This window comes from Gigantopelta aegis, chromosome 10, assembly GCF_016097555.1.
Source record: "Gigantopelta aegis isolate Gae_Host chromosome 10, Gae_host_genome, whole genome shotgun sequence".
In the NCBI taxonomy this organism is placed as follows: domain Eukaryota; kingdom Metazoa; phylum Mollusca; class Gastropoda; order Neomphalida; family Peltospiridae; genus Gigantopelta; species Gigantopelta aegis.
Genome location: NC_054708.1, coordinates 67,681,254 through 67,825,432, shown reverse-complemented (window position 1 = coordinate 67,825,432; position 144,179 = coordinate 67,681,254). Strand labels below are relative to the sequence as shown.

The 144,179-nt window shown below is 38.3% G+C and overlaps 3 protein-coding genes and 2 long non-coding RNA genes across 6 annotated transcripts; 2 read left to right on the top strand and 3 right to left on the bottom strand.

Annotated features, from left to right (window-relative positions):
* The first annotated feature begins 8,742 nt into the window (after positions 1–8,742).
* On the top strand, positions 8,743–14,987 carry LOC121383382. Its single transcript, XM_041513379.1, has 2 exons — positions 8,743–8,880; positions 13,835–14,987. Exon 2 carries the CDS (start codon positions 13,837–13,839, stop codon positions 14,830–14,832), a length of 996 nt encoding a protein of 331 aa, XP_041369313.1. The 5' UTR covers positions 8,743–8,880; positions 13,835–13,836; the 3' UTR covers positions 14,833–14,987.
* A 7,257-nt stretch (positions 14,988–22,244) lies between these two features.
* On the top strand, positions 22,245–31,345 carry LOC121384593 (heat shock protein 70 A1-like). Its single transcript, XM_041515050.1, has 2 exons — positions 22,245–24,334; positions 29,282–31,345. The coding sequence occupies exon 1, from the start codon at positions 22,405–22,407 to the stop codon at positions 24,310–24,312; it is 1,908 nt and encodes a 635-aa protein (XP_041370984.1). The 5' UTR covers positions 22,245–22,404; the 3' UTR covers positions 24,313–24,334; positions 29,282–31,345.
* A 15,634-nt stretch (positions 31,346–46,979) lies between these two features.
* Positions 46,980–55,970, bottom strand: LOC121384098. The gene is made up of 7 exons (XR_005959338.1): positions 55,754–55,970; positions 50,891–51,081; positions 50,246–50,385; positions 49,686–49,823; positions 48,619–48,770; positions 47,976–48,094; positions 46,980–47,367 (listed from the first exon to the last, which is right to left on the bottom strand). It is a non-coding gene; the product is annotated as an uncharacterized LOC121384098 (long non-coding RNA).
* Positions 55,971–82,921: 26,951 nt separating this feature from the next.
* LOC121384216 lies at positions 82,922–89,717 on the bottom strand. 2 transcript variants are annotated; one of them, XR_005959359.1, is made up of 4 exons: positions 89,376–89,717; positions 88,449–88,562; positions 86,387–86,434; positions 82,922–85,575 (listed from the first exon to the last, which is right to left on the bottom strand). It is a non-coding gene; the product is annotated as an uncharacterized LOC121384216 (long non-coding RNA). The 2 variants fall into 2 exon arrangements; XR_005959360.1 differs by lacking the exon at positions 86,387–86,434.
* Positions 89,718–107,742: 18,025 nt separating this feature from the next.
* On the bottom strand, positions 107,743–135,618 carry LOC121383168 (protein phosphatase 1 regulatory subunit 3B-like). Its single transcript, XM_041512999.1, has 2 exons — positions 135,468–135,618; positions 107,743–113,931 (listed from the first exon to the last, which is right to left on the bottom strand). Exon 2 carries the CDS (start codon positions 113,921–113,923, stop codon positions 112,958–112,960), a length of 966 nt encoding a protein of 321 aa, XP_041368933.1. The 5' UTR covers positions 113,924–113,931; positions 135,468–135,618; the 3' UTR covers positions 107,743–112,957.
* Positions 135,619–144,179: the final 8,561 nt, after the last annotated feature.

The following is a 144,179-nucleotide window of genomic DNA, read 5'->3' as shown; positions in this document are numbered from 1 at the left end:
TAATACTTATTTGCAGTCACACTCTGGTTTCACATACATGTAACATGCAGACGAGCCGATTACTAGTATCAACACAGGTGCACAAAACTGTAAACAGGTCGTCGACTACAACTTCAAATCATCTCTGTCGTCAATACGTCTCCAGCCTTGACCTGTACTAGACATTTTGTTTATGAAAGTTATAGTCGAAAACACGAACACCTGGATCTACAGACTATCTGTTTAGTTTTTCCACTGGGAGTAACATCACAGAGCTGTAATAGGTTACCGCCCATCAGTCAATACAATATCTTCACTGGGTAAGACATCCTGTAATGCAACATTAGGCAACTGGTTTACGAATGTAAAGTGACTATTATATTGCACCTTCCAAACACTGAGGCTCCACACGGTGGTAGTTTTACCTGGCCGTGACGAGTAACAGTAACACTATACTGACCAACAAAAGAAACACGAATATTACTTTACTTTTCTTTAAGTTATTGAACATTATTCAGTTAAATTCCGTTAGGTTTTGTGTCTGTTAAAATTAGCATGTCTTTTTAACACTGTAGGACCATTTTGATAATCTGTTTACAGAAATAATTTTATCCTGAAAAAAAAAAAAAGTATTAAAATATTCACGTTTACTAGTATTTACTATATAGTTCAGTACATATATACACACACAAAACATAAATATATATATGTATATATATATATGTGTGTGTGTGTGTGTGTGTGTGTGTGCGTGCGTGCGTGTGTGTGTGTGTAAGGCGGTAGTTTTTATGATTATTATTTATATAAACGCGGGGTAAAAGCAAAACATGTCCTACGGACCTTGATTCCTAGGAAAAGAAGTCCCATCTCACCTCCATTTCCTGATCTGTTTTTATATTAGTTTTTCCATTTTGTGTGTGTGTGTGTGTGTGTGTGTGTGTGTGTGTGTGTGTGTGTGTGTGTGTGTGTGCGCGTGCGTGTGTGTGTTTTGTTGAGTTGTTGTTTTGTTTTTTGTAGTTTTTTGTTTTGTTTCTTAATAGGACTTAAATTCCTTTTACAGTAGTGACAGTAATGTTCATGTACAAGCACACTTCTGGGATGCTATTCTCGTTCCAGCCAGTGCACCACGACTGGTATATCAAAGGCCGTGGTATTTGATATCCTTTCTGTGGGAGGTTGCATAAAAAAAAAACTTGCTACTAATAGAAAAATGTAGCGGGTTTCCGCTCCAATAGCCGATGATTAATAAATCAATGTGCTCTAGTGGTGTCGTTAAACAAAATAAAGTTTAACTTCTGGGGTTTGTTTTGCTGTTCTATCACTTGTTAGGACAGTCCTCCACACGGTGCAACCGAGTGCGCCCCACGTACACGTACCGAACCATCACTGCGTAGTAAATCTACCGCTTCTTTGTGTTACATATATATAGTTTCATACTATACTGCTTCTTACTTGCTGAGTTACAGTTCACCGCGGCTCACTGAATTGTGAACATACAATTTGATCGTTCCACTTCATTATTTTAAAAGTTATTAGTATTTTCCTAAAGCTCTTTACGCCGTTTTTGCTTTACATAAGTATATATAGTCGTGTGTTTATTGTTGGGGTTTTTTGTTGTTGTTTTTGTTTTGTTTTTGGGGGGGAGGGTTTTGGGGTTTTTTTTGTTGGGTTGTTGTTGGGGTTTTTTTGGGGTGGTTTTTTTTTTTTTTTTTTTTTTTTTTTTTTTTTTTTTTTTTTGGGTGTGTGTGTGTGTGTGTAAAAATGTAAATAATATTTTCTTATACTTACCTTTGTTTGACACCCGGTGTCTGATGTGGTAGGTTATTTAAATAGTTTTAACACATGAACGAAACTACTCTGCTAAAAACTTTAAAAAAAAAAAAAAACCTACCCAACCCATCCGAAAAATACTAGTTAATATTTTTTTTGAAGATCGATTTAAATACAATTATAGTAAAATCAAATTAAATTATTGATGGTACAATTTTAATTATGATACATTTTTTACTTTTAAAATGGGGCTTGATACAAAACGTAATGTCAAAAAATGCTATACCAACTAAAATTATTCAACATCTACTGCACCGGCCTCAGTGGCGTCGTGGTTAGGCCATCGGTCTACAGGCTGGTAGGTACTGGATTCGGATCCCAGTCGAGGCATGGGATTTTTAATCCAGATACCGACTCCAAACCCTGAGTGAGTGTCCCGCAAGGCTCAATGGGTAGGTGTAAACCACTTACACCGACCAGTGATCCATAACTGGTTCAACAAAGGCCATGGTTTGTGCTATCCTGCCTGTGGGAAGCAAAATAAAAGATCCCTTGCTGCTAATCGGAAAGAGTAGCCCATGTAGTAGCGACAGCGGGTTTCCTCTCAAAATCTGTGTGGTCCTTAACCATATGTCTGACGCCATATAACCGTAAATAAAATGTGTTGAGTGCGTCGTTAAATAAAACATTTCTGTCTGTCAACATCTACTGCACGTACGTAAAACGATGGTCGATTTGCCCACCATTTTTCTTACAGCCCATACTTTAATGTTACAGGAAGAAATATACTTCTTTGTTAATTTTGCCCCCAACATGACAGAATTGTTTCATTTAAAGTACATCTACAGGTGACGTCCTCGGAGTGACAGTTCCATGTTGAATAGTCCATAGGGCTGCAATCTGGGGAATATTTCGAATCAATGGGAGGGAGAGGATATAAATTCGAAGGAATAAAGAAGTGTTTTTAGTCCAATAACAGGTATAGGCTCTGTAAAAAGAAAATGATGCGACAATGGACTATCGTTGGAAGTACGTACGGTAGATTAGTATGTTCTCAGTGGTATAGCATATGTTGACACTACGTGTTGTATCGCTATATGTATCAACATGAAAGTTTCACCATCAACACATACTATAGTGAACTGCTTCTGTACAAAATATCAGTGATCTGCTTTGCATAGTCTGTTCAAGTTTTAAAAGAGTGACTCTCCATCAAATATTTTGTCCTTGCTTCTGGGTCTTCTTGACGAGATGGTGTGTTCTCGAAGTCGACCATCGACGCCCTGACTGACACCATTAACAGTTTAAAGTTACACGTCGTTTTGTTTAACGACACCACTTAAATACATTGATTGACCGATTAATCAAAACAAGGAAAGCTTTGTTCAGTATTAAGGCCACTGACCCAAAATACATAAGTAATAAGCAAATAACTTGCATGCGTGTGGTATTATTATACTAGACCAAGCACCTACAAATTCAAAGAACTAATGAGCAGTAAGAAAATAAGTGTATTAAAGAAGTTGGCGAAATTTATAAATGTAATTTGCCAGGTTTTTAAACGTCCTGGTAACTGAATAACTCATGTCACAATCAAAACTGTTTCCTAGCTATATTACAATTATTATTATTACTATTATTATTATTATTATTATTACTGTACCATGTACTGCCATTACTATTACTACTACTGCTACTACTACTACTACTACTACTACTACTATTATACTACTACGACTACCATTACTGCTACCACCATTATTATTACTACTACTACTACTACTACTACTACTACTACTACTACTACTACTACTACTACTATTGTTACAGTTATTATCAATTAATATCATATACAAGTAAATACATGTATTATGTATTATCATATGTTATTATTTCATCCTCCTGTAAACCATCTTGTCACGTTTATACTATTTATTATGTATGTTCCTCTAACGCCGTTGTGGAACGGCCTGAGTGTAATAAAGTTCTGTATATTTATTATGTATGTTCCTCTAACGCCGTTGTGGAACGGCCTGAGTGTGATAAAGTTCTGTATATTTATTATGTATGTTCCTCTAACGCCGTTGTGGAACGGCCTGAGTGTGATAAAGTTCTGTATATTTATTATGTATGTTCCTCTAACGCCGTTGTGGAACGGCCTGAGTGTGATAAAGTTCTGTATATTTATTATGTATGTTCCTCTAACGCCGTTGTGGAACGGCCTGAGTGTGATAAAGTTCTGTATATTTATTATGTATGTTCCTCTAACGCCGTTGTGGAACGGCCTGAGTGTGATAAAGTTCTGTATATTTATTATGTATGTTCCTCTAACGCCGTTGTGGAACGGCCTGAGTGTGATAAAGTTCTGTATATTTATTATGTATGTTCCTCTAACGCCGTTGTGGAACGGCCTGAGTGTGATAAAGTTCTGTATATTTATTATGTATGTTCCTCTAACGCCGTTGTGGAACGGCCTGAGTGTGATAAAGTTCTGTATATTTATTATGTATGTTCCTCTAACGCCGTTGTGGAACGGCCTGAGTGTGATAAAGTTCTGTATATTTATTATGTATGTTCCTCTAACGCCGTTGTGGAACGGCCTGAGTGTGATAAAGTTCTGTATATTTATTATGTATGTTCCTCTAACGCCGTTGTGGAACGGCCTGAGTGTGATAAAGTTCTGTATATTTATTATGTATGTTCCTCTAACGCCGTTGTGGAACGGCCTGAGTGTGATAAAGTTCTGTATATTTATTATGTATGTTCCTCTAACGCCGTTGTGGAACGGCCTGAGTGTGATAAAGTTCTGTATATTTATTATGTATGTTCCTCTAACGCCGTTGTGGAACGGCCTGAGTGTGATAAAGTTCTGTATATTTATTATGTATGTTCCTCTAACGCCGTTGTGGAACGGCCTGAGTGTGATAAAGTTCTGTATATTTATTATGTATGTTCCTCTAACGCCGTTGTGGAACGGCCTGAGTGTGATAAAGTTCTGTATATTTATTATGTATGTTCCTCTAACGCCGTTGTGGAACGGCCTGAGTGTGATAAAGTTCTGTATATTTATTATGTATGTTCCTCTAACGCTGCTGTGGAACGGCCTGAGTGTGATAAAGTTCTGTATATTTATTATGTATGTTCCTCTAACGCCGTTGTGGAACGGCCTGAGTGTGATAATGTTCTGTATATTTATTATGTATGTTCCTCTAACGCAGCTGTGGAACGGCCTGAGTGTGATAAAGTTCTGTATATTTATTATGTATGTTCCTCTAACGCCGTTGTGGAACGGCCTGAGTGTGATAAAGTTCTGTATATTTATTATGTATGTTCCTCTAACGCCGCTGTGGAACGGCCTGAGTGTGATAAAGTTCTGTATATTTATTATGTATGTTCCTCTAACGCTGCTGTGGAACGGCCTGGGTGTGATAAAGTTCTGTATATTTATTATGTATGTTCCTCTAACGCAGCTGTGGAACGGCCTGGGTGTGATAAAGTTCTGTATATTTATTATGTATGTTCCTCTAACGCCGTTGTGGAACGGCCTGAGTGTGATAAAGTTCTGTATATTTATTATGTATGTTCCTCTAACGCCGTTGTGGAACGACCTGAGTGTGATAAAGTTCTGTATATTTATTATGTATGTTCCTCTAACGCCGTTGTGGAACGGCCTGAGTGTGATAAAGTTCTGTATATTTATTATGTATGTTCCTCTAACGCCGTTGTGGAACGGCCTGAGTGTGATAAAGTTCTGTATATTTATTATGTATGTTCCTCTAACGCCGTTGTGGAACGGCCTGAGTGTGATAAAGTTCTGTTCTGTACATCATTAGGTCATTACTACTTTGCATTCTTATTACAGATACACATGTACATAAAAATATTGATAAATTAAATGGCAATAGATCATTTGTAGATGATATCAGCTTCACAAAAATAATTGATGGTGGTACATATAAATGTTTATTAATACAAGAATGAAGAAAAGTGGGTGGGTTTTTTTGCAAGTCAGTATACTTTGTCACACAAGAAGTACGTGGATTTGAACATCAGTTAAACAGAAATCTCGTTATTATTTCAATAGAAAGTGCAGCATATTTGCCCATACACTGTATTATTAAATGTACCAGTATCTACTTGCTAATCCAAAATTATTACATCTAAACTTCGATAAGGCCCTTTTCAAATGTTGAGAAAAATTAAATTGCAAGTACCGTTCAATGTTTAGTAAAGATTTATAGCCTATAGTACAGTCTGTAATAACAACATGAAGCAGAGCTATTTATACCAGCTGACCAATATTGTTGTAAATTGTCATGAAGTCTTTGCCTAAACAGTGAAAGAAACAAATCAATATTACCTATTTCCTGGCTTATTTGTACAAAATAAAAACCAAAGTTTGACTTTTGTAGCTCAGTAATTGATAAATCGTCGGCTATTGGATGTAAAAATGTTTTTAATTTGAATAATTTTTCGTTTAGCAGCAAGGGACCTTTTATATGTATATTCCAAGACAGGATAACATACTAACATATCACGGCATGTGATATGTACATTTCGTGAGGCACACCTTGGGACGGGGAAAATCCCAGTCAGAGAATGAGGGGAAAATCCCAGTCAGAGAACGAATGAAAAATCCCAGTCAGATAATGAAGGGAATATCCCAGTCAGATAATGAAGTGAAAATCCCAGTCAGAGAATGAGGGGAAAATCCCAGTCAGAGAATGAGGGGAAAATCCCAGTCAGAGAACGAATGAAAAATCCCAGTCAGAGAATGAAGGGAAAATCCCAGTCAGATAATGAAGGGAAAATCCCAGTCAGTAAAGTAAAGTTTGTTTTATTTAACGACGCCACTAGAGCACATTGATTTTTTATCTTATCATCGGCTATTGGACGTCAAACATATGGTCATTTTGACACTGTTTTGAAGAGGAAACCCGCTGTCGCCACATAGGCTACTCTTTTTTCGACAGGCAGCAAGGGATCTTTTATTTGCACTTCCCACAGGCAGGATAGCACAAACCAGGGCCTTTGTTGAACCAGTTATGGATCACTGGTCGGTGCAAGTGATTTACACCTACCCATTGAGCCTTGCGGAGCACTCACTCAGGGTTTGGAGTCGGTATCTGGATTAAAAATCCCATGCCTCGACTGGGATCCGAACCCAGTACCTACCAGCCTGTAGACCGATGGCCTGCCACGACGCCACCGAGGCCGGTTCAAATCCCAGTCAGATAATGAATGAAAAATCCCAGTCAGATAATGAAGGCAAAATCCCAGTCAGAGAATGAAGTGAAAATTAACATATGGGTGGCTACTCGAGATGCCAACATCTTTTGACGCCTATCTGAAACTAGCTCCGTATGTATGTTGCATTAAAGGTACTATCCTCAGTTTGCAACCATTGTAACATATTTTCAAATAATAAATCCTTATTAACAATTAAAGTTACATCGAGAATACAGTTTGTTGTTTAGAATATCAGATTCTGTATACGGAGTGTGATTCTGGTCGTAGTACTGTTTGAAGTAGCTCCAATTTCATTCTACTATAACATGACAAAACATTTTGTATGTACGAAATTATTTCTAGATATAAAATACATATTGGGTTACAACAAGTATCGACATTACGATGTGACGATGTTTTCGGGGTTGTTTATTGGCGTGCACTCGCTTAGGGAAAATGGAATATAGGATTGCGCCCCCCCCCCCCCTCCCCCCCCCCCCTCCCCTCCGCCGCCAAAAACAAAACAGAAACTAATATCAAAACAAAACAAAAAACAACATTTTTACTCTTCCCCAGATTTAGGGGTCGCGACGTTAAAGACACGGAACAGATATTACATAAAGCAGCAAGGTTTATCCTTCGTGACATTTTGTTTTATCTTTATTGCGGGATAATTAAATATTGTATCTATGTCTACGTACGTGTGCGTACGTACACACACACACACACACACACATCATGCATCAGCATGCAGACTGTCTGTATGTCCATGCGTGTGTGTGTGTGTGTGTGTGTGTGTGTGTGTGTGTGTTATACACACACGCGCACATACACACAGACATACAGTCATTTATATATACACGCACTCACATATTTTTAGATACCAGTATTAAAAAATAAAAATCCAAGCCTATATACTCGTCATGCACCAACCCCAGACTGTATTTTGTTGTTGTTGTTTTACTTTATATATATTTAACTACACCACCTACTGGCTATTGGATGTCAAACATTTGGTAATTTTAACATTAATAATTATAGTCTTAGAGAGAAAGCCCGCTAGATTTTCCTTAGTAGCATTTCACCCCCAGCAGATCGCCTGGTTGTTAAATGTGCTGGAATTTGTGTTAGGAATGGGCGGGACGTAGCCCAGTGGTAAAGCGATCGTTTGAAGCGCGATCGGTCTAGGATCGATCCCTATCGATGGGCCGATTGGGCTATTTCTCGTTCCAGCCAGTGCACCACGACTGGTATATCAAAGACCGTGTTATGTACTATCCTGTCTGTGGGATGGTGCATATAAAAGAGCCCTTGCTACTATTGAAAAAATGTACCAGGTTTCCTCTCTAAGACTATATGTCAAAATTACAAAATGTTTGACATCCAATAGCCGATGATTAATAAATCAATGTGCTCTAGTGGTCTCGTTAAACAAAACAATAATATTTTTTTTTTATGTCAGGAAGGCCAGAAGATTAATTTGATAGATACATATGGTATCCATATAATCCATACAGGAAATAGTCTTTTAAAACAAAATGTAATATCAAAACACCAGGGTCGTAGCTAGGATTTTTTGTTGGGGGGGGGGGGGGGGGGGGGGGGGGGGGAACTGAGTAGTTAATCGTCTAAAACTCCTTAAACGGTTAAGAAAATAATTTTCTTTACGTTTCCGGATTTTTTATTTTTCCAGGAACTCCCCCCAGCTACGGCCCTGGACACAACAAACGTGTCTAATTTAGCTGGCATTTGTCGAGTATTCATTTTGTTAGGGGAACTACGGTCGGCGCACACCCGGAACCAGGCGATTCGACTCATTCAGCAGCGAATAAAACGGCCTCCTTTTCCCATCTGGGTCGTGTTTGATAGTGATTCCAGGTCTTGTCTCGCTTAACATTTCAAGTAAGTATTAAACCTAGTTATAGATGTTGAGTAATTGTATGCACACAGAGAACAGTGTTCTTCTAGTAAATGGTTGTTGTCGATGGCTAGTGGTAAGCACAAAATCGATTACAAAGCAAGAGGCGGCGCCATTTTGAACAGTCGAGCACAGGAACGCAACCCAAGCTGTTCGAGTGCTCGTATTCCGTCACTCCAGATAAATCTGGAGACATGTGGAACATTCACTTGCTGAATGTTTTCATATTCGCCTAAACACGTGAAATGAATTCTTTTCGTTAAAAATAAGCCCAACAGATGTTAAAAATTGATAACTTTTTATATACGCCGACTGTAAAACATTAAAAATATGGATTGGATTTGGATGTTGACACACGAAAAGTAACTTCAGTTTATCTTACACACGCATACACTACAGAGAAAATAAGAAAAAATATTTTAGAAATAAAATAAAAATGGGTGAATTTAAATATAATATTGTTTAGTTTTTTTGTTTTTTTTAAATAAATTTAAATATAATTAAGCCGATATGAATACTATATTAAAATATCGAAAAGGCCTAAAAAAAAAAAAAAAATTGTGCTTCAGGGCACATGCAAAAAATAACAACAAAACTAAAACAAAAACAGGTAGGATCAGTCGGCTTTATTATTAGTATTAGTTTATTTATTGTTTATTTTATTTTATTTCAGCTACATTCAAATGACATATTATTAAAACAAATTATTAGGCCTATTATTTTTTATTTTTTATTTTTTTATTTCGAAAATAATAAATAAAAAGGCCTACATTCAATAATTGAAAAGAACAGAAATAGGGTCGGACCTTTTTTTCTAGGTAGGATCGGGTTAGTTCAATACATCTCTCCGAGTAAAATTCGGATGAGATGGCAGATGTATCGGACAAGGGTCGGGTTCTTGGAAACACAAGTTTACAAGGAGTTAAGTAAAATGGTATGTAACGGATACGAATGTGGTAGTGTCTATTCCTTACGTATCCTCAAATAACAGGTTGAAAATAGATTTAAACGTATTTTCCAACTAAAGCGTATAAATTTAGCATGCCTGCGTTTGCAGCTAACAATGCAAAATATTTCGATTCTGATTATTTCATTGAATAATATTTTTGTGGTGCTCGTTTTACCACCTAAGAGCGGCCAGTTGTGTATCTTTAAATCGATATTGCAACCATGGACGTCATTTGGTGGGGGACAGGGGGGACATGTCCCCCCCCCCCACACTTTTAGCAGTGGGGGGGGACAGAATATCTGATGTCCCCCCAACTTTACTCTAAATAATGTTCTCAGACAGCCACAATGACCTTCATTTTTCAAAATTTTATGGGGGGGACATGCCCCCAGACCCCCCTAGAGTCTAGGGCACTCGCGATTAGTCGCACGAAATATTGTTAGAACCCAATTGTCCCCCCCCCCCACCCCCCACACACTTATTCCTTGCAAATGACGCCCATGATTGCAACAGGTGTATAAGAGATCAACGCTGGGTTTATTGTGTGTTTGTTTGTTGTTGTTGTTGTTATTTTCTGTTTTGTTTTTAGGGGGTGGTGGTTGTGGAGTGTTTGTTTGGTTTGTTTTTGTTTGGGTTGGGTTGGGGTTTTTTTTGTTTCTTGTTACAAGTTTGTTCACAGTTGTCCAAACAAACTGTTGCATTGCAGTGAGTGGGGTGAAACAATTGTGTAATATGCCCACCACCCACAAAGACATTTTATTTGAACCCAGTATGAATGTAGTGAAATATATACAGCAAACCCACCAAGCAGAAATTATAAATTTGCACACCTCCTCCCGCCCCCACCCCCCACCTTGCTATCAAAAATGTGTAGCATTTTTATTTTTTTTTATTTTTTTTTGTCCTCACAAAAACAATTAGGCAATGTCAGGGATGGGGCCCTGAATCTCATGTACATTGATACACACGCACATTCTCTCTTACACATACACATACACATACACATACACATGCACACACACACACACACACACACACACACACATACAGAAGATTGATGTAGAAAAAGAACAACAGGTTTTAGACAAGTCCCAAGTTATATATGTCTATCATACGTAACAAACTGTATTACCATCCTTACATTTCTCGGCTATTATCACAATATGTTCCTATTAATTGTTACTTGTTTCTAAAACACTGAACCAAGGTGACCAATACTCATCAAATTCTTTATAGTTACAACTTTGTTCAAATCTAAATTTTTCAACATTCAACTTTTTGTATATAATATTTTTAATGGCATCTTTGTTCAATTTCTTATTTATATATTATATATTGACAATTAACCAGTTTAAAAATTTGTTTTTTTTTGTTTATAATTCCAAACAGTACCACATATTTATCAAACTTCATATGTTCACCTTTTTTCAGTGTCCACTGTTCCACTGCATTCCATAAGACAGCAACTTTAGGACATTCATAGAATAAATGTTCCAGGGTCTCTGGTTGAAGTTGACAAAAATTACAAATAGTAGCATCAACATATTTGATTTTGTATAAAAATGTGTTTGTTGCTATTATTCTGTGTAAGATTCTATACTGAAGCCATATAAGAGTAGGATCTTTTAAGTTTGAAAAAGGTATACTGTAATATTTTTTCCATTCATTTAAGGAAAATGTACACCCTTTTTCCATATATTTTGCTTGTGAAATTGGTCAAATACTAGAATTGTTTTATATTTTATACATTACCTGACTACCCTTTTCCTCCTTTAAAAAAAAATCTGTAATTTATAAGGTAATATTGGGTTATTCATTAAAGGATTTAATTGGTTTACTTGTGTTTTTACAGTGTTACAGAATAATTTTACAGCATTTAACAAAGAGACATATTCAAGAAAATATGTTTTTAAATTATATTTAATTCTGAATGTATCATAATTCATGAAATATCCAAATTCATCCATCAAATCTTGAATAAACACCTTTTTGCAAAATGTCTTGTACAAAATAGGCTTTCTATCAATTGTTATTTTACTATTATACCAAATGTTACAGCTCATTATTTCTTCCATTTTCTCAAATATTTGTTTCTGCTGAATCAACAGCCAACTATGGAGAACATCTTTCCAAAAAGGATTAGTTAGTTTCTTATTTTTATATTGAATAAAATAATTTCCATAAGAAACTAGCTTTTCAGTGGTTAAACCTGTAACAGTTTCAAAAAGTGTTTTCCATTTAGAATTGGATGTAAGAATTCTTCTGATCCATGTGGATTTTAATGCAGTTATAAAATTAGAAATATGTAACATTTTCAAACCCCCATTTTCATAGTCTTATACTAAAATTTCCCTCTTTATCCTTTCTGGTTTATTTTGCCAAATGAAGGCGAAGAACAGTTTATTTATGTTTTTGATAAATTTTTCAGGCGGAATTGGTAGAGAAATAATCAGATGAGTTATTTTAGGGATTATTAAGGTTTTCAGAACATTAATTCTACCTAATGCTGTTAATTTTCTTGTAGACCATTGTTTTATTAATTTTTTCATCATTAATATTTTCGGTTCAAATTTTTTAATGACAATATCTTCAACATTTACAGAAAAATTCACCCCTAAAAGAGTAAATTGGTCAGAACCCCATTCTAGCCTCCATCTTGTATGATGGAAAACCTCCTTTGAGAATGTTTTACTGCCTATCCAAATAACTTCAATTTTGCAGTTTGGTAAATGTGTTTACATAAAAGAAACGCTGTGACTTTCAAAGTGAAATGAAGACACTGGATTTAATTGTTGCATCATTTGTTAATATAAATAACAGAAGATTTTCAGTCTTAAATGAAATGTGTAACTGTCACGTCATTGACTGTAACATATTTTTAAATTACAATACAGCAGTAGAAAATTGCTAAACGTTTTTGTCTTAGTATATATACACACAATTAAAACTATTTTGTGTTTTTTTGTTGTTTTTTTTATTTTATTTTATTATTACTTTGTTATTCCATTGTCCTTTCTCCTGTCTTTCAACTTCTTTCACTATCCACCTCCACATCCCAGTCTCTCCAACCGCTACACGTGCTTGTCTCTTGTGGCTATCCCTGTCACACACCTGTCATTCCCCATCAGCGTTTAGCTGTGGGCTTAGTGTAACATATTTTTAAATTACAATACAGCAGTAGAAAATTGCTAAACGTTTTTGTCTTAGTATATATACACACAATTAAAACTATTATTTTTTTTTTTTTTTTTTTTTTTTTTTTTTTATTACTTTGTTATTCCATTGTCCTTTCTCCTGTCTTTCAACTTCTTTCACTATCCACCTCCACATCCCAGTCTCTCCAACTGCTACACGTGCTTGTCTCTTGTGGCTATCCCTGTCACACACCTGTCATTCCCCATCAGCGTTTAGCTGTGGGCTTAGTCTGACCACTTCAGAATGTTCTGTAGTTACTTCTGGCATTGTTAAGAGGCACCTGTAACAACCTACTGTACTCCCCTACTACCAGCGGTCGTTAGTTAGTGCCGTGGGTCAGACCAGCTTTATTAGCGGCAGAGGACGAGGATTCCAGGTGGATGCAGGGAAGTACACATAGACTGCACCCATGGAGGAAACAAATTGAAACCAATGAGATAAATTTGGAAAGGTTTTTTTTATATTAAGATAATGATAGGCAGAGGGTTATAGATGAGAAAGATAAATAAAAGTTAGCCAGCTTTGATGGGATTTGATCCATTGTCGTCAGATTGATTGCCCAGCAGCGTATCCACTAAACTATGATTATTATTATGGAATTCCAATGAGAGAAATTGGAAATGTGTTTTATATATGTATTAAGGTAATGATAGGCAGAGCGTTATAGATGAGAAAGATCAATAAAAGTGTGAGCCAGCTTTAATGGGATTTGATCTATTGTCGTCAGATTGATTGTCCAGCCTACGTATCCAATAAACTATGATTATTATTATATGTGTTGATGTTTTTTTCAGAAATGGAATTCCAAGTGAAAACTGAGGAAGTGGAAGCTGTGGAGATCGCCGATAAAGAGAATGATGATGATGGTCCAGCAGAGAATGGGCTTGCAAGTAACAGTGGTGACAAGGATGACGAAGACCTCAGTAAATACACTCTGAAATTCTGCCAGGGACAATATGTGTGGACAGAAAAGAGAACATTCGACATGATCAGACTGTATAAGGAATACAGGGAACAAAACACTGTGAATCCTGGGAATAAGAAACTCATGTGGGAGCACATAGCAGCTGCCATGCGCGAGCTGGGCTATGAAAAGTGCACGAGCAGCCACGTACAGAACAAGTACAAGACTCTGACAAGACAGTACAGAGTTGTCTGTGATCACAACGCCATCCCGGGAAACCACCAACGTGCATTTCCATTTTTCGAGGCGATGTCGGAAGTGTACGAATATAGCCCGCCAAAACACCTGGGAGCAGACGATGTTGATTTCGACGACGAATCGTCCACAAACCAAAAACTCACTTCTTTGCTTGTCAATATCAACAGGGACAAGAAAGGACAAGAGGCGAAGAAATTGGAGAAACTGGAAGTTATGCACAGGGAAAAAATGGAGATGTTTTCGTCGTTTCTTAAAACAGTTAACAAAAAACCCAACGATTCGCCGGCTTCCAGTAGATGCAGAAAGCGTCTTGCATCGACTCGTAAGAGATCGGCTCAACCGTCTGACGAAGAATTGTCGTGCGACGATTCTGATGGAGACAACGAGTCCAGCGGTGACCCAGAACGTGTGGCATCACCGAAAAAATCGTCCCAAAAAGGATCAGCTTCGAACAAAGTCTGGAAAACGATGACCCAATCCACGAGTGAACTGACGTCATTAATCACGAAGCTAAACGAGGAGAGAAAAGCGAGGGACGAAATGAAAATGTCCAGACTTGAAAAAATGCATGATGAAAAAATGAAAATGTTTTCAGCGTTCTTGGACGTTATTAAGAAATTAAAGAAATGATATTGTGTGTGAGAGACTGACATTTAAATAGCCAAAGAGGATACAAGTTACGTTTATTTTATTCCAAATGTTTGTTTTGCTTTCAGCATTCATTGTTCTTAATTTTGTTATTAAAAAAAAAAAAAAGTATTAATATGAATATGGTGTGTTCAAATAACTGTTTAGCAAATTCATGAACTATATAAAGTGCGTCCATAAGGACACTAAGCCGGGGACACATCTCTGCGATTCCGACGTACAATAAATATCTTATGATAAAATCGGATTAAAACCACCGATGTCGCAATTATATGATATACCTTACGATCCGATTTGTCAGACGATGTAATCGGTGTCGGGGAGGGGTGGGGAGTCTGGCATTATTATTATTATTATTTTTTTTTTTTTTTTTTTTAAAGTGTCAAATGTTAATATATTTGACTGCTTGTCGTTATGGAATGTCGAAAGGGATGTAACTCGTTAGGTAGCACGATACAGTTTGCAAACCAGAGTATTTTCCCTTGGTATATATTGCCACTTGAAGACCTTTATGATCGTTTTGTTTAATGACACCACTAGAGCACATTAGTTAATTAATCATTTGTTATAACTTATTGGATGTCAACTATTTGATAATTTCGACACCTAGTTTTCAGACGGAACCCGCTACATTTTCCCACAATCAGGACAGCACATACCATGGCCTTTGATATAATAGTCGTGGGGCATTGGTTGGGACTGGACCATACCCAAGCATTTCAGGCGAGCAAATACCCACTGAGATAAATCCCGCACCTTTGTTAAGTAGAAGTCTGCGAATAACAAGAAATCGTGCGGTCGTAATTGTTGAACAGTCCCTTTTGTTTTGTTAAAAATGCATTGTTATGTAATGAATATGGGGATATAAAAAGATTCCATACACTATCCCAATCAGGGCCCCCTTCCTCCTGTACCGGAGTTGGTCACTGGCGAACGGAAGTCAGAGGCCAAATTCGGGATGGGCGTGCTTGAACCTTTAGTTGATATGAGCACGTTAACAGAGTTCCCAACCCAGCCACTCAGGGCCCCGTTTCACGAGCTATCTCAGCGCTAAGGTTGCTTCAAGTGCATACGGTTGTTTACCTTATGCACTTTAGGTGATCTTAGCTCTAAGATTGTTTCGCGGAACGAAGCCCAGGGCCCGTGCTTATAAAACTTTTAGAGTCCAGACTCGGTCTTTAATGATATCACACGCATACAATTTGTTTGGCGTTGTCATGGCATTAGTGTCTCAGACTCTGTTAAAAGTCTCGAGTCTAGACTCTAAAAGATTTATAAGTACCAGGCCAGATGTGTAATGTGTAATGTTAATGGAAAGACATAAACGATCACGCCAATACTAGTAAGGAAGGTTGACTGCCACCAAAAGCATGTTGAGAAGTTAACCTTGATACTGACAACCAGTTTTATATCTGACATTAAATCCTACCAAGACCAAGACCGAAGCTGTTGTAGCATACGCCTGCCCTGGGCACAGGTGTCGGCCTCAGCCGGCTCCTCCGTCCAGGACAGGAAAGGGTTGGGGGAGGGAGGAGGAGGGACCTCCTGCACTGGCAGGTGCAAGGGAGCACCAGCAGTCCGGCAGCAGCCGGTAACAGTCGGAGGGTGGTATGGTGGAATACCCCGTAGGATTGAGCCAAATGGAAATGGGTGCGCATTTTTGTGAAGGAAATTGTGCTCAATTTTGAACAGTCGGTCTAAAGAAAAAGGTAGCGAGCTACGTATAGGTTTGGAATTTTATTGGGCCGAGAGTAGCTCGGTGATTACAATCTGCGGATGTTGAGTTGTCTCCCTAGGTTGCCCATAGAGCCCTTAAAAGGGCCTGATCTGTTCAGATCGTGGCATGACAACCCAGGGAAGACTCGATGCAATTGTGTATGTATATCGCAATTGTGTATGACTGGGAGGTAAGGTCGGCGAGTCCTGGTGTTTCCCTTGGGTTCCGTCTCCTGTCACCTGCCTGGTGATCCGTGTTATCCTCCTCTTCCATCTCTCCCGTTCTAGTGCCCTTGGTGCCCCGCCAGCAACAAGGATTTTGGGGGTTGGGTGGAGGGCGCTAGTATTCTTTTGTCCAGCTCCCTCCGGGTGCATTGCAATTGTGTACTCGGAGCCGGTTTTCTTTTGCCCGAATCCTTATTAAGTACGGTGCTGGGCCATTATAATTTTATTTGTGGTCGGATGCATTGTTATCATTAGTCAATGCATCCTATGTGGAGATGATGCAATTTACGTGCGTGCCGTGTGCTTGTTGTCTCTAGTTGGTGTTAATAAATCCTACATTACGTCTTTGTACTCTATACAGAAATAGTTTGATTTGTTTAACGACACCAGTAGAGCACATTGATTTTGTTTAATCATCGGCTACTGGATGTCAAACATATGGTCATTTTGACACATTTAGTAGCAAGGGATCTTTTATATGCACCATCCTACAGACAGGATAGCACATACCACGGCTTTTGATATGCCAGTCGTGGTGGACTGGCAGGAACGAGAAATAGCCCAATGGGCCCTCCGACGGGGATCGATCCCAAACCGATCGCGCTTCAAGCGAGCGCTTTACCATCGGGCTACATCCCGCCCCTACAGTGCTATAGTGACTGGAATGTGGTCTACAATACTATGGTTCGTCCACAGGGAACGACCTTTTTGATACTATGGAATTTACTACAAGTTATTTATTTCTGAGCCGATTGTTTTGTAACTTGCAGTTTTGTTTTTAGCATTTGTTTGTTATTTCCAGAACACTTTCTTTTACTTTTCTTCTTACGTCATACCAAACTGAAATTATTAACAAAAAACACTTTTGTAGACGGATGGGACGGACTAATAAGGGTTTCCTTATTTCTTTCTCTTATATTGTGTGAATTGTGTGTGTGCATTGTGCACTGTGTGTCTGTGTGTGTGTGTGTGTGTGTGTGTGTGTAGTGTGTGTGTAGTGTAGTGTGTGTGTGTGTGTGTGTGAGAGTGTGTGTGTGTGTAGTGTAGTGTGTGTGTGTGTGTAGTGTAGTGTGTGTGTAGTGTAGTGTGTGTGTGTAGTGTAGTGTGTGTGTAGTGTGTGTGTGTGTGTGTGTAGTGTAGTGTGTGTGTAGTATGTGTGTGTGTAGTGTGTGTGTAGTGTAGTGTGTGTGAGTGTGTGTGTGTGTGTAGTGTGTGTGTGTAGTGTAGTGTGTAGTGTAGTGTGTAGTGTAGTGTAGTGTAGTGTGTGTGTAGTGTAGTGTAGTGTAGTGTGTGTAGTGTAATGTGTGAGTGTGTGTGCTTGCGTGTGTGTGTGCGTGCTTGTGTGTGTGTGCGCGCTTGCGTGCGTGTGTGTGTGTGTGTGTGTGTGTGTGTGTGTACTGATCCTGACTTCTGAACGACTCACTTGATTTTCATTGATGTTATATCAATACGTTTTTATTGATTATTTGTATGGTGTGAATTGTGTTCCGTTGAACAGATCAATGTGCAGTCATTCTCGGACTGATCGTCAGTCGAGTCTAGTTTAGATCGATACACATCTCTAGGACGATAAGCCCTATATATTTTAGTATAATATAGAGACGAGGTGTAGGGAGAGAACGGTCACAGGCGGATCTAGAGGGGGAGGGGTAAAAGGGGTGCCACGACCTCCTTCTCCGCCCATTTGAAGTGCCCTTTTTAATGACTTATTCTTTTTGTTTGGGGTTTTTATAAATACATCATTCATACCACAATATGTAATACTAAATGCCCTCTGAGCATCTTTATTGGAAAATGTTTCGGGGAGATCGGCTTATTTGCCTTCGACAAAGTCAAATAATTGCCTTTTAAAAATGTTTTGAAACACCACCCCCCCCCCCCTCCCCTTTACAAAATCTTGGATCTGTCCCTGGCGGTGCTTGCTATACATTGATCAACATGGGAGACTTAGGATGAGTGGTACCTAACATGCTGGTCTTGAAATTATAAATTATATACAATAAAACCGCGGATTCGTAATAAGGTTGTACACACGCATAGGTATATACATGAGGTGGCTCGCCTGATGCGTGGTCGGTCTAAGATCGACCCCCTTCGGTGGACTCATTGGACTATTTCTTGTTCCAGCCAGTGCACTACGACTGATGTATCAAAAACGGTGGTATGTACTATCCTGTCTGTGGGACTGTGCATATAAAAGATCCCTTGCTACTAATGAAACAAAAAATAGTAGGTTTCCTCTCTAAGACTACTACGTAGCTAGTATATGTCAAAATTACCAAATTTTTGACAAACAATAGCAGATGATTAATAAATCAATGTGATCTAGTGGTGTCGTTAACCAAAACAAACAAACCTTTACACGCATAAACATACACCTGATGTATATACTGTTGTGTAATAATAGCAGTACGTAGGTAGGACATTATAGTTTCAAACCTGCAACTAGATGTACAGATACACTGCGTGGGACAAAGTCCCGGTACGAGGAAGGAAGGAAATGTTTTATTTAACGACACACTCAACACATTTTATTTACGGATATATGGCGTCAGACATATGGTTAAGGACCAAAGATATATTGAGAGAGGAAATTCGCTGTCGCCACTTCATGGGCTACTCTTTTCGATAAGCAGCAAGGGATCTTTTATATGCACCATCCCACAGACTGGATAACACATACCACGGCCTTTGATGTTCCAATCGTGGTGCACTGGCTGAAGCGAAAAATAGCCCAATGGGCCCACTAACGGGGATCGATCCCAGACCGACAGCGCATCAAACGAACGCTAAATATACCAATTGGCTACGTCCCGGTACAAATAGGTCATGTAATATTAAATATATCATGGGTGAACCAGTTTCGGTGAGTATAAGCATTCGGTTCTAAAGCATCTCAGTATTTATAAACAGACAGTTGTTATTCAAATAGCTGCCTTTTTATTAGTATTTCTACACTGAAAATGAGCACTAAACTGGCCGCTATATAGCAAAGATCACCGCACGTGCGTCAAAAACTGTAGCATGCATCAGCAGTAAATATTGTTAACTACGTAACCTGTTTCGGTGAGTGAAACGTTTAGTGGAATAGCTTACAGCCAAAACTTTCCAACAGAAAACTGTTTAGTGTTTAATCAAAACATGTATGTTGTTCAACAAAACATGCACTTATAATAATTTATAAATATAATGTTTAAATATTTTAAGACAAATTACAAAATGGAGTCTTCGAGAACCTTAACAGACAACATTTTAGGAACACGAATATAATAATTATGTTGTCTTGCAAATCGTGTTATAAGTTGAGCAAATGAATAGTTATAATGGTAAAAATGTTTGGTTAAAAAATATAAGCTTCATTCTAAGTTTTAATAAATATATACTGACACACAATGAAAACGCAAAAACAACTTTTCATTGCAAATAACGACAAACTATTAATGAATTGATGAATAATGTAATATGACATTAATGACTGGTATTCATGAGATACATTCACATGGAAACATGGCCAGTTATCATCAGTAATCGAGTTGCATTCGTAATCGAAAAGTTCCACCAGGCCGTGGTATGTTCTGACCTGTCTGAGAAATAGCCCAGTGGGCACACCAACAGGGCTCGATCCTAGACCGATCCGCGCATCAGAAAAGCGCTTTACCACCCCACGTCGTACACAGATGCGGTGACTTAGCCCACAAGATTAATTACAGGTATGATGGGATGCAGGGCTGTACTCTGAGGGGTAGAGGTACTGAGGCAAGTATTGTTTGTCCTATACCTTAAAACCTTTCGGCGGTAGATTACGGAGTATTTGAAATATATTTTAAATGAGTTGTCTATATAAATACGTTCTTGTAATTACAATTGTAAAGTATTTTCTTCCGATATATATATATGTGTGTATGTTATGAATCCCAACGACAGACTTACATGTCAATACGATTGATGCGTGTGCCGTGCAGGTGTAGTGTGTGAAGTTATTGTATTAAAGACGTTTGACGTCAAAATTTAGCTAACTGGACAATTTTAATTTTAATTTTGCTGCTTTGTAAGATGTTTCCGACTAAAAAAATATTTCTACGATTAAACTTACGTATTAAATATATTTTCTTGTCTAGAATATCAGTGTCTGTATATTCAATGTGTTTCTGGTCGTCTTAATATTTGCAAGAAGATCAAACTGGATTTTGTTTTGGAATAATTTCGTACGTATGAAAAAAATTATTTTTAGGAAATAAAATGAAATTTAACCTATTACAAATATTAGAGCGATCAGAAACACGTTTAATATACAGCCACTAGTATTTTATTCAGAAAAATATATTTGATATGTAATTACAATCGTTAAACAGTCTCTGTTAGTCCATAACATCTTTAAAATTGCAGCAAATTCAGGAATGTCCCTTTAAGAAGTCGTTCACTGGCAAATAAGTTTTGTATTTTCGTGTTCATTTTAAAAAGAAGACTACTATGTTGTGAAGAAAAGTAAGTAAAATTTATTCATATTAAATTACGGAAAACAGGACCATATTAATTTTTTGTTATGGCTTTAATACAAATCAAGGTGTCCATTTCCATAGTAAATTATTAAAACTGGACAATTTTAAGAACTTGTTTATGTGAAATTACTGATGGAAAAAACCTAATTCATATGTCTTACTACTAGCACAGATGCACTAAAGTATGCGAAATATGTTAATGTCAAAATCACAAAATTCTATTTACAAATATTTTATCTTGAATTTTATTATCAACATATGTAAATTTTTAAACTATTTTAGTGAAACTTGTATAATTCGCCCTTTCCAAAAAATGCTTCCATCCTTTTTTTCCACCTTATTTACAACTGTCAAAACGATGCGACGGACGTAATATGTGTATGTCGCAATGACAACATCAACAGCTAATTTTATAGTCTAATTAGAAATACATGCCATACTTTTAGTTACAACTTACAAGCAGTTTTGCTGTCGGTTGTAACCTGTTTAACTCAGATTTCTCATAAAAGCATGCACTAAATCTGCCATATTTCATATCATATAAAAGAATAATCGTTGTACTTAATTTTGTTACCTGCTAAATATGATAAAAGGGTTTGGAAAAAAATATTTATTTTACATCAGCAATACATGGGATTATAGCGTGGGTCGCAACTTTTGACGTTACGCGCTCGTGCCAAGAAACGGGGAAGTTCTGTCAAAAAATCAATGAATGTGGAAACCCTGGAAATGTAGGTCACTGTGTCGAGTTTTAAACGGAGCTAACCGCATACGATATATAGCCCCCAAATGTCTTTTAGGAGTTTAAATGGCCTCCACTAAACACACCCGTACCAATAAAAACACCCAGTACATCCCATCAAGTGTCCTTGTTATGAGTTGCACCCCTCCCATGAAATATTCTGAATCGGCACCTGATGCATACATATGCATGAGGAAAACACCGAGAAAACTCGGGAATACTCGAGAGCAAGAGAGCGAACATTCGAGAGAGCTCGACTACTATTTATAAGCCAGTCAAGTCGGCGCACCGGTCAGTGTTCTATGTGCACCACACACGGAATAGAGTACGCGTTGAAATTTTTCTCGTTGTCTGCAACACGGATATTACAACATGGCTAAAGCTGTAGGTATTGACCTGGGAACGACATATTCGTGTGTAGGTGTTTTCCAGCATGGCAAAGTGGAAATTATCGCCAACGATCAAGGTAACCGTACGACACCTAGCTACGTCGCCTTCACCGACAGCGAGCGGTTGTTGGGGGACGCGGCTAAAAACCAAGTGGCCGTCAACCCCGCGAACACGGTGTTCGACGCCAAACGACTGATCGGCAGAAAGTTTAACGACGCTCATGTTCAAGCCGACATGAAGCATTGGCCTTTCAAGGTCATCAACAAGAATGACAAGCCGATGATCCAGGTGGAATTTAAAGGAGAAATGAAAATCTTTTCGCCTGAAGAGATCAGCTCCATGGTTCTGACCAAAATGAAGGAGACGGCCGAAGCGTATCTGGGGAAGACCGTCAAGGATGTGGTTGTCACCGTCCCGGCGTACTTCAACGATTCCCAGCGACAGGCGACGAAAGATGCCGGCATCATCGCTAGCTTGAACGTTCTGAGAATCATCAACGAGCCGACGGCCGCGGCACTGGCGTACGGTCTCGACAAGAATCTCAAAGGTGAGAAAAACGTCCTTGTGTACGACCTTGGTGGTGGAACCTTTGACGTGTCCATCCTGACCATCGACGAAGGATCCATGTTCGAGGTGAGGTCGACCGCCGGGGATACCCATTTGGGAGGGGAGGATTTCGACAGTCGAATTGTCAGTCATCTGGTCGACGAATTTAAGCGAAAGCACAAAAAGGACATATCCGGAAACCAAAGGGCCATTCGCCGACTGAGAAGTGCGTGCGAACGGGCCAAGAGGACCTTGTCCAGCAGCACTGAAGCCAGCATTGAAATCGACTCACTGTTTGAAGGGATCGACTACTACACCAAGATAACACGGGCGCGATTTGAAGACCTGTGTGCTGATCTGTTCCGTAACACCATGGAACCAGTAGAAAAGGCCATAAAGGATGCCAAGCTCGACAAGTCGAAGATTGACGACATCGTTATGGTTGGTGGTTCTACGAGGATTCCAAAGATTCAGAAACTTCTCCAGGATTTCATGAATGGGAAGGAGCTGAACAAATCCATAAACCCGGACGAGGCAGTGGCATATGGAGCAGCCGTCCAGGCAGCCATCTTGACCGGAGATACCAGCGAGGCCATCAAGGACGTGCTTCTGGTCGACGTGGCTCCACTGTCGCTCGGGATCGAAACTGCCGGCGGCGTCATGACGAAACTGATAGAAAGAAACGCACGCATCCCTTGCAAGACGTCGAAGATCTTCACCACCTACGCCGACAATCAACCAGGCGTCTCGATCCAGGTGTACGAAGGCGAGCGAGCCATGACCAAGGACAACAACCTCCTTGGACGATTTGAATTGAACGGAATCCCGCCTGCACCGCGCGGCGTTCCACAGATCGACGTCACCTTCGACATCGACGCCAATGGGATCATGAGCGTCTCGGCGCAGGACAAGAGTACCGGGAAGTCGAGCAAGATCACCATCACGAACGACAAGGGCCGGCTGGGCGCGGCGGAGATCGAGAGAATGGTGAACGAGGCGGAGAAGTACCGGGACGAGGACGAGAAGCAGAGAGAGAGGGTGAGCGCCAGGAACCAGCTGGAGAACTACGTGTTCAGCGTGCGCCAGTCCATTAACGAGGCGGGGGACAAGCTGTCGCAGTCGGACAAGGACGCGGTGAACCACAAGTGCGAGGAGACCCTCAAGTGGATCGATGCCAACCTCCTGGCCGAGAAGGACGAGTACGAGTTCCAGCTGAAGGAGGTGGAGAATGTCTGCAGACCCATCATGGTCAAGATGCACGGAGGAGGAGGAGGAGCTCAGGCTGGAGGTCAACCAGGAGGTCAGCCCGGAGGTCACGGTCCAACCGTTGAGGAAGTGGATTAAATGGTTCTGAAAGTGAACGGAGGTTTGAAATGAACGTTTCTTTGCGTTTAGTTAAACTATATTATTACATTTCAGAATTGTTAGCTTTGCGTATTGTGTAACTGTATGCATTAACTATGGTATATAACAGTATGTGTTAACCAAATAACGGTATCTGTTAACTAAATATGTCTAAGCAATTTATTTTACGTGTATTGCTCATGGAACTATATAGTGCTACAAAGTATTCTTAATCATATTTACGAAATCGTGTTTAAACAGATTAAACGACTTGCATTCTATTGTCAGTATTGTCCTAATGCAAAGTATTCAAGAAATAATTCATGATGACGCTCGTTTTAAGGCATGTTCCACAATTCATCACACGAGTAAATGGGGGACCAGGATAGCCTGAATATTTTATGGGTGGTGAATCGACTGAAATTTGGTTTGGTATCTAATGCTACTTTCATAGATGGTGAATGTTTTTGTTTTTTTTTTGTTTTTTTTTTTTTTTGGGGGGGGGGGGGGGGGGGGGGGGGAATTCATGGTCACTCAGTCCAAACCATTTTCTTATTGTAATAAATTTTTGGATCAACCCTTGCCAAAAAGTATTCATAATCATAAATGTAGTAAAGTTCTTTGTAATATTTATATTTGTGCTTGAAAGCAGAATATAAACACAGAAATAATAGTTTACAAATTTATATTGCTCTTAAAGGTGCAATCTCGGGGATATTTTAAATATTTAAGCAATTAAAATACACCATCAGTTTTTGTTTTCATACCATTCTTCGGGGGGTTTTCTGAATCTTTTTTCTACCATATAGGTCATATTCAAAGGCAGCTTTAGGCAAATTGATATCAAGTAGCTTGACGCTTCTTGGGGTTTGGATTTGTGTTGCTGTGGAATTCTGAAGCATGGTTCTGAAACTCTTTGGAAGATATCTTCTTCATTAATATATATGTAACGTCTACATCGCTTAAAATAATAAAAGTGGCCACATGGATCGTCCATACAGATGAAAATAGTAGAAACTTTGAGTTTATTGAAACTGTAGTCGTAGTTGTATTTTGAATTTGATAATGTATTGGATGCCGAGGCGAGATTGCAGCTTTAATAGATGTAAATATATATGAATAGTTAAATGTATGTTATCACAAAGATTCCAAATGCAGACGTGACTTCGTACCATAAAGTACTGGGTGTTTTTTGTTTTGTTTTTTCAATCTTTTAAAATAACTATGGTTAGGTATTGCCAGAAAGCTTTGAGGTGCATACGTATGTGTGTACCTTTAAAATTAAAAGCCTGTTGGATCATTCATGTTTTGTATCTTCACAATCAAACACATTTCTGTGTATGGCAGCAGCCGTAAAACCATACATGTCATGAACAGGCTAAACACGTTTGGAGTTAATGCATATTTCCAGAAAGGTTTCGACATACATCTTTCCAAACAAGACTTCAAACCTGTATGTCTATGTATTAACTAAAAGCCTATAAAACTGTTGCTACACAGACCAAACGATTTGAGAATTCCATGTACATTTGATTGTGTGTATACCTAAATAACTCCTTCAAAAGGAAATGACCTAATGTGTTTACGATCAAGACTATTTAATAGGCATACGAATGTTTTGGGTTTTTTGGTGAGGCATGTTGGATATTGTGACATAAGTATATATTATATTAAAGTCAATTTTTTTAAAAGTTGAAACGAACGAAGCAAGTTTATTACCACCTTAACCATTCGTGTGGTTTATAAATAACCGGAAATTGCCCCTTACGCAACTTGAGATGCGGCTAGATGCTACACAGTTGTTTGTCGTCAACTTATTTCGAAGCTCTAAGTGTGAGTGTCATAAATTGCATGAATTGAATTTTTCTTGGCCCAGGGCCGTACATAGCCTAAAATAACGGGTGGTGCTGTAAAAAAAGAAAAAGGAACTCAATAAAAAGGGCATTTCAAAACCAAAAATGGCACTTGAATAATTGTGGAGGTGGCGGGGCAGTTGCCAAAGTCTGCCTTCCTGATTTGTTGTTGTTTTGTTGGCTTTTTAAAAATATATTATTATTAATATTAATTTTTGTTTGTTAATTAATTTTGACTATTCGATTGTGTGTCCGTAATAAGTCAGTTTTAAATCCATATAAACGCAAACGTTGAAAAAAGCTTTTGTTAAGACATTATGTATATAGTATATAACAAGGCTTGAAAAGGGGGTCGTTCAACAATAATTATGTAACGCTCGATTCTGAAGATGATTTATCACATGCGTTATGTTTGCATTCTGAATATTAAAAAGCTTTCGGGTTACATTTGTCTAGTTTTGTGTTACGTATTTGTTGAACAGCCGCAAACCAAGCTGACATATTACAGTTAAGTTTGTTAGATTTAGTCCAGTTAAACATTTTGTTAGATAGTCCATTTGAAGATGTAGCGTTAGTACTTTACGAATATAATCAATAACTCATGTGATGTTTGATTGTAAAATACCTATCGATAGTTTTTACTTCTCTGTCTCTACAACCTTCTTTATTTGTATTTTATTCAATTTATGTTTGATGCTCAATGGGCACATCATTTGTTTGCATTTGTTCTTTTATGATTCTTTGTTAAGGACAACAATTTTATTTTTTGTTCTTGAATACAGTATTGCTTTCTTGTTAAGTAATTAAGAATTTTGTTTCACATGATATAGTTGTTAAAATAACAAACAAAAAATTATATATATACTTTGTAAAATAAAGATAAAAAATATTAACCAAATATATTGTCTTAAATTTGCAGAAATGTTTTTTCCTTTTCTATTTTCCAACCATGTATTCAGTCACTCCCACCCACCACCACTTTTTTTACCCAGTATGATCCAATATAAATATAACAGATAGCATCGCATATTTCGATGTTCGAGTATTTGATAACTTCATGGTTAGACAGTATGGTCTAGCATGGGCGAAGCCAGGATTTCATATTGGGGGACATCCACATTGAGGGCTGGGTGGGCACCCACACTATCTATGAATGGTGTTATGGGGCGGTGTTAGGGAATAAACACGTGTGATTGGAGAGGGGTATCTATGGGATCAAACCTCAGAGCTGACCTACTAGGTGATTTGTTTTGTTCGAATCAATGTTCTTTGTACGGGCGGTCGCAACTAGAGGCCGGAAGTCCTCTTGTTCCCTGGCTATTTTAGGTTAAGTACGGCCCTGGACTGGCCAATCAAATGTCACGTTATTAAATCACTGCCATATCTGTTCAATAGTGTATAGGCCTATATAAAATACATTTCTTACTTCTGTTCGGAAGTGGTATGTTATGTGGAACTAAAGCGTTTGCACTCACACACACTCTCTCTCTCTCTCTCTCTCTCTCTCTCTCTCTCTCTCTCTCTCTCTCTCTCTCTCTCTCTCTCTCTCTCTCTCTCTCTCTCTATATATATATATATATATATATATATATATACGAAATGTTACATTTGGCATATATTTGACACCAGATATCCATTCAGTAGATAGATTTTCTCACAAGGACCTGCTAATGATCTGACCGTTTTTCACACTGTTTAATGTCTATAACGTGAAGGTAAACGCAAAGCCCAGGCTAGTGAGCGTTTTTTAACACCACATAGCGCTCGCAGTAGTTGACGGCAGAACTGGTTAAACTAATGTCTATGTTAATATTAAACGAACATTCCTTTGACGCATGTTATCTTTCAAAGATTTTTTATGTGCATGCACCTCATCTATTACATCCTGCTCGGATGTCAAACTCAACAGCAAGAAATGTTCATTGGCGTAGCCAGGATTTTACTGGAGGGTGGGGGCACCCACATATCAATTGTGTTATTGTGTGACAAGCAAATAAAACAGTGTGTGTGTGTGTGTGTGTGATTGGGCCCCCACGTCTCCCCATGGATACGTCAGCGGGAATGTTCCAGAAATGCTCCTACCACACATAAAATAGCTAGTCATTCAGTTTGACATTTATTACATTTCAACAATTTTGTTTACCGTCTTCAGGTTATATACCACGAAATCAAATACCACAGACGACAATAGTAACATGTAGCTAAAACTGCTACACGCTGCGTTTCAATCAACATGTACTCCATGGACAGAAATATAACCCTCCATCAACCTTAAAATAAATCAAATTTAAAACATGGCGTTTAAGCTGCTAGACCAGGAATAACATGAGGCGTTTTTGACTACCCTATTCCGCACAAAAATTGTCATCTTATTATTAGTAGCACACACACACACACACACACACACACACACACACACACACACACTCCCATGTTTATGTTACAAGCACAGTAATAGCTCGAACATTGATACTAATTCAAATTAAATTGCAGGAATTTACTGGCCAGATGAAACAATATTAAATAACCACACTCATCATAAATGGCCTGCTAGTATTAACGGTGATATTAAAAGTTATTAAACGTTGGATGCACTTCGAACTTTGGTATCTGCTATTTCGTATACTTCTAAATTAATGAGAAAAATAATCATTTGATTGCAATTTTACTTCTCGCACCCCCCCCCCCCCCCCCCCCCCCCCCACACACACACACAAACACCGTTCGGTGTGAGCAGGCGTTGGTCAGATGGGAGAGTGTTTGGGGTTTGCGATTTCCGCCAGAATTGAAAATCCAGTGTTTTGACGAATTAATAATGTAATGATTTTTTTAAGAGGTGGGTAAAACCTTTATCGGCAGCTAGTGGCTTCTGGGAAAGAGTACTGTACAACGCATGTACTAAATGTCTAAACTTGCATCCTCTTAGAAGCTCTTGGATCCGTCCTTAAATAGCCCAAATGAATACTCGTTCTTCTAAAGGCCATTAACTTTCTCCGTTGCCTAATAAGTATTCCTATTACACGCAGTTGGTTGGCAACTGCCCAAATTGTGTTTCATCTTTGTTCCCTCTTTTATCAACAAGTGAACCATATAACATTGTGACTTTTCTTTCACAGATACGTGGCTGGTGCTAATGTCAGGGTCGTTTCGAAAATTACTTGGGACTCCGGCCAAACCTCCGTCTAACAGTAAACGGCTAAACGCCCCCTCCACAATTGTGTAAGTTCTCCACCCCACCACACCCCACCCCTTCCGACTGACTGGACAAGAGATATTATCAATGTTAAAGCAAGTTAACTCTTATCTTCAACACGGCATATTAGGCGTGGTTATTATTATTTTGTTTAATTTGTATTCCGTATCAGGCAGGGCCCGTGAAAATGTATTTGAAGGGAGATGGGTGAGGGCGCTCTGTCAGTGTCAATTTGAAAGTAGAAGGCAATTTCAGTCCTATGGCCCGGGAGGGAAATCGAATGGCTCAAAGGGCCCGGACCTGTTAGATGGGGGACGGGGACATGCTCCCCAGTAAATGTTTTATTTTTTATTTTTGTCATATGCCCATCCTTCCATGTCCATAGATCTCCCTGTTGTGGCACGTAATTGTTGACCGGGCCCCTTATTACAGCAGTAAACTCTTGGCTGACGATTACCAGCCTCGGTTATCTACTGACACTAGACTGTCTGGTGCTCACTCGCCAGACGTGGCGCAACTGGCTTCTAATTTCAAGTCGCTGTTCGTCCAACAACCGTAATATTTTGTGAATCGATAGACACGATCGGACATTTTTTTTTTATAACGGCGTTGGGTCTAGGAATGTCCTTTTAAAAGATAATCATGCACAACTTTGTACGATATTGCCTTTCGCCTCATAGTATGATAATTTCTTGAATAGGTTTTTTAAGACATTTATGATAAAAAGTTGGAGTTTATTTTTTACTCGCTCATTTTTGACATATTTCTTGCCCTTGTTGTGGTTTATGCTCACTATATATATATCGTATTGTTATTAATATTTTTGTACACTTTTTACCTGACAAAATATTTTATAAAGACGCGGTGTGTTGAACTAGTTCAGATTTGCAGATTTCAAAAAAAGGCTCAGATTTAAGTTATCATACATCCAAAATGTTCTACACAAAAATGCCTTCCTTTGATCATATAGGCTGAGTTTTCAGAAGGTCATAATGACATTACCACCGCTGTCAGTTTGATACGCTTTCTAATGTGTGTATTGAGGACAACAATTCTCCGTGTGCATGTATATCATTCTCACCACTATAGCGGTCTGAAGATTGATTTGTGGGACACGTTTCACTTTTATGCACTAGATATATTTTAACCTAGATTTCCAGCCAATTTGAAGTGGTCGCCATGCTCTCTGATTTTGATAGCCTCATACCTTTCTCAGCTGAATGCTTGTGGCATTAATTAAGGACACATAAAATATGTATACACGCTGTGTACGTTAGTGTTTTCGCTGTAAAATTGTAGCGACATACGTCAACCCAGGCTTACAGCCAGCTCAAAATGGTTTACCTTGCTCACTCATTTTGATTGATATATATATATATATATATATATATATATATATATATATATATATATATATATATATGTATGTAATTCAAAATAAAAGTTCTAGCAAAATATACATGGTTGTAGCTATTCAAGAAAAGTCGATATTTTCAAGTATAAATATTATTCGGAACTCCTCGGTACAATTCACGAATCATACCTCTGACATCGACATTTGGCTCATGATTAATGAAATTTTTCTCTCTATTTATGGTCTAATTATAATATGTTCCAATGAAACTCATGTTCAGTTGTTCAATTTAAAGTTCAAATTTAAATTTTGTAACACAACATGTTGTTAATAAAACTAACGATTAACATTTTTGTCATTTCAAAGATTTGTTTTTCATATTTTCATCTATATTTACTGTACTATAATATTCATGTACAAATGAAAACATATCTAAGAGGGTTTTTTGGGGGTGGGGTGGTTGGCGCCCGAACTGATTCACGTCGACAACCTTTTTTGGTGTGAACTCCGTGCCAAAAGGTTAACCCTTAAATGTTATGTGACCAGGGCAGCGCATTTGAATCTTAATTGGATATAAGGACAAAAATAAAGTTAAAATGAAAATCGTAATCCCCCGAGGTGTTCCGAATGATACCGAACATTGCTGGACAGTGCCCATATCAGTCCAGAAAGAACCGACAATTTATAGTCAAAATTATTCTATGTAACAATCCAGTCACCAGTGGTAAAGCGTTCGATTGATGCGCGGTCGGTCTAGGATCAATCCCCATCAGTAGACCTATTGGGCTATTTCTCGTTCCAGCTAGTGCTCCACAACTGGTGTAACAAAGGCCGTGGTATGTACTATCCTGTCTACGGGATTGTGCATATAAAAGATTCTTTGCTGCTAATCGAAAAGAGTAGCCCATGAAGTGGCAACAGCGGGTTTCCTATCTCAATATCTGTGTGGCCGTTAACCATTTTTCTGACGCCATATAACCGTAAATAAAATGTGTTGAGTGTGTCGTTAAATAAAACATTTTCTTCCTTCCTTCCAATCCAGTCACACTGTTTTCTTCATTAATCTGTTTTGAAATTTTGTATGTACTATCTTTCGCATTAATCTCTATCCATATAGATTTTTTATATTTTGACAGACAATCTGAAATATATATATATATATATGCACGAGAGTTCAGGGAAATGAGCAGCGAAGGGTCGTGGAGCGCTAGCCTCCCCTGTTTTGACAAACTTTGGAATATATACGTACACGAAAACAAAACGCCCCCACCTCCACTCGCTACTAATAAACCGTGTGCCTTTGTGCATAGTTGCTCAGATAGTTTATCTTTCGCTGTTATTGTACATACTGCTTTGCTAATATAATCATCTGAATTGTTGTAACGCGCACAATGTTATGGCATGTCAAGGTCTGTGTCAATTATTGTTTTAGTTTTATTAATAGTGGCTTAGAATGGTAACAGATAACAAATCCAGTATACCATATCATATCGCATTGTGTTTTCTTTTTCTAAATAGAAGTGCTTTAAAACATTATATACTAGTATATACACAAAATCCAGTTTTGTCATTTAAATCAAATGGGGACGGTTTCAAACTTTGTAAAGTGATATATTTTATTTGAGAAAAACAAAGTCAAATATACTGAAGTTTTACTTCAGAAAACTGCGGTTTTTATTTTTTAAAAGACTACACATCATTATGTTACTTTCTTATTGATAATAAAAGCATTTGGATTCCTTGTTCGTGGTAGTAGAATACTAAGTTTACTTTTTCGTTTGGTCTACAGCGAAGTACTGTTTAATATGCAAGGCAGTACATGCCTTACCTTATTGTCTTAAGTGCTGTGTTTTATATATTAAGTGCAGTATGTTCTAGGTGCAGGACATTTTGTTAGTATCTGCAAAAAAAGAAAGAAATTAGATCTTACTGCTCACATCTACTTTGTCTCCGTCGATGAATCTTACGAAAGCCAATGTCACCTTTCATTTTATTTGACCAATGAAAACACCGCTGGCAAAATATTGAATGCGCTAAATAAGCTGTACTGCACTGGGAATGACTGTGATGAAAGGTTACACCTATCCGTGTTTATAAAACTTTCTAAGTCTAAACTCGATGCTTTAATAGCATATCTTTCCATACAGCATGTGGTAATTTTCGACTCTGGATTTTTAAAGTTTTATAAGCACGGGCCTAGGGCACGAAATGACATTGGGGTTTGTCAGATTTATTAACGGAGTGAATAAAGTATGATTTTAGTCAGATCGGTATGGATATTTTATTAGCAATGCATGATGTTTAATCTGCAGTATATTAAAGTTTGATGTAGTAATATTTATCTGCAATGTGGAACCCCAACAACCTCTTGAGGTTTTTCGTATTGTGTGTTGGGGTGTGGATAACTATTCATTAATTTATTTGCAGTATGGTGCCTTTAAATCTTAATGTAATACTTTTATGTCTGCATTGCAGTACATTACATCTGCATTGCAGTACATTACATCTGCATTGCAGTACATTACATCTGCAGTGTAGTATGGTTTTTTCCGAATTTTAATATAACTGTACCTTTCATCAGCAATGTATTGCTTGTTACCTGCACGCAATGCAATATTTCTATGTGTGCATTGTATTACGTTTTATCTACAGTGCAGAAACTAGTATCTTCAGATCAATACTTTCACTAGTAGTAGCTATGTGCTTTTTATTTGCGATATAGTAGACCAGTATGACATGTTTTATTCATACTGGTTGTTAATTGTTACATTATTCAGTAACAGTATTTATTGTTCTTTGTGTTTTTTACATGGATATGACACCTTTAACCTGCAGTGCAGTATTTATATCTGCATTGTTGTGCTTGTTATATGCTATGCAGACTTGTTATATCTATATGTACTTATAGTTTGAAATGTAGTACTGTCGGTCATATTAAATAGTATTACGGAGAGAAATATTACCAGCTATATAATGCTGACTAAAACAGTGAAAGTTCAGTTGGCACGTAGAACATTATATATAGGTTACGATGTTTATTAGTATTTGCTGAACTCGCTTGTATTCTAAAGAGGGTCAAATTAAATACATTCCGTCCCTAATACCTTTACCCCTAAAGAAGTATTTAATTTGTTTTCAGTACAGGACTGTTGTAGAATGGATCACATGGCGATCTGAACTGGAGGTGTGTGTATGGAGGGTGAGTAATATTTTACGGTGCCCGCCAGGCGCGGATCCAGGGGTTTGTGAAAGGGGAGGGGGGTCCTGACATGGTAAGAGGTGACAGAACAGGTTTTATTTTTGACATCGTGGGGGGGGGGGGGAGGAGGCGCCCCTCGATACCTCCTCCCCCGGATCCGCGCCTGCCCACCGCAATGAATACTTTGCAAAAACATCCAACAGTGCACCCGTTACCCTCCACTACAACCAGCGTGACCATTTCTTGAACAGTCCTTATTGTCAGAGAAGTAGACACTTCTACTATAAAAAAAATTGTAGCCATTTAAAATAGTAGACGCGAAATGTTATAATGTTTTATACTGATAATAAATGACGAACTGGTGTTGTATTGTTTTTCCTGTCTACTTTGAGTACAAAAAACCAACAACATTACTTCTTTCCTATTATTTTATATTTCCGTATTATGTAAAAATGGAGGGATCTTTCATTTAATTATCGACATCTTGTCACAAAGAGCTGGCTGGACGTAGCCCAGTGGTACAGCGCTCGCTCGATGCGCGGTCGGTCTGGGATCGATCCCCGTCGGTGGGCCCATTGGGCTATTTCTCGTTCCAACCAGTGTACCACGACTGATATATCAAAGGCCGTGGTATGTACTATCCTGGCTATGGGATGGTGCATATAAAATATCCTTGGCGATAGCGGGTTTCCTCCCTCAATATCTGTGTGGTCCTTAACCATATGTCCGACGCCATATAACCGTAAATAGAATGTGTTGAGTGCGTCGTTAAATAAAAAACATTTCCTTCCTTCCTTCCTAATGAACTGACTTAACTCATTTACTTGCCCATATAAACGTTTGTTTTATTTAACACCACAAAAACACATTGATTTATTAATAATCGGCTATTGGATGTCAAACATTTGATATTTCTGATCCAGTCGGCAGAGGAAATCCGCTACATCTTTCCACTGGCAGCAAGGGATTTTTATATACTCTTTCCCACAAACAGGAAAGCACATACCACGGCCTTTGATATACCAGTCGTGATGCATTGGTTGTGACGGGAAGCCCCCCCCCCCCCCCCCCCCGCCCCAATCATGAATAGATCCACCGAGGAGGTTCCATTACATGTAATGACCCACCCCTTCATAGTCCATTCCTTGACGTGGTGGAGGGAGGGGGGGGGGGGGGGCTTTATGTCTCAGTGACCCAGAGAGCTATGCCAGAGCATGAGCTTTGGCTTCTGTTAGGGACACCTAAGCTGGACTGGTCAGTGGGTAGAGGCCAGACCGATATGGACCAAGAGGTAACCCTAACAGAAACCTCGAGTGCTGAAGTCGGAGGTATTGGACCGCACGGCGCACTCCAACAGACCACAGTACCATGCATCAACAGCTATTATGACTACATGTAATGACCTAAGCCTCTCAAGCGAGCGTTCTAGCGACTGAGCCACAGCTAGATACAGCCCCCATACGTTACGAGTGATCCACTGTTTCTTGGCCTATACCTAGTTTTATGTTTATATTCGATTAAGGCCCAGCACATACCTCATTCATCTTGGTCCTCTGTCCAAGATAGTGGGTTAGTGATTAGTGAGAGAGAAGAGGGTGAAAGATCACTGAGTCGTTAAACTCTGTTTAGGTGGAAGCCGGTACCGGGATGCGAACCCAGTGCCTAATAGCCTTAAGTCTAATGGCTTAACCACAACACCACCATAATCCAGACTAACAGCAAGATATCTTTAATATGCACTTTCCCATCGACAGCTGTGTGGCCCAGTAGAACGAAACAAAAGACGGACAAGTTCACCGTCAGATGATCGATCTGACGAGCGTTCTACCAGTGGATTACATCCCGGTGTTTCCTTCATATTTTATTAATTTAAAGTCACGCACAATTGCAGTCTTAATGAACTTTTTGCGTTTTTGCTATGAATAGCTCATACAGGTGACTGGCGGCTATACGCAAAACAATACTTAATTGGCATATATCACCTGCACATTCAAGTACAGTGTGTGTGTGTGTGTGTGTGTGGGGGGGGGGGGGGGGGTTCGAACACCCTCTCCTCGTTCAAAGAAATGTTCCTTCTTTAAATTTATTTTCCGAAGGAGCATGACTCGACTGAGCAACCCCCCCCCCCTACACCCACACATACACACACACGCATACGCATACACCTACACCCCACCCCCCTACACCCACACACACATACACCTACACCCTACACCCACACACGCACACGCATACACCTACACCCCACCCCCATAAACGTCGCTCATTATAGTCTGAACGTTCTACATATACTCTTCAAAAAAAGAAACGCAAAAGGGTACAAATGGGTTATAACTCCGATTTTATGTTTCCTACCGGTTCATGCTTTGTGAATATAAGGTCATTGCATGTCCCAAACACATTCCCACGGTTACATTCGATAAAACGCAGCTACTGTACAATAAAGTTCCAAAATGTGAATATTCGCAAAAACGCAGCCACGTGCAAACCATGTCACCACTGCACGTGCGTTGTCTGCACGTGCAACATGAACACCGACAGTATAAAAGTGCAGGGTGTTCGCTTGCCTGGCCTCTGTATCTGGCCGACAGTTGACAATCCAGGACATGCCACGTCTCAGTGAACCGCAGAGAAACAATGCCATCGGCCGACTAGACGCAGGCGAATCCAGAACGGCCGTTGCCAGGGCATTCCATGTGTCCCCAAGCACCATCTCCAGACTGTGGGACCGTTACCAGCAACATGGATCAACACGTGACCTCCCTAGATCCGGTCGACCACGGGTCACTACCCCCGGGCAGGACCGCTACATCCGGGTACGCCACCTTCGGGAACGATTGACTACTTCCACAGCCGCAGCAATACCAGGTTTGCGCAGGATATCCGACCAGACCGTACGGAACCGCCTACGTGAGGTAGGAATTCGTGCCAGACGTCCAGTTCGAGGTGTCATCTTAACACCACAACACCGTCGACTCCGACTGCAGTGGTGCCAGATTCATCGACAATGGCCTCAACTGCGATGGAGACAGGGTGTGGTTCAGTGAAGAGTCCCGATTTCTGCTCCGACGTCATGATGGAAGATGTCGCGTGTATAGGCGTCGTGGTGAACGTTATGCGGCAAACTGCGTGCAGGAAGTGGACAGATTCGGCGGGGGTAGTGTCATGGTGTGGGCAGCCATCTCACACACTGGCAGAACTGACCTGGTCCACGTGCAGGGCAACCTGAATGCACACTACATTGACCAGATCCTCCGGCCACACATCGTTCCAGTTATGGCCAACGCCAACGCAGTGTTCCAACATGACAACGCCAGGCCTCACACAGCACGTCTCACAACGGCTTTCCTACAGAACAACAACATTAATGTCCTTCCTTGGCCATCGATATCACCGGATTTGAACCCAATTGAGTATCTATGGGACGAGTTGGACCGACGCCTCCGACAGCGACAACCACAGCCCCAGACCCTGCCCGAGCTGGCAGCAGCCTTGCAGGCCGAGTGGGCCACCATCCCCCGGGACGTCATCCGTACTCTGGTTGCTTCAATGGGCAGGCGGTGCCAGGCAGTTGTCAACACACGCGGAGGCCACACCCGGTATTGACTCCAGATGACCTTGACCTTGGTGGTGTGTCCTATCACTTACTCACAATGGACTAGAGTGAATTGTGAACAATCCTGCAACATTTGGTAATTATCGGACTCACCATTCAATAACTAAATCAATTCTCCAAATGTTACGACAATGTGGTTTTGCGTTTCTTCTTTTGAAGAGTATATATTTCTGGACGCGCGCCTAACATTGTACACATGGGAGAAGATTTGAAAGCAAGCAATATCTTTCTAACCACACTTGTCCACACCGTAACATATTATACACTTGGACTATTTGCTGTCTGATATATGGCTGTTTTGATAATTAGTCAAGAGAGGACGACGATACCCACTTTCGCCACATAAGTTACTCTTGCCTCGGAAAGAGGGGAAAAATGACCTGGGGAAATTAAACGTACACATCAATTCGGGGCCCGTAGCACGTACTACATGACATTGTGCTACTAGGATATACCGGCTCTGGGTCTTATAGAGGAAACCCGCTACAGTTTTCCGTTAGTAGCAAGGGATCTTGTATGCACCATCCCACAGGCAATGATTTAGCTCCAGTCGGTTCGTTCTCCACAATCCTCGTGTGGTGTCTGAGGGACGAGAATGTGTCCATCTCCTGTCAGATGGTTGCGTGTTCACCCTGGAGTTAAATTGTTCACTCTCTACTAATATGTTATAATTTATATGAAAAAAATATCTTGTTGTATCAGGTGCAGATCCAACCTCTTAATAATCGACGTTCTCCTAAAATCCAGTTTAGTACTGCGTCACGAACTTTATTTAGACCAAACCCGTTCGCGTAACAGACGTTTAAGCTACATCCCAGGATACCTGCATGATGACCGTATGATAGTCTTTTTGTAAACCCGAAATACAAGTCTGCGGCTGCTCACTGTACGTTAACTACATGATGGTATGCCATAAAACGCATGCACTGGTGCTCCCAATATGTGCTTAATCAGAACCGCTTTAATGTGCGTCAGTGCAAAAGAGTCAGACGGCCATGTGTTGCAGTGACCTGCTTTTGAGAGATTGAGTACACTGATAGCTTTGGTGAGGACATTAGTCACTTTAGCTGAAGCTGTACTGCATATGGGCGGCATTAAAGTCAAGGACGAATATAGCAGTTTCTATAAACAAATAGACTACAGACACAGGATTGGGATTCAATGGCTTAGTCGGGATCTGTCCTGGGACAGACTTCTGGCTATCCAGAGATCGGCCCCGGGACAGACATGCTCGAAGCCTTAGTGGTATATGAGCATGTTTAAAAATTACCTGACCTGACCTGGCTTAGTCGGGGGAGGGGGGGTGGGGGGGGGGGGGGGCTTAGTCCCCCATCTCAACCAGTTTCCCACGACTGGTATAACAAAGGCCGTGGTATGTGCTGTCCTGTAGGTGAAAAAGTTCAAAGAGTAACGGATTTTCTTTGAAAACTACTTGTCATAATGTTTGACATCCAATAGCTGATGATTAATTAATCAATTAAATAGTGGTATCATTAAACGATCACACCTCTGTTTTATAGCCCATCACATTTTTTATTTGCCTGTCGACACACACCATGTGTAAAAGACAGTTCGGGTACCCCACACACCCCACACACACCACACACCCGCATATAACATTCTGATTACGCCAATGCTGGGATTTCACATGGGAAACACCCACAATATGTTGTTATTGCTGTGCGTGAACTGATTCATTCTTGAGGCGGGACGTAACCCAGTGGTAAAGCGCTTGCTTGATGCGCGGTCGATTTGGTATCGATCCCTGTCGGAGGGCCCATTGGGCTATTTCTCGTTCCAGCCAATGCACCACGACTGGTATATCAAAGGCCGTGGTATGTGCTATCTTGCTATTAATGGAAAAATATAGCGGGTTTCCTCTAAGACTATATGTCAAAATTACCAAATGTTTGACATCCAATAGCCGATGATTAATAAATCAATGTGCTCTTGTGGTGTCGTTAAACAAAACAAACTTTTGTTCTTTCTTAAGCATTAAAACAATTAAGACACTAAGTGTTGGAGGCGGTATTGGAGAGGAGGCGGCAATTATATATTACTGCCACCACCCAGCTCTGAATATTGAAAGTTCAAAGTCGAAATTGAATTAATATATAAATGCTACCTTCCTCCGCCACAGTTGCTGATATCTTCCGGCTCCCATATAGTCTCAAAACAAAACAGGGCGCATATGTCTTACATACTTCACTCCCAAATCCGTACCTAGCTGCACAGTCTGTTTGGCAGGTTACTAAACCTTGCAGTTCAGTATTCACTTATGGTTTGTGATAGTCACCATGGCTCATATGTATTAGAAAGTAATGCGAGAACTAAATTCCTTGCATGGCGATCTTGGATTAAAATAATGATGCAATATCTCAGTTATCAAGAGGTTTTTATAAATGAATCCTTAGGTCCATAACATTCGATCACCATCATCAAAATATTTGTCAAGTTAATCTAAAATCATATCACTTGCACATTTCGTGTTCGGGCTGCTCTAGTGGCGGCCACCTTGGATTTACATTTTTGCAGAGACTTAATTAGATGAAGCAGATAAAAATTAATTTCTTAACACACAAAACACAATCAAAGACAGCAACAGTTTTCTCATATTTGATAAAATATTCTAGATTCTGCCAGTTGTGTACTTTGGCAGCCATCTTAAACGTCGTCTTGGATATTTCTAAATGGTGTCAAATGTGCCGAGTTGCATCCATCGGACCCTCAGTGAGCCCCTTCCAAAGAGGCAAAAACCACATAGAACAATTGTGGGTACGGTACCAAAGTGTACGGTTCAAGCAAATATGAAAACACACCATTCTAGACACCCCCCCCCCCCACACACACACACACACACACACACATACACAAACACACAGAGGCATACACACACACAGAGAGAGAGAGAGAGAGAGAGAGAGAGAGAGAGAGAGAGAGAGAGAGAGAGAGAGAGAGAGAGAGAGAGACACACACACACACACCGTACCCCACCCCCATAAATGTCGCTCATTGTAGTCTGAACCTTTTACATATATTTCTGCACACGCGCCTAACATTGTACACATGGGAGAAAATTTGAAAGCAAGCAATATCTTTTTAACCACACTTGTCCACATATTACATATATATAAACTAACTTTATTTTTTGCCAAAAAATATACATTATATATTTATATTATACACTTGGATTATTTGCTGTCTGACATATAGCTATTTTTATCATTAGTCAAGAGAGGACGATGATACCCACTTTCACCACATAAGCTACTCTTGCCAAAACTCCCAGCAAAGGACCGTTATACATGTATATCCATTTTCCTACAGACGACAATAGCAAAACGTTAAAAGTCTGGGGGTCTTAACGATACTATCATCGGCTATTGGATGTCAAACATTTGGTAATTCTGACATATAGTCTTAGCAAAGCTGGTTTAAGGATCCGCGGGGCCTGTAGCACAAATAATAGCAAGCCCTCCTTCCCAGGATATGTTTTGCAACTCCCTCGGGAAGAGGGGAAAAATTACCTGGGAAAATTAAACGTACACATCACCGCGGGGTACCCTGAAGTGCGGGGAACGTAACACGTACTACATGTGCTACTAGGATAAATCGGCTCTGTGTCTTAGAGAGGAAACCCGCTACAGTTTTCCAATAGTATCAAGGGATCTTTTATGCACCATCACAAAGACAATGATTTAGCTCTAATCGGTTCGTTCTCCATAATCCTCATGTGGTGCCTGAGGGATGAGAATGTGTTCATTTTCTGTTGTGTGTTCACCCTGGAGTTAAATTGTTCACTCTCTACTAATATATTATATCTTTATGTGAAAAAAATATCTTCTTGTATCAGATGCAGATCCAACCTCTTGATAATCGACGTTCTCCTAAAATCCAGTTTAGTACTGCGTCACGAACTTTATTTAGACAAAACCCGTTCGCGTGACAGACGTTTAAGCTACATCCCAGGATACCTGCATGTTGACCGTATGACAGTCTTTTTGTAAACCCGAAATACAAGTCTGCGGCTTCTCACTGTACGTTAACTACATGATGGTATGCCATAAAACGCATGCGCTGGTAATCCCAATATGTGCTTAATCAGCGCCGCTTTAACGTGCATCAGTGTTAAAAAAAAAAAAAAAAAAAAAAAAAAAAAAAAAATGTTTTATTTAACGACACACTCAACACATTTTATATACGGTTATATGGCGTCAGAAATTATGGTTAAGGACCACAAAGATATTGAGAGAGGAAACCCGCTGTCGCCACTTCATGGGCTACTCGTTTTCGATTAGCAGCAAGGGATCTTTTATATGCACCATCCCACAGACAGGGTAGTACATACCACGGCCTTTGATATACCAGTTGTGATGCACTGACTTGAGCGAGAAATAGCCCAACGGGCCCACCGACGGGGATCGATCCCAGACCGACCGCGCATCGAGCGATCGCTGTACCACTGGGCTACGTCCCGCCCCGCAGTGCAAAAGAGTCAGACGGTCATGTGTTGCCGTGACCCTGCTGTTGAAACACTGGGTACACTGATAGCTTGGTGAGGACATTAATCACTTTAGCTGAAAATGTTTTATTGTATAGGAGCGGCATTAAAGTCCAGGACGAATAAAGCACTTTCTATGAACAAATAGACTACAGACACAGGATTGGGATTCTATGGCTTAGTCGGATCTGTACCGGTGTGGTATGACATACGGCCCGGCGTGATATGCGGCGCGGTGCGTTTAACTGCGCATGCGCGAAATATGCGGGCCAAATCTCATCACCACCTGCATGACAAATGGACTGCCATGACATATGGCCCGTTTGTGGTTGTTCGGGAAGTGCATGTAAAATACTAAAATTATGAGATCATTCATGGTTACTGTGTGTGTGTGTGTGTGTGTGTGTGTGTGTGTGTGTGTGTGTGTGTGTGTGTGTGTGTGTGTGTGTGTGTGTGTGTGTGTGTGTGTATTAGTGATGGTATAAATTATTCAGAAAAATAAGACAAGAGGTTGAAGAGCTTAATAGACAGTTTTTCTCTTATGTGCCAAGTGCGAATATCAGTTGGTGGAACACCACTAAGCTTCGTTATTGTAAATAAATGTTTAACAGGTCAGGTCAGGTCATAGGGCTTTACGTGCACATTCAGAACAAGCTGTTGTAGCGCACACCTGTCCTGGTCCTGTCAAAATATCAAAATTCTCTCGTAATGTTTTGTTTCATTTAATTACTACTGCAGGCAAGGTATTGTCATACTAAATGAATCTACAAATGTCAAGCTTCGCTAACGCCGATGCATTCCACAGGACTTCACACTGTGTTAATTTATACACAGTGGTGATCCTGGATTGAATGGGTACTATACTACTAGCATCTGTGAAGGTGTGACTAGTGCTTATTTCTTATACCTTGTCACTGTTGGTTCACTGACTGACTGATACCCATTTTCAAAAAGGTTCAGGCAATTCACCATTTAAGATGGCAATTTTCAGTAAACATTTCAAATAAAAATTTCATGTCTGGATAAAATTAAAGTCGCCCCCACCCCCAATTTTTTTTTTTTTTTTTTAAAGAATAATCCCTGGAATTTTCAGATAATATAATATATGTAATGTTCACTTCACATGAAAATTGTGTGTAATCCCTGATATTTTCAGTTAAGCATAATACATGTGCCTGAAATTTTCAATAAAACATAATACCTGAAATTTAGTCAATTATATACATATTCCCAGTTTCATATATCACTGTATTGAGGTTGCCCACTGGTAAAGCCTGATGCATGGTCAATCTTGGATTGATCCATTTCAGTGGGTCATTGTGCTATTTTTTTTTTCAGGCTGTGGTATGTACTATCCTGTCTGGGATACTGCATATAATAGATCCCTTACTGCCAATAAGAAAGACTATTGTGTAGGTTTCTTCTCTTATTATCTGTGTGGTCCTCAACCATATACATGTACCTGACGCATTATAACCGTAGTTAAAAATATGAATGCGTAGTGCAATACAACATTCCTTCCTTCTCTCATTGTAATTGAATTCTCTCATCTTATTAGGAACCTGAATACAACTTCTTCCTTAAAAGTTACAATGTGTAATTAAGAAATAGGAATGTGTTATGACCGTAACAACATTGATAAAAAAATGTTTTTATCTGCTGCTAATAACTGTTATATTAGTAAGTATCTCATAAAGAAATACAAGTCCATTTTGAAGTAAAGATGGTTAGGTAAGTATACCTAGGCTTGTGTTTTTATAGAATCTAGGAAAAAAAATAACTGGTAAAAAAGTCAGAAAAAAAAAACCCAGGAAAAAAGTCACAACTTTTAATTAAAAATATATTAGGCAATGAAACAGTTTTTGTCAAAGTTCTTTGTTTTCAATGTTGGTGGTTCCAGCAGATGTTCCACCCAATGCCACAGAAATTCTGCCAGTTTTGCCGTCCATGAAGCCACAATAGGAAGCCATTGTTTTTAATCTACCCTAATCAGTAAGCTGGACCCAGGCATAATTAACTCTAATCAAGAGGTGTCCCTAATCACTGCCCTGCAGGATACGAAGCCTCTTTCTTTAACTGAACCTAATTGACCCAGCCACTCTACAAACCCACCCTATCAATAAGTTTAACATGTCCCCCCCACCCACCCTCCGCATACTTTCTTTTAATTTAGCCACATTCAATACTCTGCAAACTCGCATTTTGTTAGATAAAAATTGTGACTTTTTTCCCTGTGATTTTTTCTGTGACTTTTTTCCAGCCACCGTTTTGCTACTTCTATAGACCTATAGTTGGGTAAGCAGAGATTATCTGTGATCTGAATTTCAATAAAAGTTTACAGCAGCATAGCTCTCACACACTAAGTCCAGCAAGAAATCACAGCTGATGTCATTCCAAACTTTCAGACTAGCCTCGGTGGCGTCGTGGCAGGCCATCGGTCTACAGGCTGGTAGGTACTGGGTTCGGATCCCAGTCAAGGTATGGGATTTTTAATCCAGATACCGCCTCCAAACCCTGAGTGAGTGCTCCGCAAGGCTCAATGGGTCACAGGTGTAAACCACTTGCACCGACCAGTGATCCATAACTGGTTCAACAAAGGCCATGGTTTGTGCTATCCTGCCTGTGGGAAGCGCAAATAAAAGATCCCTTGCTGCTAATCGGAAGAGTAGCCCATGTAGTGGCGACAGCGGGTTTCCTCTCAAAATCTGTGTGGTCCTTAACCATGTCTGATACAATATAACCGTAAATAATATATGTTGAGTGCGTCGTTAAATAAAACATTTCTTTCTTTCTTTCTTTCCAAACTTTCAAGCCAAAACAAGAACTCTTGTTGAACATTATAATAATAGTTTATTGCATTCACAATATATATACATTTCACCGATAGCTTTGGGTGAGTAGAAAATGTCTTTAAATTAATTATATTAAACTTCTAAATATTTTACAAATCCATTTATTTTGTAACAAAATATCAATTATTACATTAAATTATTATGCCAAATAAAAATTGCCAATTGTTTTTAAAATTTGTATTTGACGAGTGCCAGAGCTAAATTTAAATAAAATGCAGTGGCATATGAATACAAAAATTGTACAAAAATTATCATGCATAAAATACATGTACTGAAAAGTTTGTTTGACTGGACATCTAAAAAGAAAATGGATAAAAAAATGTATATACTTAAACATTTTGAAATATCTGTTTACATGTATTAGTATGGTTAAACAATGGTTTTGAACATACTAGGATCTTGTAAAAAAAAAAAAAACTAAACCTGTGGAATATATATATTTTTCTCTCGTTTTGTCATAATAGAACAGATATTCATGTTCTGTCAGTACATATAGGTACATGTATATTTAACCTATTTTATTACTGCCACAGAGCTTTAGTTTGATTATTAGTGTTATCCACGACTTATAATATGGTCCGGACAAGGATTTACTATTATGTGCAGAAGTAGACTGAAAAGTAGGTCACAGTGACCTAGTAATAGTATGCAACACACCGCCATCCCAAGTTGTTCCTACATGTGAGGTTTGATGGTCCTGTATGCAAGATATGGTCCGGACAAGAAAAAGTTGACAGACAACGCCATACCATAATACTCATCATCGTAGGTGGGTGTATAAAAATGAAATTGTGAAATTAACACATCTGAATATAAACAAGGGCATAATTCAACACTAAAAAATGGGACCATTGAGCTATTACTCACTCCAACCAGTGCACCACGAATGCTGTGGTATGTGCTATCCTGTCTATGGGATGGTGCATATAAAAGATCCCTTGCTGCTAATCTGAAAGAGTAGCCCATGAAGTGGTGACAGCGGGTTTCCTCCCTAAATATCTGTGTGGTCCTTAACCATATGTCCGACGTCATATAACCGTAAATAAAATGTGTTGAGTGCATTGCTAAATGAACCATTTCCTTCCTTCAGGGCTTGTAGGATTTTTATAAAATCCACTAGCCACTAAATAACAGTAATAATCCGATATGTCACCTAAAGAGGGAGATAGAGCTTAAAAACACAAACATTGAGGAGCTGGTGTAGGGGCAGGATATTCATATTTACAAAATTGACTTTTCTGCAACATTTGACTTCACTAGCCGTCAGGCATTGCAATAGTAGTTATTTACTAGCCCAACTTTGAATAACACTAGCCATGGGAGTGGGGCTACCATAATCTACAAGTCCTGCTTCCTTCTTTCAACAATAAAAACATGCAATACTTTTCCCAAAACAGTAATATTTTAACCCACTCATAAGTCAACCCACTAAGTTACAAAATACTATTTTGATGATAAAATAGGTAAAAATATGTTATTAAAAATATAGTCTGAAATTCACGAAATGAGTCGGGCTTATGTCAGATGACCTATATATTTTGTTGGGTGACCAAAAATACAGAAATTAATCTAGTTAACAACCCTTGACAATGAACATAGTGATTGCAGAATAAATAGAGGTTATTACTAGAGTGTATTTTGGATTCGTCAATATCATATATTAGGAATAAAATTTGTATTATGCTCGCATAATACATTTTTATTCCTAATATATGATACTGAAGATATTGAAACACACGAGGGTCATAATCTCTTTATCATATAATCTCAAGCTTAATGCAACATATTTTTGTAAACTGTATACGCAACTTTAATTCCAGTCTGCCATTACTCGATATTCAAATGATGTAAGAATGTGATTCTGATTCAAATGACGTCATTTTGGATGTCCTTACACTAGTAGTGCTGAATATGAAATTGCTATTGAAATGTTTTTATTTGAATGCACACATCAATTATGGAGTGTCACAATTATGCATGCAGTGTCACCGTAGAACATTTGCCATGACCTCAATTAATCTAGTTTGAAAAATATCACATACTTTGATTACACTAGATGTGCTAGCTATTATATGATAATATATATATGAATATAAATAATTTTGTACATTTCTTACATAAATCTTCAAGTAATTGTGTATGCATTCAAATTAAAACTTAATATGACTATAGGAAAATAGCAATAAGAATTCAAAGTGCAAATTCAAGAAATGAGAATGTTTAGTTTTTGTAGTGCAATGGCAAACAAAGTCCACAGTACGGGTGCTTGTCTGTTATTATCATGCAAACAGAATGCTCCCACATCAAACATCCATCACAACCCTTCCATTCCAAGCATTTTAGTTGTGGACGCAAACACAGTTTGGAGTCGCAGTTGTCTGTGTTCCTGGCAGCTAGCAGTGTCTTCATCACATACTCCCGATAGTATGGAACGTGGTGCTGGCGCATGACTGTCGGGCAAACATCTTTTACAAGGCATTCAGCATTCTGTCAATAAAAATGATAGATGTACTTTTTCTATTCCACATAACCACATATGATGGAGTTTTATAATCATTCATTTTCATTTCAGCTTATTTAGTGCTTATATCCAATTAAGGTTCAAGCATTTTGTGTATAGCTTTATCATGTACTGTTACATATCAAGTTTGACTTTCATGGTGATTTTCCCATTTGACAGAGTTATGGCCCTTGAACTTAGGAGATAAGAAAATGTTTTGGGCCCAGTAATGGACATGTATTGCTTGCTTCATATTGTGGCTGTGGGGTTTTTATGATTAATAATGACTACATTATTACCAAGAAGCAAACTTTTTTACATCGGAGTATAATTTTAATTTAATTTTATGATAGTTGAAGAATGGTTGGGTTGGAGCAATTAGTTCTTAAGTTTATTTTTAATTTTTAATGTTAACATATATTCAGAAGTTACAATTATAATGACATCAATAATGTATGCAATTAATGTGACATCACAAAATGTGTTACAAATTATCATTACTTATTGCTTATACATATGAATGAATACACAACAATAATGCATTAATTTTTGTTGCCTAGGGGGAAAAAAATCAGGTGATGTTGAAATAACTGACCATGCATGTGAATATACCGCAACTGTTCCCATCCAATTGCTGGCTGCAGAGATATTGCACACTCTTCTAACTCAGCAAGACCCTCAGGTACATGTTTCTCGCGCTCTGCTATGTATTCACTGCAATCAAAGTTGGTACTTGTCAGTGTTTCAGCCAGAATTTTGACAGGGCAGGGAATTAGTTTAATTGTAGGACATGCATAATACAAACAGTCCATACTTATATAACTGGAGGCACAAATCATAATTTTCAATTTTGTTACTTTTTACAGACCATTTAACCTTTAAAAAATGTTTCTGAAACAAAATTTATTATTCATGATTGACAAAAAAGTAGTGTGTATAAGATTATGGTATTAAGGCACTAAATATAAAAATAATTAGGCCATAATTAATAATTGCAGAAGTTTGGATCACAGTAACTTTCACACTTAATGATGACCTAAGAATATATTATCAAAAGTTGATAAATTGGACCAATGAAAACACAGTACACATTTTGAGAGGTAAACAAGTTATGATTTTATCTCTTGCGCTGCTCGTCAGTGATAATCAGGGGCAGGCTTATGGTTACATTCAGTAATTACAAAATATTTGTAAATGTATTGCAACATTTACTTATAAGAATACTGTTAGTTACTCACATCCAGTAGTTGTAAAATCGCATGGCTCGTTCTGGTGATTTTAACGAGTCTAGACAAGCGACTGTACATTTTTTGGGCTCCATTGCCACCAGGAACCAGTGTGCAGCAGTACATACTGGCAGCAAAATTATATCATATGTTGCGAACCTCACCTGGAAATATTATGCATGCAGTCATTTTCATGTAATCATTTAAAACATCAGTGAATATTTTACACATTTGAAATTCTCATACAAGTGATGACAAGAAATATACAAGGACTTCATTTTCAAACTGCAATATATGCCAGTAATGGTGTACTGAACAACTCAGCAATACGGCAACAATTACCATCAAAATGTAATCTATGCTCATTAAACAGGATCTTAAAACTATGCTTCATGCAGCAAAACCACAATTTTCTCAAAAATTACAGTGGATATATCACATTTTGGAAAAGAACTCACATAATTCTGAATTTCCCACGTATCAAATTAATTTTGTTCAATACCAACGTGTTTAATATAACTAACTATAGTCCGTTGATCATATCCTCCAAAAATGTATTTTTGTAAATAATTTCAGTTTGGTTTGACAAGTAAAAGTGTTTTTAGAACTAACTATAAAAATACTATTTTGTTTGCAATTTAGAAAACAATCAGCTCAGAAAGAAATAACTTGTAGTAAATTATATTTCTTCTCTCCTTAACAGGACCTCAAACAATGGCATATTTCCCTAAAGATAGTAGTCTGGTCCGAACATCCCAACAGCAAATAGGATGGCTAAAAATCTCCCAGTGAGTCCTCTACTTCCTGTTCCGGTCACATCCTTCTTTCTCCTTTGGGGAATATGCCATTGTTTGAGGTCAGGTTAAGTATTCATAAAAGAGAAAACACTCCAGAGTATGTAAAAATGCGTTCTGTGGGAAGGACTATAGATGTTAAAAAAATGAAAGATATTCTTATAAGCATTGACAATCATATCAGGACTATTCTAATAAAACATTGTTTCCCCTGTGGATGCAATGATTGCAAAATCATATGGTTGCACTTTCATAATATTATAATTGTGAAATATTTATACATACCAATTTATAGATCCATTGACGTATGCCTTTACTCCCCTTCTCCCATTTGTCTGCCAAGAAGGATGACAAAACTAGAACTCTATTTTTCCTGTCCCAGTTGGCCGATCTCTGGAGCTTAGCCAGGAAACTGTTGACGATCTGTTTGAAGAAATCCACATCAGTTATTTGCAGTTATCAGGGTTTTTTTTTTTTTTTTTTTTTTTTTTTTTTGTAAACAGTTCGACACACTTTATTTTGGCAGCCCGTCTAAATTGCCTGGTACACCTTAACTCAAAATTATATAAAATTTCAAAACACAGCTGTGGTAATCGTAAAACCGAACACTATTTAATTATCAATTGAATATTGTGAAAAAGTTATACAAAGCTGATTGTTGGTTATATTAATTTAGACTTGGTCGGTTGACAAAATGATTTTGGGGTGATTTTTTTTTAAAACGTTAGGGTTGCACAATTTTTCTACTGACTGCTAGGTAATTGGAACCACAACTATTATTTTGTTTGACTACTAGAGTTAGTGGTATCACAAAAAGTAAAACAATTATGATTTAAGACACCTACTTGTTACCACCTGTTTTCTGAAAGGGGCCGATCAGGTCTATCCCTATTAAATCCCAAGGAGAATCGGTCTCGATTGGATGCAGAATTGGTGCTATTGTCTTTAGCCTTTCCTGGCGCTGACACTGGTCACATTCGTTGATCTGAAGGGTTAAACATTGTGAAACAGATTAATCACCATAGATGTACAGGCTCCCATTTATTATTAATGAAAATGCGAGAATCTGGATAACAGCATGTATTCATTTGCATTAGTACCAAACAATTATATTGGGTTCAAAACACAACACTATACATTTTTGCATGGATTAAAACTTAAGATTATCTCCAACTCTAAATTCAGCAAATGATTTTAGTGCATAATACATGTAAGATCCAAAATTCATTTTCTATACAATCATCTGGCAACATTATGATTTTCTAATAACACTTTTAGGGAACATAGTCAAATTAGCCAATTGCTAAAAACAATTATGAAGTGGCTACAACATTTAGATGTTAAATAATAATTTTATTTTTAAATTGGCCACTGTTTAATAATTTCAAGGAAATACCCCACATATCTCAAAATTCATTCTGGGGTGAGCCATGGATTCTGTACATTAATGTTCATAGAAAATATAGTATGGATGGGAAAAGTTAACTTACTCATTTCTCAACATCCTTTGCCATCCCCAGCCAGTAATAGGATTCCTGTATCTTGGCCAGCATTTTGTTTCTGCCCCAATGTCCACCAGTTCCTGGTTCATCATGGCAGTGCTTAAGGGCAGACACACGCTCTTCTCTGGAATGGCATACCAGCTGGTGTTTTCCCTTGGCTTCATAATAAAGATTGTCACCTGGAGAAAAAGAATGTTAATTATAATTTAATTAATGTTATTAAAAGATGGGGACATTATATCATGGCTCTGAAAACACCCCATGATAAATGGCCTTGAATGGGTTAAATACATCAGACTATATACTGAGCTATGTCATGTCACATAGGTCAAATTTTGCTGTTTCTTTTTACTATTAACACTATGTTATATGCATAATTAGTATTATAAAACAGGGTATAAATCATGGTCCTACTAACAGCACGATACATGGCCTGCAGGGGTGGAAATATTACATTAAGATGTAAGTACAAGTAGATTTAGTAAACAAGTATTCCACATAATTAAATGTCTCTTGTATTCAGTGTCACTGATACTTGCATCCATATTTTTTTTTTAATTCAATTAAAAATGATTAATTTAAAAACACCTTTAACGATCACACTAAATTTAAATCAAGATCCCTGATTTTTTGCAATCAGCAAACTAGATTCAGAACACCTTTGCTGATTACACTTTTCCGGTCTGATTCGATTAAAAATAAATAAATAATAATAATAATAAAAAGTTCCTACCTACCTACAGTATGTTATAAACTTATTACATGGATATATAGTATTATAAAGCAGAGGGCCATATGTCATGGTACTGCACAGCACCATGACAAATGGCCTGCATGGATGAAATATAGATCTGCATATACGTACAAGTAATTTAAGTTATTTTATTACTATAATAAGAAGCCATGTCATGTCATGTCTAGTTCAAATTACATTATACATGTTTCTTCTTGTTATTATAAGTATGTTATAAACTTATTACATGGATATATAGTAATATAAAGCAGAGGGCCATATGTCATGGTACTGCACAGCACCATTACAAATAGCCTGCATGGATGAAATATAGATCTGCATATACGTACAAGTAATTTAAGTTATTTTATTATCATCAGGCTTTTAAAAAAAATGTTTCTCCAGTTTCCTGATCTACCCTAATTTTATATAGTGACCCTGAAATGTTTTGAAGCAATAAAAAAAAAAATGGCCTGAAAGGATCCCTTATTTTTTGCCATCAGCAAACTAGATTCAGAACACCTTTGCTGATTACACTTTTCCGGTCTGATTCGATTAAAAATAAATAAATAATAATAATAATAAAAAGTTCCTACCTACCTACAGTATGTTATAAACTTATTACATGGATATATAGTATTATAAAGCAGAGGGCCATATGTCATGGTACTGCACAGCACCATGACAAATGGCCTGCATGGATGAAATATAGATCTGCATATACGTACAAGTAATTTAAGTTATTTTATTACTATAATAAGAAGCCATGTCATGTCATGTCTAGTTCAAATTACATTATACATGTTTCTTCTTGTTATTATAAGTATGTTATAAACTTATTACATGGATATATAGTAATATAAAGCAGAGGGCCATATGTCATGGTACTGCACAGCACCATGACAAATGGCCTGCATGGATGAAATATAGATCTGCATATACGTACAAGTAATTTAAGTTATTTTATTACTATAATAAGAAGCCATGTCATGTCATGTCTAGTTCAAATTACATTATACATGTTTCTTCTTGTTATTATAAGTATGTTATAAACTTATTACATGGATATATAGTAATATAAAGCAGAGGGCCATATGTCATGGTACTGCACAGCACCATGACAAATGGCCTGCATGGATGAAATATAGATCTGCATATACGTACAAGTAATTTAAGTTATTTTATTATCATCAGGCTTTTAAAAAAAAATGTTTCTCCAGTTTCCTGATCTACCCTAATTTTATGTAGTGACCCTGAAATGTTTTGAAGCAATAAAAAAAAAAAAAAGGATCCCTTATTTTTTGCCATCAGCAAACTAGATTCAGAACACCTTTGCTGATTACACTTTTCCGGTCTGATTCGATTAAAAATAAATAAATAATAATAATAATAAAAAGTTCCTACCTACCTACAGTATGTTATAAACTTATTACATGGATATATAGTATTATAAAGCAGAGGGCCATATGTCATGGTACTGCACAGCACCATGACAAATGGCCTGCATGGATGAAATATAGATCTGCATATACGTACAAGTAATTTAAGTTATTTTATTACTATAATAAGAAGCCATGTCATGTCATGTCTAGTTCAAATTACATTATACATGTTTCTTCTTGTTATTATAAGTATGTTATAAACTTATTACATGGATATATAGTAATATAAAGCAGAGGGCCATATGTCATGGTACTGCACAGCACCATGACAAATGGCCTGCATGGATGAAATATAGATCTGCATATACGTACAAGTAATTTAAGTTATTTTATTACTATAATAAGAAGCCATGTCATGTCATGTCTAGTTCAAATTACATTATACATGTTTCTTCTTGTTATTATAAGTATGTTATAAACTTATTACATGGATATATAGTAATATAAAGCAGAGGGCCATATGTCATGGTACTGCACAGCACCATGACAAATGGCCTGCATGGATGAAATATAGATCTGCATATACGTACAAGTAATTTAAGTTATTTTATTATCATCAGGCTTTTAAAAAAAAATGTTTCTCCAGTTTCCTGATATACCCTAATTTTATGTAGTGACCCTGACATTTTTTGAAGCAATAAAAAAAAAAAAAAAAAAAAAAAAAAAAAGATCCCTGATTTTTTGCAATCAGCAAACTAGATTCAGAACACCTTTGCTGATTACACTTTTCCGGTCTGATTCGATTAAAAATAAATAAATAATAATAATAATAAAAAGTTCCTACCTACCTACAGTATGTTATAAACTTATTACATGGATATATAGTATTATAAAGCAGAGGGCCATATGTCATGGTACTGCACAGCACCATGACAAATGGCCTGCATGGATGAAATATAGATCTGCATATACATACAAGTAATTTAAGTTATTTTATTACTATAATAAGAAGCCATGTCATGTCATGTCTAGTTCAAATTACATTATACATGTTTCTTCTTGTTATTATAAGTATGTTATAAACTTATTACATGGATATATAGTAATATAAAGCAGAGGGCCATATGTCATGGTACTGCACAGCACCATTACAAATAGCCTGCATGGATGAAATATAGATCTGCATATACGTACAAGTAATTTAAGTTATTTTATTATCATCAGGCTTTTAAAAAAAAATGTTTCTCCAGTTTCCTGATCTACCCTAATTTTATGTAGTGACCCTGAAATGTTTTGAAGCAATAAAAAAAAAAAAAAGGATCCCTTATTTTTTGCAATCAGCAAACTAGATTCAGAACACCTTTGCTGATTACACTTTTCCGGTCTGATTCGATTAAAAATAAATAAATAATAATAATAATAAAAAGTTCCTACCTACCTACAGTATGTTATAAACTTATTACATGGATATATAGTATTATAAAGCAGAGGGCCATATGTCATGGTACTGCACAGCACCATGACAAATGGCCTGCATGGATGAAATATAGATCTGCATATACGTACAAGTAATTTAAGTTATTTTTTTTACTATAATAAGAAGCCATGTCATGTCATGTCTAGTTCAAATTACATTATACATGTTTCTTCTTGTTATTATAAGTATGTTATAAACTTATTACATGGATATATAGTAATATAAAGCAGAGGGCCATATGTCATGGTACTGCACAGCACCATGACAAATGGCCTGCATGGATGAAATATAGATCTGCATATACGTACAAGTAATTTAAGTTATTTTATTACTATAATAAGAAGCCATGTCATGTCATGTCTAGTTCAAATTACATTATACATGTTTCTTCTTGTTATTATAAGTATGTTATAAACTTATTACATGGATATATAGTAATATAAAGCAGAGGGCCATATGTCATGGTACTGCACAGCACCATGACAAATGGCCTGCATGGATGAAATATAGATCTGCATATACGTACAAGTAATTTAAGTTATTTTATTATCATCAGGCTTTTAAAAACAAATGTTTCTCCAGTTTCCTGATATACCCTAATTTTATGTAGTGACCCTGACATTTTTTGAAGCAATAAAAAAAAGAAAAAAGATCCCTGATTTTTTGCAATCAGCAAACTAGATTCAGAACACCTTTGCTGATTACACTTTTCCGGTCTGATTCGATTAAAAATAAATAAATAATAATAATAATAAAAAGTTCCTACCTACCTACAGTATGTTATAAACTTATTACATGGATATATAGTATTATAAAGCAGAGGGCCATATGTCATGGTACTGCACAGCACCATGACAAATGGCCTGCATGGATGAAATATAGATCTGCATATACGTACAAGTAATTTAAGTTATTTTATTACTATAATAAGAAGCCATGTCATGTCATGTCTAGTTCAAATTACATTATACATGTTTCTTCTTGTTATTATAAGTATGTTATAAACTTATTACATGGATATATAGTATTATAAAGCAGAGGGCCATATGTCATGGTCCTGCACAGCACCATGACAAATGGCCTGCATGGATGAAATATAGATCTGCATATACGTACAAGTAATTTAAGTTATTTTATTATCATCAGGCTTTTAAAATATTATAACAGGATACTGATATCCTACAAGCAGATCTAACAAATTATATTTAGGAATTGTAGCTGATAGATAAATATGATTTGAGGAATAATCAAAAACATACCTTTAATGGAATATTTTTTAACGGCCTTTCTGATTCCACTTTGGTGACCGACAGTTACATCTGGGTGATGTTTTCCTTCCTTCAAGTAATAAAAAATATACAGTGACCGATTGTCAGCATTGGAATGTGGCGGTGGTGTTTCTACCTGTAGTGACATAATTGAGAATTTTTTTTTTATATAGCACGTGTGTGACAGAATACTTGCATAAAAATATATAGAGGGACTGGACTGGCAACTCATTTTACGTGCCCCTATCCACTAGGGTTCAGGCACGCCCACCCCGGATTCAGCCTCTGACTTCGCCAGTGACCGACTCCGGGGGGGGGGGGGGGGGGGGGGGGGGGAAGTGTGTGAGAAAAATGCAGGTGGTAATTTTTAATAGTGTGGTATGACCACTTAAAAACGGGATCGAAAAACTAAAGCAATTTGGGGTCTATCATTACGTATATTATATATTATATTAATATAATAGCACCATAATTTAAAAAAACCTATATCATTCTATTGTTTTATAATGTAATTAGTAGGTGCAAAAATATAAATAGATTTTCAGTCGGGCAGTTCGAAAGTAATATATACTATAATTATTTAATTAATAATATTATTTATATATATATTATTTTTTTATATATTTAAAATTAGCCCTGGAGAATACAGGATTCGCAAAGGGGGGAACCCAGCGCCACCGACCAATCCGGCGCTCCAACAGGCGGGAGGCCCAATCCGGTCAGTCCGGATTTCCATGGGGGGGGGCGTTCCGGGGGGGGGGGGGAGGCCTCCTAACAGGCATCCCTATCGGTCCAAACCGCCAACGCCCTATCGCACCCAAATAAGCACCCTACCACGGCGTCCCCCCCCATCCCCCCCCCCCCCCCCCCCCCAGGTTATCCATAGAACACGGGTGGGCCATAATTAGATGAAATGAATGGTATGAAGATGATGATATATGAAAAAAACCCGCGAGCCGCCGTCTGGTGTAGTGGTGAAACGTATATGCTGTCGTTGTTGATGTTGATTAGCAGGTAGATTGATCCAGTTCTTGGGGTGAGGTGTCCTCGCCGTTCTCCTCAAGCATTCGTGAGCTCTACACCCGAAGGGGTGCGTCACCTAAACGGATGACAGATGTCATTGCTATATAATCCTCGGTGTCACCCAAGAAACCACTTATTCGTTAAGTGGGTGGCACCGAGTACCGGTCAGGTTTTTTTGTTTGTATATATACAATATTGACCGATCAAATTAATACCGTTTAAAACCTGTTTGATTTTTAAAAAGAAGCGGGTACATGTAAGTTAAAATAATACTAAATTAAAATGCTAAGAGGGAGGATTTTAACAACTAAATACTAGATTTATTATAACAATGAATTAAAAATATAATCAATATACCATAAATAATTAAAAACTAAAACACATTCACACCCAGCCATATATTCCGCCTGTGGCGGGCGGCACAGACACTGCCAGGTGTATGCGCCGCCAAGTCACGGCGAAAAAACAAACATTCATGCAACCACTCTCACACTAGGTTAAGATTATCATTTTCTTGGCCGGCTAAAAGCACGGACCAAATAGAAGACATTTATTAAGGGACCGGGTTCTAATTGGTCAGAACCCGAACCCACCCAGCCAATCGCCCCAGCACCCAATAGATATTCATTCAAGTAAATATAACAGTAAAAGGTAGACGTACTAGCAGAGGCCAGCAGGAAAAGAAAGAAAATGGGGAGAAAGATTCCATATAATTAAGATGGAAGAAGTAATAAGGTGTGCCGCGCAGGATGATGTCCCAAGGCCACACACGACAAGACCCGGCTCTCCGGATATCACCGAATGGGCCCCCGGGAACACTCGTGAGCGGCAGTCGTCAATTAAGACAGAAGAAAGAATACACAGTGTGTGTTAGAAGTGAACCGGATCGATATTCGACACTCAGTATGGAAGGGTGCGTTGCGATTGGCTGAATCTCGATCCCTAGTCGGAGCCGTTTAAGATAAAAAGAAAAGAAGCCAGTGTTAAAGAAACAACAGGCGGACGTTAAGCAGCTGCGATTGGCTAGATTTCGATTCCTTCTCTGGAAAAAAAAGAAAGAAAGGAATGTGGATGTTACAACTCTCCATTGTTATTGTTATTGTAAAAAATTTACATGCTTATATGCCACTAGAGCTTCAAGCATGTCTGCCCCGGGGCCGAGTCCTGGATAGCCAGGGGTCTGCTCCGGGCCAGAAAATTAATGGGCAATTTTGATATTTATTCAAAATATAAAATATTTATGGGGACACTTTACAAAAAATAAATAAATTTTATTTGGTGTATATCCAAAACTTTAGTATAATTATATATAATATAAAATAAAACCTACTAATTAAACACCAATTTTTGAGCGGGCAGCCAAAATATTATCTCAAACTCTAGGTCATTAATTATTTAAGCCCTGTCTGGGGAGGATTGGTGATTGGATAGACCAGGGGTCACAAAAAAATACTCATTTAATTTTAATTTATAATATTCACCATAGGAGTGCCGAAGTTATTGGTAACTAAAGTGTGGCCGGATGGGGGGGGGGGGGGGGGGGGGGGGAAGGGACAACCAATATCCCAAAACGTATGGGAAGGGGAAGGCGGGGAGGGGGCCAGCCCCCAGACACACCTATCTATCCCTACCACCTAAACCGCCTACGCCTAGGCGCCTGTCTCTATCCTCCGGTGGCACGCCCCCCCCCCCCCCGACCCCCACCCAGCACGTCCCCCCCCCACCCCGCCCAGCCGTTGTGCCCTCCAAAATCGGCACCCCCCATTTATTTAGATGTGCAGTCCCTAGGAGAGGGACAAAATTAAATTAACATTTATAATAAATGGTGCTCCTAGTAGAGGAACACCCAAACAAAGTCCGCATGTCCAGCACGTCGTGGGTGCGAAACGTATCTTGTTGAATGAAGACCCGAGGCGCCTCTCTGTAAACCAAGCAGAACATAAACGTTACGTCATTCACAACTCTCCAGTCAATCGCCAACAAGTGAATGAAAGAATAATGTGTATAGGCTGTTCGATGTTTCTAAAATGGTTTAAAAGGAGAAAAAGTTTATTAATATAATTAATTAAAAAAGAGATAAACATTTATAGTTAAGAAGGAGTTAAAAAATATTACAAAAATAGTTATTCGGTTTGTCCACGGGAGGGTAAGGCCAGCGCCGTTACCACCCTGGACAAAGTTTGCCACCAGCCAACTGTCCGCCGCTGTAAGGTGAGTGTTAAAATTTAGCAGGCTCCTGATTGAGTATAACAATAGAGTCCTCGGACCGCTCTCGACTAATTTACTTAATTACCATTTTATGTGCCAGCTACTTATTATATATTTATTTTAGTATCTTTTACAAAAGTTAAAATAGCCCGTTCCACCTCCTGTTTGAGAGCGGGGGGCGGGTTAAATATTTTAACAGGGTTAAATTTAATTTTAAATTTATCCATTATTATTTTAAGAGTATTTCTTTCATTAGTATATTTTTTGCAGTAAAAGAGGAAATGTCTTACGTTATCTATTGTTTTACAAGTAGCACAGAGTGCTGTGTTACTTTTTTTAATTTTAAATTGAGTGTCGTTCAGACCGAAAACAACACCAAGGCGCAGTTTAGTAATGATTTTTTCAGTTTTAACATTAGAGTAAGTGGGTCTTTTCGAATTAACTTTAGGTTTGATTAAATAGTGCCATAGTCTTGTTTTAATATTCCATTCGGTTTGCCAAAAGTTAAGAAATTTTTTATGAGCTATGGCCATGGTTTCATTAAGATTAATATTGATATTAATTTCAATTTTGTCCACATCTAAAGCTTTTTTAGCTAATAGATCAGCTTTTTCGTTGCCAGAGATGCCGACATGAGCAGGGACCCATTCCAAAGTTATAAATAACCCTTTACTATTATTAAAATTAATCATATTTATAATTTGCTTAATTAGGTAAGAACTCTTGAATTTTAGATTCTGGAGAGCTTGTAGTGAGCTCAGGGAGTCGGATAATATAAGGAATTTTTGAGGGGTCGAATAATTAGTAATATTAGTAAGAATCCACTTGAGCGCAGAGTAAATGGCCATCAGTTCAGTAGTAAATACAGAAACGTGGTCAGTCACTCTGGCGTGGTGGGAGCTAGAAATGTTAGGCAAGCCGGGCTTGACACAGAAGGCCATGCCTGCTTTACCAGAAAGTGGGTCCTTGGAGCCATCTGTGTATATATGGATATAGTCAGGGTAATAATCATTTAAAGCTGCTCTAAATATTATATTTTTAAATGGTTCGAATTCTGTTTTGAAAATTTCCTTTCTTAAGAGCAAGGAGACATTCGGCGGTTTAATTAGCCAAGGTGGCACCAAGGGGGGAGAATATTTATCCAGATTAAAATCCAAGAGTTCTAAATTAGACGCCATTCTGTTATTAAAGTTAACTGCAGAATTAATATTAATATGTAAATAGTCGTCGTTATTCGGTTTAATAGTTGCTATAGGATTTAGGGTATGGCAGGATGTGTTGAGAGCCTTTTTATAAAGGTAAAAAAAAATTGGATGGCCAAGTCATTAATTGCAGTGAAATCACTAGGAGATTAGTCCCCCATCTCAACCAGTTTCCCACGACTGGTATAACAAAGGCCGTGGTATGTGCTGTCCTGTAGGTGGAAAGTTCAAAGAGTAACGGATTTTCTCTGAAGACTACTTGTCATAATGGTTGACATCCAATAGCTAATGATTAATTAATAAATTAAATAGCGGTATCATTAAACGATCAAACCTCTGTTTTATAGCATACCACATTTTCTATTTGATGGTCGACATACAACATGTGTAAACGACAGTGTGGGTGATTCCCCACACCGCCCACCCCACCCCTCATATGACATTCTGATTACGCCAATGCTGGGATTTCACATGGGAACACCCACAATATGTTATTATTGCTGTGCTTGAACGGATTCATTCTTGGGGCGGGACGTAACCCAGTGGTAAAGTGCTCGCTTGATGCGCGGTCGGTTTGGTATCGATCCCTGTCGGAGGGCCCATTGGGCTATTTCTCGTTCCAGCCAGTGCACCACGACTGGTATATCAAAGGCCGTGGTATGTGATATCTTGCTACTAATGGAAAAATATAGCGGGTTTCCTCTAAGACTATATGTCAAAATTACCAAATGTTTGACATCCAATAAATCAATGTGCTCTAGTGGTGTTGTTAACCAAAACAAAACAGGGCGCATATATCCTACATACTTCACTCCCAAATCCGTACCTAGCTGCAGTCTGTTTGGTAGGTTACTAAAACCTTGCAGTTCAGTATTCACTGTTGTTCCTTATGGTTTGTGATAATCACCATGGCTCATCTGTATTGGAAAGTAATGCGAGAACTGAATTCCTTGCATGGCCATCTTGGATTAAAATAATGATGCAATATCTCAGTTATCAAGAGGTTTTTATAAATGAATCTCTAGGTCTATAACATTCGATCACCATCATCAAATGTGTTGTCCAGTTAATCTAAAATCATATCACTTGAACATTTCTTGTTAGGGCTGCTCTAGTTGCGGCGACCTTGGATTTACATTTTTGCAGAGACTTAATTAGCTGGGTCAGATCAAAATGAATTTCTTAACACACAAAACACAATCAAAGACAGCAACAGTTTTCTCATAGTTGATAAAATATTCTAGATTCTGCCAGTTGTGTACTTTGGCAGCAATCTTAAACGCCGTCTTGAATATTTCAAAATGTGCGTGATGCTCTTTCACGTCGCATGTATCCTAAAATCGTTTTATATTGAAACAGGCACGTGTGCAGGAGAGGGCAGAGACGTACACACACGGACACACACACGGACACACACACAGACACTGACACAGACAGACAGACACACACACACACACACACAGAGAGAGATAGACGCACACACACACAGAGAGAGAGAGAGATACAAACACACACACAGAGAGAGCCTACTGGCCTTTGAGCATTCATAATATACATACATATAAAATAAAATATGGTGGTATATGAACACACACACACACACTCACGCACGCACACACACACACACACACATACACACAAGCACACACACGTACAAGCACACACACACACACACATATACAAGCACACACACACACGCGCTCTCCTCCCATTAAACGTCCTGCACAACCGCCTGGGTAATATTTTTAAAACGAATAAAAGTGACCCTTTGTTTTTTGCATTATTTTTTAAATTAAAAAAATCAAATCAAAGGATGATATGCACCCATTGTATCTTGTTTGCCTCTGTGTTAGTTAAATAAAACATTTCCTTCTTGTGTTAAGTTTACGATTTAAAGGGAGATAAGCACTCTAGTCTTCTCGCAAACATGAACCGTACTTTGTATCAACGTACAATGTATTAAAATAAATCAATGGGAACCAGAGAACGTGCACCACTATTTAATTCATAGAGAGTATGGACGTCACTCGTGTGCTTTCCTTTGTGTTGTTGTTATTATTATTATTATTATTATTATTGTTGTTGTTAGGGGGAGGGGGTCATAGCAAATAAATAAATTAATTAATTAATTTAAAATCACCGAGCCAGCAGTGTCTATCTGACATCTATATATATAAACCAAACATAAATTTTTTTAGTGGCAGAACGTATGTTGCTATAAAGCCAAAAGTCATATTCCATACACTAGTTGCTTTTTTTCGTTCCAGCTAGTGCACCACGACTGGTATATCAAAGACCGTGATATGTGCCATTCTGACTGTGGGATTGTGAATATATATAAAAGATCCCTTGCTACTAATAGAAAATGAAGCGCGCTCTCTCTCTCTCTCTCTCTCTCTCTCTCTCTCTCTCTCTCTCTCTCTCTCTCTCTCTCTCTCTCTCTCTCTCTCTCTCTCTCTCTAAGACTATATGTCCGCATTATCGAATGTTTGATATTCAATAACCGATGATTAATAAACCAATGTGCTTTAGTGGTGTCGTTAAACAAAACTTGTTGCGTTTTCTTTTCTGTACAGGAACGGATCAAGTTGTATATTAGTGGTGTATGTACTTCAAAATAAGTGAGGTGTGTCGTCGTGTCAGAGGCACTTGACAACCCCCCCCCCCCCCGAACCCCCACCCCAGATCCACGCCTTCTGTGTAAAGAGACGTGTACATGTGTCATAAATTATTTAACAGTATAAGCTTAAGCTAAGTACTCCTGTGAGATATATAGACAAAAAAAAGTAAAACGTAAAGTTTGTTTTATTTAACGACGCCGCTAGAGCACATTGATTTTTTATCTTATCATCGGCTATTGGACGTCAAACATATGGTCATTCTGACACTGTTTTTAGAGGAAACCCGCTGTCGCCACATAGGCTACTCTTTTTACGACAGGCAGCAAGGGATCTTTTATTTGCGCTTCCCACAGGCAGGATAGCACAAACCATGGCTTTTGTTGAACCAGTTATGGATCACTGGTCGGTGCAAGTGGTTTACACCTACCCACTGAGCCTTGCGGAGCACTCACTCTCAGGGTTTGGAGTCGGTATCTGGATTAAAAATCCCATGCCTCGACTGGGATCCGAACCCAGTACCTACCAGCCTGTAGACCGATGGCCTGCCACGACGCCACCGAGGCCGGTATAGACAAAAACATCACACTCCCATGATCTTAAATCTTACAACACAAGTATTTTGTTTCGTCTGCAGTGTCTAGGGGTCAACGTCCTATCGGGCAAGTCAAGGCTGCGAAAAAACACATTACTTCTTCAGTCTTCAAATGCATGCATAATTGTCTTTAAAAAAGGTGTTTTGTTTTGTTTAAGGACACCACTAGAGCACACTTATTAATCAATCATCGGCTATTGATGTCAAACAGTTAGTATTTATGATACGTAGTCTTCATAGGAAATCCGATACATTGTTAGCTGCAAGGGATCTTTAATATGCACTTTTCCACCGAGAGGACAGTACATACCACGGTCTTTGATGTACCACTCGCGGGGCATTGATTTGGAAGGAAACCAAGTAAAGAGTCCGTCAAGGTGGTTCGATACTGTGACCCAAGCACCTTAGGCGATCACGACTGTTTAAATAACTGAATGTGACGCGTCAGCAGCGAAATAAGTGAAATTTGTATCTGAATGGTCATCGTACGGAAGTCGGGGCCAGTGGTGGTGTTGGGGGAAGGTAAATCAGGAAGCGGTCTGGGAACACATTTAGGTGGTCAGACAAATGTTATTTATGTTTGATTCTATGAAGAAGTCAACACAAATAGTGAATATAGTTTGATCTTAATTATCATATTAAATGCAGAGGCGGGGGGGGGGGGGGGGGGGGGTGTCAAAACCTCCCACTGCTGAAGCAGTTTTTGTTTTGTATTTTGTTTCAACATATTTTTAGGGGGAGCATAACTCGACATCCCCTCTAGAAACTTCGCTCGGCACAATTTAGACCTCGCTCGAGGTGCATTTGGTCGTGGGATCATTTCTAGTTGGTAGACTCGTAAGGTCCCTCCACCCCCCCCCCCCCCCACCCCCACCCCCACCCTTCGTCATATCACAACCAATACACCTTGACTGGTATCATAGGCCGTGAGTTGTGTTGTTTCATAAATGCAATTGTAAATAGCTTTAACATTCTGAACACATTACAAGACGAAACACTCGAACCATGTTTAAACATTGGAGTTTCGGGATTTATTCTGGTGGTTATTATATAATGTCGTAGGTGTCGGAAGCTGGAGAGGCAGACGACAGCTCTGAACATACTACAAGCCTCCACGCCACCCCACCCCCACTTCCACCCCCGTTGGAAGGCGAATTAATCATTACTGGCCCTTGCATCTTGCGACGACTATGAAATTCTCGACCCAAAGGTGAAATAAATGTGAAGAAACTAAAGTTATAGATAGTAAAGGCATGTGACAAACCATTTTAGGATTTGTGTCGTAAAGCGACAATGCGTACCACGTAGCAGGTCAAGTTAAAGTTCGAGTTCAATTTTTTTTTATTGCTTTACGTTTTTACAACTTTTCAGCATAATACAATGTACAACAAAATAATAAATATATACAGGATATGTACAGGATTATGGTGGAGACTGATTTAGTAAATAATATTAATATTACTACTACTAATAAATAAATAAATAAATTAAGGTTCTATTGACTTATATTATTTAATACTGAGAGATACATGTATTAGTGGTTTAATATACATGTACATGTAATCGAATAGTCATATACTGAATAAATACAAGTAATGTTAATATTAACCAATTTGCTCCAATAGCTGATCTCTAACGGCATTTGCTCTAAATAAATATTTTCCGAGGTAAGTAGAATGACAACTGTACATTTCCACTGGTCACTAACTGATGCATATAACAAACTAATAATCGGTTTAGCCAATCAACTGTCGTCCAGCCGTGAAACGGGTTACGGATATTGAATCGAATAGTCTACGCGTGTTCCTGCATACAGCCGAAACACACTTAAAATTGTCCTGTTCCCGAGTTGTATCTAGCCTAAAATAACTTGGGGTCGGGATGGGTGAAGTTTAAGAAAGAAACGGGCATAAAAATATGGAGTGTTTTCCTGCTAAACAAAACGGGCACTTTTAAATTAAGATAGCATTTTCTTTCAAAATTTCGGATGGGTGGGTAACGTCCCCCTACCTTTCTTAGTTAATGCAGTAGCGGATCCCCCCCCCCCCCCTCCTTTTTGTAAATTCGAGCATGATTTGTTCAGCTGTAAGAGGTGCGCTGTGCAAAAGAGAGATCAGTTATCACATTTGGACCCCCCCCCCCCCCACCCTCCCTTTCAAAAATCCTGCATCCGTGCCTGCAATGACCATGCTTAAGTTATTTCATATTAAAGATAAATTATCTATGTTGTGAGGTGTATCAAGGACAGATGGTTAATGTTAAATCCTGATTTCGCCACATAGGCTACTCTGCTCAATTAGCAGCAATTAATCTTTTATGTGCACTTTTCCACAGACAGGTCCTACATTATAACACTCATGAAGGACTAGTCGGCTGTTATTGTGACTTTCCCCTTTTCCCTTGAGCGTAGTGGTGTATTCTTGGTTGAAGCCGGTACCTGGATGCTAACCCAATACCTACCAGCCTTAAACCGGATGACATAAGTACGCTATTGAAATAGATAATCTCATTTTAATGAATACCTCTCTCTCTCTCTCTCTCTCTCTCTCTCTCTCTCCACTCGATTGGGGCGAGACGTAGCCCAGTAGCAAAGCGCTCGCTCGATGCGCGGTCGGTCTGGGATCGATCCCCATCGGTGGGCCCATTGGGCTATTTCTCGTTCCAGCCTGTGCACCACGACTTATTTATACTTTACTCTAGGTCTACTTCGGTCAAAAATTACATTTGCGGGATCAAATAGACAATAACACCCATAAATCTAAAAACTCCATATTATGGTTATCTCCTAATTAAAAGTTGCAGCAAACTCAGGAATGTCCCTTTAACAGACAAACACTAAAAAATAAAAAGATTGAACATTAGCGAATAACGTACTAATATGACGTCATGCGTTTATTGTTACTCAGGACACTTGGGTCACGATCTCTGAAAAGCGAATTGATATATAGCGGGTCATCTGTTTTATGAATAAGAAATATTTATGCACATTAATTTCTTACACATCCGTATAAGGGATACCCGTTGTAGATCGATACAATGGCCAACATAATATGAGCCGTCACACGTGAAAACCTACAACTTAGCATGACGTCAGAAACCGAGTAAACGCGGCTCAAAGTTTGACGTCACATGCAAACGCGGAAGTAAAAGTTGACATGCTGTTTGCGTTGTTTGTTTTGAAGAATTTAGAAGATGACATCTTCTTCTTTACATGAAGATTAGTTTGAAGTAAACATATATCTGTATGTACAATAGCGTTTGCTTACTATTTTGTATTTTGTACCTGAGAACATTGGTCGAGATCGTTAGCGATACCATTAGTACTTTGATACACATTTACAAGCATAGGGAGAAGTCCTATATATCGATATGGTATGCAAGTATTACACATTTTTATAACGTACATGATTATACATAACATAAAGTTCAGCAACCTTTCCAGTTATATACAATATTCATAAGTTAGACCAAACATCAAATTAGGATCGTATCGGGTTCAATGGCCTACCTGTTCTGTGAACTACAATCAACACCACTATTTCTACTTTCTATTTATAATCTAAATACTGAAAACTAAATCATTTCCTACAATACACACACACACACACACACACACACACACATATATATATATATATATATATATATATATATATATATATATATATATATATATATATATATATATATATAAATGATAAAAGAAAACAATTGTACAGTATATATGTATTTTAAAAAACAATTTAAAGAAATAATTATCTTTTTACATGTTTCAGTCTGTACTTATCTTCAGAAAGGAACTAAATAACTGCTAAATATGACGTCATACATATTATGACGTTACTGTAGTAGATGGGGATTGATTTAATTACGTCATTGTTGCTTTTATCTAATGAAGAGCATTAAGAAGTGGACAAAACTTTCTAATAAAATACATTTCCTTTGTCTTTCTTTTCATTTCATCATTAGTATTTATGTGATAAAATGGGAAAATGGTGAATTTAATATCTTTTAGTGTCGCACATATATTTAAATGTGAACTCGAGGGTATGCATCTTGTTTCAGGTTGTTTTATTTGCTGTTTGTGTACGCGTACTCTGGCTCTCAGCTGAGTGGTATGACCAATGTATTGTTCTTTGCAACCTTGGCATGTAATTACATAAATAACATTGTTAACCGAACAATCCATATGCCTGTGTACCCAAAATAAACCTTTGTGGTTGAATTCTATATGTGTGCCTTCTAAAATATGTTGGCATGTACCACAGTTACTTCGGTTACACTTTTTCACTGCATTTATGTTCTACTGTTGTAGATTCAAATCGTGCTTTTGTCAGTATCTGTTTCAAGTTTTTGCTTTGTCGTTTACTATTTATAATTGAAATAGAGTCTAGTATGGATGACATTTTTTCATTTTGTTTTAAAATGTGCAATTCTGACAAGATCTTTTTATATATACTACTCAAAAGAATTTAAGGGTCAGACGATATTTTCGACATTATTTTCTGAATGTCAGTTATATTAGCTAGACCATAATGTCACGCATGGTATTGTTCCATTTTGACGAAAGTGGGTCTAAGCAACCCATAAATGAATTAAAATCCACTGTCATTGACACTATCGACTAGTTCTAATGGCGAAAACATGCTTACATTTGCACGTAAATTAAGGCGAAAGCGAAAGGTCTGCTAAGTGCCCATAACTTGCTTTTTCACAAAGCGCTTCGTTTGCACGCTTTGCACGTGTATTCCATGTTCCCAATGCTGAATTTCCGTATAATTGGAGCTTGCGTTCGTGTACGGTGCACACTCCAAATTCGACAATGGTACGACTTCAACTGACTATCGAAGATCGAGGAAGGGCTATTGCTTGGCTTCAGGATGGTAATACGCAAAGAAATGTTGCTCTGAGACTTGGTGTCAGTCTCAGAGTGTCGTTGGCCGACTGTGGCAACGGTACCAAGCAACGTATTCTGTTCGAAATCGTCCACGTTCGGGAAGACCCCGAAGCACTACAAATAGAGAGGACCGCTACATCACCAATATGGCTCTACGTCAACGCACAACCGCTGCACGCCGATTACGTGACAATCTGCGGACCGCGACTGGAACTCGAGTGTCTGATCAAACCATACGCAATCGTCTGAGAGCCAATAATCTGCTGCCGTCGCCAGGTTGTTCGACCACCACTCCTACCACGTCACAGAACGGCCAGACGTCATTGGTGCACGCTTCATCTGCGGTGGCAACGTGTTCAGTGGGGTCGAGTGATGTTCACTGATGAGTCCAGGTTTAGTCTCCAGTTCAACGACGGTCGGGTTCATGTCTACAGACGTCCTGAGGAGCGCTTCGCTGACGTTAACGTTGGACAACGTCACCGCTTCGGTGGTGGCAGCGTCATGGTGTGGGGCGGCATCTCTGTCCACCACAGGACCCCCCCCCCCCCCCCCCCCCCCCGTTATGTGGTGGATGGCAATCTGAATGGAATCCGCTATCTGAATGAGATTATCCGGCCGTTGGTTCTCCCAGGCCTTCAGCAGATTGGCGGCGGGGCAGTTCTGCAGGATGACAATGCCAGACCCCACCGCGCCAGGGTGGTAACGGACTTTCTCAGACAACAAGGTATCGCCAGGATGGATTGGCCAGCATATTCGCCTGACTTGGCCCCAATAGAGCACGCCTGGGACGAATTAGGCAGGAGATTTCGGGATAACCATGCCCCTCCGGCCAACCTTCATGATCTGGGTCAACTTCTTATGGCAGAGTGGCAGGCCATTCCCCAAGAGTTCTTCAGACGTCTGATCAACAGCATGAGGCAACGATGTGTCGAGTGTATTCGCGCCAGGGGTGGATTCACACACTATTAAACGAATGTTCTAATGTGTAAAATCCATGTTTGACAACCTTCAACTTTGACAGCATGTCATGTGACTTTCTTGTATACAGTGACGTTTATTTGTGGGTTTTTGTAAATATGGAACAATAAATAAAAATTTAGTTGTAGTTTACATCATCAATCTAATACATTCTGAAACTTATTTGGTTATAAATTTTTGACCCTTAAATTCTTTTGAGTAGTAATATATCGGGGTTCTGCGGGTTATGGGTGGATACAAATGCCAGCGGCCTTTTCGCTGAAACGATTTGTTTTGGTTTTAAAAGATATTTTCTATCTAATACTACCGCCTTTTCGATACTATCTAATATTAGCTGTTTTGGATAACCTCGCGTTTTAAGATACATGTTTAGTTCCCGGAGACGTTGATCACGTGTTTGTATATTTGACACAATCATACAGATACGCCGTGCTAGGTTATATGGTATACTTCTTCTCGTATGACTCGGATGACAGGATGAGAAAGAAAGGTACTGTTTGCTATCAGTTGGTTTGTAAAATATATCAGTTTCTGTTATACGTCCACACTTGATTACTAAAGTGTCTAGAAAAGGAATTTTCTTTGCGTCTGTTTCCATAGTAAAGTTTATGTTACTATTCAGTGTGTTAAGTAACTCGTGAAATAATTCCAAACAGTGTTTGGACAAAGGCCACAGTATGAAACAATCATCAAGAAAACGTTTCCAGTTCTTCTTGAAATATAGCTGAAAGTCTGATCCAAATATATTTGTAATTTTAGTTTCTAATATTTGTTCTAGGTAACCTAAAGTCAGTGTGGCATAGCTTGGTGCCATTTTGGTACCCATTGCCGTCCCTTTAATCTGTTTGTAATGTTTCCCATCAAAGTAAAAATATATTGTTTTCCAATATATATTTTATGCTTTCTACAATTAAAGACTTCGAAATTCGTTCTGGCAAAAGTTAACCAGTCTGGATATTTGGTTAACCAGTATGACACTGCGGTGATTCCAAGGTCATGTGGTATGCTGGAATATAGTTTTGTTACATCAAATGTTACCAGTACGCTTTCTTCCGTTGTCTTTTCTGGCAGGTTGTTGATGAAATCCATAGTGTCTCTTGTATAACTGGTTACTTTTAATAAAAATGGTTTCAACAATATATCAATGAAATTGCTCAGTATGTGGGTTGCACACACTGGGCCAGCTACAATTGGTCGTAACTGTAAGTCATTGGGATGCAATAATTCTACATAACTTTTCTGTGCTTCTCTGCACATAAAATTAATAATCTGGCTCTTATGTACTTTAGGAAGGCCATAAAAATTACTCTCCTTACATTCAAAATTTGTTAAATAATCAAATTCCTTTTCGGTCAATTCTCCCTCAAATCGTTTTATAAATGTTTTAAGTTGTTTAAAATTGTTTGATTTTACCTCTGTATTGTTATTGAGAGGATATTTTGAAACTGACGTCATATTTAGCAGTTATTTAGTTCCTTTCTGAAGATAAGTACAGACTGAAACATGTAAAAGGATCATTATATATATATATATAGACACACACACACACACACACATCTGTAACAATACTACATTTTTAGTTATTTATTTTATCATCGTTTGCCTACATTCATGTATGGGATCTGTAGAGTTATTTAAAAAATTAAATCGGAATATATATCGTTTTAAAAAAAAAAATTCGGAATATATAACTTAAAATACTGGATAAAAGTAAAATGAAAAAAGTACCGATTCCAAATCAATTGATTTCATTAAAATTGGGCGGGAAGTAACCTAAAATAAGGTTATTTAACGCTGAAATGTCATTTTGACACAGTCTACTTTTATTTTGAAAACGTGACGTCATTAATGCTGTATTTTTACAAGATATAATTAAGATAGAGCCCAAATACCTGAGATTTGGTTTTGTAAGGTTATTTATTACCTGTTATTTACAAAAAAATAAGACAAACGGGTTTTTTTTTTGGGGGGGGGGGGGGGGGGGGTTGCTAAGGTCTCACTACACAGATGTCATCTGCCATTGAAACCCATGTTAAATTGCCCAACTTCAAATGAAGATTGCCAATAGAACGGGTTCTCATTGGCACTAACAACATACACCATTGCGAACATACATTATATAAGCATTTATTTTCACTCCAAAATTGAGAATATTTCCGTCTCAGTTTTTTGCTATATGACCGCATCTGGCTGTAGTACCGGTCCGAACAGGTGGTTCATTAACCGATTCACTTAGGCTGTCTCTTGCGCTGTACACCCATGTTCCAAAAGATCGATGCACAATATTACAAAATAACATGGGTAAAATACAGCCAGAAGGCTTACCATTAAACATACATATTGTTTTAATTCTTCACCATTTCCTAGAAGTGAATATGTGAACCATAACATTTGTCACAATTAGGAACTATAGTGGACCGTGATCAATCAATTCTCACCCGGAAGTGATCTGTGTAGTGATACCTAAGTTGTAGGTTTTCCCATGTGACGGCTCATATGTTATTGTTCCGAGGTCATGACCCACGTGTCCCGGGTAACCATAAACGGATGACGTCGTCTTAGTACGTCATTTATGTCTATAATGTCTTTAACGTTTACACTTTCAACTAAATTGTGAAGCTTTTTGTTTAGTATTTTTACCTTTTAAAGGTGTGTAAGAAATAGAATAAGACACTCGTGTCCATAGCGTTTGCTCGGTAGATGCATTCGGCAACCATTCGTAAGATGGATCGTATCCAACGGGTACTCGTGTATTACTCTCGATTTCTTATACACCCTATAAAGGTAAAACAAAATTAGATATAATTTAGCGAACAAACACTATTTCTTTAGTTAATAGCGTCATATACGCAAATAAAATACGTTAATAATGACGTCATGTCTTTCTGGTTGCTCTGGATATGTGGGTCATGACCTCAGAACAGCCACATCACATGCCTCTGAAGTGACCTCCATACATATTGTGTTGCAGACGAAACTTGTTTACAACGAGTCATCTCTTTAAAGGGTAAGAACTATTTACGCACATTACCTCTGGCACTACCAGACCTTACGTTAATCACTTGGGTCGAGTTGTTAGTTAAATTAACCCTGGCTTAGTCTAATGTTGTTGTTCTTCTAACTGTTATTGCACCAATACAAAAACTGCAGATTTGATTATGTATGGATACTTTTCAACATTATATTTTTAATTAGTTGTACTGATTCATGTCTTGGTTTTGAAAATGTTTGTTAACTAACGTTTGAACGAACAACCGGCCCCTGAAGATCGTAGTTTATTTTATGCCGACACGTTAGGCTAGGTGTAGGGCCTGCAGCGCAAGGGATCCTAGTAAAATGTGTTTTTAATATTTGATAATTCCCTGTTTTATAAGCGTTTTCAGTAGATTTAAAACCTGCTAAGATTACAAATACTAGTAGGTTGTAATTTATATTAGATTTAAGCAGTCCCTTAAAGCAAGTGGGGGGAAAAGGCCTTCATGCTGTCAGCAACCATTGATGTCTGTTCTGGGTCCGGCCTTATGACAATTTGCTCAATTAAAACAAATGTATACGTCTAAATTCATTACATAGTTGTGTCACGGCATACCGTTTCATTCACCCCAGTTGCTAACTAGTTATCTAACTAGCATTTGTGATGCATCCTCTTTAATCATTGGATAAATGGCAAGCACTGCTCTTACAAGAGTGTATACTTTGAACGCCACAAGACATGATAAGAATAATCTAAACCAAAAGTTAACAGCCGTTGTAATTCTAGATTCAACCGGGGTTTTTTCTAGTAATAGAGGAAAAAAACCCTAAAGGACTGTTTATTTAATGCGATCTCAGCACATTGAATAATCAGATGCCATTTTGTCATCTTACACATGTCATTTGTGATACTTGGTGTTGGGTACTGGGGAAAAACACTGCCTGTTCCAGGTATCACCAAGAGGTATTATATGGCTCAGTGTTTTACTTTACCCATATTGGATGTCTCAGAGTAAACCCGTTATATTAGTTTCCAGCAAGGGATCTTTCATATGCACTTTCTCAGAGACAGGAGAGTACATACCACGGCCATTGTTACACCAGTAAAATGCTGGCTATTGGTCTTTACTCAAACATTTAAACGTTTTCTTCTTAGAGACATATATAGTAATGTTAATATGGATATACATCTCTTTCTTTCTTTCTCTCTTTTTCCTTTTTTTTTTTTTTTTTTTTTTAATGTTTAATTGGTTAGGCAATAGAAAACAATAATTCATGAGTATCAGGTACATTTATAGACCTTCCGACACTTGGAACAAGACTAGTTAATTTAAAACAAGACAGAGCTTGTTTCACACAAAGATAAGTTCTATCTGAGAAATTAAGATGGGTGTTGTAACGACTGTGTCACAGTGTTTGGTAGAAATAGAGAAACCCCAATGCCTGGCATGATATTAAGTCGTCTAACTTGGAGAGCAAAGTTTTATTATTCGTTTTAGTACTGTGTGGTCTTATTTTATGTTTGTTTTATAGCACAACTATACCATGTAGTACAGCTGTGATTTACAAGCCTCAGTTTAAATCTATTTACTATTAACGTCATCGAGCAAGTGCAGTGTTTTCGATGGGTAACGGGCGGACGTAGCCCAGTGGTAAAGCGTTCGCTTGATGCGCGGTCGGTCTAGGATTGATCTCCGTCGGTGGACCCATTGGGCTATTTCTCGGTCCAAACAGTGCTCCACAACTGATGTAATAAAGGCCGTGGTATGTACTATAATGTCTGTGGGATGGTGCATGTAAAAGATCCCTTGTTGCTAATCGAAAAGAGTAGCCAATGAAGTGGCGACAGCGGGTTTCCTCTCAATATATGTGTGGTCCTTAACCATATGTCTGATGCCATATGACCGTACATAAAATGTGTTGAGTGCGTCGTTAAATAAAACATTTCCTTCCTTCTCTCAATATATGTGGTCATATGTCTGACGCCATATAACCCAATCTAATTAAAATTAGCTAGTGGAGCTAATTTTAATTAGATTGCATATAACCGTACATAAAATGTGTTGAGTGGGTCGTTAAATAAAACATTTCCTTTGTTCGATGGGTAACATGTTGCTTTAATTTCTGTGGGAATGGGATCTAGCTCAGTGGGTATAACACTCGCCTGAGGTGTTTTGAGTCGTAAGATCGAATCACCTCAGTGGTGAATATAGACACAAGTCGTGGTGCTCTGATTGGATTTTCTTGTCCCAACCAGAGCACCACAGGTATATATCAAAGACTATGTTATGTACTGTCCTGTCTTTGGGAAAGTGCATATAAAAGATCGCTTGCTACTTATGGGAAAATGTAGCGAGTTTCCTCTAAGACTACATGTCAGAATGATCAAATGCTTGACATCCAGTAGCCGATGATTAATTAATAAATGTGATAAAGGTTTTCTTATTAAACAAAACAAACATAAACTTTTGTTTTTGTAGATCGTATGTTGTCACCATCAGCGGATATTGTTCACTAAGTTAATGTTAAATACAAGCCTTGTCACCATTTGCTTTACACAACGTACAACTAAACAGGCCAGAAGCCTTCCTAGTGTCAAACTATAATCCGTTTCCTAGTGTCAAACTATAATCCTGTAAGTCTGTAATATAATGCTACAAGTACAACTCGTAGAAAAAAACTACATAAACATATGATTAAAAGTTAAACCCATACAAACTCCAGTAAAAAAAAAATCTCAAAGTAAATACAAAATTTAAAACATAATAATAATAATAATAATAATAATAAATTTAAAAATAATAATAATAAGATATCTTTAAAAATTACCACAAAAAATACAGGCTAAACCTCTCTTTTTTGATACAGGAATGAAGGCAACTGATGTAACAGCCGAGGTAAAGCACTTACACGTGTAGTCCTGCCTTTATTCTCTGGGTACTACATTATCGTTCACTACATCACTTCAAGTAAAGCTGCATACCTTGGCCATTCCAGCAGTTTATCTTCACCTCTATATTAAAAATGTGATTTAATATATATATATATATATATATATATATATATATATATATATATATATATATATATATATATAATTTGATGGTAATTTGTTAAGAAACTTTTTTATTTACACAAAATTGTTTTAACATTATTATATTTAGTATATACATGTAGTTATAAGCCAATTCTTCGGTTCACGTTTGATGCAAACGGACTATAAAATGGTACTTATTCGTAGTTCGGGAGTGGGAGAAACTACCCTCTACTCCACTTACGCTAATAAAATATCTTAAATAAGGAGGGGAGAGATTGTGACTTTAAAAAATATCACCCTTTTAAACGAAACCGGTACATGGCGTGATATGTGCCACAGAAGAGACTCGACTATATTTCAATTGTTGTGCAAACAAAGACTTGCCGACGTCTGACCCCAGAGTGACTGCAACCTGGGTCTTCTAGTGTTCCCGTCGCTGTAGATGTGTAAATCGTCATCCCAGAATGCGGCCACACACGGGAATGGGATTTATATTGTTAACCGGTCATGGGCAGCTTTATTGTGGTTTCAGATTTCTTAATTTCACAATTTAGTGTCGGTGGATGTTTTTTCCTTTGGTTTTTGTTGGTGTTGGTGTGGGTTTGTTTTTTTGTTGTTGTTGCTGGGGTGTGGGTGTGGGGGGAGGTGGTTGGGTTTTTTTTTGTGATGGGTGGTTTTTTGGGGGGTGGGTTTGCGGTGTTTCTTTTGTGTTTATTATTATTATTACTATTCCACTAACTTCCTTCAGCCCCTCCCCCCCCCCCCCCCATTACACCCCACAGTCTTTTCTCACACTAATGTCCGTAGGTTACCGTCGTCCATTAATTTGTTGAAAAAAAGGTTAAAAGTTCGGTAATTTGTTATTGAACAGTAAAAAAAATAAAAAAATAATAATAATAATAATAAAAAGAAAATAATAATAATAATAATAACCACCCTATATTAGATGTAAAATAGTTCAGACTGCCTAATAATTAGGGTAGAGCCTTAAAACCGCTCATATTGTATGGGCTTTCATCCAACAAATATCTCTGAAATGAGCATTTGTTTTGTATTTATATAGAATATATGTTTTCTTCTGATTTTGGTTTTCGGGTCCTAGTTAGTTTTGTTTAAATAATATTTCTTTATCCATAAAATGTGTCTATTAATATATTGAATTTCCATCTGACACCGTATTCCCTTATGTTTAAGGAATATTCCTTCACGTATTCTTATAGCTTTTTTATTTCATTCTTGGTATGAACTAAAAAGTAATAATGTTGATACAACAAAACAAAATAGCAATATGTCTGTGATCTTTTTTATCATGTATTTGTACCCCTACAAGCATAAAATGGCGCGTCTATAAATAGTGTATATAAACAACAGAATAACAAACAACAGATGTATTGTTGGAAAGAGCAGTAATTTAAAGTGACCCATTGAAATCCGTTTGACCTGTTGTTTAGAGGTGCATTATTGTAGTTGCAAGTGCAATATTTCCTTATTTTAACATTTACTTGCGATAAATAGAGAATAATACAGGAGTGGCCGTTGGATATCATTTATCTCACAACGAGTTGTTTTAAAATGTATCTAACGGACACGAATGTATTATTCTATTTCTTACATATCCTGAAAAACCAGGTTTTAAGCAAATTTTAACATCTTTTTTTACTAAAAGTTATTTACAGCCATTGCACTTGTAGCTAACTTACGCGTCACAGACACATGATTGTCAGGTTAACTATACGTCACAGTGTAATCTATTTCCACCGTATTGTTTTTCATTGGATGCATGGCACTTGTGACCTGGTCATCACCTAGAAGCAGCCAGTCTTGAATTTGTTAAAGGGACACACCCTAGTTACGTTTATTTATTAACCATTACGGCGTTGTTTTTCGCTATTAAACCCCATTTTTCAAAAATAAAATTGCACTTTACTTACATTTTATTATTTAGAATACACATTTCCATTCACCTGAAGTGCTTTTTGGTAATCCTGATGTTTGTAAAACCACGAAATGCATTTTTTGCATTTTTTCACAAAACGTGTTGTCGAGAAAAAACCGTTAAGCAAGCGAGGTCCAATCTATTTTTAATGTCACAGACGTTGGTATATCACGTGACCGTTATCATTTTGGTTCGGTTTGTTTTCTCGTGCACGGTTCGCGCAATCAACATCCGATTTGTTGTTGTTCATTTGTGAGATTTTTTTTCACAGTTCGTGAACATTTTCAGTAACAATAAAGTTCACACAAGTAAGTGTCTCAATACAAAACGTTACAAACCCTTAAAACCAATAATTTTGCTAAGTCTTACGATATCTGGAGAGAGGATACAACCAAGAGGTGAAACGAACGCACCCCAAGTCTGTGAAATTTGTCGTGACGTAGGCATTGTTGTGCTTCTACCGGTGACATCAGAATACTAACTTTCAAAATTATTTCAAGCAATTGGGACATGGGGATTCCCATGGTATTTATCGATATAAAACCTGCTTTTTCACTCCATTTGATAAAAGCGTGATCTAAGTGTGTTACAGGTTTGTAGATTAACCAAAATATAATTTATTTTCGCTGGATGGAACTAGGGTGTGCGGCTTTAACAGACGTGTGTAAACAACCCATGTGTTATCAAAAATAAGTCATGATGTTCTCACCAACGGGTGTGTAAGAAATACTTTTAAATTATTTGTAATACTTAAATATTACAAATACCTCTTGCATAACTCGAGAGAATCACACACACACACACACACAAAGAGAGAGGGGTGAGAGAGAGAGATGTACACAGACACACACGTATATACACACGTACACACACAGATACACACATGTATACACACGCACACACATACATACACACGTACACATACGTATACACATGCACGTACTAACATGTACATATATACACATGATGAAACAAAGGGACAGACAGACAGGCAGACAGAGAGACAAAGAGGGAGGAGAGAAAGATATAGATTCGACAATAAAACCACTTGTAATAGATGCACATCCATCATGTGGACATGTGAAGTGTTAATCAATATAGGGATCGACTCCGACTAAGAGGATCAGGTGATCGATATAATCACGTTCATCGTGCGTGCTGGAATGTCATACAGAAATATCAACCATCTCCTATACATAGACGGCTTTCTACACCGTCATCAACAGTCCAGTGTCCAATACAACTGATCGAGTTGCTCAAGTACCACTAGACAGTAAACGGTTTCTCAGAACGATTAGGTTGAATTCGTATTATTAGGTCTTATAAAACACAAATGCGGTCGACGCAAAACCGGATCGACTTTGCATTGGTTATAGTAGCATCATACCATGCGTGAAAAGCATTAAACATGTATCAATACTTATACATGTGGTGCTGATATTTTCAACGTTTCTTTTAAACGAAAAACAAAGTTAATAAAAACAAAATATACTAGTATTTACTGCATTTAAAAGAAAACATAAAACTTGGACAATAATTCTAAAGAAAATTTGTATGCTTATATAATATAAATTGTTCAGTTTTAAACTTGTTATATTATACTTCATGGCAAGATTACGTATTTAAACAAAATATCTTCTAAGACTGTGTCACCAAGTAGTTACGTTGTGAACTGTATGCTGTAATGTACAATCTTTCGTTTTCCATTTTACTTTTTTAATAAAGAAAAACTTTAAATGTTACTATTTATTTCTTTTTAAAGTTATTTTGTTAAGCCTAGATGTAGGTGAATTTTTAAGGACCCACTTGCAATAAGAAAGGGTCATCTCTGGTCGCGCTAGAATGACACGGTTTTCGAAAGTGGTCAGGAGTAGGCCTAAGACCTCGGGTATTTTCCTTCCAAATGGCGTTTTTTAACTAATATCCTGACTTTAGATAAATGCATGCATGTATATATAAGACTCTCAGCTGTTGGTTTGATTAGCTACGCTCGGCATACTAAACTCCAAAACTATATGTAGCTCCCTTCTTTACCTTTTGACAGACCGTTCAAAATTGCGCCGAACTTCCTTGATAGAAATGCGCACCATTTCTTTTTGGCTATAATCCTACGGGACATTTCAAATTACATAGCACCAAACCACCCTTCGCTTGTTACCGGCCCAGGTCGGACTCTGAAGGGTGCATGTGTCACTGTCCACCGTTTACGTGCGTGCGCTTTTAATTAAATATTGCTTGATGTGGAGAATAATGGTTAAAACGTTTTTAAAATAAATATGTTAAAGCCTAATCCAAGGTAAGTAAAGTGGTCTACAATCTCGAATAACAAATCATTATATCATTTACATAAGAAGAATACAAAATGCGTGACAAAATTTCCACCTGCATTAAACCGATATCATTACTAAAGAAATGAGAACGAACTCCCCTATACTAACACAGGATTTGACAAATTTATATATATATTTAATAATCTTTAGACATTTGCCTCGAATTCCAGTTCTGGAAAAGTTAAACCATAGGTTTATTCTATTAACAGAGTCAAATCCTTTTTTATAATCAATAAAGCAGCAGTAAAGTCTAGTTTTATCTGCAGTGTTTTTTTGTGATAATGGAAGATAAACTAAAAATTGCATCTTAAGTGCCCAAACCTCTACAAAATCCAAACTGTGCGTCGCTGATTTTGTTAAATTCTTCCGACCAGTCTAACAGTCTTTTATCAAGGATATAAGTAAATAATTTTCCGAGAGCGCTAAGCAAACTGATACCCCTGTAATTATTGGGATCGGAGGTATTCCTCTTTTTAAAAACGGACACTAACTGCAACACTCCAAGCAGCAGGAAAAATGCCTACATTTAAAATAATGTTAAACATATCTTAAATAATAGGAAATAAAAATTCTTTGTATTCAATAAGAAATTCATTTAAGATGACATCCAGTCCTGGGCTCTTATCGCGCTTCAAATTTGTTATTGCTAATAATAATTCAGTCAGTAATATCACAATCTGATTGTTCATACAGACATTCTTAAACCAACAGGCAAAAGAAACTTATCACTTCGTTCAGCAGGTCCATAAAGAAAAACCAAGACAGATTTATCTATCTATATGATGATTATTTTAATGAAAGGAATAATTTTCCAATGTCTTTACAAAAAAAGCATTGCCATATCGATAGTGCACTTGCTATAAGGCCGAGCGAAAGAGCCAAGGGGTCAAAATTAAACATTATACAATCAGTCCCTTCAAAAGGTGCGTCTAACGTCAAATCATGGGACAAGATATGTCCTCAATAGCGTGTGTGACCACCCCTTGCATCAATATACGCCAAAACACGTCTCCTCATGGATGTCGTCAGTCGCCGGATGACGTCAGCAGGAATTTTGCGCCAAACATCCAACAAAACCTGTTCAAACTACTGTCGATTTGCTGGGGGAGGTACGCGTTGTCTCAACTGTCGATCAAGATGATCCCAGAGATGCTCTATGGGATTCATGTCTGGAGAACATGATGGCCAAGGCAATACGTTGACGTTAACGTTGTTGAGATAATCCTGAACAAGTCTGGCTGTATGAGGTCGTGCATTGTCCTGCTGCAAAGGGTACCCCTAGGCTGTTGACGCAAGAATGGCACAACAACAGGTCGCAAAACTTCATCCCTGTATCTTTGACCAGTCAGATTTCCACGGATGATGAGAGGCCTTGTTGTCCGTTGAGCGCAAATATCGCCCCATACCATGACGCCGCCTCCGCCAAAAGGGTGCACATCTTGGATGCAGTTCGGCGCCAGTCGCTCTCCCCTACGTCGATAAACACGAACTCGGCCATAATTTCGGAACATGTTGAAGCGGTTTTCATCAGTGAACAGCACCCTTTCCCAATCACGTCGCTGCCACCGATGTACAGTTCGTGCCCATTGTAATGTGCGTTGACGGTGTAGAGGTACCAGCCCTTGCGGAGTCGTCGTAAGACTGTTCGTCTGCTGATGGGGTGTCCCAGAGTCGTCGCCGCCGTTGACATCGCCGTCACGAATCGGTTCCGCAGGTGGACTGTCCAGATGTAGCGGTCTTCAGCTGGCGTTGTGACCCATGGTCTTCCCGATCTTGCACGGTCTTGTGCCTGGCCTGTCTGCTGATAACGGCTCAACAAGTCGCTGATGGCGGCTTGACTGCAGTTGAAGGTTCTTGCAATCTGCCGTTGAGAGGCCCCCATATCGGCCATACCGATAGCTCTGTTGCGTTCTGTTTGGGTAAATATCGGCATCTCTCTGATGTTCTTTTTGATACTGCTTCCTTGCTTTGTCCCACACCGGTATTTATGCAACAATCATGCACGAGCATTTTTAACAAATTCAAATTATACTGTTTTTCACATTTTTCATGACTGCACGAAATTCAATAAATCCGGAAACGGTGACTTTTCCGAAACACAGGGCGAATGTTTTCTCATTACTTTCAAACTTATTGCAGTATCTTTAATTCAGATAAACTTATTTTAAAAGTGACAAGTTTCTTTTGCCTGTTGGTTTATTTTGTAAAGTCATCACCATCATCATCTACTGGCTCACTAACGTTATTGTCAGATTGGTCCATTTGGACTCGGATTTCGTTTATTTGTTGGCATCTGCCTTACTCATTTTTTGCATGCAATATTGGTTTAATTTGCTAAATATTTCATGTAGTTTTTGCATGTAATTTGTCAGAGTTATTATTACGATTGATGCCCCAGATTTCAATTATAGACTAGGACCGGTTTTATTAATCTCAAATAATAAGACTATATTACATATCAGATGTAGACGGACCCAGAAAATGATATTTGGAACCTGAATAAAAATATTTTGATTGCAAGATCCGTTTCAGATATACCCGAGTTGTTATTAGTGTTGATGGTACAACCTAAGTAAACAAACATATATGTGTGTTGGATTTCTTCCAAGGATGAAGGTTTTTTTCTGATAGTGAAATGAACTGTTTGCATTAAATAACCTAATAAAAATTAGGCTTTAAAATGTTTTGACTTGTTTTTACAGATATAATCATTAACTGGGGCAAACTATATGCCAGACATACCATTCAGTGAAGTATTACGTGACTAACTATTCATCCATTCGACCAGAAGCGGTCGGGCCCTTTTAAGGGCCCTATGGGCAACCTAGGGAGACACACCAGCATCAAATAGGTTTAATTAACGAGCTACTCTCGACTCACTAAAATCAAAAACTATGTTAGCTCTTGATCTTTCTTTTTTTACCGACCGTTCAAAATGGCACACCTTTTCTCTTTGGCATTGTTCTTTGCTCCTTCAAAAGTCTATAGTACCATTACCAGTACCATGTAAGATTTGTACCACACGTACTTTTTTATATACCGGGTATGCCATCATGTCTGTGGGAAGGTGTGTATAAAAGACCCTTGCTACTAAATGAAAAGTAACCAATACGATGAAGCATGGTGTGCAATAAATATTGTTTTACAACTAATAGCCAGTGATTTACCTGTAATTAAGAAAAACATCCGTCTCAAATATCATCAGAGCTGTAGTTATCAAAGGCCATATTTTTTTTCACAAAATAATTCAAGCAGCTAATAGCCACTGACTGAACAATGTGCTGGAGTGTGATTAAAACAACATCCCTTTCATCGAAAATACACCAGACATTTTAAAAACCAGAACAATATTTTTTTTTTTAAAAGTACATTGTATTTATTAAACAACAAAGCATACCTAGTATTTTTTATTTTTTTTACTGGAATCACAATCCAATTGTCCCACATATACCTAAACATATTAATTGCAAAACTGCATTATATCTCCAGTTTTAAAAGTGCTTTTAACATACTTATACATTTTATAAATATATGTCTTTTACTATAAAATAATATTTAGCACACAAAAAAGAAAACTCATTTCAACCAATGCTATATAAAAAAAGCATATTGAAATTTTCTTCATTTAGAAAAATAAATTCAGTTCTACTTCAACCTATTCACACATTTCTGATGGGCTTCCATCACCTCACTGCATGTACAAGCAAAAATGGGGGGGGGGGGGGGGGGGGGGGGAATCTGTGTAAAGAACAGGTCCTACTCCATCCCAAGTGTCAGTACCCGTTAGCTCGTGGTGGGAAGGAGTTGTAATTTAAGTTTATTTTTATTTGATTTACTTTTCCAGGGGGACAAGGAACTACCCCACCACCGAGTGTCAGTACCTGTTACCTCATGGTGGAGAGCCCATTTCCACCTTATTATTCCATAAATGAAGTTATTTTATTGTATGCAAGGGCCAGTGCCCATTATATTGGCACCCCAGTGTCCATGACATGTTGCAACACTGCTTTAAAAACAACATCACTATTTGTTTTGTTGGGGCAGAGTAGTTCCCTGGGAGTTGGGTGGAGTCCTAAACCTTGAAGAATACCAAAACATATGGAGCGATATTGGTCAAATTATTAAGAAATGCTTGACATCTTCTTCAACTTTACAAATTAAACAATTAGGGGATTCTTTTAGCCCCATTCTGTACAAATGCCAGGGCAGCCGACATCCCTGTTCTTACTTTGTAATAATTTTTGTGTTTTTATTATTCTCTCGAACTGGACCAGGGGCATCTACCCTCGTTTTCAAAGCTTGGTGCCAATATCTTGTGGTTTGGTCCTACTCCTCCTGCCAATTTTTATTAAGCTTTGATGTAGTAAGGGACATGATTTCTGACATGCCTAGGCATATATTTTTGTTAACTGAAAATTCTAATAGAGCCTCTTTGGCAAGGCAGTCAGCCATTTCAATTACAAAAATTCCTATATGGGCCGGTACCCCTTCTAGAATAATTTCATTTTCTCCATCCAAAAGTTGAAAACAAAATATCAATATTTCATCAATTAGATCCTGTCCTTCCAGATATTGGATCCTTGGACCCATCTGTATAATAATATGGGTAAAATTATTATAAATGTCATTACTGGTATCTTGAAATAAAGTCTTTTTAATAACTGGGTTATTAGTCCCTAATACTATGTGCCGAATTTGAAATGGCAAAATGGGCAGGGTTAATGTCCAGGGGTTTTCAATAATATTATTGGGGACATTAACCCCTACAAAATCTGTCACTTTCGCCAAAACCTCTACAAATGAGGTACCCAGATTTGTGTTATGTTTCAGTGTGGCAACAATTTCAACTTTAAATTTGGATTTCAATTGGTATCAGGATTTTCCTTTTATACCAGTATTTAATAGAAAGCAATTGTCTAATGCAGTATTTGTTTACCAAATATAAAGTTAAACAATGTTGTTCAGATAAGAATATTTAATTTCTCAGGCTCATTTTAAAAACTTATGTTAATGGTTATGAAGAACAGAATTACTTGGTGAACTATTGCACATCCATAACATAAAATGATCAAATTAGTTGCTATGGATTTGGCTACATAAATACAAACAACTACAGAGCATAATTTAAAAACGATAATATCTTTGATTACAAATGGTTGAGAAACATTAAGACAAACTTATATATTCTAGAATGATTTACATCAGTGTCTCATGATCAGGCATTGAAATAAGGAATGTGTCTGGAAACCCATTTACAGGTTACTACAAAACACGGTCCTGGTAACCTATAGGTTACCACACATTTATCAAGTTCACGATTCCGATTATTATTGCTGTTAAATTCCTTACATACATGCATGATGAGCAGTATAGTATATTTGTGATTTATTCATATCATTGTTCTCATTGTATTAATACTTTGTATGTAGGTGTCACATATTTCAGAGGCACTGATTTCCCCTTTCAGATTTCCTCACTTTCAGTTTCAATATTTTACCAAGTCAGGGTTTTTTTCATTTCAGAAGTATAAAAATTCCTTTATTGTTCCACTGGCAGACACACACACACACTCACACACACTCACATTTATTACATACATTTATATATGTTGTGTTTAATAGCTAGTATAAAATAAATAAATAAAAAGCAATGAGTCAAAACGTCAATACTTTTTCTTTTTGGTTTAAAAATGAAATTGTGAATAAAACAAACTTGAACACTAGAAACGTTCACTACTAATTACTTCACTTTCATCAAGAAATTCTCAACTTTACCGATAAGTCGTAACCTGAACAACTGTTCTCAACTTATTTCAATGCCTGAAGATGGATAAATTTTGATGTTATGTGTATTTTACTTGTTTAAGTTATTAAATTCATTGATTAAAGTTTGGTCCAAAATATTTTCTTGTGGTTCCCAGGTATTGTTATCTGAATCAAATCCTCCCACTTAACTAAATATTCAGTCCTCTTGCCAATTTTTCTTTTTTCAATTATTTTTTCTTGAATGTACACATCTGAAACACACAATAAACAGAAATAAATGCAATGAAAAATCTATAATAATAATAATAACAAATATGATCAGAAGTCCTACTGGAATTACCGTAAAAGAAGTGAAACAAGATACTCAGTACTAAATGTATCCTTCCTTTGGATGCCAACCGGCCTTGGTGGCGTACTGGTTAGGCCATCGCTCTACAGGCTGGTAGGTACTGGGTTCGGATCCCAGTCGAGGCATGGGATTTTTAATCCAGATACCGACTCCAAACCCTGAGTGAGTGCTCCGCAAGGCTCAATGGGTAGGTGTAAACCACTTGCACCGACCAGAGATCCATAACTGGTTCAACAAAGGCCATGGTTTGTGCTATCCTGCCTGTGGGAAGCGCAAAAAAAGATCCCTTGCTGCTAATCGGAAAGAGTAGCCCATGTAGTGGCGACAGTGGGTTTCCTCTCAAAATCTGTGTGGTCCTTAACCATATGTCTGATGCCATATAACCGTAAATAAAATATGCGTCGTTAAATAAAACATTTCTTTCTTTCTTGCTGGTTATCAGTTATCTGGTCTGTAATACAAGGATTCCTTGACATTCCTCATGAAGTGTCAGTTAAATTCTTGTTATTCATCTTTCACAAGGTAAAAGTATAATATTCAATACTATTTTGTATTCTGAATCCTATTACCGGTATATACAGAACCTGAAAATGTAAAAAAAACCACCCCAAAACAACCTTCAAAAACCCCTCCCTCAAAAAATCCCCAATCTCTTCCAAAAGCATTAAATTGTTTTTAAATAAAAACATGAATGTATGTCGGCTGTGACTCACCTGCAGACAACCTCTTTTTATTTTTTGATGCAATTTTCCGATCTGCCACTTAGAAAAACAAAAGAGAGTAACATAACATATATAATTAATGTAGAATTACAACATTATAATGCAAGGAGCTATAATGATATTGAGTTTATCTTAAAGTGATAATGTAAGGTCTCCAATAATTTAGTGTCTTAGTAATGAAACAAACTAATACATCCACACTGTTTGAAACATTAATATATTTTTGCTATTAAGTGTATTCATAATTGTTTTAAACACTTTTACAAGAACTGCCACCAATAATTTGAGCCCAGTGGTACAGCATTCACTCAATGTGCGGTCGGTATGGGATCAATCCCCGTCGGTGGGCCCATTGGGCTATTTCTCGTTCCAACCAGAACACCATGACTGGTATATCAGAGGACGTGGTATGTACTACCCTGTATGTGGGATGGTGCATATAAAAGATCCCTTGCTGCTAATCGGAAAGAGTAGCCCATTAAGTGGCGATAGCAGGTTTTCTCTCTCAAAATCTATGTGGTCCTTAACCATATGTATGATGCCATATAACCGTGTATATGTCTTGTTAATCTGGCAGGTGTGAGGTCATGTGACACAAACCGAATGTTAATTCATCTTCCTCCATTGTAAGTAAATTTCTATGAGTCATGTGGACCCGATATCGGTCATTTTTAGGAATAAACAAAAACAACTTACTAAAATTAATGGTTTTAAGGGTTTGTTAAGTTTTATATTTATATACTTACTTGTCTGAAGTTTATTGTTAATGAAAATGTTCTACAACTGTGAAGAAAAACCTCACAAATAAACAGCAAGTACACGACAACAAATCGGATGTTCATTGCGCGAACATAACGCAGTTAGGGATGTTGATTACATGAATAGTGCATGAGAAAACAAAGTGAACGGAGTTGGAAGTATAACGCAGTTAGGGATGTTGACTGCGCGAACAGTGCACGAGAAAACAAACTGAACGGAGTTGGAAGCATAACGCAGTTAGGGATGTTGATTACGCGAACAGTGCACGAGAAAACAAACTGAACAGAGTTGGAAGCATAACGCAGTTAGGGATGTTGATTGTGCGAACAGTGCACGAGAAAACAAACTGAACGGAGTTGGAAGCATAATGCAATTAGGGATGTTGATTGCGCGAACAGTGCACGAGAAAACACACTGAACGGAGTTGGAAGCATAACGCAGTTAGGGATGTTGATTGCGCGAACAGTGCACGAGAAAACACACTGAACGGAGTTGGAAGTATAACGCAGTTAGGGATGTTGACGATATAAATCATTTTGACGAAAAGAAGTGATAATTATTGCAGGGCGGGACGTAGCCCAGTGGTAAAGTGTCCACCTAATGCGCAGTCAGCCTAGGATCAACCCCCATCAGTGGACCCATTGAGCTATTATTTCTTGTTCCAGCCAGTGCACCACGAATGGTATATCATTGATATTATCAATCAGTGTTATCCTGTCTGTGGGATGGTGCACATAAAAGATCCCTTGGAAAAATACTCTCTAAGATTATATGTTAAAATGACCAAATGTTTGACATCCAATGTGCTCTAGTGGTGTTGTTAAACAAAAAAAAGAAGATGATAATTATTACATGATTCATTGTCAGTCTGTCTGCCAGAAAGAATTTTTTGGGTAGGCTATGGCACTATGAAATTGGATATTTACAATGAGTGTGCTGAATACAACCACATTCGATATGGGGTATGGGTGGGTGGGGGGCCTTCCCAGAAAGAAAATGGGTTAGGTTTAGGGTTAGGATTAGGGTTAACAAAATTATACAGTAAGACAGTAACTTAAAAAAATAAAATTTGCAAAACAATTTGGGTATGACGCCATACCCATTTTACCCTTTCGGCCTTTGCCAGAAACCCCAATATATTTTAAAAAAAAACTTAAAATTAGCTTTAAGAGTACATTTAATATGAATTTACAAATCTATAATATCATCGACAGCAATTTTGTCTGAAATCCCACTTGCTGTGTAAGTTTTATCTTTTAAAAACACTTTTTTTTGTATGATAAAAATGACCTACCGACATGTTCACAGGAATCTTCGCGCTACTATCTCTACGGAAATGTCCTGGAAACCGAGGCACATGACTCTTTAAAATTCCAGCTGCTAAAGGTCTTCATCCACCATCTGGTTTCTGAGTAAGTATTACAATATGACAAGGAAATAACAGGCTACAGATCCTGCCACTAAGACGAATGAATTAAAATAAACATTGCCAAAAATATTTATTTTAAAAACGTTTTAACCATTATTCTCCATATCAAGCAATACCACAGTCAGAACACTTTATAATTTGTTCCACTGTTGACCCACACGAGCAGCAGATGGACACTACTGGCAGAAATGAACAGACTGTTCCAATCTGAACTAACTTTGGTTGAAGCTCTGACCATTTTTCAACTCGTATTTTTTTTTAATTCTGATAAGTTGAAGAACCTGAAAATTACTTATACTTTATTATTCCAATAAAAATGAAAATATCTCTCATAAAATCTTTGTTCATACCAATTTATGTATTGAAGGAAATGTTTTATTTAATGACACACTCAACACATTTCATGGACAGTTATATGGCATCAGACATATGGTTAAGGACCACACGTATTGAGAGAGGAAACCTGCTGTCGCCACTTCATGGGCTACTCTTTTCAATTAGCAGCAATTGATTTTTTATATGCACCATCCCACAGACAGGATAGCACATACTATGGCCTCTGATATACCAGTTGTGGTGCACTGGCTGGAATGAGAAATAGCCCACCAACGGGGATCAATCCTAGACCGACTGCGCATCAAGCGAGCGTTTTACCACTGGGCTATATCCCGCCCCAATTTATGTATTGATTGAAAACTAACTACTTAGACATTTTACAACATACTAATAAATAAGGAACATAATTAAACACAAATAGCTGTAGCTTAAATATACTGTTTGGCAAAATCTTACCAGCTTGCTCTGGTACAGTCTGTTCCACAAAAGATTGACCACTCTGTGTAAAAGTTGAACTACGGGTACTTGATGGTAGAAACTCTTGAATAGACATCTTTACATTGCCTTTCACCACTCGACCTCCTCTTCCAATTCTTTTGAAAGGAACATTTAATTTTTTTCCCCCGATATATTGGCATTGTGAGACTATCTAAAAAAAAACCTATACTTTAAAAAAAAAAAAAAAAAAACTAGTATAAGTATAAAATGATAACTCGAAAAAATATAATTAGAATACGAAGAAGTTTGTTTTGTTTAACGACACCACTAGAGCACACTGATTAATTAATCATCGGCTACTTGATGTCAAACATTTGGTAATACAGCAAGGGATCTTTTATATGCACTTTATATTGATGTCAAACATTTCCTAATACAGCAAGGGATCTTTTATATGCACTTTCACACAGACAGGAAAGCACATACCATGGCCTTTGTCCAGTTGTGGTGCACTGGTTGGAACGAGAAAAAACCCAATCAGCTGAATGGGTCCACTGAGGTAGTTCGATCCTACGATGCAAGCACCTCGGGCGAGTACTCAACCGACTGAGCTAAATCCCGCCCCAGAATTAGGATACAAATATAACGAAAATAGGAAGTAAAGGACTGTTTGGTTAATGACACCCCAGCACATTGTTTAGCTAAAAAGGATACAATTTCCGATTAGTAGCAAGGGGTCTTTTATATGCACTTTCCCACAAACAGAACAGCATATATACCATGTTTGTGTAAAATTAACGTCTAGCCCTTCCCACAGGGAACGCCTTTTATTCATACTACAAGTTCTTTATTTCTGAGCCGCTTGTGTTGTAAATTACCCATAAAAATTGTGTTTTTGGTTGTTGTTTGTTTTTACTTTTCTTCTTACGTTATACCAAACTGAAATAATTGACCAAAACACATTTTTATAGAATGTTGGCTCAGAAGTGGAAAGGGTTCTCACCACATCGACAGCCATACAACAAGTAGGGATGCAACGATTATTAGATGGGTTTTTTTTTTTTAATGGTACATGTATGAACATTTCCGCACCTTCCTGGTAATCCCAATGACCCGTGAAGTATTTCCACCAACCACAAAATTTGATTCTCTTAAACCTGACATGAATGCATAGCCAATAACTGAATAAGTGCCATTCAGATCATGCACAGAACCTGCAAATTTCTTGCCAGGACCTGGGAAACCCCCATAACCTCCCAATATCCGATGAGAATAAACATTTTAAGTATGTTTCGTCCCAATTGTTAAAATTTTAAAAAGTAAAGATGTGTTATAAAATGACGCCCAAATTTCTGTCAAATTAATTTTAAATAATTCAACATCGCTAATTTCTGTAAGTTTTTAATGGAACAAATGGTCCGCAGATCCAGAACTACAATGTACGCAAACTACTGTGCACTTTTAAAAAAATGTAAATTAATTTGCAGACTGTTTGTTTTTTTCACTTTTAGTACGAGCAAAAAAAGAAAAAATAGAAATAACAATAACTAGTTAAATCATTCACTAAATGTGCATGTACTTGTGCATGCTTTTCTTACTTTTTTTATCAGTGATACCTTTTTATGTAACTTGTGTCAAGTGAAATAAATCAACAATAGGCTACATATTATGTATTGGTTCTTAAATTGAGTAATCCATTCTTTAAAACATGTATACATGTATATACTTCTCATAAAAAAACACCCAAAAACTTCTTATCAAAGATTTGAAATTATCAAAATAATAATAAACATTACAGAAATATGTCTTGATACATCTTTCTTTTATATTTCTATAATGTGTACATGACACCCATATATTATGTACTCCAGAATGAATGTAATGAATTAAAAATATATATATTGGAGAGACTATCCCAAGCATTCTCGCCCCCAAATTATTTTGCCAACTCTCTGAGTCTGATGAACTCAAATCCTGGGGGACACATTGCCCAAGTACCCCAGACCCAACATGCTAACATGGCATGGTGAAAATAATCACATCCTTTTTGCCCTGTGCGATCTCCGCGAAGTCGATATAGATTACATGGTTATCATCTAGTATGTGGAATCTGTGTCATTGTAATGGTTTTTTCAAGATTTCTGTCTGGACAAAATGTGGGTAAAATTTAACGAAAAATAAAGGTAGGAGAGCAATTTTTCTTAGCTGTTAAAATTTTGGTTCGGACTTTAGTCAAGATATGATTTTATATTTACATTTATTTTACCAGGGCTAAATCTGCCACTCGCCAATTGCGAATTTTAAAGGCGCTCAATCACAGATTTAGTGGGCCTTATTTCTCTAAATATGGATTATAAATGACAATTACATTAATTTGGAATACCACACCTTGCTATTGTATTACCCAAAACATTTTAATTGAACCATAATTGAGGGAATCCCATGACAACCTGTGAGCAGCTTCTTTTTAAAAAATTGGAACTCTTTTATTAGGAGTCTGAAACGTATGACAAAACAGAGTATTGATGAGGCTATATATACGACAGCCGTGTAAAGTACCTTTGAATTGTATATACAGTGCACGGCCGCCGTAGAGACTTCAAAACAATTTAAAATATATTATTTCTTGACAACCCCCGCCTCCCCCCCAAAATAATAATAAATTTTAAAAAACCTGGCGAATATGCTGAAATATTGTTTATTATTATTATTTGTTTTATTTATTTGTTTTATTTTATTGTTTTTATTATTGGTTCTTGTTTTTGTGTTTTTCCTCTTTTTTTACGGAGCTATTGTACACAGGACCACTGCGGGCACGTGTGCAGGAATTTTAGCAAGGGGTGGGGGTGGGGGTGGGGTGGGTGTGTCTAGACTGAGGTGAGCAACGTTTATAGGGGGTGACACGCTCCGCCGGACAATTATCAGGGGAAAAAACAGAAAACAAAATTTGCTTAAGCAGGGGATTGAGCAAGCGATTATTTTATTATTATTTATTTTTATTTTATTTATTTTGGGGGGATGAGGGGGGAGCAAGGGTTATTTTGTTGTTTAATTTGTTTGTTTGTTTGTTGTTTTTTGTTTTTTATGGAGCTCCGTACACTAACACTGCAGATGCGTGTGCTGGGATTTTAGCATGGGGAGGAGGTCTACACGGAGGCAAGCGAAGTTTATGGTGAGGAGTCGAGACATGTTCCCCCAAAAATGTATCACAAAAAAAAATTGCAAGGAGATGGGTATGTGCCTGCACAAACAAAAAAACCATTGTGGCACAATCATTTTTGCTTAATATACAACATAATGTCCTCTAACCGTACCGATCTGTGAAACTAGCTAAATTGTTAGTACTGTTACCGAATCGGTTATTAATTATGCTTATCTGTAACAATAACGTTACATTGACAGTTCGAAAACAGATAACGCGTTTCCTTCTGACTGTTTCCAGTTACAAGCCCCTGCTATTAGTTTGTGTACTGTCAGTAGTTGGTGTGTATTTATTTTCTTTTTCAGATAATCTCAGAAGCTGATAATTTTATTTATTTGTATGTATTCATTCATTCATATATAATAATAATTATTATTATTATTGTACTGCAGGGGCAATATTACGCTATTCATATACGGTAGCAGGGTAAAATGGGTATGGTGCCATACCCAAATTTTATAGCAGATTAAAAAAATTAAGTTAACCTTGACAAAATTAATGACTCTTTATTATTACTGTGTGATTTTCATAACCCTAACCCTACACCTAACTCATATTATTTCTTGGCGAGGCCCCCATACCCCATATCGACTGCTGTTGCATTCAGCAAACACATTGTAAATATTTAATTTCATAGCGCCATACCCAAAAAAATTCTTTTCGGCAGAAACACTGGGTAGGTGTCTATGGAAAACGTACACAAAAGGGTCTGCTAGATTCATATTCAACCCCCATTCCCCTTTTTGTACTTAGTATGTATTCCTCTTGTTCCAAGTGGTTCGGCAATATAGATCAATCAAATACTTATTTACCGCCTATATACGTTTTTGCTGTATTTATAGGCAGCCCTCGTTAGTGGAGGCCATATACACGGCCGTCGTATATATAGCCACTTCGTATATAAACACTGTCTAGTTCACTGTATTCTTTAAAAATGTAGTAATTCCTATTCCAAGCCATTTGTAATTACCCATGGAGTTATGGCATATTTTATATAATAATAAATTTGACAAACTGAAAAATGAATCGGTGTTTAGGTGTTTAGATTTTTCCACGAACAACAAACGATAAATTTATTTGTACATACAAAGGCCTAGCCCAAGTACTCTGACTGTAAGAGAGCTAGACGGACATTTGGACATAAATACGCTCTCATTACAGTCAGAGACCAAGCTATGTATTTTTTTGGCAATTCCCGACAACCAAAAAGTTGGCAAAGATTTCCGCTCTAATACCACAACAATCCTATGTTTGACGTCAAATACCTTTACATCGATCATTTTTGAGTTAACTGATTAAAACAAATCCACATATTAATCACTAATACACATACTACAGAAAGAAATCTGACAGCACCCACATTCAGCTACGCTTCATGACACTCCATCGCAAGAATTACAAAGCTCGGTGACCTATTTCATGACGTAGATCACGTTATCGCCCACTGGGTGATTCTGCCTTGTGCAACAGTTACAGGGGCCGTCTCATACCAAGCGATGTTACAACATGGAAGAGTTGGCTAATAGTTTCATCTCTAACACAGTGATAAAATTACCAAATATTTGACATCCAATAGCCGATGATTAATGAATCAATGTGCTGTAGTGGTGTCGTTACACAAAACAAACTTTTTTTGGGGATTGTCGAGCACTTGTCATTTTGAGAAGGCCCCTGGAAGACGGAATGGCTGAGTGGGCGATCATGTGACGCATCGTCACGATATAGGTTGGCGAATTTAGAATTCTGCTGTCCGGAGTTTGCCAAAGCTTAGCTGAATGTGGGTGCTGTCGGGTTTATTTCTGTAGTGTGTGTATTAGTGATTAATATCTGAATTTCTTTTAATCAATCAACTCGAAAATGATCGATGTAAAGGTATTTGATGTCAAACATAGGATTGTTGTGGTATTAGAGCGGAAATCTTTGCCAACTTTTTGGTTGTCGGGAATTGCCAAAAAAATACATAGCTTGGTCTCTGACTGTAATGAGAGCGTATTTATGTCCAAATGTCCGTCTAGCTCTCTTACAGTCAGAGTACTCCGGCTAGCAAAGGCCTAACTAGTCAAATCGTTGCTGTTTAAAATGCTTCTGTTGCTAAAATAAATTAATGTATAAGCTTATTATCATTAAGTATGTTTATATATCTTTTTATGACTTATTTTCATTGTTGTTCTTTCGATTTACCCTACATCGCATAGGACAGTCAAGCGTTCTTGTTACACGAGCTTGGCAAATCGTTTTGACATTGCAGTTATTCAGGGGTTGCTCATCATGTGACTACAAAAATAATACATCACATCTCTTCGCTCCAAATAGCCGGGGGTTTTTCCTGAATTATAGACCGTTGACATAATTCAACTATTTTTACAAAATATCAGTAATTAGTGGGTTATGGTAGTTATGTAAATGGTTAAATAAAGTACTTTTAGCGACAAATCATATGTATATATTTTAAGATAATACTTTGTTAGGTCATTAATTAGGTCAACCATCCGTGGCAGAGCGCCTTTAAGAAACTTAGAAAGATTGGGGAATTTTATTTTAATTTGGCGAAAAATAATTGTGTTAGGCCACATAAAAAAATAAAGTTGGTTAGCGTCCCCGCCCGCCCCTACGAAACACACCCGACCCGAAACTTTTTTTATTTTTTATTTTGAAAAACATCATAAAAAACGATCTTTTCACATTCAAATTTGGTGCCATTCTGCAAGACGTATTACGTAAACGTCCTCGGTGTTTTTGTGTTTGACGTCATCATTTCAAGAGTAGTATGTCGGGGAACTTATATGTTGATTGTGATATAAAAATGGTCTGTTTCCCCATGTCATGCTGGATTCTCTTTCACTGACGAGCTAGGACATAATACAGTGCATCCAACTTAGTAAATCATGTCTAACCTGGTCCCAGGTAGACTAGAAGTGGGTCACTTAGCAGGATATCTACTACAGGTGAGGCATCTGGGACCATAGGTACTTGATGACAGGATAATAAACCATTTCCAAACAACACTAGTACATGATACGGTGGTTGCTGCAATGAGTTAGTCACTGTGATTAAAAGCCCAATGTTCGATAAACATTCAGTACTTTTTTCTTTTTTTAACAGAACCCTATCCTAAGCATTTTGATTCGCATTTTAGTCCCGGCCATGACGAAATGAGGATTTTACCCCGCCCATAATGCAAATTTTAAAACACAACACTACATGAGAAAAATATTTTTTAAAAAGTAAAAAATACTTTTACAGCTTAATTTGTATCATATGCTTCTTGAAAAATACCGTATGACTTTGATATAATCAGGTATTAAAAACACTTCATCAGGACCATATATATTCGACTTTGAAAATGTAAGTTCTTTAATTACTTTGTATAATATCTACATTTGACATTTTATTGCAACTTTATAAACCAGTTCAAAGATTTAAAATGTTTAATTAATTAAACATCAATTATTTCAAGTCAGTTTTCAAATTTATATTTTTTCGTTCAGTGTAGGGAAAACGCTTGTTAACAGGTTAAGCCTTGTAACAATATAGGCTACGTGTTAGTGGTTATCATTATTTATTTTTTTACTTATTTTTTTTTTTTCTATACCTCTTTGACAACAGCAATATTTCAGGGGTTTGTATGTAGGCTAGTGCGTGCTAAGAGGGTTTTTTGAGGGGTATATTGTGGTATATGGACAATATTTAAATTATCCTGTCAAGTGTCTATGCCTGGGACCAGGTACCAGTATTAAACTTTAAAGCAATGATTTACTAAATTGAATGCACTGTAAACATCACTCAAACCCTGTTACATAGTGATTTGGGCAATGTTTGTAAATCTGTGAGAAGAGTGAAGAAATAAAATCATTTTGAGGAGAAAGCAGTCTTTATTTCATCAATAAAACTCAATGGAAAGTATTAAAAAACACAACAAAAAAAAACACCCTCCCTCCCCAAACTTTTTTTAAAAAAGGACGCTAACCAACTTTTTTTTTTTTTGATGTGGCCTTATAATTGATACTTAACTCACATCTGAACGGGTTCTAATCTGAACAGCTATGGATTTGTCTATTCCACCAATGATGAAGTCATCAAGCGATTCACAAATTATACAAGAATTCATAAAACAAAATAAAATAAATACAGTCGATTCAAATTTTAAATAAAAAAGGCATCTCCCAAAATATTGAGCATGCGCAGAATAGGGGTTTTTTTTCGGAAAATATTTTTTACCCAGAGTTCCAAGTGCCATTGTCAAGTTAGTGGCACGATATTTAGAAATTATTTCCCCTTAAACCCAAGCATCTTATTTATATCTATCTATATATATCTGTCTCTCTGTCTGTCTGTCTGTCTATCTATCTATCTATCTGTATACATATTCGTGTCAAAAATAGTTTTTAAAAGAAATTCAATCTGCTAAAGGAAATTATTAAATATATATCACAAATTTCTTTTAAAATTTAGAACAAAACTATCTCCCTACGTTAGTACGTACATTTTCTCAATATTGAACAGTTCACAATATTTTATTTGTATCTTGTTACATTAAATTAAACAGAATATTATGAATAATTTAAATAGTGCTTGACAGGGAGAATAATTGTTAAAAAAAAAATCACTCTGTGTTACAGTGGCGTAGGAAGGTGCCAAAAAGTGTGGAGGGGGGCACACTTTTATATTAACACACTTTTACACTATTATAAAGCAAAATACATGCCCCCCCCCCCCCTTCCTACACCAGTGTGTAATGTTTTTATTGTAATCATTTGCTGTGACACATATATACAGGGCCGCCAAGAACAGCGGTGGTCCCCGGGGTTGGAGCATTCTGGGAAAAAAGTGTTTATGAGTCCTTGGGCGTGCACGGGCCACGGGCCACTAGTCCCTGCTAATCACCACCACCCTCCCTCATATATATATATGTGTGTGTGTGTGTGTGTGTGTGTGTGTGTGTGTGTGTGTATGTGTATGTGTATATGTATGTCTGTCTGTCTGTGTTTGTACAGGGCCGTAGCTAGGATTTTTTGTTTGGGGGGTGGGGGGCAACTGAGTAGTTACTAGTCTAAAATTCCTTAAACGGTTAAAGGAGAGGACAATTAAGGCATTTGGCCTGGTATGCATATTCAACGATATATAATGCACATTATTGCTTAATATCAACACGTATAATCGTATAGTTAATTAATAAAATGGTTAAATGTGACGGCTATCATATATAACGGGCGCAGCCATTTTGTACCATCTCAGTGAGTATGCCCTCTGGCGAGCTGGTGGTTATGTAATACTTAACGCATAACTTCAGGAATGAGCCTTAGAACTAGAGAAACACAATCTACCTGGTTTTTGCGGGATGATAAATAGTCATACATTGCAATATTCTGTAATAATACACATCCCAGTAAGCCAGCAATAAGTATATCCAGTACTATATATATTAGTTTTCAATACAAAATAAAATACCATTGTCAAAGTGGCTACACAACAAGTCGAAACAATTAACAATGTTTTGCCCATGCATTAACCTACGTACTAAAATCATACACGGAGTGTTTTCTTAGTTAATTGGTCTATGCTGTTAGTTGCTTCTACCTGTGATTCCTGATTGGCAGGTGTGTATTTGATTGGTAACCAGACGAGCCAATTGACGCTGTCTAGACACAAAAATACATACCAGTATTGTGGAATATTACCTGTCGCCCTTAAAATGGTAAAGGACATAGTTTATTACTGTAAATAGTTCTGTAAAACTATTAAGTAGACTTTTCCATCTAAAAGCACAGAACTGACCAATTACGTAGTCCCAAAGAAAAGAAAATTATCACTTGGGTATCGTGGGTTGTCGTTTTTGCTCCAACGTAGCATATCAATAGGCTTAATTTTGTACATTTTTCCTTTGGATTATTTCACAGAGAACAATACTATAACCCCATTTTGTTCTGTTAATGCAACTTGAAATATATTTAGTTAAATAGTTTATTATAATATTACGTCATTTATGCTGTTTTACAAGTCAGGTTGATCAAAGAGAAGGCCTTGTCGAAAATTACTGCTTTTGTTTACACTGTACATACAGGAGATGGTCAGGAGCTGACATCACTTCGCCCCAAGCTATTCCACCAGACGTCACAAAAACGAAACAAAATGGCTGCCCCCAGTTAGCAGGAATAATCATGGTTTTTTATTAACTCTAAAATTACGCGTTTTTCATTTGCTAAAGTGTCAGTATGTGTTGGTGGTCCGGGTATGCATCTTTCCAACACATAAGGCTCTTGTTTGAGTTGACCCTACCTTTAAGGAGAGAATTTTCTTTAAGTTTTTATAATTTGTTCCGGATTTTCACACACACACACACACACACGCCACTACGGCCCTGATATATCAATTTGGTGTGTTTTACTAGATGCATCATTGCATGGCTAGACACAAATGACATTTTATTTTTAAATAGGCAAGTAGGATATTAAAAAAAAATACCAACCTTCAGACTATGAATTTCTGTATCGCAATATGTGTTAAATGTTGTTGGGTTTTTTCGGTTTTTTGTTTTTTAAATCAAAATAAACAAATACTTTTGAAGTTGCGCTGTAGCTTTTAGTCCGCAAACATCGTTGACTGGTTTTTGACGTTACGTCCTATTAAAGGTACCAATGACAGTAAACCAGTGGTAAACTCTTGTTAACAGCTACTAGCAGTTAACTGTCTGCCCCTAGAGGCGGAAAGGTGGCCTCTGTTAGTGCTAGTAGCAGCTTATAATATCTAACATTACACTGGTAGTAGCAACTAGCATTAATGTTTAACAGCATCGAGAACAGTGACTATTAATCATGCAGCGGCCCATGGCTTGGGTGTTAAATACACTAACTGTCCATAGTATGAGATAAGAAACCTGATATTACCATATAAGCTACTGACTGTTATATTCTTAAATGGTTGGAACGTGTGGCCAACAAATACTGAAATAGGTGTCAGGGAGATCGTCTCTCCACATCCCGCGCCTTGCCGGACGTTCTAGCAATAGATAATCAAGAAATGTTTGGAATGACCTAGACCATAATTATAGGCCTAATATTAGAAAGATTAGTTCTTATACTAAAACAAAATAGAAAAAGAAGAAGAAAAAAGAGATTAGATCCAAATGGTTAATCTGGCAAAAACGGGAATGCCAGTAAGATTTGAATTTAGTCACATGTGTTTTCCAGTCATTGACTAGAGTTCGAGGTGCACCCATTTTTTAATAACACAGTTAATGCTACCAGTCCGGCTATTTGGTGATAAATGTGACAGTATTTGTTGTCATAAAATATTGTTTTATCAGGCCAGTAAATTAGTTTAGTATAATTGTCAACAGGTATCACAATAACAGCTACTGGTGTGCTTGAAATAAATTATAATGTGTAGGGTCCTACTACAAATAAGATGATACGTTTTGTTTCCGGAACTAATGTAGACGCTCATGATTATGTGTGAAATTTGCAGCTTAACCTTCAGTGTTTTCTGATTTACTTTAAAGTAAGAGACCTTAGTTTTTAAACACCACGACGTATTTTTCAATATTAGAGCAGTTTTCGACCACTGAAATCAGACATTACTTAGAATTTATCCATTTCCGTACATCTGAAGTGTTTCTGGTCATCCGTGCGTCTTTAATACCACAAAAAGCATTTTTCATCTTTTCAAAAACACACGTACCTCTGAGAAGTAACGGTTATAGTGTGTTTTTAAGTGTATTTCCCAGTTTCAGCGTCACACACTCTTGTTATAATTTTATCCACATGTGTTAAAGGTTTGAATATTAACCAAACGTACTTTTCCAATTTTTACGGGTTGAAACCAGGATCTACTACTTCAACAGTGAGGGGTGATAGCATTAACAATTATCGTGTATATGTTGACGGAAAAGCTGCGTGAACCAGTTTTTGCCTGTCACATTTGTTACTATTGTTAACTATGGAATTGTATTTCGTAGTACACATCCTTAATTTACTGTTTGTTTTGTAGCCATTAAGTCCAAAGCCATTATACTGTTTTGGTTTACTATTCTCATGACGGTAAATTACCGTGCTTGTAATTCACCTACCGTGCTTGTAACTCACCCCAGAGCCATTACACTGTTTTGTTTTACTAATCTCATGACGTTAAACTACCGTGCTTGTAATTCACTCCAAAGCCATTATACTGTTTTGGTTTACTATTCTCATGACGTTAAATTACCGTGTTTGTAATTCACTCCGAAGCCATGATACTATTTTGGTGTACTAATCTCATGACGTTAAACTACCGTGCTTGTAATTCACCCCAAAGCCATTATACTGTTTTGGTGTACTATTCTCATGACGGTAAATTACCGTGCTTGTAATTCACTCCGAAACCATGATACTATTTTGAGTGTACAATTCTCATGACGTTAACATGGGCGTACATAGGATTTTGAAAAGGGGGGTTCCAATACATAGGATTTTGAAAAGAGGGGTTCCAAAATAGATTGCAGATATATTGGGCATATATTTCTATGTTGAGTAAATATAATAATGTCAGATATCAATGTCAGATATATTAAATTATAAAAAAGGCGATTTCAGGGGGGGGGGGGGGGTTCGGTCGAACCCATCGACCGACCCCCCCATGTACGCCCATGGTTAAACTACCGTCCTTGTAATTCACTCCAAAGCCATGATACTGTTTTGGTGTACAATTCTCATCACGTTAAACTACCTTGCTTGTATTTCATTCACTTGTGGGTTTTTATTATTATTATACTTTTTTTTTTGCATTTCAACTAAACCAGCTGACAGACTCAATATAATTATACGGTCAGGTGTGTTAATAATATATACTCACCAAAAAAACCGTTCCTGTACATGTGTTGACGTAAATGAAAGAAAAATCAAATCGTTTTCAAGAAATTATTTAAAGGGACATTCTTGAGTTTGCTGCATTGTAAGATGTTTCCGACTAATAAAACATTTCTATGATTAAATTTACATATTAGATATATTTTCTTGTTCAGAATATCAGTGTCTGTATATTCAATGTGTTTTTGGTCGTCTTAATATTTGTAAGGAGCCCAAATTGGATTTTGTCTACAAATAATTTGGTACGTATGAAAAAATATTTTTTCGGAAATAAAATGAAATTTAAGCTAGTACAAATATTAGAACGATCAGAAATACGTTTAATATGCAGCCACTAATATTTTATGCAGAAAAATATATTTGATATTTGATTACAATCTCTGTTAGTCGATAACATCTTTAAAATTGCAGCGAACTCGGGACTGTCCCTTTAATGGTCATTCGTAAACATCATGAGACGATTTGCACAATATGTTGATGTCATCATAATTTAAAGGTTCAACCACTTACAAAATATGCAGTTGTTTACCATTTTATTTGTTGCGCATGAACTTTGTCCGCGAGTATATACAAGTGTATTGTAAAGTGTCCACTCTGTGAGATTATGTTTACGATAAATACTAGATGCGAACGTGCTTTGGATATACAACCAGTAGCTGTACTTATCCAAGATAGGATCGAGAAGAAGGGAAGAGGACGGAAGAAGCCAGGAAGGAGGATGGGAAGTGTGTGGGGAGTGGGGTGGAGGAGTGGGGCTAGGGTAGGGTAGAGTCTGGAAAAGGATCAAAGTCAAGCTCAGGTAGAATGGGTTGTCGAAAGTTTGCTTGTGCTTTAGTGTCGTTAAACATTCTTTCATTCATTCATTCATTCATTCATTCATTTATTTATTCATTCATACATTCATTCATTCATATATTCATTCGTTCATTTATTCATTCATTCATTCATTCAATCAATCAATCATTCATTCATTCATTCATTTATTCATTCATTCTGAAACAGTAATAGCACACTGTCAATTTATTCTTTGTTGCATGATAATATTTCTGTCTCACATTTCTGAAAACGCAGAAATTGAAATAATTCATGGATGAAAGAATTTATTCATTCATTTTAATGAATTCATTAGTTTCATTCATTCATTGATTTCTTTTTAATTAATGAATGAATTGATGGTTGAATTTAATCAGTTTTTCATTCATTCATTGATGACAATATCTCCAGTATGAAATATATCGGTAAAGAAAGGTAAATGTATAGAAAATTGACAAAACGTTCAAAACAATTGTATCGACTTTAAAAGACTGTTAGACGGATACTTTGGCAATATGTTTGAACTCAAATTACATATTAAATACATTTAATACAAAATATGAGTCTATTAGTGATTGCTCGTTTATGGGTGACTGTTGATCTACTGGTGATTGCTCTTTTATGGGTGATTATTGATATGTGTGTGACTGTTGATCTATGATGATGTTGATCTATGGGTATTTGCTTGTTTATGAGTGACTTGACCTATTGGTGATTGTTGTTTCATGGGCGACTGTTGATCTATTAGTGATAGCTCGTTTATGGGTGAGTGTTGACCTATGGGTGACTGTTGATCTATGGGTGATTGCTCGTTTATGGGTGACTGTTGATTTGTGGGTGACTGTTGATCTATGGGTGATTGCTCGTTTATGGGTGACTGTTGACCTATGGGTGACTGTTGATCTATGGGTGATTGCTCGTTTATGGGTGACTGTTGGTCTACGTGATTGATGGTACATGGGTAATAGTTCGTTTAAAGGAATATCGCAGGTCTATGGATAATAGTTGGGTTATGGAATGGTTGTTGGTTTATGTATAATAGTTGGGTTATGGGACGATTGTTGGTTTATGTATAATAGTTGGGTTATGGGACGACTGTTGGTTTATGTATAATAGTTGCGTTATGGGACGATTGTTGGTTTATGTATAATAGTTGGGTTATGGAAGGATTGTTGGTTTATGTATAATAGTTGGGTTATGGGACGATTGTTGGTTTATGTATAATAGTTGGATTATGGGACGATTGTTGGTTTATGTATAATAGTTGAGTTATGGGACGATTGTTGGTTTATGTATAATAGTTGGGTTATGGGACGATTGCTGGTCTATGTATAATAGTTGGGTTATGGGACGATTGCTGGTCTATGGATAATAGTTGGGTTATGGGACGATTGTTGGTCTATGGATAATAGTTGGGTTATAGGACGATTGCTGGCCTATGGGTAATAGTTGTGTTATGGGACATACCTGGTTTGTGGGTGATTGATTGTCGTAAAATAGACACACACCCGCCCCACATTTAGTAGACAAGTTGGTCAAGTTATTCTAATTAGTGCCTTTTGACTGCAAAAGGGTGTGGTATGTACTGCCATGTCTGCGGAAAAAAATACATATAAAATATATCCTGCGTTTAGTATATATATGTTTATATAGCTACATCAGTGTTCCTTCACGATTGATTTGTAGATGAGTCCGTCCTATCACTGCCATATGTCTCACAACTAATAGCTATTTTAAATGGTGCTCATTTCCTAAATGATCCCTTTTCTGATAACATCATTGTTTAGCAAGTTGTGATTTCATTATTTTGTAATAAATGTATTGGGAATACATTAGCAACGTTACCAGAATAATATGTCACTAACCTTAGTAACAGAATGATATATAGATCTGTGAGTCACCATGAGCTGACCATAAAGTTATCATTATGACTGTTCATATACCAGTTAAAATAATTTAGAGAACACCAACATTTTATACTGCGTCTACATGTCGACAGACTTTTAAATACTTCTTAAGAAAAGTTGGTTTTGTTTAACATTGATTATTAATCATCGGCTACTGGATGTCAAACATTTGGTCATTTTTGTCTTCAGAGGAAAAACGCTAAATTTTTCTATTAACAGCAAGGAATCTATTATATGCACCATCCCACAGACAGGATAGCACATTCCACCGCCTTTACTAAACCAGTCGTGTGGTTGGAACTGGTTGGGACGGAAAAAATCCTAATCAGAAAATGGGTCCACTGAGGTTATTCCATCCTACGATGCAAACATTGTGAACGTAGCCCAGTGGTAAAGCGTTCGGTTGATGTTCGGTCGGTATAGCATCGATCCTCATCGGTGAGCCCAGTGTGCTATTTCTCGTTCCAGCCAGTGCACCAAGACTGGTAAATTATCAAATGTTTGACTTCCAATAGTCGATGATTAATAAACCAATGTGCTCTAGTGGTGTCGTTAAACAAGAGAAACTAACAGACTGACTGTCGTGAATGACTTCTCGAAGCTCTAATGCAAGGCCCGCGGGATGTATTTGAAAGTGGGAAGGGATGTGAGGGGTGTACTGTGTTTGCGATAGCCCCGTAGATTAAATATATGTGATAGTCTTCAAGGCCTGAACTTGTTACGTGTGAGTTTGGAAGCGTGTTCCTCCGGGAAAAAATTTGATTTGCAGGTGTTTAATTACAGCATTTTCAGTCTTTTGAGCACAATAACAAGGAGAAAGTCGGGAGTGGGGGTGATGGCATGTCCCCTGCACCCCCTGTAATGTTACGGTGAACCTTACCCTATAAAGCAGCTGATGACACCTTGGACCGCTCAACCATTTATGCATGATAGATATTCTTACACGTAACTGGTGCATGTCATTTTATTACTTCTGTCTGCTGAATATTAAAAACTGTCATAATATATTCTTGTACCAGCACAACCACTAACCGGCTTTAATAGGGTATACAATGATTTAAATGTGCTCATTGACAAGCTATATATCAAAGCTGCTGTGTTTTTAAAGGGACTGTCCTGAGTTCGCTGCCATTATAAGCTGTTCCTGACTAACAGTCTTTTTAACAACTAAAATTATACTCTAAATATATGGTCTTCTTTAAAACATCAGTGTCTCTGTATCCAGTGTGTTTCTGATCGTCCTAATCTTTGGGGGCTTTTTTTTTTTGGGGGGGGGGGGGGGGGAGAGGTAGTTTGTACAACAAACATTAAGATGGCCAGAAACATATTGTATATACAGACAAATATTCTTGACAAAAAAACAAATACACTGCATATGTAATAGTAGTCGTTAAAAATGCTCTACTAGACGATAACCTGTTACAGTAGCTCTCTTTAATGTAACCGACCTCGGTGGCGTCATGGTTAGGCCATCGGTCTACAGGCTGGTAGATACTGGGTTCAGATCCCAGTCGAGGCATGGTATTTTTAATCCAGATACTGACTCCAAACCCTGAGTGAGTGCTCCGCAAGGCTCAATTGGTAGGTGTAAACCACTTGCACCGACTAGTGATCCATAACTGGTTCAACAAAGGCTATGGTTTGTGCTATCCTGCCTGTTGGAAGCGCAAACAAAAGATCCCTTGCTGCTAATCGGAAAGAGTAGCCCATGTAGTGGCGACAGCGGGTTTCCCCTCAAAATCTGTTTGGTCCTTAACCATGTGTCTGACGCCATATAACCGTAAATAAAATGTGTTGAGTGCGTCGTTAGATAAAACATTTCTTTCTTTAATGTAAACGGGGGCGGGACGTAGCCCAGTGGTAAAGCACTCGGTTGATGTGCGGTCGGTTTCGGATCGATACCCGTCGGTGGGCCCATTGGACTATATCCTGTTCCAGCCAGTGCACCACGACTGGTATGTCAAAGGCCGTGATATGTGCCATCATATCTGTTTGGTGGTGCATATAAAAGATCCCTTGCTACTAATATAAAAATGTAGCGGGTTTCCTCTCTAAGACTGTATGTCAAAATTACCAAATGTTTGACATCCAGTAGCCGATGATTAATAAATCAATGTACTCTAGTGGTGTCGTTAAATAAAAACAAAAACAAAACTTTAATGTAAACGTGTTGCAAACTGTTTTCTTTAAATTGTTTTGAGCAGTATAGCACGTTCAGATCGATTCGTGATAAATAAACCGGAGGCAGATGGCGGGATCAAGAACTGCCGGAGATTGTTCCTTCTCTACCAGTGCACAGTTATGTGTACCTCGATATACTCAGCTGTATACTGAAGTGCTAATTTGTTTATTCATGTATTAATCTGACAAAGTGTGCAAGAGAGAGAGAGAGAGAGAGAGAGAGAGAGAGAGAGAGAGAGAGAGAGAGAGAGAGAGAGAGAGAGAGAGAGAGAGAGAGAGAGAGACAGACAGACAGACAGACAGACAGACAGACAGAGAGACAGACAGGGATAGGGACAGAGAGAAACATAAAGTAATGAGTGATTGTCGGGGAGGGGGGGGGGGGGGGTAGATGGTTAGTCGGTTGTTTAGTTGCTTGGTTATATACATTATGTAGTGCACTGTAAAAGAAAACTGAAATAACGATTATCGTATGCGTATAAATGTGCATGATAGGCACTTTTGTGCTGTTATCAACCAAAAATTGATTTCATGCAGGTGACTTGGTTTCAAGGTGTTTTAGCAGCTGTTGGCGAACCTTATCGGAATGTAGTTCCGAGATAGAACACTCGTACGACATGCCGTGGGTAGTCGGATCGATTCTTTGTACTCAAGTCCCTTGATCCTCATTACATAGACTATAACTTTGAACAGGCCTCGAATGAGACAAATTAGGACAATGCCATTTGGTCAAGACCGATGGACATTTTCGGAAGGCATTGCGGCCAGAAGGCAGGGCAATAAGGCAGGCTTCATCAAGTGTCTCAATATAATAAAACAGAACACATTAAAAATATCAAATTGTGAATAGTTCATGTTTTTTAAAATAATAAAACAACTTCCAAAGAGTCGCTTTCGAGTATGACGATAAGTTACTAACATGAACAGTAAGGCATGACCAGTTTTGCCACGAGACTGTTTAATTTTCAAGGCATCGGAACGTACTAGGGCACTGAAACGTATGACTAAGACACTGGAACGTACGACCAAGATACTGGAACGTACGACTAGGGCATTGAAACCTACGACTAGGGCACTGAAACCTACGACTAGGGCATTGAAACCTACGACTAGGGCACTGAAACCTACGACTAGGGCATTGAAACCTACGACTAGGGCACTGAAACCTACTACTAGGCAACTGGAACGTACGACCAGGGCACTGAAACCTACGACTAGGGCACTGGAACGTACGATTAAGGCACTGGAAGGTACGACTAGGGCACTGGAACGTTCTAGGGCATTGGAACGTACGACTAGGGCATTGCGTAAATTTGCCGCATGGCCGTCGTCCTGCTTGAATATTAAAATAGACCAAGATTCGGTATATGGTATTGTACGTGTGACAACCACAATGAACGACGCTGTAACCACACAAGAAAAACAAAAAACAAGACAAAATGTTGTATACACACAGCATAAACAATTTATTGCATTTATGCACGTATGCACATATCATATGTACATCATTCTGACACATCTCTGATATTCTTTTCTCTCAGTGTTACATTTTACATACCTTGACACACGATTCAGTAAGCACCATACCCGGGGAAACCCACAACGCACAGCGCTGGGGCGTCCACCGTCCGTCGCTCCCACCAGCTGACTCGACAGAAATTTACAACTATGTTTTTTTCTGTACACGATCATTTAAATCTACATGCTAAGATATCAAACACACCTGCAGGTTAGGGTATATAACAAAAATATTTTAATGTATTTTCCTTTTGAAAGGGAATCAAAATATTAACATTTTCAAGATATGAATTTATAAAGGAGCGTTCCGACTATGATTTGTAATAACGATCTGCAGAAAGCGAGAGTTGTACTGCGAGTAGCGATTTTAATCGTACGCTACTAATTAAGCTGCATGAAAAATATGCAAAAAACGAGCATATAAAAGATTGCTTACTGCTTATGGAACAAATGTAGCGGGTTTCCTCTGAATACTATGTGTTATAATTATCACAGGATCGACTTCCAGTAGTCGATGAGTAATTAATCAATATACTTTTGCTACAATTCGATACAAGTCGTACAGTGACAACGCTCCTTAAGATCTAGATTTAGAGGTATCAACAACAGCAATGGTTGCTATTGGGGACAGAACAGATGGACGATGAAGAGGTTGAAACAAAAGGAGGACTAACAAAACGGGACGAAAACAATGGATTTCAAAGGAGTAAAAGGAAAGAAATTGAGAACGAAATATCATTATCATATTTGTTCATAACGGCACAGTATTTAGTCAGGAAATGTGCAACTTAAATTATTCCGCCTCCGGCTTTGTATGCAAACAATATATACAACGGAACATATATAATTAATATTGATAATCTTGAAAAGAAAAATACATGGATAATTATTAAATTTTCATTCAGATTTCGTAACAAACGAAAATGTCTCCGACGGATATAAACACAAAAATAGCACAGGTTTGCAGTAGTTTGTTTTCCGCGAAGCAAACCACGTGATGCAACAAAACCACGTGATTTAACTAAGCTAAGTAATGTGACTAAGACTTATAACATTAACTATAGTACTGAACCAATTGAAGTTGGTTCTCCCAAAATATAGATTGTAGCACTAAATAATTCTATAATTGTTCCTCAAGTTTAACAAACATTCGGACATGTTTCGTTTCTTTAACAAGTATATTTACAATTGCCCGTTGACGCTACCGGTATCTACTGATACAGATAATGTTATCATCGCATTTGCCATGTTACAGATACCGTAGTCTGTGTAAAAACAGACTCATTGTTCCCCAAGACAGGATAATATATTAAGAATGAAATAGGTGTCTTAATTTTAGAAACACTAAAATTTATTCCTTTTAGTTTATGAAAGCAATATAAGAATAAGATACCATGTCGAGTATACACTGATACTGTTTACCTTTTGGTCAAAATTGTTAATATATAATTTTTTTCGTAAAACGATTAAAAGGTAAGGCGAAGCTGGCAATGCTTATTGTAGTAACTGATCACAGGCCCCAACTCGGCATCATCATTATAACCTATGGATTCTTTAACAAGTATATGTATGCGTTATTACACTCGAATCGAACTTATGCATGTGCCTGTCAATTTTGGCTTATCTATATCATTATATTATCATTATATTATAATATTATAATTATATTATATATACTATTATTTTAATTAACAAATGCCACTGAAATCATAAAAAAGTACGGTGTAAATGTTAAACAACAGAGCTGAAGATAACACAGCACGTTCTTAACTGAATATATGGACGCGTACTTTCATAATCCACAACATTTAATTACAAAACACACGATAACTAAAATATCTGACAAGATACACACAGACACTAAAAACGAACCTTCTTTGGTAGAAACGGAGATGAACCGAACGCAGAAAGATCGCCGTGCAGTGCTCGGCAAATGTTTGAGAAAGCCATCAATCCTCGCAGAAGCATTGGCTAATGTACAACATTATAGACAAAATACAGTTGGTAATTTTCCACTAGCCCAGACCACAAATTCACTAGCCCGGGCAGAGCGCTAGTGGATTTATCGAAACATGGAGAGATGTCAGAGAATGATGGTTCAAAATCGCAAATGACCACGTGGCGGCCTTACGTGTAAAAAGTGTGGGGTACTGTTTTAAAGGGAAAACAGATGAAACTATGGTTGATCATACCAGGGCGTGTGCAAGGGTGGGTGGCAATTATGGGGTCGAAATCACACTGCTCAGGTAAATGTTGTTGTTTTTGTTTGGGGTTTTTTTGGGGGGTCAATAAATTTTCCGGAGGAGCTTGACTACACCCCCTATCCCTATAAACTTCGCTCGCCACAGTCAAGACTCCCCTCCTCGCTATATGACGCGCCTTTCTTACGATCTCGAACACGAAATACTGACTATTGCTCCTACCCGCTATACTCATAGTAGTACATATATATATTACACTGATACGCACACGCACACATCCACACTTACAGACTATATCTTGTGAGAACGGTATACACTATACACAGAGTACATTACGGACTTGAAAGTATAAAGTTCCATTTTGTAAAAAGTACACTTATACCCAGGCAAATACTGCATACTTCAACCATCCATCCAGAAGCTTAACACCGTATTAACCCGATAGAGACAGGCGCTTTGAGGAAAGAAAAAAATATATATTTACAATTAATACCTAAAATAGCTGCCAATGATCGTGTCAATACTATAAAAATATATAGGTAATCAACGTGTAAAGGTTATAGAAGAACAGCAGAGCTGTCTAGTCCTATACATATACCCATTAAGTCTCAGTATATTGGATATATGTAAGCTGTTCCAAACATCGTTACTTGTGGAACTCGAGGTACGTTTTATTAAAATGGAATAAAAATTGAACGAAACGGTTTTATTAGACCTCTGAGAATTGAAAATTGGCGACACACATTTATGGGTTACGCAAAAACAAATTCACGTAAATCATTTCGTTTTTGCGTAACCTTGTCATGACCATGTAAATGATGTGCTAAATTTAATGGGCGAACAAAACAAAAATGGGTTGCGTAAAACAAAGACTTGTGCAAGCGACACACGAACGAAATGATGGTTCTAGCAATTTTCAGAGTTTTACATGAAACAGGACTTGTGCCAGCGACATACGAACGAAACGATGATACTTGTGCAAGCAACACACGAACGAAATGATGGTTCTAGCAATTTTCAGAGGTCTGGTAATCTGCATTTAAAACAAACTCAAGCAGACTAAATCAATACCTTATGGAAAAAGCTCCAACAGAAACAAAGCCACATCTCTGAACATATATAATTCTTAGTTTCCTTTTTTCATATATATATAGATAATTATTTTCTCCTTTGTCAGTTAAATAGGAACAGAACGTTTCATCCAGGAACGTGACAATGGAGGAATATTACAATTCAGCTATTCAAGAACATTTGTCGTGGTGATATATTCAATAGGAATATAGCTGTTTATTTTGCATATTAGTGCAATTCAAAGTAATGCAAAATAAACTGCTATATTTTTTATTAATATACTGCTGTACATAAATACAAAACAAATAAATTTATGTTTTACGTATAGCGACAAATCGTATTTTATTTAACTGAATTGCACATGAGCAATGGACCCATGAATAATATCCCTTTTTGAGTTCAACAATTTAAAAGTTCTATCAAAATGTATATATATATATATATATATATATATATATATATATATATATGACATAGAATTTTTGTACATGATTACACGTTACCGTTAGTAGCAATACAAATAAAATAGCAGAAAATGTCATGACAAAATTCCTATATCTGCACAAAATCGTGTTAATATGCCTTCGTTATACGGTTACATGGTGAAAAGGAATCTGTATTATATTGTTTACACACACTACAGGTTAAGTAGTTCACAGCAAAACAACACTATGTACACGATGCAAACAATGCCCTATATCAATTTCTCCACGTCAACGCTCCAACACATGGCTATATATCACAACTTGCGCAGTTCACGTTTCAAATTATAATACAGATTTGCTTTCCTTAATGTATCACAACACTCATAAGACATGAAACAAAGTCTTTCGTTTTTCAAAATATAACATATTATTGTCTTAATGTATGACAACATTAACAAGATAGGAAACAGACTTTCGTTTTTGAAAAACACAGAAGTGAATGAATGCACCTCTGAACATGATTAAGTATCTTGAGCGATATTCAGGCGCGGATCCAGGGGTTAAGGGGGTTTGGACCCCACTACTCACGACGTTTATTAAACTGCGTGTATACCACCAACTCCAACTCCCACCGCACCCCCACCCCCACCCCCAACCTTGCAAAAAATCATGTATCCACGCCTGATAACGATTTATAATGTACAAATATAGAAAAATTATTTCATAATTTTCATCATTAATTTGCGAATTGGATACGGCATATTAAAATGTCGAGTGCGGCATGGATCCTCAAAAAAGAAAGTCTGATGCAATATTTGGACACAAAAAATGTACATTAGACTCTACTGGCCAAACAGTAAAACAATATTCTGGCATATGTAGTACTAAATACAATTGCCAATAACCCCCTCCTTAAAAACACACACGCATACACACACACACACTAAATGACGCTATCGACAATCTAATGTTATCACAATAGGCATGCAGAATTGGAGGACAGCAATAGCCACAAGTCGTTTCTCTAATCTGCACCTGCAAATAAAGAGGGATGGCTGATAATCCATTAACATAAGCGAATATATTTGAAACATTAGTATGCATCTCTCTGAAAGAGAAGGGAAGCCTCTACACTGGACAATAATTCATAAGCTGCAGAATTAGATAGTAAACCTGGTTTCACCATCCCTCTTCTATCACCGTTGTTGCACAAAACGGCTAGACATTAAAGTTTATATGACTATAGTTTTTTGTTCTCCCGAAAGACTTATCATTCATATTAGCTTGTCGGCATTTTCAGGGGTTTGGGGGCGAGTATGTAGAGGCACGGACACCAAGCCTGGGTGCATAAACACAACCTTTGTTCCAATACTTTGAAAATCACTGGAAAACTCGCGCACGTCTGAACAGTGCAAAAAGTGGACTTGGACTCGGCATCATCATCAGTAGTATGTCGTTGATGATTCCCCGCGGTCCCAGCCGGCGTACTCCGTCCACATGGGCACATCAGTGAGAGATCGTTTGGGATCCGTTACAAAACGTGGTCGATCTCTGGGCCTGCAGTTGGTGAAAACAATTTGGTAGTTCGCACCACTATTATTATCCCAGTACTGTGCGTCGCCCGTTGCGAAACAAACAGCGAACTCCACCTTCCTTTCCACCTCCATGTTCGTCGGCACGCTGAACTCGAACGAAAACGTATCAAACATGTTGCCCCTGCCCGTGGCGTTCCCGGGGCCGGGCAGGTACGTGGCGGGCACGTCGTTGTACGTCTGCCACGTGTCGAAGGTGCACCGAACAAACACGCGTTTCTCGAAGGCGACATTGTTCACTTTAATGGTGCCCACGACATCGTAGTCCTTAAGAATGACGTTCTCCAGACAGACGTACGATTTCTCCACTTTGTCCCTGAACGCCAGGTAGTCGGACGCGGGCTGCGTAAAGCACAGTTTTAGGGGAGGCTGCTCCGTGACGTCGGCGTGCGCGCCCTGAGTCACGGACGACAGGATGCTCGGGTTTAGCTTCGGCGGCGTGTCGGAAGGTTCCGTGATCAGCCGAACCGTGGCTAGGGCCTTCCCGCGGAGATCGGCGAACGAAACTTTCTTCTTGTGCCTGCCTGGAGACTGTGGAGATCCTGGCGCGGAGTCATCCGACGTCAGCCCATCGCTGCTGTCAGATCGGATGATGATGGGCTTCAGCGGCGACACGCGGCGTTCGCTCAGCGACGACTTGCTGCACGTGGACGGCAGCTGGTCGCCGGACTCATGGTGCGCGAGAGTCAGGGGGGCGAACGCCACGCTCAGCAGGTCGAACGTGCTGGCGGGGGGTGACGACGAAAGGAGGTACGTAGCATAGTCTACCGGCATGCTTTGCCTTGGACACAAGGTCGGACTGGCGAATTCCAACATCTGAACACCTGCAAACATACAAACAAGAATGTAATCTTCTAAAACAATAAGGTAATATTTTAAAACATCATTATGACCATGATGGTAATAAAGGTGAAAGACAAGTTCCTTGAATCGAAGAATTCGTCCATCAATTTTAAAAGAATAATGTAGTCTTTTAAAACATGACTATGACCATGATGAAAAAAGGGCGAAAGACAAATTCCTTGAATCGAAGAATTGGTCCATCAATTGTAAAATAATGTTGTCTTGTAAAACATCACCATCACCACGATAGTAAAAAGATTAATGACTATGGCCATAATGGAAAAAGGGTGGAAGACAAAATCCTTGACTCGAAGAATTCGTACGTCAATTTTAAAATAATAGTCTTTTAAAGCAATAATATACCATTTTAAAACATCACTATAACCATGATGGTAGGAAGGTGAAAGTCAAAATCCTTGACTTGAAAAAATTAGTCCGTCAATTTTAAAACAATAATGTAACTTTTAAAACATCACTATGATCTTGATGGAAAACAAATGTGAAATACAAAATCCTTGATTCGAAGAATTAGCCCGTTAATTTTGTTATCTCACTTTTGTTCCTGTAGTGTTACGTCTCATTATTAGACTATGAAAAGTAAGGCGGAAATATGCCAGTACACTTAAAAACATATTGTTCACAAATGTCATAAATGTTTATTACAGACCGCTGAATAGTTTTGCATACCAGTCACGTACATGGAAGGTTGATTCATTCATCATCGGTTATTGGATGTCAAACTTTTGGTAATTTTGACATAATTTTGGAGAGGAAACCCGCTACATTTTTCCATTAGCAGCAAGGGAGGTCCGGTGTAAGTTCTACCATGTATGTTTGTCTACTGAGGACTATTTTTATTTACACTAGATCCTAAGTATGCTACAACAGCAATATTCTGGGCATTAAATTATATAAGTTATGTCAAATGGCTAGTGAGAAAGAAATCAGAGCAGTGACAACGAGTATGCCAGAATAGTGATATTTGAATCTTCACATTAGGTAATAAAAGCGACGGCTGGCAACCACAAGTCTACTGTTTTCAAAATCAGTTTAAAGCTTCAAACTTGTAAAAATAAAAATCAGAAAAGAAAACAATTTTGTTTATGTATTCAAAATATACAACTTTTCACCACTCATATTGACCTAAATGGATGGAACACCCATCTCCATCCTCTACCCCACCCCATCCCATCCCACCCCCACTACTACCTCAACCAATAAAGTAAAAATAAGAAGAAGAAAACAAAAATCGAAAGAGTGGACAACTCATTTTGGCAAGTTGACATAACCTTTTTCCAGTTATCATTTCTCAAAATATACCTATGCTCATGGAGTGGTGGCAGCGGGTTTCCTCTCTAATTATCTATGTGGTCACTAACCATATGCCCAACGTCATACAACCATAGTTAAAATATGTTGAGTGCGTCATTAAATAAAACAGTTATTTCTTTTTGTTTCAAAATACGGGTAGTGGTTTGTGAGAAAGAAAAATGTTTTATTGAACGACGCACTCAATATATGTTACTTACGGTTAAATGGCGTCAGACATATGGTTAAGGAACACACACATATTGAGAGAGGAAACATGCTGTCGCCACTTCGTGGGCTACTCTTTTCGATTAGCAGCAAGGGATCTTTTATATACACCATCCCACAGACATGGTAGTACATACTACGGCCTTTGATATACCAGTCGTGGTGCACTGGCTGGAACGAGAAATAGCCCAATGGGCCCACCGACGGGTATCAATAGTACATGTACCACCCTCCTCTCACTCACGGGATACAGTGCTAGGATACGAACCCAGCACCTAGCGACCTTCATTCCAATAGCTGAACCACTGTGCCACAGAGACCATTTGCACGACATCCATGTGTTCGTCCATCAACACGTTGTTCAAGGCCTAAGCCTCGTGTCGATAATTATTGCGGACTGCCGGTCGCGCGAGCAGCGGAATACCATCAGCCGCCATTTACAGGTTCGGTGTAACAAAAGGTTAAGGACGCTGGGAAACGCAGGGGAATAGCAGACGTGAAATTTATTGTACATCAATATCACGTCAGCTACGCAAGTGAGAGGCGAAACCGCTAATATGCAAGGGTGTCGGATGTTGTGTCTTCTCTTTCCAGCCAGTGCACCATGACTGGTATATCAAAGGCCGTGATATGTGCTACCCTGTCAGTGGGATGGTGCGTATAAAAGGTCACTTGCTACTAAATGGAAAAACGTAGCGGGTTTCCTAAAATGTCAAAATTACCAAATTTTTGACATTGAATAGCCGATGATTAACAAATCAATGTGTTCCAGTGGTGTCGTTAAACAAAACAAACTTTTCATCTGGGTTTTTTTTCTTATTTAATAATTTTATTTTTATTTTTTTTATTAATAATATTTTTCATATTTTGTGGAATTGGTCTGCAAGCTGGTGAAAGCTGGCGATCAATTACAGCTACACCTCTGAAAGGAAATACAAGCATTTAACGTCATGCCAGAAACTTTTTTATTCAGCGACTAAACAGTTTTTGTTTAACGACACCACTAGAGCACATTGATTTATTAATCATCGGCTATTAGATGTCAAACATATGGTAATTTCGACATAGTCTTAGTGAGGAAACTCGCTAAATGTTTTCATTAGTAGCAAGGGATCTTTTAGTTGCACTATCTCACAGACAGGAAAGCATATACCACGGCCTGATATACCAGTCGTGGTGCACTGGCTGGAAAGAGAAATAGCCCAATGAGCCCACCGACGGGGATTGATCCCAGACCGACTGCGCATCAAGCGGGCGCTTTATCACTGGCCTACGTCCCGCCCCCTATTCAGCGACTATTAATAGTGGTGAAACGCTTTAACGTGTGACTTGTGACGCATGAGCAAGATTGTGAGATTAGAAACCCGCTTCTGTTCGTGTGCTAAAAGAAATCTGCTACAGCCAAATCTATTAACTACATTTACTGTCAGTTTCCGCTTATGTCAAAAGATACGTGTTGTGCGAGGTGTGTGTGCGTGCGTGCGTGCGCAACCATGCCTGGACCTTATCTAATTCAAATAACTGGGGGTGCAGTAAGAAAGAAACGGAATACATTAATATTTTCGTCTCCAGGTAGGGAAAAACAGAATCTCTAAACAAAAAGTCGACTTCTTCGCATTTTGGGTGAAAGGGTACGGAAAATACACTCTCTGTACTCCCTGATAGATACGACCCTGGATAAGTCGATTCATGGCTATTTTAAGACACGACAATAGCCAGTACAATATCATAATCAGATGACCTGTCGTCTGAGTGGATATTAAAACATGGGCAGGTCAGATAACATTTCCGTGGAGGAGGATTGGTATGATGTTATCAACATTCCGGGTATTTATGTACACATAAGTATGTTACAGTCCTGGGTTGACACGAAAATCAAAGGAACATTTTTAAAGAGACAATCCTGAGTTTTTAGTTCAAAGTAAGATTTCCGTTTGACCTCCAACATCCAATAAAATAAACACGCTTCCTGCTGCTTCTTGGGGGTGTTTTTTTGTTTTTTTGCTTTTTTTAAATACTATCTTTAAAACTAAACGTGTTTTAAATATAAAGCATTATGGCTGAATTATGTCAAATTTTGTTTGGCCATTGAAAGAAATGATAAATTAAAATCGTACATACTAAATTATTTCAGACAAAATATATATATATATATATTGAGATATACTACAAAACATTACGATGTCCAGAAATGCACTGGTTTATAGTATGAATTTATAGTTTAAGCAAGAAAATGTATGTCAATAGTAATTATAAATTATTAATAATGTAAAACTATTATATTTGCCGAAATATTTTAAAATCACTAAAAACTCAGTAATGAGTAATGGCTAATTGATGCTTAAAATAGTTATTTCGATACTTCATTTTAAAAAAAAAAAAAAAAAAAAAAAAGTAACGTCACGAGGCCTATTCCTAACAAAAATCAGCAAGGACTATTTTATATGCACGTTATCAGTTATTTACAATTCAGCAGATTTAATAACACTTTATACTTTTAATCTTATTTCTTTTAATTACATAGGTATCTCAGAATATGTTTGTATACCCTCTTATATACGTGTATTAAGTTAATTTATTCATTTATGCACCCCAGTAAAACGCTGTCCTACAGAAAAAACGTGATTTCTCGATACTGTACTGTGATTTTCTCAGATGATGTCAAAGTAAGCTAAAGAAAATCCTCAACCGAGTTCGTATGTGGTATGATCCGTAAACTTGCTTCGCTTCTCTCCGCTTCTCTCCGCTTTTAGATATAGTGTGGTTGGTCACTGGTGGGTTTTTTAAAGTCGCATTTCTATAGCATTGTTGGCCAGAAATGAATACGGTCACTTACTCACGAAGACAGATTTCTGTACGATCCATGGGTGGCCTTTGTAGGTTAGTGTAGCATCTGTACCTTTGTCTGGCTTTTGAAAGTAACAAAGTACCATAAAGCCACAATATTATATACGAGTACACAAGAGCACTGAAATACTCCGTAGCGTGATCAACTTTTACCCAATCCATGTCAAATATTTCATCAGCATTTTTCAATACGGTCGATTTGTATCTCGCTGCAGTTACCACCCCAGTACTGCTCTGGTTTCGCTATTCTGTCGTCATGAACTACCTGTAATTTACTTTGGGGCTCTAAAAAAAAAGTATTTTAACAGCAGCTATGACGTAATCGTTGGAATCAAATTTTCTTCCCTTAACTTATTTAATTTTGGACTGTCCTTCTAAAATGCTCCAAATTATATAAATATTCGGCCGAGCAGTCAATTCTTTTTTATTTTTGGCTTGTAACCTTTTTATTTTTTTTTTATTTATTCTATTAACTTTTTTACTAATTGTTATTTTAAAACTTCTGCCCATTTTCAACACACACACCCCCCCCCCCCCTCCATCCCGAGTCAGGCCACCGATCTTATCGGAGGTCGGACTCGGAATGGGCGTGTTCGAAACCCTAGTGGTATATGGGCACGTTAAACTAGTTATCATCATCATTAACTCGGCTTTCAGTTTAGAAAATGGATAGAGTCCAAGCGTGCAATGCCAAGTGAATAAGGAGGGTGGTGAAAGAACTTGAAGCGACATTCAGATGTTACAGTAATAAACTTTAACTAGTATCTTAAAGGCGCTAGTTATTAGGTAACGTAAATTAGTTTATGTAATGGAGAATACACGGTTAACTGTTGATTCTTTTCTTTTTTAAATAATAATCACAAACAAAGGGGGTCGTGGTTAGCCGTGAGATCATGAAAAACAATCCACATCAAGAACAATAGCGTGACGTCAGAAGTGTGGTTTAAGTAATAATTATAGTTCGTGTTGTTTTGCTTGTTCGTTTGTTTCTAAATTAGACATTTTTAAATTTGTTAATATATCAATTACATTTTGACAAATTAGTTCTTTTTCTGGTTGTCCTGGTTTTCGTAGTACCTTCAAAACCACTTTATGCGACACGGAAAAGGTACCTTACTCGACAACTAGAATTAAAAAGATTTTAACGTCACCCAACACAAAATTAAGTAGATAGATTGTTGAGTGGGTAGATAGATAGATAGATAGATTTATAGACAGATTTATAAATAGATTTATAGATGCATACATGCATACATGCATGCATACATACATGCGTACGTACATACATACATACATACATACATACATGCATGCAAACATACATGCATGCAAACAATACATACATGCATGCAGACAGAAAGAAAGATATAAAGAAATAGAGAAACACTTAGACAGACCAAAAAAAATAGACAAAGAGAGGGGGCTATTGGATGTCTCAAACTAGGGCCAGTGACTTGTATGCATCTGCTGCTCTGTGTACGACAACAAAAGACAAACCAAATGACACTCATCTTCAGTGACATTCGTAACACAGGTGAACCACCCTCAAAGACTTGACATTATCGAGTTACGTCTTATAAACAGGTTGGGGTTCATTAGACAGAAAACATCGACATAGGGTAGACTAGTAACAAAGCACAACTCGCCAAGCAAGTTTGTGTATGTAATAAATAAGCGACAGAACGACTAGACAAGTGTGCAGAATGTACCTGGAACCTGCAGGTGCGCCGACTATTAAACGTGTCCCGGGGGAATCAACAAGGAAGAAGTAGAATATAAGTACACAGCTCGATATAATACAGCGCGCTGGATCGTTTGGTCGACCCGCTTCAGTGATCCACGACTGATATAACAAATATGACACGAGCTGTCATATTTTGTGGTAAAGTGTACATTAAAGATCCACTTTCCTGTTGACAGGAAAATGAAAAGAAACTGATGGCGGCCATAGGCGTAATGGCTACCTTTATTAATTTATTTTTGTTTTATATTTATATTTTATATATATATTTTTTTTTTTTTTAAGGGAGAGGGGTGCATTGTACATATATTACAACTAATATTGTGTGTAGAATGATGGGAACAGATGGTGAAAGGTTTTCAGGCCAGCTCATTTCACATGAACGTCTCCATTATTTTTTTCCCGAATGCGACGATGTGCTCCGTAATTTTGCCACTAACCCCCAGTCCTGTACAGTTACGACGGAAGCGAGCACCGTCTCTAATAATAATATCATTACGAGCTCGCAAACATGGATAGCGTGATAGCTGCTGAACAGAAGCACCAAACAGTTGTATAATTACAATCATCATTACGAGCTCGCAAACATGGATAGTAGTAAGGAGGCCTGTTGAGTGCCATGACCTACTTTCCGTGACCTTGACCTTGATGACTTCACGGACTACTGTACCGTGTGCAACGTCCTACTGACCCGGACCCGACCTACTTAGACTGACCCTGTCCTACTTAGTCTAATCCTGACCTATTTAGCCCGACCCCGATCCGTCGTACTTAGCAACGCCCGTGCTATCCTGTCTGTTGGATCCTTTGCTACTAATGGGAAAGTGCAGGGGGGTTTTCCTCTCTAAAACTGTCAGAAGTATGTTTCACATCCAATAGCCAATGATTCATAAATCGAGTGCTCTAGTGGTGTCGTTAACCTACCACTTCTAAGGACTCTGCCCGACGCGAGGTAGTGTATTTATTTTTAGCGCCCTGAATGATGAATGGTTATCACTGTTTACATCCGGGAAGCGGTGGTATCTTGTGTTGGCAGTCTCTAAATAAAATACTCTTCGGAACTAGAAGTTACATTCTTAAAGACACCGGCCTCGGTGGCGTCGTGGCAGGCCATCGGTCTACAGGCTGGTAGGTACTGGGTTCGGATCCCAGTCGAGGCATGGGATTTTTAATCGAGATACCGACTCCAAACCCTGAGTGAGTGCTCCGCAAGGCTCAATGGGTAGGTGTAAACCACTTGCACCGACCAGTGATCCATAACTGGTTCAACAAAGGCCATGGTTTGTGCTATCCTGCCTGTGGGAAGCGCAAATAAAAGATCCCTTGCTGCCTGTCGTAAAAAGAGTAGCCTATGTGGCGACAGCGGGTTTCCTCTAAAAACAGTGTCAGAATGACCATATGTTTGACGTCCAATAGCCGATGATAAGATAAAAAATCAATGTGCTCTAGCGGCGTCGTTAAATAAAACAAACTTTACTTTACTTTTACTTCTTAAAGACGTGAAATAAGAAATGATTTAAATAGGTGTAAAATAGAATTGTCGTCCCACTATGTCTCCCGCGCTAGCGCATTCACAAGATTATTATTAACTGACCTATTTCGTCACTTCATTCCGCGTTTAGCCGCTCGCACATATAATGGTTTTAATGACAGATTTTGTTGATGTCTCGGTAGCTCAGTCGTTAGCGTAGTCGACTTTAGCGTGAAAGGTACGTCGTTCGTATCTCATGTGGGAAAATTATATTTTTCTATTATTTTTAAAACAAAATAATAATTTGTAATTTATAGTTTGTTTTTATTTTACTTATTTACTTACTTATTTATTTGTTTATTTATTTATTATGTTACGATTTTTTTTCAAGCATCCTCTAATAACCCTGTGGGGACGGGACGTAGCTCAGTGTTCCCTTGATGTGGGTCGGTCTGGTATATATCCAGCCAATGCTCCACAACTGGACAACGGTATGTACTATCCTGTCTGTGGGATGGTGTAGGATCCCTTGCTGCTAATCGGAAGAGTAGCCCATGCAGTGGCGACAGCGGGTTTTCTCAATCAATATCTGTGTGGTCCTTAACCATATGTCTGACGCCATATAACCGTAAATAAAATGTGTTGAGTGCGTCGTTAAATAAAACATTTCTTTCTTTCTTGTATAACCATAAATAAAATATATTGAGTAAATAAAACATTTCCTTCCTCGTAAAATAAAGATTAATTGAATACAAATATTTTGTTTTGTTTTAGTCATAGGAAAAGAAAGACATATTTGTCTCGAAGAAAGGAATGTTTGTTAAGAAGAAAGGCATATGTGTTAAGGAGAAGAAAGGGATGTGTGTGTGTGTGTGTGTGTGTGTGTGTGTGTGTGTGTGTGTGTGTGTGTGTGTGTGAAAGAGAGTGAAACATCCCCAGCCCATTGCTTTGAAGAAAGAACGCGTGACTGCAACTGAACGCTCCGACCTAAACTATGATCTTTTAGCTGCATTTTAAACACAAGTATTTCCCTAGAGTACAAGCCTTTTTACAGGGCTTTTTTAATTACCAAATAGGTAAATACAGTGGTCGATCTAGGATCGATCCCCGTCGGTGGCCCATTAAGCTATAGCCAACTAGTGTATTATGTCTGGTATATCAAAGATCGTGGTATGTTCTGTCTTGTACACACAGCTCTTGCTACTATAAAGTAGCGGTAGAAATATCCAATCACAAATCTAGTCATAGAGTAAAAAACTCAAAAAACAAACGCAATGTTTTGGTTTTTCATTTATTTCTAAATTACAAATCACTGACACATATATAAAATGGACACACACTGGGTTACATCGAGAGGCCTTAAGGGCGACATGTGAATAATATGAGTGTTCATTTCTCTTCATCATCGTCGTCCTCCTCATCGTCGGTATCGTCGTCGTCTTGTTCATCCAAATATTCGCCGATCCATGAACGATACTGATTTAATTTAGAACGAATCTGTGGTCTCACATCTTTGTCTGGATTCACAAACTAAAAAATTTCTGGTGTTGGGACCTTTGTCAAAGTAATGCATATAGGTCAGAAAGCGAGAGTACGTGTCTTTAAATAACTTCCATTGCAATGTCTTCATGTTTCTTTCAATGGCATCTTGGGACATGTTTTTTTCTTCGTAGCGTTTCCTCTTGCTTTGGAGATAGTCACGATTGATGTCGAATTCACGTTCCACCATGAGACGAATGCCTTCGTTTTCCAGGTCGGGCGACGGCTCTTCTTCTTTTTTATTTCCCTCTTCGCACGTTTTCACGTGTCGCTGCAAGTCGCTTCCGTCTTTAAAGACCAGACCACACGTATCGCAAGACTGGATTCTCTTGACTTTTTTCAGATAGGGTTCCACCTCATCTTCTTCTTCGTCGTCACTTTCGTAGGCGGGTATGCCTGGTAATTTTCTCTTGAATGCGTTTCTTTGCATGATTTGCATGTAGAGCTCTTTCTTCGTCGGTGGCTGCAACTCTTCTGAGACATTCGCCGTTACGTTCGTGCTTTTATACCATTCGGACGGCCCCGTCTGTAAACCATTAGGCCGAAGACGCCAATGTTCGGGCGTGGTCGGTTTCAAGTCCACCAAGAGATATCCGTAGGGCCTGTGGGTAGCTTCCTCAAACCGCTGCATGAAATGACGAGTATTTCCAGGATACATCTGCTGTGCCAAGGTTAGGACTTGCTGCTTGTCGATGGGGTTGTTAAACAGTGCCAGGTAATGACAGTTTCTTCTCTGTGTCGGGTCCTTGCTGTGATACAAGTTCTGGTTGATGGCAATCACAAGAGAGGTTTCTGTGGTGACTTCCTTCCGTGAACAGGTCGGTGATGCGAGGGTCTTTTCCAGCTGTAGACATCAGGTCGTCCAACACGATGAGATTTCTGACTCTCGAATTCAAATAAGGATCCTTTTCCAAATTCTCGGGTATGCCTTGAAAAAATTTCACTCGTTATTTTGATCGTATCATAGAGGGGTTGCCATCGTTTGTAGAGCCAGATGATGCGCTGGGGAGGCGGCTGGATTTTACCATCCCTTAGCAGTTTGTACAACAAAACTGTCTTTCCACACGACGTGGGTCCCGACACGATCATGGTGAACGGATGTAACAATCTTAGGGGCTGCTGCTGCAGCGGAGCAGGAGCTATAGGAGCCCTATGAGCAGGAGCTATACGAGCCAGAGGAGCAGGAGCTATATGAGCTAGAGGAGCAGAGGAGCTGTAGGAGGAGCTATAGGAGCAGGAGCAGGAGCTATAGGAGCCATAGGAGCAGGAGCTATAGGAGCCCTATGAGCAGGAGCTATAGGAGCCAGAGAAGCAGGAGCTATATGAGCTAGAGGAGCCAGAGGAGCTATAGGAGCCGGAGCAGGAGCTATAGGAGCCAGAGGAGCAGGAGCTATAGGAGCCCTATGAGCAGGAGCTATAGGAGCCAGAGGAGCAGGAGCTATATGAGCCCTAGGAGCCAGAGGAGCAGGAGCTATATGAGCCCTAGGAGCCAGAGGAGCTATAGGAGCCAGAGGAGCAGGAGCTATAGGAGCCAGAGGAGCTATAGGAGCCAGAGCAGGAGCTATAGGAGCCAGAGGAGCTATAGGAGCCCTAGGAGCCGGAGCCGGAGCCAGAGGAGCCGGAGCTATAGGAGCCTGGAGTTGAGCTGAATGGAAGGTCTTCCAATGACGTAGCATATTTGATGGTTTTGAAAAAGTCTTTGGACATACGGGACACGATCTTTTGTTCATGACATGTTCCGGAATAAACCAATTCTGATTCATGATGTTGATTGTAGAAGTGTTCGACGTGAACTGACGATGTTGAAACTGCCATGCCCCCTTTTATAGCCTTCTCAGAAATGCTTGTGCCGTTTTTGCCCAGTCTGCTCTCGTCGTTTCTGTTCCACGCCACTCTCTTGACGTTTCCGTTTCTGCTCGGCCTTGGCTTGCTCTACCACTTGTTGTGTTGGGGAGACCATGACAACTTTGGGTGTCGGGGACTTGTTCTGTTCCTCTTTTCTTTTTTTTCCACGTGGGATCGTAGAGTTCTAGACATCGATCCACACTGTACATGATCTGACTTTTCCCACCACGTTGCACTGGAAAATGAGGTTGAAGTTTACCTTCTGCCTGCAGTTTATAGAAACGGGTCCACTTATCCACGTCGGGTACATATAACTTGTACTGGTCTGACATGTTGCTCCTCTGAAAGTTCTACCTCAAATGACGAGTTTTTTACTTATATACCTTATGACGCATAAAGATATGGTACAGGAATGTTTGAATGTGTGTGATACATATGAGCAGTGTCCCTCCTCCCAAGCACAAATCTCATCGTGCGAGCTCCCAAAAATAATCGTTACCAAAATATTACCCTTTACCAGTGTTACTACCATAGGGACACGTCCAGAGACACACTCATGGACCCAGGACATAAATAAGAAAGCAAAACCTGTTATTCACGGTTTTATTCACAACATACAACATGATAACATAGCACACAAGTGTCTAAAACATTTAATGTCTGAACAGGTTGTTCACATAAGGACATCTTGGAGAGAGTCTGTAATGTTCCATCACTGGGTCGTCTGTCTTCTTCCATCGGTAGACGCGAAGTCCGCAACAGTAACAGGTGATGGCATCGTGGTCTCCCGTGTAGTAGAAACCGGCCTTGGCAAGTTATTTTGGTTTTTGACGTAATTGTATGGGCCACCGAGCATACGTCAGCATCCGGGCATAGAAATGTCTCATTTCGGGACGATGACAGAACACGTAACGTCTCGAATAGCAATCTTCCTCACAGGCAGCATCTGTTTCACAGGCAGCATCCGTCTGATCTGTGGGTTCATCCACGAGTTCGCCATCTTCAGTTCCAACCCCAATGTCACGTGTAGCATCCGTTTGATCCATGAAATGTTCTTCTTGTTTGGTAGCCACTCTTTTGATTGTATGTCTTTCTGAACATTTGCAGACCAAGACGTCGTCCTCGTCGCTACTGCTGCTGCTACTAAGACTGCTCGAATATCCCGATGCCATCTTCTTCGTTCCAGATAGAGTGCAACAAGCCACAAGAATGTCAGAATCATAAAACACGTCTGTTCTCTAGCACAGTCGCAAAGCAAATGAAGTGTAAACCATAAATCCATTCTTTTATACCTTCGAGTTCATCCAAAACAAAACTCGTTCACCACTAGTGACACTCGTTAGGGTTGCAGAAGTTACACTGAAGAAATCCCATCTGGTTTTGATGGTCGTCTTGCATGGCGCAGGGCACAATCGAGTTCAGCTCTGGTACAAAGTCACACATGACTGTGAAACAGCCTTTCAGTTTCTCCCATTGTTGTAGAGAAAGGAATATTCCCTTCTTCGAAGGTTTCACGGATTTAGTTTCTTCACACCACCACCACTGACGCAGGTCCACCCCAGCAAAGTTCTTGTCGACGCTGACATGGACGTTGACACCAAGGTGTCTGAACAATGTTTCGTCTTTCCCCTGGTTTAATGCTGAAATCGTTTCGTCAATTTGGCTTTTACATCCAGACAGTTCGATCCACTGTTTAAGACTAAGGACAATACCTCGCTTGGTGGGGTGGGGAAGGTTTTCCCCTTGTCACTGTCAAATTTCCGTATGTGAATAGCAGTGTCCCCTTTCCATAACTTGGCCACCACGTAGACGTTAGTTCCAAGTTCTAGACGACATCTCGCTTCATCACTTGTGGAACAGGCCATCTCTGGATTGAACGTAGATCTGATCGTTTTCGGCGAGCGAATGACAATTAAACCGGATCTAGCCTTTTTATACTCTTAGTGCCAGTCTAAGTAGGTCAGGGGCCGTTCTAAGTAGGTCAGGGGCCGGTCTAAGTAGGTCAGGGCCAGGTCAGTAGGACGTTGCACACGGCACATTAGGCCAGTCTAAGTAGGTCAGGGCCGGGTCAGTAGGTCAGGGCCGGGTTAGTAGGACGAGGTCACGTGACGTCATCAAGGTCAAGGTCACGGAAAGTAGGTCATGGCACTCAACAGGCCTCCTTACTACTATGGATAGCTAGCGTGATAGCTGCTCAACAGAAGCACCAAACAGTTGTATAATTACAATCATCATTACGAGCTCGCAAACATGGATAGCGTGATAGCTGCTCAACAGAAGCACCAAACAGTTGTATAATTACAATCATCATTACCGTCAATACGAAACATTACTATCATTGCAACAATCATCAGTACGAAACGCTCGCATTACTCTTAAGTATCGTCCAGCAGAACTAAAAGGATGTTTTAAACGCAATGTCTCCATTTAAAATGATCATGAACGTTTGACCTCAGTTGTAATTTTAATAGCCCTGAACTGTAGTTGAATACAAACAGGAAAATAAATCATACTATCACCAAATGTAGCGTCATAATAATTTGGTTTTAGCTGTACATTTGAGACGAGTTTGGGGTCCTACTGGTTTTGTTTAGTTCAATAGTAACATAGATATTGTTGGATGCATGAACTGATTGGACAGACAGACATTCTTTATTTACGTCTCACCGTGTGTACCGATTAAAATAAAAACAAAAGAGTTCAACAGTAATAATACAGTACTACAGTAGTATAAGTACACAAGCCACTCCTATGGAGTAATAAAAGACTTTAAAACTGTTAAAAGACTATCAAAAACATTAGAATACAAACTTATACTCGGTAATTTGGCATCAGTGAAGAAAAGTATTAAAATAATTTAATTATTTTAGCGATTAATGATTTAGTGTTCATAATTGATTTTAATGAGATGACAAAGGCTTAAATTATTTGTTTGTAATTCGTGTGCGAATACGTATATGTAATCCGCGCAATGCGTAATCCGTAACAATCACTTTCTTTGCCAACATGCGTGTCTCCGTATCTTTATGCGTATGCGTTTGCGTATTCGATAACTAAGCATTGTGGATTACGTGTACACGTACAGACTGCGGACAAATGGAATCTGCGCCTAAGCCAGTTTTCAAATTGCAAGGACATCGCATATATTTAGGTCGGGAGGGGAGGGGGTGTCACTTCGCTACTTTGCGCATTCTTAAAAAAAAAATTATTTTACATATTAGTATTTAATGCAATTTCAGTTTTCTTTAAACATCTTATATCGTTGTGGTCATGGATCTACGTGACATGGACTCGAGAGTGTATCTCAAGTACCTAGCGACGCATCTGCGTGCCGGAGATTTTGAGAAAAGACGCAATGACGAGTGACTGAAGCTAATTTATAGAGTCACTTACAATGTCTTGTTAGAATACTGTCTGTCCCTTGAACGAGGTACGGTCACCGGATAGTACGGTGGCTATAAAGTGATCAAGTCGTAACCATTAAGGATGATCGGTACTGGGTTCGCATTCCTTTAAGAGTCGTCAACCTAGACGGACTTTCAACGACTCAATGGAGGGAGGGGGAAAATAGAAGAAAACGACGCCGGCCCGTCTCTCGGTAAACAATGACTGTTGTCAAGGACAGCCAGACCAGATAACATCTCGACGTTTTGTACTTAAATTTAGTTTTTAAATAAATAAACAATTAACAGGCACGTGAGTACACGATACTAGTCTCTGGTAAACAAGACATGGAAACTAGAATGGGGGGAAATCCAATAGGTGACATTTTTTAGTTGGTATACTATAAAATTCTGGAATGGGTACGAACTGTCCAGTAATTTATGAAAAACCTCGCTCGCTTTGAACAATCTGGTACGCCATCAATTAGTGACCCGTCTTGTTATACAGTCTACGCTTCAAAGAAAGGTCACAACGGACCAGCTATCAAGGTTGTATTTGACAAACGCATAACCACGTAGATGATATATAATGCTAGGTTTCGGAATTATGTCAAGATTCGCTTTGTTGGCGTTTATATATTGAATTTTACTAAATGTATTAAAAAGCAGTGTCTATTGTTATCCGTTCTATATTTCATTCATGAAAATTTTAATTTAGCTTTAAGAAATTAAATTATATGTCGACAGCGTTAACATCTAACAATGTATTATAACCCATTAACGTGCCTAACCTAAAAATTAATTAAGAGCAGTATTGGTGAAAAAGAATCAAAACACAATAATGCAGGTTTTAGCCAGCTAGACAAAAAAAAGGGCATTTTTAAACTAAAAAGGGCACTTTTTCATAGTTACGACGAAAGGCTGTAAATTGATAGAAAGTAAGAGGCAATTGCCACTCAAAATACACAATTATGCTCTGCTAATCAAGTCACGAACTTTCGCTATATCCATCTTGAAGGTATTAAATACGTATTACAATAATACATATCTATACCCGTATTTTACAATTACAATTTTTTTCCCCCTCCACAAAAAGAGTTTGTTTTTGTTTAACATCACTAAGCACATTGATGTATTAATCATCGGCTATTGGATGTCAAACATTTGGTAATTTTAACATATAGTCTTAGAGAGGAAACCCGCTACATTTTACCATTAGTAGCAAGGGATGTTCTATATGCAGACAGGATAGCACATTACACGACCTTTGATATACCAGTCGTGGTGCACTGGTTGGAACGAGAAATAGCCCAATAGGCTCACCGATTGGGGATCGATCCTAGACCGACCGCGCATTGAGGGAGCACTTTACCACTGGGCTACGTCCACCCCCACCCCCTACACCCACCCTCTACACACACCCTCACCCCAAACCCCACCACAAAATGAATACCGGACCTTGTTTACCGCCCTAATATCCTAGTGATGACCATTTTGTACTTCTGGCGAGCACTTCTAAAACATTTTAATTATATGTGTTTTGGCTGTTGTGCAATTTGTCAGCCGGGTGTTAAAAAGACAAAACAGTCTTTCCGCGTTTAAAAGTTTAAAACTCTGGATTAAGCCTGGCCTACACGCAAAGAGTGAATTAGCGATCGCCATGGAAGACAAACAGCCTCGGTCGCCTAGTTCTGGTTAGCGATGCGGCTTTATTTACTACACGTATTAGTTAAACGTCAGACCGGAAAAGAAGCGCAACAGGCCAGTAATCCGAGTATTACGGTTCAACGTCCTGTATATGCAAGTATATGTGGCAAACGTCTGCCTCGTAGCATGAGCATCCACGGGCGTAGGAAGGTGCCAAAAAGTGGGGGACACACACACACACACACACACACATATATATAAATACATGTACAAATATATAATTTAAAAAAAACATCGCTGCTCCAACATGCCCCCCATTACCACCCACCCACCCTCTACGCCAGTGGCATCTAACATCAAGATAGCAATAAAAATATTAAAGTATACACCAACGACCCGCGGCTGTAACCACCAACACCATTACCTACACCACTCATCGCGCTTTAAAAATAAGTGTACAGAACACGCCGTGAAAACAAAAAATGAGGTAGTGATTAATTTCTCCCTTAAATTAGATAATGGGGAGCCATCTAAAATACATGTATTACCATATTATAGATACTATAAAAGTTCACATGCTACGGGGAGCTAAGAATTACTCTCCTTGGACTAGTCATAAGGGAGTGATGGGGAGCCTGGATTATAGCTCCCGTGATGTATACTAGTATATACGTAGTTAACAGTAATACAGTACAAGTCATCATGATCAAGTCTAAATATACTACTCAAAAGAATTTAAGGGTCAGACGATATTTTCGACATTATTTTCTGAATGTCAATTATATTAGCTAGATCATAATGTCACGCATGGTATTGTTCCATGTTGACGAAAGTGGGTCTAAGCAACCCATAAATGAATTAAAATCCACTGTCATTGACACTGTTGACTAGTTCTATGGCGAAAACATGCTTACATTTGCACGTAAATTAAGGCGAAAGCGAAAGGTCTGCTAAGTGCCCATAACTTGCTTTTTCACAAAGCGCTTCATTTGCACGCTTTGCACGTGTATTCCATGTTCCCAATGCTGAATTTCCGTATAATTGGAGCTTGCGTTCGTGTACGGTGCACACTCCAAATTCGACAATGGTACGACTTCAACTGACTATCGAAGATCGAGGAAGAGCTATTGCTTGGCTTCAGGATGGCAATACGCAAAGAAATGTTGCTCTGAGACTTGGTGTCAGTCAGAGTGTCGTTGGCCGACTGTGGCAACGGTACCAAGCAACGAATTCTGTTCGAAATCGTCCACGTTCGGGAAGACCCCGAAGCACTACAAATAGAGAGGACTGCTACATCACCAATATGGCTCTACGTCAACGCATAACCACTGCACGCCGATTACGTGACAATCTGCGGACTGCGACTGGAACTCGAGTGTCTGATCAAACCATACGCAATCGTCTGAGAGCCAATAATCTACGCTGCCGTCGCCAGGCTGTTCGACCACCACTCCTACCACGTCACAAAACGGCCAAACGTCACTTGTGCACGCTTCATCTGCGGTGGCAACGTGTTCAGTGGGGTCGAGTGATGTTCACTGATGAGTCCAGGTTTAGTATCCAGTTCAACGACGGTCGGGTTCGTGTCTACAGATGTCCTGGGGAGCGCTTCGCTGACGTTAACGTTAGACAACGTCACCGGTTCGGTGGTGGCAGCGTCGTGATGTGGGGCGGCATCTCTATCCACCACAGGACCCCCCTCTATGTGGTGGATGGCAATCTGAATGGAATCCGCTATCTGAATGAGATTATCCGGTCGTTGGTTCTCCCAGGCCTTCAGCAGATTGGCGGCGGGGCAGTTCTGCAGGATGACAATGCCAGACCCCACCGCGCCAGGGTGGTAACGGACATTCTCAGACAACAAGGTATCACCAGGATGGATTGGCCAGCATATTCGCCTGACTTGGCCCCAATAGAGTACGCCTGGGACGAATTAGGCCGGAGAGTTCGGGATAACCATGCCCCTCCGGCCAACCTTCATGATCTGGGTCAACTTCTTATGGCAGAGTGGCAGGCCAATTCCCAAGAGTTCTTCAGACGTCTGATTAACAGCATGAGGCAACGATGTGTCGAGTGTATTCGCGCCAGGGGTGGATTCACACACTATTAAACGAATGTTCTAATGTGTAAAATCCATGTTTGACAACCTTCAACTTTGACAGCATGTCATGTGACTTTCTTGTATACAGTGACGTTTATTTGTGGGTTTTTGTAAATATGGAACAATAAATAAAAAAATTGGTGGTTTACATCATCAATCTAATACACTCTGAAACTTATTTGGTTATAAATTTTTGACCCTTAAATTCTTTTGAGTAGTATATACATAAATTGTCACCACAAACTTAACATTATTAGTTTTGTCTTCCCCAATGACATTCAACACTCGTGTCGGTTACGTAAAGGTGTCATTAATAAAATCTCCAGTTTGAATTTGACGAATATATTTAAGAAAACTAATTTTAATTATTATTTAGTTCTATTTAGCAAAACTGAATTCGCCTAGTTTCAAATGAAAACTGTAAAATTATATTTTAAATTGCTAAAATCCTACTAATTCGTTATTGTTGCTTCATATTATGCTATGAACCATGGTTCATGGTTTACGTTTGTGACACCGATACAAATATAATGTGATGCAATTGGAATTCAGGGTAGTTATAAGTAATTCTGTTGCTGTTGTTGGCAAAGCGAAGGGCTTGTCTGTGGTTATACTCCCCATAGAAGATTTCCCGGTACCTCCTGTGTTATTTCAGGCATCCGAGTTACCAAGTGTTGACTACCGCTGTGTTTAAAAATAAACTGTTCATTTATAGACAGTTATTGCATCTCTTATAACGTGGATGCCACAACTTTTAGCGCATTTTAGGTTTGCCTTCCACGGCGATCTAACTGTGACAAGATTGGAATACAGTGCTGTGTCCGAATAATAAGTAGACATCGTAGGGGTCGGAAGACGCCAGCAGTTGGGGGTGGGGGCGCAATTATTCATTTGTCTCAACTGCGTGAGGGGACATATTTCTGACTCTATTAGCTTCACAGTTGGGGTCAATGCAATCCCGACACATACAAACCCAGGTGCGTGTGCAGAGAGGTGGTTTGGGGTCGAATCCCACCCACCTACCCCCGTCACTCCAAACAAAATTTCCTCTTTTTTAATAGGTTTTTTTTTTTTGGGGGGGGGGGGGGGAGCATTGCTCGATCCCTAAAACCTTCACTTGCCGCAGTCCAGCCTCCCTCCTGTACACGCACCTAAAACCTCGCTTCTGACACCTATAATATACACACAGAAAGACAAACAAACAGACACGCACACAGAATATTATTCTCGGAAGGAAACTCCATTGCAACACTAAAACAGGTTTGGAATGTTGTCAATCAATACACTAAAGTAGCATTTATATATTTTTTTAAGTTAGGATATTGTTGCAAATTAGAGGGGGCGGTAGCTCTATCCAACTTTTCATTGTTACTACTCTGCTTAAAAGGCTTTTATAAAACTGAGATAGAGGGGTGGTGGAAATGTGTTGCCATTCCCGAGCCATAGCACTGACAGTACTACACACACACCCCCCCCCCCCCCCCCCCCCATCAACTTTCACATACTCTGTGCGGGACCTGTTCGATGCTTATAAATGCACAAAGTATCAGGTCAGGTCAGGTCAGGTCATAGGGTTTTACGTGCACATTCAGAACAAGCTGTTGTAGCGCACGCCTGTCGTGGGCACAAGAGCCGGCCTTGGCAAGGGAGCACCAGCAGCCCGATCAAATCGGTAACAGGCGGGTCGGGGTGGTGGTGGTGGTGGTGCTATGGAATTTGAATGGAGCAGTTAAATGCCAAAGTGAAAAGGGTGCGCAATTTTTACTGCGGGAATTTGGCGCAATTTTGAACGTTCGGTCGAAAGGTAAATGGCCGAGCAAATATAGGTTTTGATATTAGTGAATCACAAAGTATCACCCGTTCAGTGTTTTATATTGTCGTGAACACCAATCTGATGCACACAAGCCCATGCCCAAATAACACGGTCACGGTCTCTCTTCTGTTCTGTAACCAGTTTCAAAGATATCTTTTGTTACAGATTGCTAGCCAAAATGAATGTTCTTACCAGGTGTTAAACTAATTCACATACTTGTGTACTGGACAGATTGTCAAAATGTGCCTAAAATGTTTACAAGGCATTGATAATTTTAATACATAAAAATATTTGGATTCAAAACTTAATTTTAAATAAATATAAATAATAAATTAATATTTGCTTATAATTTTTTGTTCAGTATATATTTTAAAATAATAATAATAATAATAATAATAATAACAATATGAACCAGTATTATAAATCAGTCTTTAACAACATGTAGTAATTACCGAGTTGAATGTTAAAGTTTAACGGTTTATATAAACGTTAATGTTCGTATTTAAATTCCATCTGGTGTAAACTGCACACTAGCTGCAAACTGTATTGAATGCACTGTTGAATATGGAGGATCCAGTTGTATGCACAAGGCGATGAGGGGGTAGAAACTACAAATAGCTGCATGGGGTAAAACAAAATCGCAGATTTACGTTGTGGATTTTAGCAAGCAAACGTTTCAGAAAATTAATCACCAGCTAAATCGTTACCCTCCTCGCAATTTAAAAAGAAAAAAAAAGAAAAATGGTTTGACTCTCCTTTGGCACTGTCACATATAAAGGACATTATAAATACTTATAATAAATAGTTAGGGTTAGTGACAGTGCCAAAGGAAAGTCATTCCAGAAAAATAAATTAAATAAATTAATAATTCAGCAAACGAAAATAATATTTAATAATTTCATAATGCCCGGGAACCAAAATTGTAGTTTAATGCATTCTTATTTCATAACCAGACGAGATAGGATTGTATCTAATGCAGCTTTAAATACACGTTTGTACCTGGCAGCGGCCACATATCCCCTCACGGTAAAATATCCGCCCGGTCCCCCCCCCCCCCCCCTCCCCTAACCCTAACCTTAACCCCAACCCCAAAGCTAACCCTAACTAAAAATAATAATGGAGGGGACCGGGCGGATATTATACCCCTAAGTCCTCTGTTACTACCAGCCCCCTCCACATCCCACCCCCGCTTTGTGGTTATTTTAATCTATTCTAGGTACGATCCTGAAATAGTGAGAAGCCGACTGCCGGCAGGCTTGAGCCAGGAAGATCAATGTGAAAACCGTTAAAACGCTACACAAGCACAATGGGCATCCTGATGACGGCAATCGTCAATACATAAAACAATACATAACTTGTTTTACAAAAACAAACTAACTTTTCAACCAGTCCACTCTGATTATCTAAAAAATATGTAAAACATGATTTTTTTTTACCGGTTATTGAAAAGATGTTCCGATCAGCTGATGATGACAGAACACTGCACACATGTCAGTGTATGACGGAAATATCGATTTTTTTTTTTTCGAAAATCGGAAGAAGAATCGCACACAATAAACATATTTCCCTTTCGGACACAAGTATTTGGTCTCACCTTTTAAATTGACCGTCCCAAAACGACTGTGTGTCTCTTGGACATGCCACGAAAATACTGACACGATCGCTGCGAAACCTCCTAGATCATACCGCAACTCACTGGCAAAGCAGCCGTAGATCAAGGCCGTATTGTGGTGACGTCACAGTAAGTTCACGTGCAGGTGTATCGGGCATTGAGTTAACCAATGAGATGCGTGCTTTCTAATGGCCTAACCAATGAGAGGGAAGGTCACGTTGGAAGGATGGTTGTATTCGGCATGATCGCCAAGCTGTGGCTGCATTAGTTACGTTGAAAAAGAAGAAAAAGAACCATAACACAATAGGGGTACTGTGGTGTGGTGTTTACGATTGAATGAAGCTGTCAGTGGATTGGACATGCGTTATGAATGGAAGATGATCGTTGTAGATACAGAAGACAGTACTGTGATATTCGTACGTTCCCGGGTAGGGTCGTGTTAGTCCCCCGAGTAGGGTCGTGTTACAAGACTAAGCCATGCAGTGATTATAAAATCATGACTTAATATGTACATGGGGAGGGATCTAGCTGTCTGGGGTTCTCGGGTCGAAGGATCGAATCCCATTGGTGGACAAACTCTCTGATTGGGTTTTCCCGTTCCAACCGGTACCGCACGACTGATTTACCAAAAGCCGTGGTATGTGCTGTCTTATCCTAAATGTTGGAAATATATACACCGATAGAAATATTCGTCCTAAATGTATTGTGGTTTTGCATTTGCCAAGTCATAACAAATGTATTTAAGATGAAACTGATTTTAAAAAAAAACAACCCAACCCAACCCCTACAAACTTATTTGTTAGTCCCTATTTTACAAACGCAGCCCATGAGCACTATACTATAGTACATGAAACACTGACATATATTATTAGTTTATACAGACACTGTGAACAGAAAAACACTTCTTTCTTCTTCTTTTACGAACAAATGTATGGCCTATTATATAATAGGTATGTATTCCATGACGTTCGTTATGAAAGAATAAATTAAATGTAAAATAAACCGGTGAAAACGTATAAACAATTGCACATAGACATGGAGAGAAAGAAAGAAATGTTTTAGTAAACGACGCACTCAACACACATATATAAACCCGCTGTCGTCACTTCATGGGCTACTCTTTTCGATTAGCAGCAAGGGATCTTTTATATGCACCATCCCACAGACAGGGTAGTACATACCATGGCCTTTGATATATCAGTCGTGATGCACTGGCTGGAACGAGAAATGGGCCCACCGACGAGGATCGATCACAGACCGACCGCGCATCGAGCGAGCGCTTTACCCAATGACACGGAGAGAGACGGGTGGAAAAAGTCTGAGACATAGTGAATTGATTTATACTATTACAGGGGGTGGGATGTCGCCCAGTGGTAAAACACTCGCCTGATGTGCGGTTAGTGGCGTGGCGAGGGGGGACACGGGGTTATGCCCCCCCCCCCATCAATTATTTTTTAAAACTTAAATTTTACAAAATCATACATATATAGATACATAGTGTGGGCCCCCCCCCCCCCCCCCTCTCCCCTTCAATCTAAAATCCTGGCTACGCCAGTGTGTGCTGTCTGTCTGGGATCGATCCACGTCGGTGGCTCATTGGGCTATTTCTTGACCCAGCCAGTGCATCACGGCTGGTATATCAAAGGTCAAGGTATGTGCTTACCTCTCTGTGGGATGGTGCATATAAAAGATTTATGGGAAAAATGTAGCGGGTTTCTTCTCTAAGACTATAAGTAAAAATTACCAAATGCTAGACATCCACTAGCCGACGATTAATAAATCAATGTACTCTAGTGGTGTCGTTAAACAAAACTAACTTTTTTAATATAATAATACATCTGGAAATTAAGAACCACCTAGTTTTGATCATGTGACTCGTACTTGTGAACATCTGTATCTACAACGATCATCTTCCTTTTCTTCTTTTTTTTTCTTTTTTTTTCTTTTTTTTTTGTGGATACAAAAGATTAAAATTAATGTTCTGAGTATAGGCCACTACAGACGTTTTTGAAAAAAGATTAAGAAAAAGTAACAATGTCGTTATGTATCAATATTGAGTTTATTCTGGTGGGAAAAAACAGAACCGTAAAAATACCTGAAAATGTATGGTAGTCATGAACTGTAGAGCTGGAATCACTCTGATGTGCTTGCCAGAAGTAATTTATTCACGCCATCTGGGTAAATATCCAGTAGATAGAGAATATGTAAAACTTCTCAATATCAGATTTAAACCACATCGGCACGAACAATTATTTTTGGCGAGTTTTTGGTTGCAATACAATACAATTTTTTTTTTAAGTTGTCCATTTGCAAAATTGTTTTATGCATAAGGGGCTGTTCTATAAGTGGGACTGGGAAGGAGTTTGTGTTGCTGTTGTCGTTGCTGTTGTTGTTGTTGTTATTGTTGTTGTTGTTGTTGCTGTTGATATTGTTGTTGTTTTTAGTTGGTTCGGGGTTTTTTTGTTGGGGTTTTTTGTTGTTGTTTTTTTGTTGTTGTTGTTGTTTTTTGCTGGGGAGAATACTTTGTTTTTATTGTTTCTTGTGTTTGTTCGTTGCAACAATAACACTATCTTTGAATAAAATAACCTTCAAACACTGTTGCGACATCACCATCCACGGGAATCGCAATATTAATCTGAACTGACGTCTTGTTTACATCACCATGTACACTCCAAATACTGCTGATCGCCAACCAAATGGAGTACCGTTAAGTTGTGGACATTCTTCCAGACAATGTATCTTGCTGGTAGACGCGGATTAAGGCCTGATATTGGCAACAAAAGGCCGCGAGAAACACAGGACAAACGAGTAACCCCTCCGTAATATTGCGTAATGGGGCGATGTTTAGTCCCGCCTACACAATAAATCCATGACCTGTGATCTCCGTTAAGCAATTAATTAATTAATAATAGTGCACACATATTGCACTGACATCGTTAGTTCTTGACGACGAAAATATTAATTCGAAAACACGTGTGACTAACGCAGCCGACATGTTAAAAAATCTATTTTTAAACACTGCGGGCTCGACATTCGGTCACGTGCGTGCACACAATAACAGAAATATAAGGTCAGCGCGCAACAAGCAACCTTGGTTTGGGACATTGTGTAAAAAATTACGACGGAAGTATCATGAAGCTAAAACATTATATGCAAAAAATAAAAGTATAGATAATAAAATGCAATTAATTAATGCCAGTAAGTCTTACAGGAAATGGATTTTTAAAGCCTTTTCTCAGTACAAATTTAAAAAAGAAAATGAAATGCGACAGCTAAGATCAGACAATCTTAAAGATTTTTACAAAATACTTAAGAATAAGGAACTGCCTAATTCTAACATTCCTTCGACAGATGAATTTTTTAATTATTTCAGCCATTTAAATAAAGGAGGGCCCAATAACGATGATGTATTTGATTTTAATATGGACGAAGTACTAAACGTAGTAACCGACAATCATATTATAAACGAAAAATTACTGAAAATGAAATAATGCAAGCTATATCACAATTAAAATTAAACAAGGCGGCAGGTGTAGACAAAATAATTAATGAATACATTAAATCAACAGCCACCTTGCTCCTGCCAGTTTACGTTAAGCTTTTTAATACAATCTTTGATAATGGAGTTTTACCTGAAGAATGGCACACTGGTATTATTATACCAATATTCAAAAATAAAGGAAGTCGACTACATCCCGAAAATTACGGACCAATTACATTACTTTGCTGCTGCTCTAAATTATTCTCAACAATACTAAATAACCGTTTAAATAAATTTATCGAAGAAAACAATATAATTAGTGAGGCCCAAACCGCATTTCGGAAAGGCTATTCAACTACGGATCATATTTTTACATTACATCACTTAATAGATATCCTTAAAAAACGAAAGAAAAAGCTATATTGCGCTTTTGTTGATTTTGAGAAGGCATTTGATATGGTACCCAGAACGCTACTTTGGCATAAACTTCTGCAAAATAATATCAACGGTAAATTCTTTCGAATTATCTACGAAATGTACCAAGGCCTAAAATCACTTATTCTTATAAATAATAAACAATCGGCTTTATTCCCATGCAATATCGGCATCCGTCAAGGTGAAAATCTATCCCCAATTTTATTTTCCCTGTATTTAAACGATATAGAAGATTACTTAACTAACCATGGATGTCAAGGAGTTGCCCCTATGTCCGATAATCAAAATTCACCATTAGATATTGTACTACATATGTTTTGTTTGTTATATGCAGACGATACCGCACTTTTATCAATCTCCGCAAACGACTTACAACACATCTTAAATATATTTTATCAATATTCTTTAAAATGGAAATTTAAAATAAACTGTAGCAAAACGAAAATATAAATTTTTAAGGGAATCACTAGAGATTATAAACATACTTTCAAGATCGGAAACACTGTTCTAGAGAATGTAAAAGAATATAAATATCTTGGAATTATCTTTACTAAATTAAATAACTTCCGTATTACTAAAACTAAGCTCAGCCAACAGGCTACTAAGGCCATGTATTTTGTATTATCAAAAGCCAAAGATAATCATTTATCAAAAGAATGTAAATTAAAAATGTTTGATTCAATAGTCCTTCCAATCTTGTTATACGGATGTGAAGTCTGGGGACATGAGAAAATTGATATATTTAATTCCGTACAAATAAATTTTTTAAGACATATTTTACCTTTAAGAAAGCAACACCATTTTTTATGCTCTTTGGAGAGCTAGGGAGACTTCCTATTGAATTAATAATTTATAGAAGAATGGTATGTTACTGGGCAAGGCTTTTATCAGGAAAGCAGTCAAAATTTTCGACGTTATTGTATAAAGTAATGCTAAATGACTATATTGTTAACGGAACAGAATATAAATGGGTCATTACTATTAAAAACATTTTGGAAAACTTGGGAATGGGTAATGTCTGGGTAGCTCATACTTTCAGATCAGTTAATTGTCTCTCGCAACAAATTAAACAAAGACAAACTGATCAATATTCACAAACATGGAGAAGTAACATATCATTATCTTCGTGAGGCAAAACCTACCAATTATATAAGGAACAACTAATTTTATAAAAATACATTAATATACTTCCAGAAAAACTGTGGAAACCACTTTTAAAATTCAGAACATCAAACCATTATTTACCGGTAGAAACAGGACGCTGGAATAATATTTCATTAGAAGATAGAATTTGTACCCTGTGCAATGAAAGTGAAATTGGTGATGAGTTTCACTATCTTTTCATTTGCCACTTTTTTTTAGTAATTCTAGGACTCAATTTTTACATCCCTATTACTATACTAGACCAAGTACTTATAAATTCAAAGAACTAATGCAAAACAAACGAATCAGTACACTAAAGAATTTAGCAAAGTTTATAAAAGTAATTATGAATGCATTTAAACATCCTTGATATTTCACATCCCCAACCCCCAGAAGTACATTTTACATATATATTGAACATTAATTTACCAATAACAATTTTAACTAGTTCTACCGGCTTATATATATTTGTATTTTTATGAATATTCACAGCTTTATGTTGTATGCAAATGTTCATAGGAATTAATTCACAATCATTGTAATTTAACTTTTGTATTTCTCTTTCATCTTGTCACGTGTTTATAGAAATATTATGTATATATTCCTCCTACGCCGTTGTGCAACGGCCAGAGAGTAAATAAAGTCTTGTCTTGTCTTGTAACACCAACAAAATAATTTACTACTGTGCGTATTTCAACACCGTGAATTCCGCCTCTCCCGCTCCCCCAGTAATCCCCGCCACCCCCTCGCCCCCCACCCCCTCCAAGTGAGACTGTAGTCTCACGCATGTTGCGAGCTACATAGGATCACAAGGACATGCTCCGTTGTATGGTTTTAAAATTTATATATTTTTGGTTATATTCTGGGATCTCTTATTACTTTGTTTACTATATTTTTTAGGATAAAAGTGAGCAGAAACAGAAGGTTGTTAGTTTTAGGTCTACACCATCATAGAATTGTACATAAAAGTGATGATCTCTATGTTATGCTGGTGTTCCCAGTAAGTATATGAACATGTAGACTGCTTGTTGAACAAACTCAAAGAAAGCTGAACAACCTGTACCATCCTTCTAATAAATATATATGTTTATTGCACGGTGGTATCTTGAGGGGGTGGGGCAGAAGCAGGTCTATTTTTTAGTTAACAATGCCCTTCTTTTGAGCTGGAGGGACCCTTTATTACTGTTGTGATTAATATTATTTTAAAATGTTTGGTGTGTGAGTGGGGTGGGTGGGGGGTGGGGGGATACTGTCCCTCTAGAGATTTTTGACAAGATTTAGTTTGGTGGTGCAGCTGTTTCCCATTCTCAGAATCTTAAATTGGTGGCATCCGTATCAGGGGTGGGTGAGATGGGTTACCCACACAGTCAATGAGTCAAGTTATGGCGTGACAGGCAAATATAAAAGGTGGTGAGAAAAAGAAGTGTGACTGGAGGGGTGGTGGCATGGTTCTCATGACCCCCACCCACCCGACGTCTACGTCAGTGCAGATCTGTGTATCGATTAACCTTTGCTTTGTTAGCCGTCACCCGTTACGAGCAGATAACCAGTATGTCACATGCACCATTAGCGGTATAATACGACTAATACATGATCGGCGAGATGCTAATAGTAATACTGTGATAAGTAGGGGCAAACTAGACACTCACACAGATCGGACTCGGTGATGTAATGGTAGCACCGATTAACCCTTGCTCTCTTACCCAGTACAAGAGAATAACACACTGTCACACCAGGTTTACAAGGGGTCACTGGCCTCGGTGGTGTCCTAGTTAAGCCATCGGACATAAGGCTGATAGGTAGCGGGTTCGTAGCCCAGTACCGGCTCCACCCAGAGGGAGTTTTAACGACTCAGTGGTTAAGACCAGTAAACCGACTTCTCTCTCTCACTAACTACTAACCCTCTGTCCTAAACAGACAGCCCAGATAGCTAATGTTTGTGCTCAGGATAGCGTGTTTGAACCTTGGTTGGATATAAGTATAAACAACAACATACCAGGGTTGTATCTTGCTGGTGGGGTGCTATCTCTTTCCACCCACCTCCTCAAAAAAATAATAAACAACAACAAAAAAAAAACGAAAAAGTTCACTTTTGGTTTAAAAATGTTTGTTGTTTTTTTCTTTCTGTTAAAGTGTCCTTTTTGTCTGGCTGAAGAAAACCCCGTATTGCCGCGTCGTGTTTCTTTTTTTTCTTTTTTTTTTCTTTTTTCTTTTTTCTTTTCTTTTGAGCTACGTTTTGTTCAACGACACCACTAGAGCACATTGGTTTATTAATCATCAGTTATTGGATGTCAGACATTTCGTAATTTTGAGAGAGGAAACCCTCTACATTCTCTCATTACTATCAAGGGATATTTTATATGCACAATCCCACAGACAGAATAACACATACCACGGCATTTGATATACCAGTCGTGGCGGACTGGCTGGAACGAGAAATGGCCCAATGGGCCCACTGACGGGGATCGATCCCAGACCGACCGAGCGCTTTATCACTGGGCTACGTCCCGGCCTTGGTAACAACAAATGCATGATCGTAGTAGTCAGCAAGTAAAAACAGAAAAATGACCATTTTAACATTCAAACCTGTTTCGTACTCATTTGTCTTCTAAGACAGTAACCGGCGGATACTTCATTGGTGTGTGTGTGTGGGGGGGGGGGGGGGGGGGGGGGGGGGGGGGTATTTTTGAAATTCAGCACGAAACCGTTCCTATCATGTCATTCTTCAGAATATCTTTCCAAAGAGCTATACATCTGAAAGACAAAATCGCAATACGTGATCAGGGCCGTACAGCGCTCGCTTGATGCGATGTCGGTTTGGGATCGATCCCGTCGGTGGGCCCATTGGGTTATTTCTCGTTCCAGCCAGTGTACCATGATTGGTTTATCAAAGGACGTGGTATGTGCTATCCTGTCTGTGGGATGGTGCATATAAAAGATCCCTTGCTACTAATGGAAAATGTAGCGGGTTTCTTCTCTCTGATTATGTAGAAATTACCAAATGTTTAACATCCAATAGCCGATTATTAATGTGTTCTAGTGGTGTCGTTAAACAAAACAAACTTTAACTGTATACATTATTATTATTATCATTAATATTATTATTATTTACTAAATCACTCTCCACCATAATCCTGTACATATCCTGTATATATTTATTATTTTGTTGTACAACTTATTATGCTGATAAGTTGTAAAAAATTAAAGCAATAATGAACTTGTACTTGAACTTGTATATCTGCATAATACAGAGTCGAATGGGTTTTGGCGAAATAGTGGATGATTCCATCAATCTTTTGCTAGTGCCTCGTCTATAGGAGGACAGCCGCATGGCTTCATCAGCATATATTATTTGACAGTGGCCGCTGGACAAGTGCTTCATAAATATGCATGTAAACTCATTAATATGCAAAAGTATTTATGAAGTCACAGGTCAGTTTTGTAGAGGAAGGTTTGCACTAATGCCAGTATTGATAGGTTAATTAATTTGGCTATATCAATGAATAGTAATCAACGCCGTATACGGAAAACTGCGCGAGTCACGTGACCGTTTTATCAATGACATGGCCAGTTGCCAATCACTAGCTGAACGACCTAGTCCCTCCCTTTGTGGGACGACGCACTGAACAAACAAG

Bases quoted from the DNA above. Each gene is read 5' to 3' on its own strand.
- LOC121384593 (XM_041515050.1), top strand. From the start codon at position 22,405: ATGGCTAAAGCTGTAGGTATTGACCTGGGAACGACATATTCGTGTGTA.
- LOC121383168 (XM_041512999.1), bottom strand. From the start codon at position 113,923: ATGTTGGAATTCGCCAGTCCGACCTTGTGTCCAAGGCAAAGCATGCCG.
- LOC121383382 (XM_041513379.1), top strand. From the start codon at position 13,837: ATGGAATTCCAAGTGAAAACTGAGGAAGTGGAAGCTGTGGAGATCGCC.